Source organism: Xiphias gladius, chromosome 18, assembly GCF_016859285.1.
Source record: "Xiphias gladius isolate SHS-SW01 ecotype Sanya breed wild chromosome 18, ASM1685928v1, whole genome shotgun sequence".
NCBI classification, from domain to species: Eukaryota; Metazoa; Chordata; class Actinopteri; order Istiophoriformes; family Xiphiidae; genus Xiphias; species Xiphias gladius.
In genome coordinates, this window is record NC_053417.1 from 14,422,221 (window position 1) to 14,563,685 (window position 141,465).

Sequence of the window (141,465 nt, forward strand, 5' to 3'; positions counted from 1 at the left end):
TTTACATTTTACTTAGGTTATATGATTTGCCACAAACCATCTGCAGACAAACCACAGTTATTGTAAATACTCTTTCCTAAACTAACGGGCCAGCATTCATACATTCAAAGCTGTGACAAAAGATGCATATAGACTGTTGATGTGCAACTCTGTGCTTGTCATGCATGGGTTTTGCATCACTGTTGCCTACAGAGATGTGATCAGCTATATTGAGAGCCAAGATATGAATTATATATAGTAGTTTAGATAGTTACTGTAATAAAAATAAATAAATAAAGACTATAATTTGAAAAGGCTACTGGAAAAACAATTAGAGAAAATAGATGATAAAGGAAGAGGAAAGCTTTCATTTTCCTTGGGTGTCCCATTACAGGTGACACCAAGTTGACTCTGATAGAAACAACTGTGCCTTTGAGGAAATGTTTGGTTAAACTGGAATGACAGTTCACAGGGAACCGTAGAGATGGAAGACGTAGGGAATTGCTTTTCTGTTACTCTCTGCACTCTTTGGCCAGAGAGGGAAGCCAGGTTTATCGAAACCCTCGGAACCCTAAATTGGCAAACTACTCATGTTTGCGTTTTACGTTACACGGACAGCTTTGCTATGCTACAGTACTGTATGTGAACATACTCTGACTTCACAGGTGTACAGTTTGTCTACATTGCGAGCTGAATCAGCCTATCTGTGTCTGAGGGATGGCCACTTCTGGGTGTCTGAACACACATGGGCTAGCTCAGCTTTGCCAGGTGGGGGATGTGACTTCCAGTGTGAAAGCAGGGACTTGGGAATAAGGTCAAGGTCAGGGGGGGAGGGAAGAGAGAAGGTGGTGTGCAGTGACTGCACTGCTGTACTGGTTTTTGTTACCAGTGTGCACGCAGCTGTAGAAAGCGGCCCTGAGTTGTCGTGTGGCGGTGGGAGCAGGGAGCTCTTGCCGAGGGGGCAGCAGTGAGGTGGAGGCTTCTCAATCTGTTGTGGCACTGATCAAATCTTCCTCCTCCTCTTGCTCCTCTCCCTGTTTTTATTTCTCCTCTTCCCCCAGATCACTAGCCTTCTGCTCTTCCCCCCTCCAGGAACTCTGCTCTTGTTCTCTTCTTAGCCCCAGGTGTGGCCAGAGAAGGTGGTGGCTGGCTTTGGAGAGATGAGGGCTGCTGCTGCCCCCTGGTGGCGTCCTGGTCCCTGTGCTCTATGACTTCCTAGTCTGACCCCAGCCGACAGCACAGGCTGCTCCTGCAGGGGAACAGGAGGCACTTTTAAAGGGAGAAAACAGTACCAGTACCAGAAACCATTTGCAAGAGAAACAAAGACTAAGTAAAAAGAGAAGCAAATTTCTTCTCACCTATGTCCGCGATAGTGATCATTCTATCAACTCTTGAGTTTCAGAAAACTAGTGAATGGACACAGGAGGCAGAAAAGATGTAATTAATAATGCAGGCAAAATGTTAAATGATAAAGCACTAGTTGAATATTTCTCTTACCTGTTGGCTGGAGTTAGCTGAGGGTGGGGTGATCACGCTTTGGTCCAGTAAGGGGTTGACAGGGGCAGAACAGGGGAGATGCGTAGCTCGCCAGTAAATTTCCAGGTACTCTGCAAGGTGTTCACAAGCATCGTCCAGCTGATTCTCGTCCAGGATGACATCAAACATCTCCTAATGAGTCAAAGACGGGAACACGAGAGATAAGAATTTCAGGTCTTTTCAAAAGCCTTTTCTGAGCCTCATAATTTTGAGTTTTGTGCAGAGTGACATACAGGTGGGCACTGAGCGAGTTTGTCCCCTGCCATCATCTGAACATTGAGGTGTTTGCTTTGTGACTTCCCTCGAGATTTGATCAGCCTCTGAAGAACCTGTGAGATGAGCCAGAGACAAAGAGAGTCAAGCAGTTAAAAAGACTCAAGACTAAAAAACTCAGTTAGTGAAGGTCATCAAGTGCACGGTTCGAATTTGATTTCCTTCATCATTTTCCTCATTGTTTTCTTCTTTTATGTAGTCATATCAAGCGAGTGCATCATGGTATATCATCTGAAATCCGGCCACAGTTTTCTCACTATCAACTCCCTTTTAACGTGGAAATCCCCCTGCTAAGAAATTCAGCTCAATTCGATGAATCATTAAATCTATGAAATGTCAAAGAAAGGTGAAAAATGCTCTTCACACGCTGTGAGAGTCCAAGATGACATCCTCAGTCCAAAACCCAAAGACATTCAGTTTACAGTGATACAGATAAAGGCAGCAAGTTTTTACTTGAATAAACGACCAAAATGATTAAACAGTTATCAAAATAGTTGCAGATTAGTTTTCTGTTGATTAAATAATCGACTATTATACTGTTTCATCTCTAATTTTTAATAATAATTAACAACTATAGAGGCAAAAACATAAGTCTTGAATGAGTGAATTCCTTTGCTAAGTTTATGTGGGATGTACTCTACTTTAGGCGAGGAAACTTTGACGTAGACGATGATGGGAGCCAGAGAAGTTTTGAGGAGCTGTGCCGGGTGGTTGATAGTGTCTGCGTCCAGGACGACCAGCTGAAGAGACTTGGCCAGCTCAAAGATCCTCTCTATCTCACTCTGGACCTCAGCTGTGAACAAACCAAAGAAAGAGACGGAGCTGTATGAGACACGTTTAGCAGAGCAAGAGCCGTCACTGAAGTTTAGCGCAGACTTGACATTAAATAAAGAAGAGGCATCTATTCGTAGCAGGTATTAATCTTTATTTAGCAAAAAAGATCAAAGACTCGTCACTCACCGAGACTGGAGCGCGTGTTGGATCGCTCCATTATGGCCTTCTTGTTCAGCACTGAGCGCTTCGCCAGTGACAGATCAGCAGTCACCCGTGTAATAGAGATCCTAAAGAAGAAGCGTCTTATCACATCACATCCACAACTGTTCCATTTCAAAGGATGAGATGAACTTGTACTCCCTTGCAGCTAAAAATAAATCATCATCATCATCATGCGTCCCATCGACCATGAAAACGTGATCGGCAGAATCCCACGAGCAGCTCTGTAGCTCAGTCCCAGTGTTACTGTACACTGAGCTGCAGCTGCACGGAGCAACACAGACAGACGTACCCACCTGCCATCAAATCTGTGCTTTAGGAAGTCAAACAAGGCTTTCTGCATCATGTCTGTTACCTAGGCGAAAGATAGGAAGAGGGAAGAGCGGAGAGAAGTTAGGAGACACTATACGCCTATGCACACACACACTTAGCCCTACATATTATTCATATTTTTTCATTCACTTTCTTTTGATTTTGGTAACACTTTAGTTTAAGTTTCCCTATTTAGCCCCTATGAGCACTATATAAACATTTAATAAATGGTTTTTAACACACTATACTGTAGTTGTAAGCAGCTATAAGGACATTTTTAAATGTTTTTTTAATGTACAGCCTGTGTCAACTGTTATAACGTCTCTGAAGACATATTTTATATTATTACAACAATCGTCATTGATTATGTGTGTTTATACACCAGCATCTACTTATGGATGCCTCACAGGAGGAGTTATGGTTGTTAACAAATACATTAATTAACACTTATAATGCTTACGAACACTAAATAGGAGAACTTAAAGGCAAAGTGCTGCCTTGACTCTTGAGTGTAAGACAGAACTAATCATTAACTAATCAACATACACAATCAATTTGGCACATTCACATTTAGCATAATAAAACAGGGCCAAAAATACATTACAGTAAACATATCCTTTCATTTTTAAAACATTTACATTGTGGGCCTCATGAAAGACAATGCTGTTATCACCAGAACAGACACTCAAAACAGATAGTAATGAGCACCATTAATTTGTGTGTTTGCTTGTGTATGATTGCATGTACACTGTGAGGATGAAGCAGACCAGTCTATTTTCAAACAGTCCTGAAAAATGGATGGCCTTTGGAATAGGGGATGAAGCGCACCGCACAGTGGTGTTACTCTTCCACGTTGTAACAGAGAGATAATGAAACAACAAGAAGAGAAGAGAGTGTAAGAGCGGAAAAGAGAGAGACTATGTTAAAGAACAATAGCGAGCAACTGAATATAATATGTACAAGAGACACAAAGCAGAGGGAAAGAGAACGAGAGGGAAGGAGAGAGGGAGGCAGGCTGGTGTTCACCACTGTAACATCCCCAAAGCACATCACCAGAGCGATACATAAATATTTCACACACACACAAAACGAACGGCTTGGCGCACAGCCTGCACAGTCACAGAGGGGAGAGTGAGGCAGAGAGAAAATGCTGAAGACATTCTGTTCATTTACATGCCTCACATTTCAACATGTTCATCAGCAGATTCATTCAAAATGGACTTTTTCTAAGATAAATCCAATGTGTTCTCATACATCTCATCCTATATGTGTTACACAGAGTTAAGTAGAAGAGAATATAACATACAGCAGCTCATATAAAGGGGCATACGTGCAGGTCGGTATCACTCAAAATGGATCCTGGTGTGTGTGCTATAATTTTGTCATGATGTGAATGTGGTGTTTAGCATCAGTGTTAATGGGATAATAGAGCCGAGAGTGATTCCTTTAAGATCAAACCGAGCAAGTCCATACTGGACCGGAAAATACAATCCAGATCGGACCGGAACGAACAAAGGCAGGCCAGGGAAGAAAAAAACAGACTAAACTGAACTCAAACACTCAAATATGTTGATATGTACATCTACGGCTGGTGTTAACAGTTCTTTTCAATATTGATTTATGTCAATGATTCAGAGTGTATAAGATTATGATAACTACCCATCAGAATTTACCACAGCATAAAGTGATACCTAAAAATTGCTTACTTGTCTTACTGAAAATAAAAAAGGACTGCATGCAATTATCTCTCTGAGGCTGGATTGAGGCACAGCAGCGCTTTGGGCTAAAAGCAAAACATCAGCGTGCTAACATGCTCACTATGACAATGCGAAGAGGCTGATGTTTAGCTGTTATGATGTCTACCATGTTCATCGTCTTAGTGGAGCATGTTAGCATGATAACGTTTGATAATCAACACTAAACGTAACGTGCAGCTGAGGCTGCTGGGAATGTCATGAGCATTTCATGAATGTCTGCACCAGATTTCATGGCAATCCAGCCGGTAGTTGTTGAGACATTTCATTCAAAACTGCAAATGTCAACTTCATGGAGACACTAGAGGAAAGTCAGGGATGGCCAAAGTCATTAGGATACTACCACTTGGCACCATGAATGTCTGTGCAAAAACTCCATGGCAATCTATCCGGTAGATGTTGAAATATTGCAGTCGGGACCGAAGTGCTGGACCAACTGACAGACTGGCATTTCCATCCTTAGAGCTATATCGCTAGCATGACTAAAAAAATCTATTTTTAGTGGTATGATACTCATATCTCAGGAGCTATAAGCACTAGATGTTTGGTGTTTTACGTTATAAATGACTTAAAGCCATGAAGTGTGATTTTAACATTTCTGACTTTGGCGTTCCCCAGTGGTTGTATCCAAAGAGACACTTTGGCTGACAGCAGTATGCTACATTACTCCATCTGATTTGATCCAGAGAAACTGAGACGAATGGACTGAAAAACTCTGCACCATGCACCATCAATGATACTGGATCATTTTTCTACAAACAAAACTCCTGTGGCTTTAAACAATCAATTTTACCAAAACAAAAACAAAAATAATACGTTAATTTTCTTTTGACTGACTACTTGATTATTTGGTTAAATAATTTCAGCACAAGGTCCATATCTGAACACATCCAGGTGATTACTCCAAACACAAAGCAGAACCAACCTATACTAACAGAAGAGCACTACTGGTGGTTGTCTCACCTCATATCCTTTCAGTGAAGGGCCCACCAGCACCACTGGCCGCATAGAAGGAACCACATCATATGGAGGAATATGTTCAGTCTGCACAGGCCACAAGCACAGCAAGGATTTGTAGGTGGAAAAATATAGAACGTGTTGAAACTAATTTAATGACTAACACAGTTAAAAGAATGGAAAATCAGTCGCTCTGCACGTCGCTAGCCATGTACAGAGCCATAAGTGTAGCGGTATCCTTGACAGTATTCTTAGATAAATTGTAAAAATGTAAAGATATTCGCAGAGGAAGAGGCACAATGACAAACATACCTGTTTCTGCTTCTGTTTGGCTTTCGGAATAAACAGAACGAACATTAGGCAGGAAGGAGAAAAGCTATAAGCTATAAGATGGCTCTGACAGTAAGTCATTACTTTGGTGGAAAATATTTGAGTTTTGAAGCTTGGTAAAAGTGCATTAACAAAGAAAACATGCATGTCATGCTGGGCTGAGGAAAAGCACATTTACAGTGTGGCCCTGCAACAAAGTAGGCTTTTTTCAGTTTCCTGTAAATTTAGGATGGCTGATCTCAATTCAGTTGTTCTCTCACATAATCATTAAGCTTAGTTTCATGTAAAAGGCAAAGTGTGCTGATAGGATATTACTTACTGAAGGGAACATTTTAGCCGAGGAATAGTCCCTGTATGTAAATGTAACCCTGTGAGAGCATGCAGTCCGAGTAGAGGCAGAGCAGACAGACACAGCAGCAGGACTCCACCGGTCTAACCTACCTGCAGATGGTGGGGTGGACCTCCAGCCTCCGGATGAAGCGTTCCCTCCTTTCCTGTGGAGCAACATAATGCAAAGCTTCATTATGCGCAAATCCCCTCAGGAGGCAATTTAGAGAGAAGGACTTCGAAAACAGAGAAACATATGAGCAAGAACTAGCTATGTCCAAAAAAAAAAAAAGTTTTCAAAGAGCGTGCTTAGACAGGAAGGTGGTAGAATTAGGGCAATGGAGAGAGACAGAAAGCCAGAGACACAGAGACGAGAAGAGGAGTGATAACAGAGATCTCTCAGAGCTGTGTGACCTCTGACCTTGCTGCTGCTTTTTGCTCTTGTTTTATCCTCATGGCTTCTAGTTTGACTGGGCTCGGGATGAAAGTGATGTCTGCTCCTTCCTTCACCAGCCGACCAATCCACCAATCATTGTTGTATTTCTGCACGACAGTGAAACACACCTTAAATGACTGTGAAGTTAGGCTGCAAACATGACGGACATCGCCTCTCATGATAACAGTCTGTATATGCAAGGAGGCAGTGATAGTAATAGAATTGAGAAGGCCTCTCACCTCTTTTATGTGCAGAAAGTCTTTGGTTTCAAAGTTAATAGCAGCACCTTGGACTGGACAATCTTCATCAAGAGCTCCACAGTAACTCACATTGGTTTTCACTGCAAAAGCTACTGGTTTAGTCTGTTGAAAGAAAAAGAAAGTAAAAAATATGAGATATATGAGAGTCGGTACACACTGCCCCTCAGGAACTGAAGGCAAATTTAAGAGTGAGCATTGACCTTTGACCTTTGACCCTCGGGCTCTCACCTTGGCTCTCTCAAGCTGCAGCTGAGCCTGGCGCTCGGCTTCACGCCGAGACGCCTCCTGGTCCTCCTCCAGGGACAGGTCGGAATCAGAGGGTCGACTAGTGTAGGAATCGGCTGAACCCTGAAAGACAGGAGGAGACGAGAGGAGAGAAATAACTGTTACAGCCCCGGCAGAGAGCAGTTAAAGCCAATACAATACAGCACCTAACACCTTGTTGCAGCTGTTCAGAATTACTCATGATATAGTAACTGTTGAGTTATAACACATGGCTCCGATGCCGCTCCAAAAAGATCACCTACATCTCCCTCTGTGTCCCCCATGTCTTTCTCCTTGCTCAACCTGTCTCTAAACCTGCCCGTCCTTTCCTGAAGCCATGTGATCCAGCCTGCGGGTTCCTGCAGCTTTCCAAAGCAGCCCTCTCAGGGGAACATGTGCTTGAGCACTGCAACAACACCAACAACCAGTAGAGTATTGTTGTCTATTCATCCATTCAGCCAGGCACACCAGATGTTGGCAAAAGCCCGGAGTCTTCAACCAGGAAAAACTCTGACAAGAGTATTGATAATATTTCAATCCATTTTCTAGAGTCCAGATTGGTCTCTATCAAGTAAGGATGTCTTATAAATTGTGTCACTAGACAAATTTGAATTTGTTTGAATTTGTGTTCTGAATTTGTTTGTGTATCAATGGATCAAAATGTTAAGTATCAGAATTTGTTTTAAAAATTAAATGCATTTATATGACACTGAGCACACTTTCAAGTCCAATAAAAACAGCTGCTGAGCTTCAGTCTGTATGTTAGCAGTATTATCTATGCTCAAATAAAACTTTAAGTTTGTGGCAACAGCCTGGCCTCTAAGAACAATAATAACTAATTCAACTCCCTTTACCTCACGTTATTGTATAATACTATTAGAACTTTAAAAAATTTAAATTAATATTTAAATTTTGATTTTCAAATAAGAATATATAAACAACATTTTCCAAAATCCAGATACAAATAACAAAATCTGCTGCACATACAAATTCACATTGAAGAATTATAACATACAATCCAGATTTATTTGGCTCGTAGCACACTTCTAACTTCCTACAAAGGATTTAAATGTCTATCACGAGAGAACAAGATCATCACAATTCTGAACAACACAAAACAAACAAACAGAAAAAGCTCTCTCTTTTCTGTGAAACACTGTTATGGAAAATATTAAAAACTCACTGGAGCACAATTAGAGTACAGAGAGATACAGAACCTGTCAACCTCTTTACACTTAATAATAATAACTTTACTTATATAGCACCTTCAAAATCACAATTAGAACGTGTTTTACAGTAATACACATGTAAACTTCCAGTCTGATAAAACTCTCACAAAGCTCGCCTCACCAGATCCTACATTCTTCCTCTCACTCCATCAGCTGCCTGCTCTTCCCCGGTGGCTGCAGTCCCAGCTGGGTGCAGGGCTAGAAGACTCCTCACATACCAGACAGGAGCACCCACATAAGACAGCCAAATATAGCCCCATAACAACGCCATCCTTCTTTTACCTTTTTTTTTTCTCCTCCTTCCACCTGTCTCCTCCTCCCTCCTCTCTTCCTTTCTCCCCTCCGGCTCCATCTCTCCTTTCCGCCAAAAAGCTGTTTTAGCTAAAACTAGTGCATAATGTTTGGATATCATTTAAATATCAAAGCCTGCCAGAGGTAGAGCAGAATCTGTAGAATCTACCAGCAGAAGAAACAAAACCTAATTATATTTTTAGCAAAAAATGTCTATATGTTGTCTTCACCCATTCTGATCGCACTTATACATTGTTTTGATATAATGAAAAGGGACTATAGTGAATGAAGCACGGGGCCACCAGTCCCTTCCTCTTTGTCACTGTCCATGACTCAAAGTCCTTTGCTAAAGCATCACACAATTCTGCTGAAAACTGCATGGCTTCCCAATGAGCTTCAAGGGTGCAAAATAGTCAGATCTTCTTCTGTCTGCCCTTTGGCTTTTGAGTCGTGCAAAACTGTAATGAATTTTTAGGGCAGATTCAGAGAATCAGATATAAAGGACAACAACATTATCCTCAGAGTGTACTCCACTGAGTGTTGGCATAATCCGACAAATGCACTGTACTGTCGGATGATTACAGTAGTGTCAGTTCACATAATCACTTGAAATGTACAGTATATTCTGTCACTAGTTGCTGTGTGGTGCCCCACTACTACATTCCAGATATTACTCGACATTTTTTAAAGTTTGACTGTCTGAGCTTTTAATACAAAGAGTGACAGCATATGATTGTTTTTTTTAAACTGCAAAGTAATAAACTCTGAATTCTCCATATTTTGAGCGACCATACAGTTTCTAAACTTCTTCCAGTTGTGTGGGAAGTTTTAAATAACGAAAACCGCTTTGGCCTGGGAGTTGCTCTGTCTGCTTCCATCTCTTCCTCCTCAGTGCTTTTCAACTGCGCCATAAGTGCCTGATATTCACACATTACAGCCAATTGCAATGCAGATTTGGCTAATGCCACCTCATCGGTAACTCTGACACATCCCATGGTGCTGTGTCATTCAGAGCTATTCTCAGTCAGAGATATATTTCAGACACTTGCCTGTTTTGTATTTCTCTCCGTGTGCATGAAAGAAGAACCCACATATATAAAGCCACCCGGTGGGGGAAGATCTGAAATAAGCTGAATGTTTGTCAACTGACAAGTCAACAGAACAGATACTGAAAGTCATGTAACAGTCCCCCCTCATCAGCAACATCATAAATATTATGGGCATGCATATTGCAAGCTTTAAAGGATATTCATTTTTAAAAACCTTTATCATTTTATGCTTCACAGCCAATATGAAAGTGCTACTAAGTAATCTGATAAACTGTATTACAATACATGTAAACATCCAGACTCCACATTTATTAAAAACTGTAGAAGAAAAAAAGAAAAGAAAAATTGTGACAGTAAAAACCAAGCCATACCATCAGACTCAACAATATGTTTTATCACCGTGCACTCATTGTATCTTTAGACAAACTCACTCTGCCTCATTGCAGCGCTTTAACTCTGAAACCCCGCTGCTCACCACACAACACTGGGATCAATGGTGGCATCTAATATAATCACAGACATGCAGGTTGCAGTGTTGGAACAGCATTAATGTTTCTGGGGAACTCAAAGCCCACTGTGTTTTCTGACTGTCTTGACTTTTAAAACAACAAACACCCACTCACAATCTAGTTGCCTTCGCAATATTGAGGAAACGAGAGAAAAGGAAGATAACGAGAAATCCCTCACATACTGGAAGTCCTATTAGAGACTGAAACATTATAATGACTCTGCAGCAGTTGTGGATTTTCGCCAGCAGAGGGAAGCACGCACATTACAAACAACTTGGCTTTATCAAAGAGCCAACTGTGAATGACACTTTATAAGGCATGATTCAGTAACTGATGGTGTTTATACTTAACCTTCATTTTTGACTTAGACTGCACAATATTTGACATAACATGTGAATTTGTTATGTATGTATGTAGATATACAAATTATTTATTCATTTTTTTTATTGGTTCTTTTTCAAAAATCGTACTCTATAGTCTATGCATTTTTGAAATTTCATAGTGGACTCTTAAGTGGCAATTGCACCCAAAGCAGCATCATGAAACTGATGAAGCAAATAGAACCACAAGTATGTGTTCAACTACAATATTTAAAGGTGGGAATGACTTCATACAAAGACAGGTGATAAGATTCAAAAAATAACATCAAAATCCATGACGTTCAACAGATGGGTGTCCAAGTGAGGTACAAGTCCAAAGCAGAGCTGCAAAGTAGCTTAAGATAGATTGACAAACTGTGTGTGTACAGTACAGTATGTCCAAAGAAGATGAGGAGAAGGAAGGAGATGTGGGGAGATGCTGGCAAAGTGAGTGAACCAGAACAGGCTTGTGCTGAGACAAGAGTGAGAGGGGATGGTTGAGAAGAGAAGATAAAAAGCAGAAAGAAGATGTCTCAGGACAGACAGATGGGGGACTCGTCAATGAAGAGGTCGAGTTTGCATGCAGAGTGATTAAACAAAAAGGGGAGCATCAACAGCGTACCTTGTTACAGATGAGTCCTGTAGCACTCGAGTCGGAGGCAGACATGATTCTCCTGCCAGCGCTCTCTTCCTCCCCCCATTGCACAGAAAAGGCGGAACCCTCCTCCCTTCTGCCCATGGTTACAGGGGGGAGAGAGAGAGGGAGGCGCGCTCAGCCTAAGTGCTTCACAGCTGACGTTGCTGCGCTGCTTCAACAGCCATTTCCTATACAAAATTGATGCCCTGACTGCAGCATTGGTGTGTACACACCCGCATACTGGTACAGCACAGTGGGTTTCTTCAGCTTTGTGTCTGCCCTCATGTAAAAAAAGGAGCTTTCCTCGGGTTTCAGGCATCATCTCTATGTCCCTCTCCCCTCCTCTCCTCTCCTCTCCTCTCCTCAGTCCCCCCAACCCCCCTTGCGCCACAAATCTCATGTATCCCTCTCCAGCATCACAACATTTGCAAGTTCGAGAGATCCTGAAAAATTGACATCAAATCAACCAGTTCCACAGGCAGGTCTTACTGCTGTTTACTGTCACACTGCAGAGTGTCGTTTTTCAACGGGCACAGATAGAACTTCTATAAATAAGACAGAACAAAAACTGAGCAGTTATGTAAGCAATGCTAAGTGTTAATAACTATAAACAAGCGAGGAAAAGCTGACAGATAACTGAGTCCATAATTGTAATTCCTCTGTAATTTGGGTTTTTGGATACAAGTTCTCTTTGCTGAACAGGTGACCTCTTCAATAGTAATAATGGCAGAAACTAACACAGAGGGTGTACAGTTAGCAGAAAATAAGGCGAGAGACAGATTGGAGGACATGGATAGAACGACGAAGACGAATAGAGGAGGGCAGGGCTGTGCCCGCCTGCCTGTCTGCCTGCCCTGCACCATCCTTCTGACGGGAAGGTGATGCATGGGCCTATAGAACAGAATTGCAGTGGTGAGTCAGCAAGCAGCCATCTAGAGTCCATCAGATGTCTTAATAAGCCAAGAGAGAGGCCTCTATTGTTGAAGACAGCCTTGTTGTTCCCGGCAAGACAGGGCTGCATGCCTGCTCTCCGGGTCGCCCCAGGCACTGAGGACCCTACATTGGCATCCATTATACTGGCAGCATGCGCTCCCTCACCCTCATTCAACTTTGGCTGCGTAAGAATTAAGTGCACTCCACCAGGGCTTTTAGCAAAAATGTCTCAGGGCTATATTTCTGCGTGGCTTTTTAACATTAAAGGGAAGAGGGCAGGCAAGCCTAAAAACACACACGCACGCACGCACACACGCACAAACAAACACACACACACACACACACAAATTATTGTAGTTAGAGCAAGTCACTCCCTCAGATGCCTCTGGAACAGAGAAGATAGGGTGACTATTTTCATCATTAGCGTTGCGCATGTCTGCATGCCTCTCCCACTTTCAAACAGTGGGAGAGGCATGCAGAGATGGGGGAAATGAAAAACAGAAGAAATAAAAAGAAGGCTAGAAACAGAAAGAGGGGGGCAAAGACAAAACATGCCTGTACAGCAAATTTGATTGATGGGGCGAGAGAGAGGGAACTTAAACTCTCAGGGAAAAAAAATGAAAAGTGATTTTTATAAATATCTTGTCATTTGTCTGCTTTGTCAGTGTTAACCCTGCAACGTCTTTTTAGGTTGAATTGAAGTGAGAGACAGAATGAAAAAGACAAGGGGGGAAAGGTTACAGACTGAGAAGAAAACAGAGACGAGAAAGAGGGGTGGAGGAAGAGTACATTAGAACAATAGGAAGAGAGATTAACAGCAGAAGCTTTTACTTTTTGTTATTTTCTTGCTGTTCAGTTGGTCTAATAATAGCTCTCCTCTCCTCTCCTCCCCTCTCTTCTCGTCTCCTCTCTTCTCCTCGCCTGTCCTTGCCTCTCCTCTCCTTACACCCTTCCCATCTCATTCTGGGGTTGACAGTGGAGGAGAGGATAGTGGAGGATTGTCAAAGTTCACTGAGTTTTGATGAATTCCCTCCAGAAAGAGCAAAGCAGATCTGAGACTGGCTCAGCTATATTCACTGATGCCAGATAGCCCATCTGAATGTGAACTAAGTGCCTATATGGAGAAGAAGAACGGACAGCCACTGTGGCTTGTCTCTGTTCAGTCTACAGCATGTATACTGCCTCTGCAGTGATGGTGGATTCATTTTTTTCCTTCCCTCCGAAACAATACTATCACATTCGGTGCTTAGCCCCCCTGGTAATTTAATGCAGGTGTTCTTCATAACGTTTCTCTTTTTAGCACTTTTCACACAGACCTTCACAATCAAAGAGAAACACACAGACAAAAGCTCGTGCAAGGTGGGTGTGGACAGTGGTTAAAGTGGAAACATCACTCACATAGTAATTTCAAACTTGATGTTATTTCTCAACCATACTATATTTGGATAAGTGACATATGGTAATTCTCATCAAGGCACAGCTATGTTTTATAACTAGTGCTGATACAGTACCTGAGTTTTGGAGTGGAGTGTTTTTCGACAAAACCTGTGTTTTAAAAAGGAGCCAAAGGTCTCAAATGTTTAATGGTATATAAACACAAGCAGACAATTTTTTTCTTAAATAAAATACCACCTAAAATTAGAATTTAACCAGTAAATATCTGTTTAAACAATTAAATAAATAAACAACAGCATGAATCTGACCGGGCATTCAATGCCAACTTTCAGTACTTGACAGTTTTTGATGCTTGCTGCTACAAAAACATTTTTCTGGGTATAAAGAAAAACGTATTAAGGTTTGATTAAAAAAATTTTATCCATTGAAGTTTTTTTTTTTTTTTTGCTGAGCACCATAGATTTGCCCAGTGCAACCACACTCTGCTGTAATGCAAGCGACTGGGAAGCTCTGCACCAACTGGGAACTAAGAAGCCCTCCCAACAAATCCAGAGATTTAAGCAAATAACATTCTCAGTCACCTGCCCGTGTCTCCAACCGTTTGACTTGTGAAGTGTATCGGGGGAGATGAGACAGCATTACAGCCAGAAAGAGGGTCTCCTGACAGTGAAACCAGAGTAGGGCAGAGTGGATCAATAGGAGAGCCACCCAGATTGATACTCCATCCTGTCCCGAGCAGCTCCACCCTCCTCCTGCTCTAATGTTACCTCAGGATACTTTCTCCTTCTTCTGCCTGTAATGAGCCCTTGGCAGATCCTGCAGCCTATAAATTAACACTTCCAAGTAATTTCAACACACACTACACAACTGCTTTCTCACCAAAGACACCAAGTCCTCACAGAAGCAGAGATTTAAGAGTAAAGGACATCTTGTGTGTGCCATCTACATAGAGGACTGCTACTGATGCAATGAGGACAATGTAATGACGTGAATCATCACAGAAGGGTCTGGAGTTTAGCTGGAACATAGTGGAGGAAGAGGAGTAGGGCGCAGTTAGCCCAGTCAGGAAGCTCTATCTTTCATCCACGCTGTTGACTTGGCCTTGCCGGCTATGCTCTGCATTCTTAGGCTTTCATCCCCCCAGGGATCCCTCAACCTGACTTCACCAAACTGCTTCAAAGTGCGGAGAGGCTGGAGCTAACCCACATAAAGCTGTGTACCTACAGTGCAGCGCAGGATGGCACAGTGCTGCTGCATCCTTCATTAAATCAGATGTGTTTGTTAGAAGCTGACCTGATTTAGGCTCTAGGTTTGAGTTAAGCCTAATTGGTGCGTCTTGACTGGTGGGCTGAGCAAACTGAGGAAATGTCAGACTTATCAATATGTAATGGTGCCCTACATATTCACACATTCCAGCTTTACATCTTAGAGCGGTAGGTTTGGTTTTTTTCCGAGCTTCAGTCTTAAACATTTTCAGTCACTACAGGGAGTTAGTTTATCAAAATACTACAGATTGCAGATGTTACAGCCAGGAAGGCCAGATGAATAAATTGGAGATGTTTAGAGAATTGAGAGTTTTCCTCGATATGACCAGTAAAAACGTACTGATGTCATATGAAAAAATGAGAGAGCGTATTTTGTTACATTCTGACTTTGTTCTTGTCTTTAATGAGTAAAAAAATAATAAAATAAAAGGTATGGTTTCTAAACAGGAACTCAAAGAGAAGCTGGAACTTGAATCTTCTCCACATTGCTGGTTCATCAAATTTAATCAAGGCATTGCACACTGATGCGCCAACACACACACACACACACACACATGCACAAATACACACACACACACACACACACACACACACACACACCCACAAAGCACTTCGCTCCTCACGGGACAGGCTTTTAGTGCTCTGTCTCATGCAGTATTTAATTGACCCCACACAGGAAGCCTAGCGGTCCCAAATGCACTCCTTCCCCCCACTAACAGAGAAAGCATGAACGCCTGCGAGTATGCCCACAGCTTCCCACCACTGCTCCTCTGTCACACAACTGCACTAAATGCCATTAACTGCTTTGGTGCAACTCAGACTTTCCACAGAAATGTCAGAGATGAGGGTGAGGAGTTTGGACATACATCAAATTTGCTCTAAATGCTAAAAATGTAGATGAAAATTCTGCCTTTGACAGACCCATGCATCAACACAATTTCTCAAACTTTCAGTCAAAATTACGAAGAGCGGAGCTGAAAGATCTTCCTGTTTCTATAAAGTAAAACTACATCTGATCGGGTATTATTCTATCATTCTAAAGCATTTACAGATCTACAATAAGGTTTCTAGTGGCTGTCAACGCAATTTGCAGAAATGAGATCAGATGCTGAAGAGACAGCAGCATACTTACTCAGTTGGAGGTAGGAGAACACACTCCCCGTCTCTCTTGCTCGCTCTCTCTGCTAGTCAGTCATGGTGTGCTCTCTCTCTTGGGTAACACTGAAGTGTACTGTAGCGTGCTTGTAAGCAGTCTATGCCTCTCTCTTTCTCTACACCCCCCTCCTCTCTTATTCTCCACCACTCTCAGTACATAACCCTTTTCTACGTCAGCGAGGCTCTCTCTGCTCTGCATATCATCCTTCCCACCCTCTCTTCTCCTCTCTTTCTTCATCTATACCTCGCCCGTCCGATGGGACTGTATTGCAAGCGCATGTTAAGTTCATTCAGGACTCTATCCCGATACAACATCACTGTAGGAAACAAGATGACCATGTGATGTTGTGCTGAATGATACGCTCAGGCTCATAAAATTTAACATCAATCCACACTGTCGGATTCAAAGAGTCACACAGGCAAAAAATGCACTAGTAAAAATTAATTATAAAGCATCATGTTTTCATTTCACCTCTTGGGATTCTTACACACAAGTAAGTGAACAGGGGGGGCCACATATAACCATGTTGTGTCACTCACAATTACAAAGACAAAATTTCAAAGGGGAAAATCTGCCATTTTTATAGTCCTATCAAATAGTTTTTTCAGCCACTGTGGATTTCAACATGTCAGAAGCCAAAAGTTTAGAGACAGGAGAAAGTCTTATGGTGGTGAGGGGATATGGGAGCCATGTTAGTTGTCTCTGTTCGACATGTTGAGGCGTCCCCAGTGTAGCCCTCTGTTCACCAAGTGTGTTCTGTAGATGTCATGGCTGGCTGTACTCTGACAGCTGCTCAGCTGCTGGGTGTGTGTGTGTGTGTTTGTGTTACGGATGTGTAAAGATGTGGACGTGGGAGATTTTTGGAGATTTTGTCTTAATTTGTGCACAGAATGCCTTGCATAACACACGGTGTGTAGTAAACAACATGCATCTAAAGATGGACCAGTCTGACACCATAAAACCATGACTGTAGATGATGCGAAAATCTCCAGCAAAGTTGAGATTCATAATTCATAGGATAGCTTGCAGGAAACAGTGAAGCGGAGTAGAAAAAGAAATGTGAAGGAGAGAGAGGGAGACAGAGGAGGCATCTATTCAAATTCTGCATGAGCAGAAGATGTGAATAAAACATGAATGAATGAAGGTTTGAAAGTTAAACTCCACGGTGCTTTGCAATGAAAAGGAGAAAAGCAGAAAAAGGAGAGAGAGCAGCTTTAGGAGCTGCACCCAAGCATTGAGTGCGGCTCTCTGTCCGTCTGTCCCATATGAAGCGCCTCTCTGGTCAGAGCTGCTGCTGGTGCATTATGGATGAGGGGCTATTTTAAGGCACTTGGGATGCTGATTTTTGATTTTTCAGTGGAAGGAGATGACACCTGGCTGCTGCCAAATCCTTTCATGAGGTTTGTCCCGTACTCGATGGGTTCAGACACTCAGGTAGAGCATGTGCTCCCATCACAGACCCGATCCCTGTTTTGAAGAATGCACACCCAGAGCAGGGAGGAGGTAAACAGGCAGGTGGGATGCCAGTGCAGTGAGTGAGAGTGTCACCAAGCAGCGCTTCATATAGACAATGCAGTTTATGTAGTGATAAAGCACATATATATTAAATAATATCTGATTCACTGTGCAGTTTATTTAACCGCTGCACAGACAGTTTGTTCAAGCTGCCAATGTAAATATTAGAAGCAATAAAATTCCATGAAAATATGAGACCTTACTCTGCAGTCACAACATATCGTGTGTCTGCTTGATAATATTACACATTATTAAATAAAGCAGCAATGACTGTATAAGAAGAGAGGAGCATGATATTTCAACTTGGGATAGTGTTAATGTATGACACAATTGCTCATGGGCATGCATACATGCATATGCAGCAAGTTTCAAATGGGTTTTCTGTTTCCGTTAACACTTTACTCAGCGATGAAACTTTGAAAGGGTAATTTATAAACCATAAACAACACTTAAGTGCTCTCCATGCAACCAAAATGGAAATATTTGAATATGTATGAAAATAAAAATCATATTTTAAGTGCACCAACCTCCAATTATGTTCCCAGTTTTATGGTACTGTCCGGAATTCGATTAAATAAGCTATCTGACATATTGACAAGACAAGGTTTTGGTTCCTTATTTTACACATGAAAGACCTCTGTTCTGTGACTCTGCTCCTTTGCTAAACAGAGGAAAAGCAAAGACAAAATCAAGAGTTAAAATCTGATTTTGAAGCAAGCGTCTCATACAGGTACAAATCACACAGGTCATTTGCAGCTTATGTTCCAAGAGGAGATGTTTCATTTGAAAAGCCAAACCAGCATCAATGAGATGCTGCAGAGACTTTTAGCACTCTAGTAAACAGGATGAGTCTAGTGCGGAGACTCTGCCTAGACCCCTTGCAGTTTGCCCACCGGGCACACACTGAAGCAAATGATGCAATCATCTATTTTCTCTAGAGGACGTATTCCCAGCTGGATATGGCCGGCAGCAACGGTCAAAGTCATGTGTTTTGACTTTTCCAGCACCTTTAACACATTCCAGACCCTCTGGCTCACAGAGCTGCAGATGGACCCCCTGATAGCGTCCTGGATGAGGGATTATCTCACCAGTAAGCCAGGGTTTCTCAACCTTCAGCAATCTGTGTTAACTACGAAAGATGAAATATCTATCTCTTTATCTATCAGTCTCTCTTCTATAAAATCAAACCTCCAGGAAGTGACCATGAAGAGGAGAAAGTGGTGCCATCTCGTCCTTCACTTTCTAAAAATGTGTCAGGAGCGAGCAAACTAGGGAAAATATTCATCATAAAACTTAAAGATGAAAGGCTTTTTGACTTTTCGGTCAATTATTGCATTGCTATTTCATCACACGTCTCTTCATAATAATATAATTCTCTGTTCTCTATTCACCAGCTAATGGTGGACAACGTTATCAAGAGCAGAGTTAGTCGTTTGTAAACATCGGGTTACAATTTTGAGTCATTTAGATGGATATTGTTACATGATGTGCGTGGATATTGCAGTATCATTTACAGCTCTTACATCACCAGTTTCTCCACATAACATTGTCTCCGCCGGAATCTACACTCATAACTTCCCCCTTTAACATCAGTAATATCCCAGGCTCTTTCTGTTCTTTGGGTTGTCAGCGACTTTACTTCACTTGAGACAGTTTTTACCTTCTACTGTAATTTTTTTTTTTTTCTTTTATTTTTCCGGATGTCATTCTGTAGTACGGTATACTGAGGATATAAATTACAGTGAGAATATCATTCTCATAATGTAACTATAACTGTGGTAAGATAAACTTCATAAGCACGGGAGTTCAGACCAGCAGAGGGTTAGTGTACACCGTTGTGTTGACAGTCGATTGTTTTGTTTGTGCGGAAAAGAGTAGTGGAACATGAACGTTTTTCTGACTCAAATATAAGTAAAAGCAGTTTTATCACACTCTGGCTGCATGTATGATATGTGGCAAAACGACGCTTAGAGCCTCGGTGCAATTGCTGCAGCTTATCCCGAGCCTATACAATGATACGGTGGCGGCATATATCAGGCCCACGGCGGCGGATAATTGTTTTCATCTGTTGCTCCAGCTGACCACTTGTATTATTTTTGGTCAAAAATGGTTATCGTGCAGGTTTAAAAGCCCAGCTCAGCTGTCCCTAATTTTCTGCTGGCAGTCCGACGGTACCGAGGCATCCCGAGGCTCCCACACTCCGAGGCGAAGGACTCCCAGTGAGGCCAGCCCGTCTAATTTCATCATCGGTATCCCGACAAGGACCTGCTTCTGCCCTCACTGCTGTGTCTGAAGGACGCCCGCAGCTTGGTTCGAGAAAGCCTTCACGCGGCCCAGTGGCCCAGTACCTCGACCACCTACCGGAGAGACCCCCCCCCCCAAAAAAAAGAAGAAAACTGAAAATGAACCAACCTCGTTGAGCAGAAAGATGCTTGAATTGGTCAGGGACATCCGCAGTTAACGGGGATCTCGGTCACCTCAGCCCAACTTAGGTCGGAAAAAAAAAAAAAAAAGACATCAGCCGAAGACAGAGCACCGCCCCTCGTCCAAACATTTCCACGACACGGGAGAGAACGGCTCGGCTGCTGCTCAGCGCAGCGTTTGGACCCGAAGCTCCGGCGGCATCTGCGCTGTGAAATCCCTAGTTTCTGGATTCACGGCGTGATCGGTGGCTGTACACGGAGCCACGCGCGCGGGCACACAGATGGATAGATTACGGCTTTGGTGATAAATTATGCAAAGACCTGCACTTTTCACACAGCCCAGTCCCCCAGGATTTCTGCGGCTTCTTGTTTTCTATTTTTGAATTCTAATGTGTGGTGATCAGCTGTGAGTTTGGCATCAGCCCTCTTGACTTTGTGCCCCGCCACTCGTTCACTGACAAATCTACTTTAGTAGGATTTGACCGTATGGGCACATGTCTACAAAATTAACAGTTTTTACTTTCCAGTGTGTGACTTTCGACCCAGTCATCAAAAAGGTTCAGGAAGCAAAATGTGGCCCCTCCAGCTCAAGATTCAGCAGGATTTGTTGCTCGGCGTGAAATGAATGTAAGAGGACGGCCCTTATTCTAGGCAACTTGGTGAAATGTCATTATAGTGATACATCAAGAAGAAAACCGAGTCTTTGCATGTGAATTATCACAGTCTGAGACGCTGCACTTGGAAAATTTCTAGAGGTTTGTTTGAATTGGATGCTCTTTTCAGACGTTTTGTGTTCGCTGGCGGAAGCTGTCCAAGCAGGGAGGATGGGATGTAGATCCTCTCGGTTTTCACTGATCCAGCACTTCGGGCCCCCCTCACATCCTGTAAACGCCTTCCATTTCCACAGGGCCAATCGACCGCTCCAGTCAGCTAGTTTATTCTGGCAATGTCAAAAAGACAGGAGAAAGTCACTGACAGACTCTCTCATACACACTCACACACACACACACACACACACACACACACACACACACACACACACACACACACACACACACACAGACAGGGCCGCGGAGGGGGCCCATTAGGTGGACTGAAGCAACTTTTGTTATATCTGTAACTGGGTTCGAAGCAGCTTTAGTTGAAATCTACAAAACTGCAAATAAAATTTTCTCAGCGATGTTACACAGCAACCGCTGCTGTTTAGTGAAAATCCAGGACAAGCTTGAGTAAAATCTGGCAAAATCCAGGGCGAGTTAAAATTTAAAGATCTCCTCCAAACATGTTTCAAGACCTGTAAAAATACTCTGCTTTTTAGTATGTGACAAGGTTTCCCCTGCATGAAATTCCAAAAATTGTTTCTACTCACCATCTCTCACTGAAACATCCAGAATTTATGAATATACAATGATTAAATTCAAAAGTTTAACTGCTGGACACAATATTTCTCCTACTTCACTGTAAAACTCATTCTCAGTGTACGTGCTCTGGAGTTTTGAAGCGTCCACATAAGCCTTGTGAAGGTTTTAGGGCCTTGTGATGGCACATGCTTGTAGTTTGTCTTAATCTCAGATTTAAGATGAGAAAAAGTTTCCCTCCTCAGCGGCTGAAAGAAGAAGAGAAGTCTACTAGTGTCAAACTGCACAGAGCAAAACATTACTCTGCAAAGTGTAGGTCCATCCAAGTAAACAATGGATCCCTGGACACAGACAAAGAAAAGGCCTCCACCCCTCCTTCCTCGGAGGAAGACCCCCAGGGTGATGGAGATGACCATAAAGCGTGTGCCGCTTTTTCTGGTTCTCTGTCGTAATTTTGCGACTGTGGTTGTTTTGTCTCTTTGTGGTCGTTTTGTGTCACTTTGTGATTGTGCTGCATCTCTTTTTTTTTGCGTGTGTTTTAACCGGGCTTCATGCCTTTTCCAACAGCAAATATTAAATCACTTTTTACAGAGGCTCTGAGGCCCGGAGGCCCAGTGCATCAGAGGGCCCCTGGACCTGTGCAGGGTAGGCATGTTCAGTGATCTGTCCATGAGTGCAACGTCTGTATTTTACGCTGTTAACACTGCTATCTGCAGACACAAGACTTTACCCACTCCCAAATTTCATTCCCTCAAGAGCTACGTTTATTATTTTTTTTATTGCAAATTCCCCTTTTATTTATTTGTAACTTTCCCTTTTTTTAAAAAAAAGTCTCAATCCACTTTTTAGTCACTATTTATATTGGTGTATGTACTTTTTAGATCCTTTCATTTTAGTTTTTACTATTTTGTGATAGCGTAAGTGCAGATAGCAGTTTATATTTTTAAAGTTTTTAAAATGTACTTATCTACCTACATCTGTTCTTGGGCTTCTGCTGCTGTGACACTTGAATTTCCCTGCATGGATCTTATCTTATTTGTGTTATCATTAGTAGAATTAGGCCATTGGTAGTAGTACATAGTAATGGTTTAGTAGGTCTATACTGTAGGTCTAAATTGGCATGGTGAACTACTAAATTATAATAGATCTACTTTATATTAATATAGTGTTATGCACTAGTGGGACAACTTACTGCAGCCCAATGTTTAATGTTCCTGGTGGGATCTGTGAGGGTGTGTAGTTTTTTTAAAGGGTGAAAAGTCAACAGGTTCTTCTGTGTCAACACCAGTGTTGCCTTACTGGTTTACTCAGTCTTGTGATCGGCTGCTAACTGGCTGGTTGTAGACCCATTAATCCTGATACTGTTTTTCTTCACAGCTGTACGGCTTCACTAAATGTCCACGTCTAATGGATGTAAACACTTCATAAAAACAAAGTGGAGTGGTTTCATTCTATCCGCTCTAGGAGACTTTTGGGAGGTGATATTACATGTTTTCCACTAGGTGGTGATATAATTCTGTCTGAGTGTGATGTTTGACAGCAGGGCTTGAGTTTCATTTTGTTTTCTGCCACTTGATGAAGAGGGGGTAGGGGGGCCCATGGTGTTAATCATTATGTTGTTTTAAAATTGGGTGACACTGTGGGCTGATGTGAAAGTGTGGAAGGAAAGTAAAAGAATAAATGGTACACATCGCAGCAAAAGTGCAATTCACATGAACACACACACGCACGCACACACAGGCAGAGACACACTCGTGCCACCTCTAGGGGGACTGTTGAGTTCACGAATGGGAACGCAGCTTGTGTGTGTGTGTGTGTGTGTGTGTGTGTGTGTGTGTGTGTGTGTGTGTGTGTGTGTGTGTGTGAGAGAGAGAGAGAGAGAGAGAGAGAGAGAGCGAGAGAGGGAGAGACTCTGGGAGGTCGAGGCGGTGGGAATGTTCTGTATCTCTGGCTGCGGAGAGCGAAGGTTGTCCGGCCAATTTCGCAGTGGCTCCTCGCTTCCCTCGGAACCAACGCCGCTTCCAGACGGACAGACCCGCGTCCGAAGCGCGTGACGGCGGCTGCGTGGGGACCGGAGACGGGGCTAAACTGGATCTCCACTGCAGTGTTACAGTTACTCCTGTAACGAGGATAGCCAATGGTAAGTACACTGCCTCTCTGCCTCTCTCTTTTCCCGCGGCTCCGCACAATGTTAATTCGTCGCGGGTCCGCCAAACCGAAACGCAGTGAAGGGCTTCACTGGTCGGGGGGGAAACGCCAACAGCTGACTTGTACTCCAGTGTTTTGCTGCGATGATTGCGGCGGCGTTGAGGAGCCTGAACTGTTCTGCAGGACTCTACACACCAAGCATTGGTCCTTATGCAGGCAGTGGCAATTCATTCCTACTTTTTTTTTTTTTTTTTTTTTTAATGTGACTTTTAACGTGAATCCCTGACGAAGAGGCCAAATGGGCTGCTCTACAGTTTGCATTCAGGGCCATAACATTTTCACCCATTTCTTTCCGTCCAGTGACCTGTTTGGAGTCTAAACATAATGACGTACAGGTTCACATTGAGGCAGACAGGCCCGGTGGTGTTGCCCGTGTGGACCCGGGCATGCCTGCACGCTAGTCGCGCAAACTGGACCGGCTCCATCCCTGCGAAATCCGGGGAACCAGTGGCCAGGACTGAAGTTGCCCGACGGAATGTGTTACTCCCGCTAAGTTGGTAAAGGCGGCGATGTGTGTCGAGCTGCGCTCCCCTCTGCAGCCCACGCACTCACGGCTGACTCCGGGCGACCCAGTCGTGCGGTGTCTCCATGTGTAGCGTGGTTAAAGAGGCTACATTGGAACATCGAGGGCTGTCGACTTCGCCTGCAGGCTGTTTGGATCGTGCTGTTATGTAATGCGCTTCGCCCGACTGCCCGCGACCAAACAGCCCGGGCCTACACGTGCAATTGCTTAACATATTTTTTCCCCCTCTATACTATTATTAGAATTAATATTATTATTATTATTATTATTATTAACATCGGGCCTCTGTTAGCAACGATGACGGGAAGGCTGCTGGTCAGTGTCGCATGGAGAAAAACAATATGCAAGATGTTATTAGTCAATAGAGGAATATAAGTGATAGCATCACCTTCTTCCTCATGTGTGATGCATGCAGGACGGCCCATGCGTGGTCCGGAGTTAATTCCTATTCTGTGGCAGATGCGTGCATGTACGGGTTGTATTACGCAAGAGCCGCATGCCGCTTCCTGACCTATCGTAAATGTAGGAAAAGGTGAGTGGAGGACTAAGGTTATCCCTGCAGGAAGCCTGAGGGCTTGGAGCAGAAGCTGAACTCGCGACATATTTGCATCATCTGATTGGGTCATATATAAATTGATGTTCTTAGTATGAACTACCATGCTGAGTATTGTGCTGGTTTGTAATAGTTATGATTGGCTATAACTAGAGTATTATCAGAAGGGGTTCAATTGAATTATATCTATTGAGGAAAAGTAGGAAAAATACTAAAGGTGTTATCGTTAATACAAAAAATGATGTATTTTAAACTCGATCTATGAACCCTGGTGTGTATTTGAAGCCAGTCTTTCAGTTAGATTTTTTTGTGTGGTGGTTGAGCAACTCACATTACAAGCTGCTGTTGATTATAGACATGGCCATGTGTGCAGTTCATGTGTGCTCTTCCCACTGTTTGTCTCAGCTCAGTCAGCCTGGCAGAGATTTGCTTATTAAGTTTAGAGGTTAGCAGTGTCCTTCACATGTGCTGCCAGAAGCCAGCTCTAGTGAGTCATCAAAGCTAATGGGGGAGGCATGGACAATTTAATCTGGACTGGAGAGCTCTTGATCTCTGATGGTGCCCACTCAGTAGGCCTTTGTTGTCAAACAGAGCGCACCCATCCCTGCCCACTCAAGATGGTAGGGGGCAGATTGTAGTGAATAGAGCATAGCACGGCACCAAGAAGAATGATTAGTCTCCTCAATAATGGTAAATGTTTAAAAAAAAAAAATGGAAAAAAATCCAGCAATCAGTGGAGAATTTGTTGAAATAGGACTGTGTTCAACCCCATAGTTTGATGACAAAACTGACCAGTGGCACCTGCTGCATGAGGCAATAATTGGAGGAGATTTTTTTTTTCTGTCACAATCCAGTGTTTTGCAAACAAAACAGCAAATCATTTCCATGGAAATGCCGTCCCAGGCTGGTGGGGAACGGTGATGAGGTAGAGTGGAACGGAAAGGACATTTACTAGATATTATTTCCTGTCTCAGCTATTGATTGTCAAACTTTCTGCCGGAAAATTATACACAAAGACATGCACGAGCAAATATAAATAAACACAGTAACCCCATCAATATTTATGATTCGACACGTTTGTTTTCCGTGATGTGCATGTATCTGTAAAGATCCTGATCTTTACGGATTCATGCACATGCATTGCCTGAGGTGATATTCCCTCAGGCAATGTTAGTTCAGCAACATCATGTGTATTGTTTGTGTGTTTTTCAAGGAAAACAGGTGGTCTTTAGAGGCACTAGGTGGTGTATAGGGCTGACACACTGACTGTTTCTACAGACGCAGGGTGGCTCAAACCCAGACACACCTCTGATGCCTCTGGCCAGTTTGAGCTCATGGTGTGTGCTCGCTGGGATGAACTAGTGGCCTGGCCAAAGAGCGCAGTGTTGCTACACGCGATAAAGCCCACACAGGTGAGAGGATCCTCAGAACTCTTTCTGAAACTGACATTATGCTTACAGGATGCTCAGAGTAAATGTCATGACATTGTTTTATGTGGTGATCTTCCATCTGCATGTTCTGTCTGTGTCAATGTGATTTTGTTTAGGATGTCGTGGGCCAGAGGCCTCTTTTTAGGCAGAGTGGACGAACGAAAGACAGCATGGGGAGAGCGCAATGGCAAAAAGAGGAAGGAGAGCTCATCACTGTGCAACCCACGCTATATGAGCTGTCTGAGGGACCCTGAGGACCTGGAGCCCCCTAATGTGGCCCCTCAGCATTACCATTGCGGAGCGGGCACCAGTGGGGGCAGCTTTGGCTTGCGCTGTGGCTGGCAGGAGGACCACTACGGGAAAAGGATGGGTGGCGGTGGGGATCTGGGTCTAAAGGCTGTGGACCTTGGCTTTGAAGATGGGGAGCTGAAGGTCAGGAAAGAGGAGGAATTAGGGGAGTTAGTAGAGGGCAGCTGCAAGACAATGACCGCTACAGACTGCTGGATGCGGGTTGTGTGGGTTTTCCAATCCAAGAAATTTCAGTCCGCCAAGCTGGAGCGACTGTACCAACGCTACTTCTTCAGGCTCAACCAGAGCTCTCTGACCATGCTGATGGGGGTGCTGGTGGTGGTGTGTGGGGTCATGCTGGCCTTCCACTGCATCCACACAACCCCCGATGTGGCCTACGTCTCGGTACTCTCCGTAGCCATGGCTCTCTTCTTGGCCATGATGGTGGTGTGCAACCGCAACGGCTTCCATCAGGACTACATGTGGATTGTGAGCTACCTGGTGATTGGGGTGCTGATTGTAGTTCAAGTTTTTGGCGTGCTGATGGTGTACCCCCGCAGTGCCTCAGAGGGCATCTGGTGGACGGTCTTCTTCATCTACATTATCTACACGCTGCTGCCGGTCAGAATGAGAGCTGCTGTGCTCAGTGGAGCTGTGCTGTCCACCATACACATTGTCACCGCCTGGCAGCTCAACCAAGAGGACATGTTCATTTTTAAACAGGTAAGTGTAAGCAGGAATAATACAGAACAATAAATCAGAGATATTCACTTACGTCTGTCAGTTTGTGTTAAGGGTGGGCGATATGGATGTTCTTCAATCAAGGTATATTTAATAATTTTATACTGTGTTATCAACAACAATATAGTGAGTACAGCTGAAAAAAATCGGTCCAATAATCAATTAATCATTTGACAGAAAATGAACATGCAACTATTTTGGTCACTTTTCAATCAAACATTTGAAGGTACCAGCTTTAAATGTGAGTATTTCTTGCTCTTTTTCTCTTTCATATAACATGATAACTGAACCTCAGCTTGAGCTCTGGGAAATTGTGATGGCCACTTTTCACAAATTTCTGACATTTAATAGACAAAAAAAAAAACTATCATTTTAAAAATAACATTAATCACTGTTGAAAATAATCTGGAGTTGCACCTATAGTGATATTGTGAGCTTTCTGGAAATTCAGATGAGAAAGTGTTTACAGACAAAATAATACATGAAGATGACTGTTTTTGTACATTTAATACCTGACAAATCAACTTCATTAGATTGATGCAGATAATCCAATATTACCACTAAGCATTCCTGCTCACTGATTTGCAACATTGCCCTCAACAACCAGAGGCATTAAAGAGATGGTTACCTCAGTATAAACGGTTTGAAAATCTTTGACGGTAGACAAATAATTAAACTGTAAATCATACTTTTAGCACTTTTTTTAAAGAATAGGTTCATACTCTTTCAAATCTATCTTAAAACAATATTCACGTACCCATATTTACAGCAAAAGATGTTGCAGTAATTACTCCTGTCCCTACTGGTCGCCTATTAAACCAATTTCACTGCCAGTGTTGGGGGATAAAATCCACACTTTTTGCTCTGTGAAAAATAAATCCCAAAGTTAGTCCAAAACTAATATGAGGCTCCAGCAGTCTGAGTTAGACAAATCAAGGGGGTATCTTCCAAAGTTATGCTCTCTTTTGGTACAAAAATTCCCTTGAAAATTTTGCACTATAAAGACAGTAGCTTTAGACGATACCACTTGATCTGGGAAACTCAGACTGATGAGGCCTCACAACCGCTTTCTTCACAAAGCGTTTTTGAACAAAGCTAGGACTGTGGATTTGGGTCCCCATCAAAATGAAGTCATGTCAGGAAGTGATCTCTTCACGGCTAGCATGACCAGGAGGAACAATAACAGTGACGAGTATCTCTGTCGCTGTAAACATGGGCACACAAGTATTGTTTTAAGACAGACAAAATGTGAATCTACTGTATTCTTCAATAGTTGTAATGCCAGTCATTACAGTCACACTTTGAACCTAAAGCCTGTATAATTAAAAATGATCTCCTTGTTTTAAAATGTAATTCTTGATACTTCTTTTTGGATCCTAGTTAGTGATGAATATACAACCATCTGTGAAACTTAAAGTGAACATATATTTATGAAAAAACAAGACAAAATTACCAGACTCGTGCTAGTCAGGGCCAACTAGTATGACCATACAGTTGCTCACACTGTTGTTAATGTATTCACCAGTGGAAACGCCCTACTTTCTGTACTCATCAATATAGGGCAAACATTGTACAGACTCCTCAACCACTTTACCATGTCAAAGGTGCCGTACTAAAAGTAGATGGTGCTGTAGATCTCGGCAGCTTTTCAAATGAGATTTTTAATGAGCCTATGTTTTGTGCTGTAGGGCAGCTATTGGCAACTCTGTTGGGGTTTGCGGAAGGTCATCTGGGTTGAATGAGCCCGTTTAGCTGCATTGTGGAGGAATATCACGATAATGTAGCATGGTGCCATTCAGGCTGCAGTTCTCTAAAACAAGGAGGCTATTGTAGTAAAATGAAACAGGGTGCGGTGGGATACTTGGATTGTGCAATGAATTTGATGGAAAACAGGATGATTACTTCTTCATTTTGGAAGCTGTGGAAAAAAAATATAAACAGAATTAGACATTTATAATGGATTCAGCTCCCAACACACGGGAAATATTTCTTCATTTTTTTTGTCTGTTTATACTTTTTGTATGTGCCGTGATTCACTTATAATGTACAATGTGTTTGTTTTAATGAGATATACACTATCAGATGGTAATAGTAAATTGTACTTAAGGATTCAAAAACAACGAACAAAACCGCTAAACCTCCAACACAGAAGTAATGAATGGCTTTAACAGGGCCCCAACTAACAATTATTTTGAGTTATTTTTAACAGTTAACCTGACTATTTTTATTATTAAGTCTTTAATGTATCAGAAAGTAGTAGTAAATACACGTCTGACGTTCCCAGAACCTGCAATGACATCTTCAAAATGCTTGTTTTAACCTACCAACAGTCCAAAACCCCAAACTGATTCTCTGTTTTACGATGATATAAAACAGAGAATCAGAGAAAATGCTCATAAGTTGGAACCAGCAAATGTTAAAGACCTTTTCACAGAGAGCATTTTGACATGTCACAGGAAGAAAAGCACAGGTATGAATTAAACGTGGCTGAATTCAATATGGCTTCTTCAGTTTCAGCATCCTGGTACTGTGCATGCTGGCTCACTGTCACACTGTTTTTTTTACTATAACAACTATGACTATGAAAGAGGGCTATGATAAGAGTTAACTGCACATTCAACCTATTAACTTTATTGTATGTACCAACCATGCAGTTTTCCTGCCATTTAATTGGTGCAAAGGTCACCCTACCATAAAGAGCTGGGTAGTGAAATCATTTATAAGAATTTTATTTGTACATGTTTGAGTGGAGTTTTGGTGTCCCATGATGGCCTACATGCGTTTTTTTTTCCAGACGCTTTTTTACACTTAAAAACTTGATACATGGTCAAACAAGGAATATGGACACAAAATAACTCCAAAAGCACACATATGGCTTGAACTCTAGTCTCTGTAGAAACATGCTATTGGTTTTCTCTACATGCCAACGCTGTTAAGCAACCAGATGATTGTGGAGTCATTCTGAATAAGGCAATATTGACATAACTCTACTGGTCCAGTGAGCTTGTGTGCTAAGTGCCCATGCCCCTGACTAGACAGGGTGACTTCAGGCACATTGTCCTGTTTCCTCTATGTAGCCTACTCCAGCCCTGGTTGGTTGCGTTGGTCTTCTGATGAGCGACTGCTGCCCTGCCTGAAGGCCTAGACCCCCAAGTATGTTCCAGTTCTCTGAGCAATCAATGGTGGGAAATGGTCTTCATACTGTTCTCGCTAGAGGGTTGCTGTCTCTCTTGGGCTTTTAATCGAGATGAAGGAAAGAGCATCAGCTTTGCTTGTGTTTTGTTTAATGCTGTTATCAACCATATCACACTCACCTGCACATACATCTTTTTAAATGAAGAGGACATTCAGTGCAATCTCTTTGTTTTCGCCCTCAAGAAAACAACCACACAGTGTGTGATTGAGTCAGCTCTCAGTCTCAACAGGTGTCTCTCAGTCTGGCTTCAAGCTACTCACAAATGTATGAATACAGAAGGACTCCATTCAATCTGTCACACCCCCTGTGATAGTAAGCTCACAAAACTCTCCTACTGGCGTCACATGGCCAGACTCTCTGACCTGGGAAAGCTGGTTTCTTCTTCTGGGACCTCATCATCCTCCAGCCCTCTCTGTGTCCCAGGCCTTTTCCCCTTATTTGTATTTTCCCTGCAGAGATGTTGATGCAGGATCAGGGCTGAGAAGATGGGAGGTCGATGATGGCGAGGACAAAAGGTGTCTTTGTGAGAGGCAAAGCAGGCGATGTTGGGGGGGGGATTACAGTGGTGACAAGGAGACGACCATGGATGGAGAGTGTGAAATAATGCTGGGCTGACGCACCCGGCTGTAAAAGAGCTGCCAGTCTCTTCTCTCTTTTTTCTCCTTCCACTTTCTTCCTCTTTTTCTCTGAGTCATAATTCCATTCTCACAAAATCCCTCTCAGATGTAGTGGCTTTTTATTTCACAACAGGCTGAGATAGAGCTCACACTACTCATGGGGATTGTTTCCATAGATCTCCATGTTTCACCACTCTGCTATGAAGGGCCTCCTCAGACAGCTACAGAGAGATGAAGGTATAACTTGCTCTCAAGAAAAAGCAAGTTACACTGCTACAGGCACAGGATTCAGGAGGGATCTCATTCATTCTTACAGGTGGCATCTGCTGTCTAGATTTAAAAGATGATGATCTGAAAGATTTAGACTGAAACAGAAGTAACACATTGAGCTCACAATATTTGCTCTAGGACAGGCATCATTTCAAGTAGACTTGGCAAGAAATTGTTGACAAGCATTCTCCTTCACAGACAAAATCAACACGAACGTTTTCTTTTACCACTCGCTTGCCCGTCTTTGTGTTTGCTTCTGGTTTTCAGCCTGGAAAACATGGCGGTTCCTCTTGAAACATGGAATTTCTCAATAATTTCATGTAATTTCAATGTAATTCATCTGAAACTGGTTTCTGAATTTAATGAATATTAACTTAAGACTTAGAAATCCTGTGCTATTTTGGTCTCACCTCATGAAGCATCACACTTTATCAGCATTTCATAAGTGTGAAACAGTAATTTGAAGATAATATGTTTGGTGCATTCAATCACAATACAGACCATGGAATATAGTTTTACTGCTAAGGAGCTATCAAGTGTTTTATCGTCAGTGTTTTCCCCTACTGCCTTAGCTGAGAGTATAATATGATACACTAATCGCCTATAAATTAAAATACAGATATATTTTACATAATTACATGAAGGTTGAAGGTCAAAACAGAATGAATTATTTCATGAATGAAGTACATTTATTCTGTAAATGATCAATTTAATATTTAGTCTTAAGTCCCCTTCTAATTGCAAAGCAAGATTTCCCTCCAAACCCAAACACATGTACCCAGTTTAGAGCAAGCTATTTAATATCAACAATTTTACTTTTGAACTGTTCAAACAACCTCATCTGTGTTCAATTTCAATACTCATAATGACTTTTTTCTTTGAATAACTGTAAAGTGGATGATGCACCTTGAATGCAAAGTGAGCCAAGTTGTTGGAAACTCTGCATTGATAATTTGTTGGGTTGAAGGTCCCTCTGGCGCTGTAACTTGGCCACAGAAGGGTCAAATTGTTATTTCTTTGTCTTCACTTCTGCTTACTGGGATTTTGCAAGCTTCATCGGTTAAACTGCATTTGGTTTGAAAGTCTGCTGCAGGCTGCTCTGACAGCTGACGTTGTTGTGGAAGCTGTTTTACTTCCAAGTCTTCACAGTTGGCAGATGACCAGCAGCCTCCTGATTGGAAGAAGCTACCAAATTCCTATTATCCTTTTGATGACGTCAATGTTTGTTTTTGTGTTTGGCTTTGTGATTTTTCTGCTTGTTAGCAACACTGAATGTCCTAATGTCGGCTCTTCACTGGAGCACATGAATGCACCACAAAGAATCAGAAGCACATAGCAATTTGTGTTCCAGTAGCTTCATGACGTCTTGTTGGTAGCCTTTAGTGGAAGCATGCAATAATCCTAATGGATGCTCCCCAGATTAGTGTATTTGACTTTTATTACCCTCTGCATTTTCATCAGGTTGGCTGAGTATATAATCAAGTGTGATTTTAGTGATCCACCCAAACTCCACATTTAGAAGAGTCGTCAGTAGATAACACCCTCCTGCATTGGTCTTCTTTGATACAGTCACCTGAGTTATGATTTCATCTCGTGGCGCAGAGCACTCAGACTGTGGCTGGAAGTCAGACACGTACGAGCCACACACATATACACACACACACACACACACACACACACACACACATATAGATCACATGGTCCAAAACAGATTAATCTGGCACTCAGAGGGCTTCCCTGTGAGAGACCACCTGTCCCTTGTTTTTTTGTCATGTCAGTCTTTCTTGTGGCTATATCAGCCAAGAAACTAACTTAACTACATGATTGGCATTCGGTGCCGTGTAGAGCAGAAGTTTACTTTGATATATGTATTTCCATAACTTAAGTATGAACAGCTGTGCATCCATACGCCTACATGTCTAAAGGGGGATTATGTGATTTACTGTGCCATTGTTGAGTTCAAGATTTTATATCCAGCAGGTGTGTGAGATGTCATCCATGGATTAATAAGGAACCAAACAGATTTTTTTTTGTGTGCAGCAGGATATATTTGGATATCCAAATCCTAGTTGGAGTCTTCTAAAGAGGAGCTATTGACACGCAGGTCAAGAGGAGAGTGAAGTCTCGAAGGTACATTTAGTCTGTGCTTTTGTTATTGTGTGCTGATCCAGCACTAAAAGGAAAAACCAGTTCCTTAGGCAGACTGTTATGGGGTCAACGAATATGGGACTAGTGGAAACATACTGATCCCTGACAACAGCTGTGTCTGATACTTGCATGCACTTTAGGGTAATACCCTCTGCTCTCTGATTTGAAAGTGATACTGAAACTAAGAGAAAAAGTTGATTTTTTAAAATTTAGTTTAGGGAGTATTATCTCCCTGAATGTACAAGATAAACAAACAAAACCAAGGATCTGCTCATGTATTTGATGCCAACTATAAATACTTGACACTCTTCGGTACTTGTTATTATGGACACATTTTGATCAGTTTGATCCCCAGCCCTGATTATGTTGAGCGGATCCAGTTACCAGTGTAGACACCTTACTGTATGTATACCTACATACGCACATAGGCCATGAGTAGTGGAGTGTGTGATCTGTGCCTGTCGCGTGAACTGCACGTATCAGATCAGCTCACTTAGCTGCTTTCAAATGGTGAGAACCCATCATCAGGTAATGTGAGTGCCAAACAATGCAGTGGCTCAAACAATAGATCCCCCCTTTACTCCAAACCTCACCCCCCCCAGAAAGGGAGAGAGATTGTGACTCATCCACTTACTGTATTACAACCAGAGGCAATGATACAAACTCGGATAACTTCCACCACCATGGATGGGAACAATTAGGATTAGGGATAGGTGAAGTATTGCTCTTAAAATACAGCCAATGATAAGGGAAATAATAGCTGGGCTAATAATAGCTGCGAGAGTTGGGGATGAGGAAGTGAAGGCTTCTAATAACAGCTCATAGTTTACTAACATCTTGGCTCTCAGCAAAAGTAAATACAGGGATTTAAGGCTGAACTGCCATGGCGGATGGCCAAAAGATATATATTAGGAATCCATTAGTGGTGTTAAATGTTGATCTTTGTGGCATGCAAGCTCCCAGGCTTTCAAGGGCAGTTTTACTCTGGATCCCGGTGAGCATAGTGCACCCTATGCTAGCACTGGTGACAGGAAGGTGTATGGATCTCTGTCAAAGGTCACCGTCACACTAGCCAACTGACTTGTTATCCTGCTATCCCAGTTACAATTAGACAGTTAAAACAGTGACAACAGATGTTGGGCCGGCATAAGAATGCACTACTGGAGTGAAACTAAATAACAAACATGTTTACTATCAGTGTACAAATAGGGAACACCTCCCTGCAATTGAAATGTACACCGCTCTGCACAACACGTCTTTATTGTAAGGCATTGTAAGAATAAGACCCTCTCTGAGCTGCTCAATCTCTTCAACTTTCACCTGACCAGCTTATTAAAAGGAAAGTGCAGATCGTCCTAAGGATTTTGTCCAGTCAGTGTAGATAGTTTTTACTGTTAGCTGCTCCATTTAAAGCACTGAGCCTTTGTGTCTCACAGCCTGTCTTTTGCACATTTTCATTGAATGATGTCAGATACAATAACAAGACCCTGGTCCCATGATGTAATTTCACACACACAGGGTAAATCCAAAGGAAGTTACACTATCTTGTGCACAGGATCACAGGATCCTTTCACTGAAGTGTGCAGAAAGCCTGTCTTAATTTATTATCCTCGCTCCTTACGCAAAAAAAAAAAAATCCTTGCCTTTTAAGGTTACAAAAAGATAGTACTGTTTTCTTTGTTGGGATGACGTGTCATGAGTGTGTTCATGTTGTAAAGAACAGTCAAAGCTGCTGCACTCTGCCTTCTTTTGAACATTCAATATGGTTGAATCGCATTTCCAAGAGTCTTTGTTTTGGTGTGTGTAGCCTTTAAGGGCTGAGCAGAGATGTTCAGGACATCATACATAGAAGGTCAGAACACTAAGACATATACTGTAGCAGTTCAGCTTGTAGTTTTCAAACCATGTGTTGAAACTCTACACCTGTGCTTTTATTCCCGTGAAATGCTGCTGATGTATCAGGCTTCACAGACTTGTGACACTTCCTGAAGTTGGCCCAGGAGGTGGATGTGTTACATGCATGAGTTCAGTATCAGCTCATCCTTTACTGAGCAACTCATGGAAGACCAAGTCAAAACTTTAGTTGGAGCAGTTACCAAACTCCTCATGTGTTTCTACTGTTTAAACTATAACCTGTTGTTCTTGTCCCAGGATTGATCTGTATGCTTTATAGTAAAAGTCAATATTGTGTGTGGTTAGGACACTCAACAGCAAAGGGCAGTGGCTAAAACTGTCCTAAAACTGAATATTAGCAGATGCTTATATAAGTGGACAGTGAATCTAGACTCTTGCATGTTTTTATTGGAGCTACAACATCTAGCCCACATACACTCATGCACATCTCATTTAATGCAGTTTAATGCCCTCTCTCTTAACTCTGTTACTCAGTATTCACAGACTAAAAGTTGTGTTACATTGGTCTCTATCAAAGTGAAATGGTGGCCTTGGAGTCATGTCGTACATTGTGCTTAAAAGGAGATGGAGGCAATAGCAACTGAAATGGGAATTCCTGGATGTTTAGCTCACAGTCACACAGTTCAAGGTCTGGACTCCCTCACATAGTTCAAATCAGTGTGTAGAGCCAACAGAGGAGTGAATGGAGCTGGTTGGTTTGTTAGGCTAATTAACCAAATCTTGTGTCCTTTACCCGCCGTGCAGTAATTGCAGCTGTGCTGTGTGAGGGTGTGAGTGGGCAGGAAGTGAGGGGTTAGAGAGGACACAGCTGGGGGGGAGAGTGTTGTATCCAGTCCTGCACCCTCCCTCCCTCTGTCATTTCCAGCAAAACACTGACCCCGGACCACTGAGCAGCCAAGACCACTGACAAACAGACGCTAATGTGCTTCAAATTACAGCTTTGTGTGTAAAGATCATCTAATACAATGGTACATTTAATGCTTATAGACATTAATTAATTCATGTTACCTGTTGAGTAATAATTCAAACGAGGAAAAGGGGAAGACAGGGCATACAATTCCTGTTGGTTCTGTTACTAATGTTATTAAGGGAAGAAAACAAAAATTTAAATGAGAGAAGTCAAATTGAGCTGAAGCAATAAGTTTATTAATCCATTGGTTGATTGACTGGTAATTAATCTGCATTAGTTTATTGTTACTTTTCAATCAAGTCTATGATAATAAATTGAATATCCTTGGGTTGTGTACTCGGGTGGACAAAAACAGGCTATTTAAAGATTACCCTTGGGACCTTGGCAAATTGTGTTGAACAGTTTACACTATTTTTCGCAAATGTCTGCCTTTTTATACACTAAACAATTTATCAGTGAATGAAGATCATTGTTATTTTCAGCCCTAAAGTAAAAACAGAATGGACCTTGGATTAAAGCACATATAAGCCTTGAAAACCTGAGGTTGCTCACCCATTTTATGTAAGATTATTTTGTGGCTGTTTCCTTAGGTCACAGAGACTGGAAATGCTTGGAAAGGGGAATAATTGATAAATGTCCCAGAGCAGACTTAAACCCAAGATGCTACATGGTATAATTCTGCCAAATTAAGTAAACCACAAGAAAGTAATAAGGCAACTAAAACATGTGTTTATGTTTGTGCTTTGTTTTAGGGAATGGCCTTGTTTAAGGCCCTCAAATGACAGTGCAAATACAACAACGAATAATAAAACCAATAATATTTGTGTCCAGTTTTACTAAAAGTTGTTTCCCTCTATTCTGTGTAAATCCTCTTTTGTTGCTGGATCTTGACCATTGTATTCAGGCTCTACATGCACATACAGATACAGAAGTGGTAAAATCATGACCAGCCGAACACAAATTGTCTCCAATAAGGAGCGATATAATTTTGCTCGTTGTAGCTGTTGAACTTTAGTCAAACAAGAATAAATAGAAGGTTGAGATATTGAACTATAAAGATAAATGAGCATTATAATCTTTTTGATTTGATGAAAAATGTTTATTTAGAAAAATGGAGTGGGTAGTTTTAACTGGTGCTTACAGTTTGCTTTAGTCAGTAATTCGCTGGGAGATGTTCCTCATGTTTGGACGTTTATGTGCAAGTATTAATTCAGGATCTGTTTTTCTGACAGATGTGCAGCCTGGGTCCAGCTCTATTTAGCTTTGCGGAATTTGCCTGAGCATTTCACAAAGATTACTTCGTGGCCTCGCTGGTCGCCTGAGACCAATTTTGGTTTGGCCCAGGCTATGATGAAAAACAAAGCTCTGATTCCAGATGGCAGAGACCCAAGATGGCAAAGACAGACACCCCACCCCTCTCCAAAATCTATCTTTATAAGGAATAGCTTCTTTCGTATTTCAGTAATTACACATTATAGTAACCCCAATTAGATCAGGACTAGTGCAACAGAGTCTCATAGTATTGTCTGTGTTATCTTTTCCGGCTATGATCTGCAGTGTGAGCTTTGACGTTCATCTCTGTAGGACATTTTAAAAGCTCTCGATGCCTATCAAAGGTCATGTGCCGGAGAGTAGCCCCCATGTCAACAGCAGTCAGTGTCCCCAGAGCCCGTGTGTTGACTTTTGGGAATTAGCACTCTGGCCTTTTAAAGTTTAAACTTCAGCTTTAGTGGAGCTCAGGGTTGCTGAGATATCTGAACTTATCTTTCATTGCAGGCCTTTTCAGATACTCCTGGATAAAACCCAAACATTGATTACTTGAACAATACCTTTATTCTATAAGTGACAGCATGTCATATCTGTGATTATCAGTTCTTAGTTTACCTCCTCTCAATGTATTGTCATAGGAGTTAATATTAGTTACAGATTCATCAACATGTGACCACCTCAGCTCTGCTCACAACAATAGGTTTCTACAGTAGCCTTTGCTGAACCTACTTAAAAATAAAAGAAACACTTTTACAGTAACCACCGTGCAGCAGGCCTAAATGTCTTGAAAACATCTCTTATTAATCAACAGAACATATCAACTGTGGCATCAGTTTGGTCTCTGAATGAATGGATAACGACCTTGCAGTAAACCTGATCTGCGCATATGTACATTCCAGCATGCTTGTGTGTGAGGGGATTGTCCAGTGGGATGTTATTAAAGACGAAATGGATTTGCTGTGTGGTTGCCAAGCAAAAATCTTTTCCATCCCGTTCCTTAATTCATTCTTTAAAATGCTATCCGTCTGCCTTACTTTATAAAGCACCTTCCTGGGAACCGCACCTTATAAGCCAATGTTTGGACTCCTTTTAACTTCACCGCCAAGAGGTTCCTGCTTAAGTAAATGTCGAGCGAGGCTTTTCTTTGAGAGCCAAAAGTCTGAGGGAAGAATGATCAGGAGGCATCAGAGGAAGATAGTCTAAGTCCAGCTTAGTGGTTGTAAAGAGAGTGTCACCGTGCTAATGATGAGAAGCCGCTTCTGCCCTCTTTACACCACATCACTATTTGGAGAGTGGAGTGTCAGAGTGGCCCTGGACTTGCAGGCCTGAGTGATATAAGTGCAACAACAGACAAAACAAGCTTCAAGATCAAAGAGCTGCCAGTCCAAAAGGTGTCATGCATACATGCACATGCATAACTCACACACACACAAAGATTTATTCAAAAGCCTCGATGAATGCTTCTGCTTCAAATCTCCAGACCATGTGGTGACTTGACAATACTGTATAACTTTGCAATAACACAAGCTTTGTTCATCATGTTTCCCCACAATTTCATTTCAATTATTTGGTGCTATCACGCTGTTATATTGAGCTATCATTCAAGATGTAGTCAGTCAATTGTTGTTCAGCTCTAAAAAGCTAAACCTGAATGCAGCGGACCTGCTTATATTTTGGAGCTTTTGCGGGAGTTTCAGTGCTGCACTTGCATTTGCATCACATTTGCAAATACATGCGTATCCTTGCTATCGTTGCCCTGTTGTGTGTTTTCCTGTTCAATAAAATACACAAAACCCCAAATGCGGGACCTCCTAAGCTGCGTTTAAGTACCCTCTACGCTTGTTGCCAAACTATCAACATCAATTTGATAGGAATGTCTTAACTTGGACCGAAATCTGAGCGCGCTCACATGGAAAGCTGAATTTCCTGAATGTAAATTGAGTGCACTGCTGAGAAGCGTGGTCTTGGGAACTGCAGGTGGCCCTGTATCTCAGACAGGCCACTTAACTAAGTTATCTGGCTCACTCTGTTCAGAGCCATCTGCTTGGGATTAATGCGATCAGGTTGTATCAGCGCCGTTCGAGACTGGACTGCCGGGTCTCCATTGGTGGTCTGTAACATTATGTTGCAGAACTTATCAGGAAGCTCTGGCCTGTTAGTAAACATAATAGGCTGATCGTTAATTGAGCGACGGTGTGGCACAAATTCAGTGTTTCACGTAGAGAACAATTGCTCAGCCATTCATGCAAAGAAAACGAGTGGATGTTCTGTGTAGGTCCTGACACCTGATCTTCAATAGCCTGATGATGAGAGGCCCCACACCTCCTGACCGCTTTGATCTGAATCCCTGAGAGTTGACTTACAGTTTGCATCAGCCATTCTCTGTCATCCTGCATCAAGGAGTTCAGGGAAAAGTTCTTCTTAGTCCATCCTGAAAACTTGTTTGAGGGAACCTGGCTGCATCTATATCCCTCAGAAATAAAAAATGGCAATAAATTCTAGTTAGTTCCTCATTAGTGGTGTGCTGCAGCTACATCAGGGATTGGTATTTATCCAATATATCAAAGGCATGTTGGCTTCTGCACCTGCAAACCATTAGTGTGTTTATTTTTGCTAAATGCCGTGCTCCTAATCTGGTTTGGCCATTTGTTTGGAAGAAGAAGCTACAACTTTTCAAACAAACAGAACGGAATTTGCCTGTGACTGTCCTCTGGATAATCATGATCTGTTAAACCACAGGTTGTTAGATTGTCCCTGACTTGTTGTGACAACAAAGGGCAAGTTCTTGTGTATACAGTGTAAACCTGATCTCAGAATCATGGTAAAAAGCCTGCCATCACTCTACAAGCTTGAGGCTGTGTTTTTGTAAACTTTCGTTGGGAGTTATGATTAATGTGTGGATGCTAAGTAGCTAAGTAGTTTAATGCTTCTCTTGATTTCTTTATTATTCACATTTTGATGGGACAAAGACATGCATGAAAATATGTGATGTATGCATGTGTACAGATAATCATCCTCTATCTCCAGTTCTGCCTCTGTCTTCTGCTGTCTTTCTGATAAACACAAATTACAAACACACACAAACACATACTGGTTTGGCAACATACCAGCCATGGCTCAGAAATACTGATACTGGCTGATGAGATTTTTCAAGTCCTACAGTTTAGTTATAATGTTGTTATTAAGATGATTGAAATTCAGCCTTTATGTGTGTACCCTGCCTGCATGTCTTTTTCTCAGTATTGATGATATCATCTTCAGAGGAAGCACTCAGTGCTCTGGTCATGGGTCAAGAGACTTTCCCAGGCTGGAGTGTGTTTCTGAACATGGAGAGGATGTGTGTGTGTGTGTGTGTGTGTGTGTGTGTGTGTGTGTGTGTGTGTGTGTTCTTGCGTGTGCTTGCGTGTGCGCGTACATGCCTGTGTGTTTCTGAACAGAGGGGAAGTCCAGAGCTCAAAGCTCCATTTCTGATGTTCGGTCTTAGCTGTAGACTAGTGAGAAGAAAAATTACTCACACACTTACACTCTGGCTTTCCACACACACATCCAGAAACACGCAGTCCCAGACAGAAAGCAGCACAGAGGAATGCTTTTAGGGTCGACGACCCCACAAAACTAACTGTACATTATATCTAAACTTAATTTACTCAAGCTGCAGATAATGCTGTTTTACAGTTTGTGCATCTGCATTCTCAGAGCCTCATTGTTCAACCAACATACCTCCCTGCACTGGGTACACAGAAAAAACTAATAGTAATGGCTGTTTCTGTTTCCTCACTACTGTCTAAAGCTCTGTACATTCAGACGCAACACCGGTTGCATAAAAAAGTCTCTGTCGTACTACGGGGTCAAATCATCTGTTTTCGGCTTTTTCAACAAAAGTCGCCTTTTCCCATGCCACACGAATCTGCCCCTGATATTTTTCATTTTGAGCGGATTCCATACACACTATAAAGACAATATAAACTTTCAACTCAAGCAGAACGAAAACCGGATTCTTCACATGTTCCCAGTCATGCATCACATTTAACCATCTGCCATTCATAGTCCAACATGAGCAGAATGTCATCTTGCTGAGCAACCACAAGGCCATGGTCATCATCTCTAACCAGATCACATCTAATGGCCACTCAGACATTTGAGGAATTTTTCTCCTTGCAGTAAATCCTATGACATAGAGTGTTATCAATTTTGTTTATTGACCTCACCCAGGTCAGGCAGAGTTCACTGTATTCTTGTGATGTGACATGTGCGTACTTGGTGGGGTTCTAATGCCTTTTTTTTCTCTCCCTTTTCACCCTCTTTGTCATGTTTTATGTGTCTGTGTGTGTGTTTTCAGGTCAGTGCCAACGTGCTGATCTTCATGTGCACTAACATGATTGGAATCTGTACCCACTACCCTGCTGAGGTCTCCCAGAGGCAAGCCTTCCAGGAGACAAGAGGATACATCCAGGCCAGACTGCACCTGCAGAGGGAAAACCAGCAGCAGGTACACATATGCCCACACACATATACACACACAGGCACATGCATGTCTGAGGGAGGAAGCCATGCCCACGTCCTGTAGGAAAACTAAAGACGGACACACACAAATGCAAAAGAGCAACAAGTGAGTGTCTCCATTTTCTAGTCTGATTTATTTGTCTCAGTTTTTGAGGTCAACAATATGTTCTGGAGTATAACACGTATCTGCCTTCCTCTCTGTTTGACTAACACGTTCCCACGCAGATGCCAACGAGGCAGGGTGACTCATTGAGCATTCTAACGGTGGAAACTGATGAAAATGAATGGGCTCTCTCTCTCTCTCTCTCCGTCTTTCATTTAATTCCTCTCTCTGTCTATTCTCGCTCACTTTCTCTCTCTCACTCTCTCTCAGGAGCGCCTACTGCTGTCAGTGCTGCCAAGGCACGTTGCCATGGAGATGAAGGCTGATATCAGTGCTAAGAAGGAAGATATGATGTTCCACAAGATCTACATCCAAAAACATGACAATGTTAGGTAAGCACGGATAAATACACAGATATACTTCTACACAAACATACCAACAGACACTCAGGAAAGTGTTGGAGAACTTTGCTATCACAGCTAACACCAGTGGCTTTGACCTCACTCCACTGACTGATGTGTCAGTTACAGAGTCACTCCAAGAGCTATTTCCCTGACAGCATGTATTATGCATGTTGTTGTTTATTGACACTGATAGCACCGGCTGCAGTAACGATATTGACTTAGGCACACTGCTGTGCTTTCTCCAGCAAATGACGGGAGGCAGACCTCAAGTTTGCTGGCCCCCTGTCTCAGCCCTCACCACTGGATTTCACCTCCTGAGTGGGAATAACTCAGTACCAACAGATGATTAAAACTTTCCATCCATTAGCCTACTGTCGAGCGCAGCCGGTGCTTTTCAGGTTGTGGTGGAGATGGTGGTGGGGGGACAAAGACACGAGGCTGCAAGCAGAGATATTCTGTCAGAGGTGACGCAATTAGGTACAGGTGATGCACTTATTGGAACAATCTGTCGCAACACTGCTCCTCTACGAAGATGTAAACTTACAGGAACAATCCATTATCCAAATGAAACACAAGATTAAAACCCGCTGTCTCTCCCAAATTGATGTACCAGTCATTTTGTATAAGTACCAACACTAGACAACAACAAAATAAGTTATTCATGTTTTCTGGTTCTGTTGAAGGTTTATCTACATCACTAATGTTTTTAAAACAGGCCTATATTTTTAACTATGTTCAGTCAAGAGACGCTCAGTATGTTTTTTATTTATCTAGTAGTGAAATCTGTTAATTGTTAATTTAATTATGCCAATAATTTATAGTTAAAATTAGCCCTTTTATTTTCTTATATTTATCCCCTAGTAGTATCTTGCAAATAGTTTTGGTTTTATTCGCTCAGATTTTGTCAATTGTGATGCTTACATTATTTTTTTAAAAGTACAGTGGTCGACATCACGGGACCACCACGCCATCTGTCGCCTTCAACTGGAACTCAGTGTCTGGGGTGTTATTTATCCTCGCATTCATTACTATCAAAAGTTAGCAATGAAAGGCATGCAGACAGGGGGATGGGGGGTGGTGTTCTCAGAGGGACAGGCTGGAGGAGGTGACCTACATTGGCCTACATGATGAGAGCCAGAACTGAACAAATGTCTGCCTCTCTGTCCCCTGCTCACATGGGAGCTGGACAGTGAGGAGGAAACTAACTCTATACTTTATTGACTGATCTCGTTCTCCGTCTTCTTTGTCTTTCTTTTCCCCTCCTCTATTGGTTACCCTCACCCTCTCCCTCGCTCCCTCCCACCACCACCATCACCTCCTCTTCAGCATACTGTTTGCAGATATTGAGGGCTTCACCAGCCTGGCGTCTCAGTGCACAGCCCAGGAGCTGGTCATGACGCTGAACGAGCTGTTCGCCCGCTTTGACAAGCTGGCATCGGTGAGCATTGACACCTGCCGCCACCATTTTCACAGCAGAACTTTTAACCACTGCTGCTTATGTAACTGTTTGGGGGGGGGGTACTTAAGCATTGTGTAACACATCAATTAGACTATGTTGAGACTGATGAGTCCTCTTAATTATGCATTAAAGGCTCTGAATTTGACATGAGCATGCTGTGTATTAGCTGTAATTGAGGGCCTAATATTTTACGTGTGTGTATGTGTGTGTTTGTGTGTATGTGTGTGTGTCTTTACCGTACAGGAGAACCACTGCCTGCGTATTAAAATCCTAGGGGACTGTTACTACTGTGTGTCAGGGCTTCCTGAACCCCGGGCTGACCACGCCCACTGCTGTGTGGAGATGGGAGTAGACATGATTGAAGCCATCTCGTGAGTCAAGCGCACACTAATGCACCGAAAAGCAAAGACCCACACACTCAGAGCAGGGGCACACACCTTCACAGTCACGTAGTAATATTCCGCTGAAGGTTAAGTAAGGATTTTTGCTTTGTTATTGTATCAAAGAGACACTATGAAGCTGGAGGTGACACTAGTTTTTTGACAATAGCATGTGCATGTGTGTGCGTGTGCATCTGCAGGCTGGTGAGAGAGGTGACGGGCGTTAATGTGAACATGCGGGTGGGCATCCACAGTGGCCGCGTTCACTGCGGGGTGCTGGGCCTGCGCAAGTGGCAGTTTGACGTCTGGTCCAATGACGTGACGCTCGCCAACCAAATGGAAGCTGGGGGGAAGGCAGGGTAAGTCCCTCCAACTCCACCTGCTAAGTGTACTGACGTAAGCTCCCATAGGCAGTTTAGTTTCTGACACACTGTATGTTTATGTGTGTTTGTGTGTGTGTGTGTGTGTGTGTGTGTGTGTGTGTGTGTGTGTGTGTGTGTGTGTGTGTGTGTGTGTGTGTGTGTGTGTGTGTGTGAGTGTAGGCGTATCCACATCACCAAAGCCACACTGCAATATCTGAACGGAGACTACGAGGTGGAGCCGGGATTTGGAGGAGAGAGGAATGCTTACCTGAAGGAGCACAACATTGAAACCTTCTTGGTGTTGGGCTGCAGCCAAAAGAGGGTTAGTGCATGATCAAACACACACACACACACACACACACACACACACACACACACACACACACTCGTCCTTGAGTCCTCATCAGAACTTCACACTAGTGCCGTATTTCACACAAACAATATAATGGCTTGTCACCTGGCATAGAAGACCTTGTTTGTCAAAGCATCTATCCTTGTGGGATTTCTTCACTTCCAGAAAGAGGAGAAAGCTATGATGGCCAAGATGCAGCGAGCACGTGCAAATTCTGCTGAGGGACTGATGCCACGCTGGGTTCCTGACAGGTCCTTCTCCAGACCCAAGGAGCCCAAAGCCTTCAGGCAGATGGTGAGATATGTGCAGGGAGCCCTTAACTCAGCACGTGGCACCTGTTCTTCTCGTCTCTATTCGATTTCTTTGTCATCCTCTCCACTCTCTGAAGTCAAATCATAAATATCCTTTCTAATTATGTCCTCAAAGTAGCTGTTAATTCTAGATATTTCTCTTATGTGATCACTCAAGGGTCAGAGGGCTATTGCTGGGAAGAATTCTTACCAACTTCCTATCAATACACTTTATACTAACCTTCTTTTTTGTCATCAAGCATCTGATAAAGATTTTTAAACTCTGTTGTTGTTTTGTTTTTTTGTCACACCAGCGGTATGGCTAAAGGGATGGCAATGTCGGTCAGTCACTCATTTGGTCCAGGCTGAAATATCTCAACAACTATTGAATAGATGTCATGAAAGTTGGCACAGAGTTTCATGTTCTCCACAGGATGAACTGTAATAACTACGGTGATCCCCTGACTTTTCCTCTAGCGCCATCAGTAGGTTGACATTTGTGGTTTTGAGAAAAATAGTTCAACAACTGATGGATTGCCACGATATTTGGTACCGACATTCATGTCTCCCTCTGGATGAACTGTAATAACTTTGGTGATCCTGGGGCATTTTCTCTGGCTTCATCATCAGGTCAAAATGTTTGTCCAGTAAATGGATTTACAAAACTAATGACATTCTCATCAGCCTTGGCTATACGTCGTGTTTGGCGCTAAAGTAACACTAAACTTTTTTGCGGTATTACATGCAAGTAATAATAATGTTCATTAGCCCTTAGTTCACTCCTATTCTGTTAGACAGTTCGTCTATGGTTTTTAAATCTTTCTTCAATTTCTCAACTATGGCCACAATATTATTTCCAATTTACTGTCTTAAACTAATACGCAAATGTTTGCATGCTAACACTCTAAAATGAGGTGAATATGTAAACATCAAATCTGCTTAAATCAGCATTTTGTTTGTCATTGATTGCATGTTGACGTTATAACTGCGCCTATGTGCAGGGCGCAAAGCTGCTAGCATGGCTGTGGACTGTCGGCGTGCTTCTTTGAGAATACCATGAATGAATAAGATGCTCTGTACGTGGGAATTTGAGGGCCTGAACGTTACAGATGTGTATAGCACTCCTTATATGGAAAAGCCTAAAGCTGTCAGTGGGAATGTGAGAAGAAGTATTGATCTGTTCCCATCAAACAAACAGGGGCTACAACGGGACTCCCAGGGAAACTAATCTGTTAGGCTGCAGCTGCAGATATTTCTCTTTCTCACTCACCCTCTCTCTCTCACTTCCTCCTTCTCTTTATGCTACAAGTCTCATTTCCTTTTCTTTCGTGAGTTCTTTCTCTCTCCTCCTCCTTTTGTCCTCTCCATCTCAGAGGGTTTGAGCCCTAGGGGCAAAGAGGGTGTAATTTGAAGCCTCCGAGCATTAATTAAAACATCAGTCTGGCTCTCAGGGATTAGCTGTGCAGATGTCTGTGTCTCTGTCTATTTTTCAGTTCTACTGTGGCTACACGATAATCTCTCCCCTTTCTCTCTTTCTTTTTCCTGCACTGTCTCAGCTTTTTGCTCTCGTTGTCTCACTCTCTTTCTGTTTTTGTTTTCCTCAGGGCATCGATGAAGCATCCAGCAAAGACAAGTGAGTGTTTTGGCCCCAGTTTTTGTTATTAGGGGGGCTTTTGTTATTAGTGGTTGACTGGCAGACTGTCACTGTAGCAGTCTAACTTTAGAGCCCACTGTTGGTTTTATACAGTCAGATCCAACCCAGCACTAATACCATATTAGCTCTGAGTCATCCTGTTTGTCACAGCATAGGCCTACTCCCTCACACAGGGACACACATCCACACACACATACTGTACAAACAGTGACCTATTGTTCCATCTACCTCGTAGCCGCTGCACTCAGGAGGCCCTGAACCCTGAGGATGAGGTGGATGAGTTTCTTGGACGGGCCATCGATGCACGCAGCATCGACCAACTGCGAAAAGATCACGTCAAGAAGTTTCTGCTCACTTTTCAGACCGTCGACCTTGAGAAAAAGGTCAGTATTTGATGGGAGTTTGTTTGTAATTCAGCAAAACTCCCTGTGGAATAAACCTCTTTAATCGAGCTGCGATGAAACTAAGTTCTCATTGATTTTCTACTTTCAGTACTCCAAAAAGGTTGATGATCGTTTTGGGGGATATGTGGCCTGCACACTCCTTGTTTTTTGTTGCATCTGTTTCATTCAGATGATAATTTTCCCAAAGTAAGTAGTTCACTCTGGTAAGTTGCTTTTCCCAGTTTCCGTGGACAGGAAATGTGGTCTCGATTAGTTTATGAGGAGTTAATGAGAATTATAAATCCTAATGAGCCTGTTTTCTTCTCTTCCGCAGAACAACACTTATGCTTGGTCTTTACATCAGCATCTTCATCATCCTCGCCAACATCCTCTTCATCTGTGCCATCTACTCCTGCATTAAAGTAAGAAATAAAGGCCTTCATCAATCATATGATTCCTCTTGCAGATATCTTCAGATAATAGTCATTATCACATGTCTTCAGCCCACATCACTAATGGTATTAACTCTCTCTTATCTGATCTTGTCCCTGCTGCCTGTATTCAAGCTCTTCCCAGTTGCCTTGCAGACTGTAACCAAGAAAATAGTCCAGTCTCGTGCAAACAGCACACTGGTGGGCGTCTTCACCATCCTCCTACTCTTCATCTCTTCTTTTGCTAATATGGTAGGGACTAAAGCTCTTCATTTGGTCATTTTTGTATCGTGTAACAGTTGTTAATCTTAACATGTCGCTTCAAGATGTCCCACACAATAATCAGGGAAGGAGTTATGTGGCTATCTGCCACAGTTTCATTTGTCTGTCTTTCCATTAATCTATTTTACACTTCATCTCAGATGTTGCTGATCAGATTTCAAGACATTTGAAGAAATTCTGCACCATCTCTGCATTTTTAAAATTAGACCAATTTGCCTAAGGAGATGCTATAATTAAGGGTTGAACTGTAATTAATCATAATCCGACAATGTGACAGATGGAGTTGTAGAAATCAGTGTATTTTCAACCGTCATATTCTTTCCATGTTTACTAACATTATATAGACCCATTTGCCATTGAGTTTGTGTGTGAGTGGATTAAAACATGCTTAATGCTAGTGCTACTGCATGCCACATTACAAATGCATTGGTCAACAAAAGTGTTTAAATTTATGGAAAGATTAGTAAATGAGTTTATCGATACTGAAAACTCACTTCCATGCATCAGCAACATTAAATGTACTTTTTAAATGATGGTACGTAGAAACCTGTCTCCCTCAGAAGCTATGCTGTGACCACAGTTCAGCAAGGATGTTTATTAACTGTATATACTATACAGTATATACCTGTTGCGCATCTTTGAAATATCAGGTTTGATTGTAGACAGCTCAGGACAGGTGTCACCTCATGCGTCACTATCTTTGTTCTCTGTGCCTTGTAGCTTGTATCTGCAGTTTTTATGCTGTGCTGATCCACTTGTTTGATGATTGAACTGCAGAGTTTCTCTAGGCTGTGATTGGTTATTCTCTCACGCTCCAACAGCCAACTAGCCAAAAAGTTTTGCAGCTGCTTTCCCTAATTCTGTGCTATTGATCGTTTGTATTTCTCCCTGTGATTTTTTTTTTTACCAATGTTGCATTAAAAAATGCTATATGACTGAAGGGATTTAAAATTCTCCAGCAACACCTACATGACAGAGATTAGGAAAATCTATTGTATAAAATCACCTGCTTACAGTGACTAATCATTCGCCCACGGGCTGTCTGCTAGATCTCGGCTGATACGTCAGCATGGATGATATTGTTAGGAGAGTTAAGATATTTGATGTAATTTAAAAACACCAATCTTTATAGTTTGTTCACCAGAGAACTGGTGACTCTATTTTTCAAATCTAAAATGCCCTACGTATGTCAAAACTTTTAAATAACCAATAACCAAGTGAGCTTCATCAAAAATGTTCATGTTATGTGGACCTTTACCCTTATCCGATTTTTTTTAAAACTCTCAAACATGGATGTTACTGTCGACCTTATAAACCCATTACCTGGGCTTTATTGTCATAAAAATTTGGTGTTCAAATGTTTTATAATTAAAGTTTCTGTTTTCAGGATAACATTAGCATGTATCTCCTCCTTGCAATTTCGGCTTTATCAGCTGACTGTTAAATGACAGACTGTTTCCTTCTTCGCCAGTTTACCTGCAGCAGAGAGAAACTGCAGGAATGTGTTGCCAACGAGCTGAACACATCGGTGACTCTCTGCCTGCTGCACAACCTGACCAAGACAGCAGAAGATGGTTTGACCCTGTGTTCCAGCCAGGCCATGCCCTGCCATTTCCCCGAGGTCAGTCCCATAACATTTTACCATATGTGTCTGCCAACGTTATCTGTTGTTTGTGTGTTTACACAGGCGCATGCCTATGTGCTCGTGTGCGTGAACTGTGTGTTTTTACTATTCACCTATCATCCTCCTCCCCTGCTGTCTCCTCTCTGTTGCAGTACTTCAGCTACAGCGTGCTGCTGACCCTGCTGGCCTGCTCCGTGTTCCTCCACATCAGCAGCATAGGCAAGCTGGCTCTAATGTTGCTCATCCAGCTCACTTTCCTCCTGCTGGTGGAGTGGCCTCAGGTAGCCCTTTTTGACAACGCAGACCTGCTGGTCATTGCCAACACCCTGTGAGTCCCTTGCTAGGAACACACACGTATATGCAAACATGTACTCTCAGTCCTGCCCATTTTTTTAACCTGAATAGTTCAACTCCTGTGTCACAATACCGTGGTTTAGGTTGTGCATGGCCTACTTTTTTACGATAAAGTTTAGATTGTACAAGACCTACTTCATCATTTTAAGCCCTATGTTTTCTGAATACTTTCTCATGTTTTTTTCCTCAGGAAATTATCACCTGTTAATGATTCCCTACAACAGTAAGTTGTATTAATTTATGTTTTCTTCTGTGTAATTTTAGCGACTTATATGGTTTGTTGATGTGACTTTGTCTTGCCCATTTTTCAGGCCTAGTTTCAATGAAACTGCAGAACAGTGGTAAGTAGCTTTTACATGTTTTAGTATGTGTTGGGTGTCATGCATTATTTTACTCCCATGCAAAAACCTCATTCATGACTCTTGCAAACTCCTCTTTCACTCCTCAGCCTGGACAGTCTGACCAAGGTATCCCTAAAGGTCATGACCCCTGTAATCCTGACAGTTTTTGTTCTGGCTCTCTACTTGCACGGCCAGCAGGTGGAGTCCACTGCTCGCCTTGACTTCCTCTGGAAGCTGCAGGTAAATGAAACAGTTTCACGAGTAAATTTAAAAAAAAAAAAAAGAAAAGAAAAAAAAAAAACTCAAGCTATTGCTACTATATGACTCACCAAGAACTGTGAGCACTTCAGTTATGAGGCCACATGACAGTGAGACTGAGCAACCGCATCGTTCCCCGTCCTTTCTCAGGCCACAGAGGAGAAGGAGGAGATGGAGGAACTGCAGGCTTACAACCGGCGCTTGCTCCACAACATCCTGCCCAAGGACGTAGCCGCCCACTTTCTTGCGCGGGAGCGTCGGAATGACGAGTTGTACTACCAGTCATGTGAGTGCGTCGCTGTCATGTTTGCCTCCATCAGCAACTTTTCCGAGTTTTACGTTGAGCTGGAGGCTAACAACGAGGGAGTGGAGTGTCTCAGGCTGCTCAACGAGATCATCGCTGATTTTGATGAGGTGAGGAGAGAGGAAAGGTCAGCGGAAGAAGATTAATTAATTTAAATTAATGCACGAAACATTTATTAGATGAGGTGTGGAAATTAGATATTTGTTATGCTGCATACAATCAACATTTTCCTGGTTGTCTGTGTTGTCCTGCCACTTAGCATGTTGTTGACCTACAGCTGAAGTGCTGCTTTTGTTTGTCTCATTTGCTCCTCTTATAAACGGTTGATTTCTGGTCTCTAGATCATCAGTGAGGAGCGTTTCCGTCAGCTGGAGAAAATCAAAACCATCGGCTCCACCTACATGGCAGCCTCCGGCCTCAACGACTCCACCTACGATAAAGAAGGCCGCTCACACATCCTAGCTCTGGCTGACTACGCCATGAGGCTTAGAGAGCAGATGAAATACATCAATGAGCACTCCTTCAACAACTTCCAGATGAAGATAGGTAAGTCCAGAAGGCAGTGGAGATTGGTCTTGTAACATTATCTGATAAATCTTATTTGGATTGGCATTTTTGTTTGTTTAAAAAAAATCCTTTTCCTTCTCAAGGGAGAACTACAATAATCTACTTCCTTAGAAACAGCATTATAATTTCGTCGAAATGACGTAACTAATATGATATAACACAGCACATACGGGATTTGTTCCAGGACTGAACATGGGGCCTGTAGTAGCAGGCGTGATTGGAGCCAGGAAACCCCAGTATGATATATGGGGGAACACAGTCAATGTGGCCAGCCGGATGGACAGCACAGGAGTACCAGACTACATCCAGGTACTTCACGTCATGGACTTCACAAGAAGCATTTTGCAGTTTTAGTTATGTTAAATGAATATGCAAATGCAAAATACCAATCCTTTTACTTAGAAAATTAGTCATTATGACACTCTCAGATGCAAGATGTGTGTCATTGATGTTTATTCATACCCAGGTCTTGCTCAAAGTCTCCATTTTTTAAAGCTTTGGCATTGTGAAAAAAATGTCTACACCACAGACATATTTGCTCTAACTGATGTCTGTCACGCCAAAGCACATACAGTTGAAATTATTGTTTGTGGTATCTAAAAGAGACAAAGTCATTTGCCTATGCTCTTTATGAAAGTATCATAGAAGATACCAACGCTATCAATGTAAAGTCCTTCAGTTTAAGAACTTAAGTTCAGACATCTGGTCTGCAGAATTGCCCTTGAGCAAAAATGCCTGTCAGCAGTGGACGTGCTGTTCTTTAGCATAAATGGTGCTCTAATGTCCCAATGGATGAGGGCAGAAAGCTAAATTTGAATCCCCTGAAGAGGCCATGCATCTACCACAGCATTATCATCTACAGTAGGGAAATCTTAACCACAGTGAACAGCTATTGCTTGTTCCTCAAAGAATGGGTGTCAGTTAAGATTCCCACAGTGTTATTCACCATCTTATTTATACATGTGTAGTAGATGTTAATGCACATTTTGAAATGTGTGAGTTACACCAGTCTAGCTGTTCTATAGTGAGATTTTCTGGCCCTGAATCCAATCCATAAATCGGCTGCTGCAAAGATTACAGTCAGAACTATGCTGCCACCTGTTGTACAGTATGACTTACTGGAAATCAAAATGCCCTCTGCAATACTTAGTATATAAACAGTGGGGCTGCAGCTAATGATTATTTCCACTGTCAATTAATCCATTGGGTTTTATCTTTTATTAATGGATTAATATTTAATCTATGACAGGTAAATGGAGAAAAATGCCTATCAGATGTCTGTCCAACCAGCAATTCCAAAACCAAAGATATTCAATTTCAGATAGTATAAAACACAAATCTGAGATGCTGGAACATGAGAATAATTACCATTTCTGCCTGTTTAAACAACTGTAACAGTGAATCAGTTCTCAAAACTTTTGCTAATAATTTTCTGTCCATCGACTAGTTGATAAATCAACTAATTGTTTCAGCTCTATTTTTTTTTTTTTTTTTTTTTTGATGTATTGGTTAATCATTTACTCTAATGAATGTAAAAACATATTAAAAAATGGCCATCAAATTCCACACGGTCCGATGAGCAATATTGAAATAGCATGCTGTGTCTGATAGTAAGCAATAGACCAAAATCACAAGTTTACAATGATGTGAGACAGAAAGGCAGCAAATCCTCACACCGGAAAAGCTGGAATTAGTGAATGTTTAACAATTATACTTGATAAATGACTTAAACCGATTATCAAAATTCAGTACTAATAGATGAGTACTATAAATCTATTTTTCTCTAATTTTATAGGAAATGCACTACTCTTTAAGACTCTTATCTTTCATAATATTCCATTATTTATGATATCCTTCCATCATAGTGCTTTTGGGAGATTATTCAGTGTGATAATGACTGATGGTGTTTCTCCTGGGCAGGGTTGAGTTTCTCACATCTTTGGTGTCAAATGTCCATGTCCTCTCTTAGGTGACCACAGACCTGTACTACGTACTGATCAACAATGGATACCAGCTGGACTGTCGAGGTGTTGTCAAGGTGAAGGGGAAAGGGGAGATGACAACTTACTTCCTCACCAGCGGGCCCACGGGCAGTTAACGTCAGACCGGCCGACCGCAGAGTGACTCCCACTGCACTGACAAGACAGAGACTAGCAGAGAGACAGAGTGGTCAGCACGGCGATGAGCACTGAAGTACCGTGCGAACACACTGGGGACAGGAGACGGCCGACAGAGGCGAGCTCGGCCTGTCTGTATGATGTCGTGTAATCAGATGCACACATGTAGGACGTTGTTCATGTTTGAAGGCTTTTTTCCCAAGCTGCTCGAGAGATCACGAAGCCCAGTTGCCTTAGGATGGAAGTGGCTATGCTTGTGTTTATGAGCAATAGTACAAGTATTTCATCTGGAGTCATTATTTATTTTTTGGTGGATGGATTTTTGTGATGACCTTGTACAAAAAAGGAAATATATACATATAAAAAAAAAAAAAAAACTACGTTATTCAAAAGAAAATATGCAAGGACAACCTGAAGGATGACAATGACCAAAGAACAAATGTTTGATATGAAACACACACTAATGATTCTGTTCAAAAGTACAGTAACCTTAAGTAATTTATTCATCTTTTGACAGCAAAGGCCACGGTAACGTCACTGTCGTTGATAGGGACGAACTCTTTTTTGCTGTGGATTTATTCATGAAGGATAACACACACAACACACGCACGCACGCGCGCGCGCACACACACGCACACACACACATAGATAGAAAACACTCACCACAAACTTGCTTGGACGTCTGTGTTTCTTATCAGGGCCTTCTTTGTTTCTTCCAGCCTGTGATTAGCCACAGTCTGGACACGAGGGTGTTTCGTGGTCCACTGATATGTGCGATTGATTACTTGCTCCAGGCAATGTATTTCTGGCTCAAGCCAAAAACAAGAAGTAGGAAACGAAGGAAAAACAGTTGTATTAGTATCACGGTACTGAAGAGCGATTGTGAAACTGTTATGAAACATTTTATAAGTGTGTGTGTGTGTGTGTGTGTGTGTGTTAGTGTGAGTGTGAGAGAGTAAAGTATGTATGCGTGTATGGCTGTGTGTGTGTGTGTGCATGGCTGTGAGCACACATAACTGAATGCTGATCTTTATCTTTAAAGGGGCATACTGTAACTTTTCACTGTGAGGTTTTTATGATACTGTATGACAATGCTTTCTTGCCAAACTGGTTACTGCAAGGCATGTTTTATATTATTTCTGAATTGTGTGTCCATTCCTGATATCTTGTGTCAAAATTATCATTTGAAGAGAATTATGTCTACATCTTTTACTGGAGTGTGATTTTGACTGGTTTCATTCCAACCTGAATAAGCGAAAGCTTACGAAACGTATATTTTGGATTGTGTTATAATGTTTGAACGTAAACTGGTTTCCTGACAGCTTCAGGATTAACTGTATGCAGGAATTCTCCATCTGCTCACAAGTATTGCCTTGAGATTATGCAGTTCCAAGGTCCGCCTTCTTCATGGACCAATATTCACAACTTGACACTACAGTATTTGACACTAGATGGTTGTAATTGGCACATGGAGGCTTGTAACCCCCAAAATTAGTTGTTTGGAACAATAATAATATGAATGTAATGTAATGTAATAGAAATATTTTTGCCCAAAATGAAACTACTACTGAAGATAACCAGTCTTTACATTGCCTTTTGTACTGAGGAAGGAGTTGAATTATTGTATTACAGGCCAAATTGATTAGACTTCATGTTTGCTGTAAAGTGAAAGACTATTTTACTGGTAGACAAGCTTTACATCTGGTGTTGATATGCTCACGTTTCTGTCTGAGCCTTAAAAATGTTGCCTTTATAGGCTATAAAAAAGATCCTCACTTCTCTTTGTCTCTCTCTGTCCTTACAATGAAAGGTCAACAAGACACTATTGTATTTTCCTTTAAAAAGTGACAGTTTAAGAACTAGTGCAATGATTGATTTGATTAAATTCCCCTTGGATAAGAAAGTAATAAATGGCTGTTTTTGCATCCATTGTGTTTATTTTCCTTGTTGTTTTCAGTGGAACCTATGGAAGCCCTGAAGGCAAGTGAAAAAAAAGTGTTGTTAGGACGTGTGTGATTTTGTAATGCTCGTTTCGGCCACAAGAGGGTGAAGTACACCACTACTCCAGTCTAAGTAGTACCAAAAGCATTCACGTTTTCTTCTAGGTGATTTTTAATTTCTCCGTGTAAATTATGTGACATTATTGTCCTGTCTAATTAGCAAAGATATTCTGCTACAAAGGCTTTTACCCCTCAGAGATTGTTTTCAGAGATGGAGAAAAAACTTGATCTTGAAAAACTTGAAAAATGATCCTGGAGAAAACCAACAACAAACAAACTCATAATAACTTGCTTTTCAAGGCATCCATAGATTAATTTAGATCTCTACAGTAGAGATTACAGTACAGTATATATTAAAAATAGACAACTAGGGCTTCACCTACTGAACCTCCAATTTGTCTCCATTAAGCTGCGGTGAGAGGAATAAATTGTAAAACATATTTAAACATATTTATGACTATTGCTGTTTCAGAAAAGTCCAGCGGACATTTACAGCGAACTGAAATTCAAAATCAAGTTCATTCTTTTTCTTTTAAACAGTCTACTTCCCAACAAAGCTTCAGCCTGCTCAGTGGTGTTGTTTTTTGTTTGAGTTGCTTCTCATTTGGACCCCAAGTCAATCAGCAGCCTGCAATCAAGATTTCTCCCCGTGACTGAAACCCGAGAGAGGCCTCCTTCTCCTCTCAGTCTACAGTTTCAAGAGGCTGGTACAGGAGAGAGTATTTGATTGCTTGCACATGAATAATGGATTTTCTGCTGAGGTAATAGCAATGTTCACTTACAGCACTCTGTGCTGGACATTAATTAAGAGACGCAAATTCCTCCTAGTCCCTGATGAAAAAGCACAGGTGTTATTGTAATAGGCTCCTGACACAGGGAGCTTTTCTGTGTCTGTAATATGCATTAGTATACTAGACTTTTACACTGATGTTTTGAGCTCACATATATTATAATCATATATTTATTTATTGTCATGTATTGTGTTAGCTTTCTCGCATTTGGCACACGCCGCATGGTTTTTTTCAATACAGGAACTCGTGCTCGGCCTCCAGCGAAACTCGCCTCTAACGTGCTGCACGGAAATAACTCGGTTTGAGTCGCACGCGCGCCGCCAGCAGGGGACTCCGACTAATCATTTCAACAAATGGCACCTGTTCGGCTGAGGGGAGAGTCGAAAGACCACGGAAGCGCTGTGTCCTGGTTGGCTCAAAACTGCGGCCCGACCGCCTCAAGGCACCGGGAGCCTCGCAGCGCGCTCGCTTGGCAACTTTCCAGAGAAGTGAAGCATTATCGGGTCGACCGGAACAGGTGTCGCGGACAAACTGCGCCCCTATTTTAAGGTTAAGCGGCGGCGTTTTTGAAGAGGTAGGAGCCCATTCGTATCCATCTCTAGCGTGTGTTTGCGAGACCAACTGTGCGGTCCTATTGTTTCGTCTGTTAAATGTGATTTGTAGAGATTAGACATGGCTTCGCTGTAGGATTTTTGAATTGCTCTTCACAGCCTGACCGAAAGCTTCCTCTTTCATTTTTGGCCACTCAGCATCTCATCTTATTAAACGCAGCGTGTCTCCTTGTGCTTCATGTTGTTTCAAGCTGCAGAGAGTTGAGTATTTGATCCTGACAAGCATCCTCATCTCCTCCTGGAAAATACGAAAAGTTGACCGGACGACACATAATGGTATTTTGCCAGTCAATCCAGATTTGCGAACCCACATAGAATTGAGTAGTAGTATTATATGTTTTCCTTCTTCCACCTCCTTTGTCCTAACTGTACTGACAACAAACTGGACTGTACTGTGGTCATTTCCCTTTTCTGGCACCCCGAGAGACCGTCCTCTTGAGTCACCTGTGAGGGAGGCTGGCTTGAGAGTGGAGTCCCTCACTGAACAGTGATCACCTAAGGACACACAGATGTCCTACATTGCAATGACAACTTGTTTCACTCAGCAGCTAACGGCCTCTTATTGTGTCAAGGCAGGGTGAACCTATGGTCCTGCCAAGCTCCACGTAGCAAACTCTACTTCCTGTAGCAGATGACAGGTGATCATTACTGGTGAGGTGTCTTTGGAGAAGGTGTCTAAGCGAGGCGTTCTGCGTCACTTATTAACAGGCGTGGGAGTTGCAGAATGAGCCAGCAGTGTCTCGGCCCACCTGCTGCCACGTGGGTCCTGGAGGACTGTGGCCGGGGCAGTTGAATTCAGGTGTATACAGAGAGGTGTGGTGTGTTTGTTCACACTCTCCTCCTCCCTGTTCTCTCCACCTGCCCTGTGGGACTGCTTCCTGAAGAGGCAGGGAGGGAGGGAGGGGCGAGGTTGGCTAGATTACCTGCTGCATTGACAGTTGCAGAGACGCACAAACCGGTTTAAGATATTTGTCTCCTGCTCGTCTTCCTTTTTTTACCACGGGAATAACTCACTGAATGTATAACGAGTGGGATTTTTGAATATATTATTTTTAAACAGAGGTTGGTTGAAACCCTCAACGTAACATTCACAAATATTTTAGTCATTTTCTGGGGAATTCATTTGTTTTTCTGCCTTTAACAGCCTTTGGAGCAACACCCTTTCTGAAACATGCGGCTGTTTCCACGCCGGCGTATGTCTCCTCTGAAACTGGTCCTCCTTGGGGGGACTCTGTTCATGGTGGCCCTAGTGGTTCTCCAGAGGGATGTTGGCTCCTCGCCTGTTGGGGACCCCTGGTTTCAGGAGCTGGTGGACAAGAAGGACAAGGTGATGGTCATGGTCCGAGAGGCAGTCAACAACATTGGTTTCCAGATCGGAGCTCCGCAGCCACCATCGGTACAGGAGCAGCCCACCCAGGACTCCAACTGCCCCACTGGCTTCTACACACAGGCTGAACTCAAGCCTCACCTGGCGAGACCCCCGCAGGACCTCAATGGCCCCGGGGCTGATGGGAAGGCATTTCAAAAAGACCATATGACCCAAGAGGAGGAGAGGGAGAAGGAGGAGGGTATGACACGGCACTGTTTCAACCAGTTTGCCAGTGACCGTATCTCAATCAGCCGCAGTCTTGGGGATGACACGAGGCCTCCAGAGTAAGAGCGTGCTCTCAAAATAATCTGACATAGTTTGGACTAATCAATGTTTTACCATCAAGTTTGCTGACATGTACACAGCAGGCCAGATAATACCCTGCATCTCAGTTAGGGTCATGCTCAGAGTGATAAAATTATTTACATGCATTTTCATATTGAGCTCACCATTATCCTGGAAAATGCCGTAGTTAAAAGGCTAATCTGAATGTAACCACAAAAACTGGTAGCAGCATGCACATGTCAGTATCCTGGATAATTGAGACTGAGGCATTGTCTGCGTTCTAAACACTTTTACTTGGTGTAAATGATTATCCAACTTGACATTTGAACATGTCACAGGCTTGATAGGCTTTGAACTATTTCATTTACAGGGATTTTAAGTGGCTTTTAAATGAGCTGACTGTTTCTGACTGTTTACACATGGGGCTATTTAAAGTGTTAGTGAGCAGACCTTGAATTTCTGCAAACAGTGGTCTGTTATAGGTGCCTCTGCAACACCTTGTGTGACTTTCATTTAATCAGATACGCCACTCACTCTTGCACAACCTTTGCTCTCTTGCTCTTTCTTCTCCTCTCTGTCTATCTTTGTGTTTTGATGCGGCTCACCCCCTTCGCTCAGGTGTGTGGAGAGGAAGTTTCGTCACTGTCCTCCTCTGCCCACCACCAGCGTTATTATAGTCTTTCACAATGAGGCTTGGTCCACCCTCCTCAGGACGGTCTACAGTGTTCTGCACACATCTCCTGCTATCCTGCTCAAAGAGATCATCTTGGTAGATGACGCCAGTACTGCAGGTACAACACTAATTACAAAACATACTCAAAGACTAGCTGACAACAGAATATAAAAGACATGGTAAATGAAATTTCACAGACTAGCAGAGTAGGTAGAGAACTACCAGTGCTGCATTACAGGAAAGAAAAAACAGCATAGAGTAGCAAAAAGGCACAGATAATTCATTCATAATTTTTTTTTTTTTTTTTTGCCACCAGTGTTGAAAATTAATTTGATGCTGAAAATAACCTCATTCTTCACAAAGTACTGACAGCTACAGTCACTGTAAACAGGGCATGTTTCATAGTAAAGTCAGTTTAGTCAGGGGGAGTTATAAGTAATTTGTTAATTAAATTGACCTTCAGAGTTTTTCAGGCAGCATTTCAATTACAGTTAGGCATTAGCTTTGATAAGATAACATAGAATGGTGTTAGCTGGGGATTTTCAGGAGCATTTTTAGGAGCATGCACACACAGTAGCAGGTGGGTGGGGTTTCGCAAATACCAGAAGAGACCTCTATTGAGCTATATTTGTATAGAGACAACGGAGTCCACAGTTTCATGGGTGTATTTTCCATGTGCATGTCCACAACTCTGGGTCTAGTGCAAATTGCAGCGGTGGCACCAACTTGACAGCAGAAAGATGGAGAACATCTAACCCTCCGAGGGCACCTCTGCCTCAGGGAGAGTTGGCAGAAGTGACAGAACAGTTATGATAAAAGAAGAACTTTTTCATATAATAATGTATGATTTGCATAATAAAGTGTTTTACAATTCAACACGTTAAGCGCTACAGCTTTACATTCCAAAAGATAAAAGTTCACTCTTGGGAAATGTCATGTATATAGTCTATAAGTGTTGTCTATAAATGTTTGTTACGATACAATAAATTGTTAATTTTTTTTACTTTTTAGATGGATAAAAGAAACGTTCTTTTCAGCCTCTATAACCCACTTTAATTCAAAATGCAAGCCAGGCTTACTGCAGTGTTTCGAGCAATACTATCTAATATTCCAGGTGTCACATCGTGTGAGTCCTTGTACCAAAAGTGAGCTCGAGTTAGTGCAGAAAGCCTTAAAAAAGTTGATTCACAGTAGATGTACTTACACTGATTAGTGTAAACGTGTCATCTAGCCTGACCAGCATTGCAGAGGAAAGCAGGTATGAAAATGACTGAGTGGCAATAATGAGTCATGCACACTGTTACGTGTATTGTCAGCATTTAGTATTTGTTAATAATGTTCAATGGCCTATTAACTGAGCATCGAATATTCTCTTTGTCAGATATGTCTGTCATAAGCTAACGTGCCACTACCCTCAGCTGTATTTACGTGGTTCCTACTGTACCCAAACTTCCTCTTTTTGCTACCAGAGAAACAGCTTTTTTTGTCATTAAATGTATGACATTTCATGCTGCTTTCACTGAGACTGAAACGTATGAGAAATTCGCAGCGTGCATTGCGGTCATAAACGCTCTTTGAAAGGAAGTGTGACCCAGTTTTACCAGCAATGTTTCCACATCATTGCCTTTTGTACTGGAAGTGATCTCTCAGATATACATACGTATTTATGTATGTGCGAGGTGTTTTATTTCATACTAGGCTGGAAATAATTGTTTCAATGAACCCTTTTGGTTTTTATGTTTGAAGTCTTAAGCACCTCTTACCAAGCCCAGCATCACTGTTTGTTGAGGCTCAAAGTGTGCTCTGTTGCGTACGTAACCAGAGTGTACCCTCAGTGCACCCTGACATCACTGCAGCAAGGTGAGCACCTCAGCCACTGGAGCTCACCCAAGACGAACGTTTTCAGCTGGAAAACTTTTGTTTTAAACGAAGACCAGCTGAGGCAGACACAGTGACTCAGTTTTATCTCTGCAGAGCACCTGAAAATCCAGCTGGAGGAGTTTGTGCGTCAGCTGAAGATCGTCCGTGTAGTGAGGCAGCTGGAAAGGAAGGGCCTCATCACAGCCAGGCTGCTGGGTGCCAGTATCGCTCAGGGAGAGATTCTCACCTTTCTCGACGCACACTGTGAGAGAACGCACACACCTGTGTTAGGCCAGACACTGTACCTTTGATCAGGAAGTACCTGATCTGAGGCACATAATCAATTATATTTGTGGAATCAAAATTCTAATTGCTATTTATGCTTTATTTATGTTGATTTACTCTTATACCCTCAGTTTTTTTTTAACCTGTATGTTTAAATAGTCAATTCCATGTCCATCTACTTAAACAGTTCAGCCAACTTAGGTATATTTCCTGACTTTGTTTTCATCCCTGGCAACACTGATGCAAAAATGTACCAAATAATTGTCTCTTTGGGAAAAAACATGCTAAATGTAATAACAACATTCTCATGACATGGCCAAGCTCTGACACATAATAACTCTCTACACCTGATACTGATTGTTGGCAGTAACTTAATTTTTATGTGCTGGAGATTAAGAAGGAAATATGAAGTGATCGCTGTCCTTAATTCCCTGTATAGGTGAGTGTTTCCATGGTTGGCTAGAGCCCCTGTTAGCCCGCATTGTTGAAGAACCAACTGCTGTGGTTAGTCCAGAGATCAGCACCATTGACCTCAACACCTTTCAGTTCAATAAGCCTGTGGCCACCAACCGCGCTTTCAACCGAGGTAACTTTGACTGGAGCTTGACTTTTGGCTGGGAGTCAATCCCCGAGGATGCGAAAAAACTGCGCAAAGATGAAACCTACCCTGTAAAGTAAGAAGGATCATGTTGGTGTCCCTTTAGAACACCGTGAATCTTTTAAGGGCCTAAAGCTTTTCTACGTGTCTGTGAAAATTTCAGAACACCGACTTTTGCCGGAGGTCTCTTCTCAATCTCAAAGAAGTACTTTGAACACATTGGAACATACGATGACAAGATGGAGATCTGGGGTGGTGAAAATGTTGAGATGTCATTTAGGGTCAGTCTCCTTATCTCTACTCCAACAGTTCCACATATTGCTTAATAAGTCTGCCTCCTACTATCAAGTTAGAATCTGAATTGCTACCTGTGTCAAATGTGTTCACAGGTGTGGCAGTGTGGGGGTCAGCTAGAGATCATCCCTTGTTCTGTGGTGGGCCATGTCTTCCGCACCAAGAGCCCCCATACCTTCCCCAAAGGCACAGAGGTCATCACTCGCAACCAGGTGCGCCTGGCTGAAGTCTGGATGGATGACTACAAGAATATCTACTATCGGCGCAACAAGAATGCTGCAGTTATGGCCAGTGAGGTCAGTGTGACCTGCTGACAGCGTTCAGATGTTACATACAATGCCTTTTTATCACCTTTCTTCCCCCACATTTTTGACTATAATTTATACTGAAACTCAGAATTTATACTCCAACTTACTTCACTGTTGCAGAATAAATACGGGGACATCTCCGATCGTTTGAAACTAAGAGAGAGGCTGCAGTGCAAGAACTTCACCTGGTACTTAAACACAATCTACCCAGAGGCCTTTGTTCCAGACTTAACACCAGAAAAATATGGAGCTGTAAGTCATGTTTACCTTTGTATGTATGTGGATATCAATGACGTAACGCAAGTCACGTGTTGCGTAACTGCAGCTGTATCTTAATGTTATTGTGCGTCTGTGTTTGCACCAGATTCGAAACTCCGGATCTCTCACCTGTCTGGATGTTGGAGAGAGCAACCAGGGAGGTAAACCTCTGATCATGTACCAGTGTCACAACATGGGAGGCAACCAGGTACAGTGAAATTACTCTTGTGAAATGAAGAACTGAAGATAATTTGATGCTCTCTGGTGAAGTTCGGTCACTAAGTGGATGAATGTCTCCTCCAGTACTTTGAATACACAACTCATAAGGAGCTGCGTCATAACATTGGAAAGCAGCTGTGTCTTCATGCAACTCCCCAGCCAGAGCAAGTGAAGATCGAGCTATGCCAGCTGAAGGGGAAGGGCACCAGTTTGGCACCACAGCAGGAGTGGGTCTTTACCGAGGTGAGGAGCACTTGGGGGCAAAATTAAGTTTAAAAAAAGTTCAACTTTTTGGGAAATACACTTTGCAATTTGATTTCTTGTCGAGACTTATATCTGTCTGCTAAATATAAGGCTACAGCTAGGTTATTGCTGGTTAGCTGTCTTAGCATAAACAATTGAAACAAGGGAAAAGCTGAGATTTCTGATTCTTGTTATGTGATGGCCAATCATCAAAGCCTCCAGAAACTCCATAAAACCACATATTGTTGTTTTTAAACATGGCTATTCATATAGAGTTTACAAACAAGATATAACATGTTAATTAGTGAGCTTAAGAGGTGCTGGTAGGAGGATCTTGTTATCTTCTGGTAGAGCCAGACTAGCTTTTTTTCAGTCTTTATGCTGAGCTAAGCTACAGGATGGACATGAGTGGTAGCAATTTTCTCATCTAACTCTCAACAGGAAAATGAGTTTTGGTCATTCCCAGAATGTCAAACTATTCCTTTAACCATTCTATGCTGAATAAATAAGTTTTCAGGCTTCTGCAGTGATTCAATTTGTCTCTGATGCTACTTTCCAGGAAAATCTTCTGAAGAATCCCAGCAGTGGGAAATGTTTACGGCTGAAAGAAGGCCAGATACAGATGGACCACTGTGATGCTGCTGATGTCTACCAGCGCTGGAGTTTCAGCTGACCTCCCAGTATGCCCATCAGGTGACCTCTGGCACTGTGTGCCCCCTTCCTCAGACTCAGCTCTGAGGAGCCAACTCTACATTCAAGTAGGACTTCATGGTGTGGAGCTTGGGACATTTAGCCATATTGAGTGGATAAAGATGGAGGACAATGCAAAGGCAGTCACATCTGATGAAGACACTCAGCTTAACCTTAACTTGTTTTTACTTTATTTATCATGGAAACTCAGGAAAGACATTTGAGGGTGGTTGGGGATATCCAGAGTGTGGGCTTGGAGAAGTTGCAGCTTGACCATGGGACTATGGCTGAACTGTAATGATCTTAATTCAGTGAATTTACACTCCAACTTGGAAAATCACTATTTAGGGACCTTTTTTTTTCTTTTTTAAATTATTGGTGAAATATGACAATATGTGTAAGTTTACTAAAGAGTAAGAGATGTTTGTTTTGTTTGTTTTTTTTAATATAAATTCTACTTTTTTGTGTCAGATAAATGATTTGTATTATATAAATGTTATTTTTTTTATCATCAGTCACATCTGATTATCATCATGAGTATCTAGAAAATAATTTCTCGAGGTTAAACAGTGAAATATATCTTAGTTGTAACCAACAACTTTGATCTGTCCTGGGTAATATTAGTGTATGTGTATATTATTAATCTTATGTTAGTACTAAAATTTTCTTTTATGTTTTAGCTGAGTGATGTTCGGTAATGATTTACCAAGTGTACCATATCCTGAAATAAAAATTCACTGTGTCCTTGCTGTGGTTACTGATGCTAAATATATTAAAGTATTTGGATTTAGAGCCAGAGTGGCAAGAAGTTGCCTGCAGGGAAACACATTCATTGCTCATTTTACAACACTGTGAAAACTGTCATGCCAGAGGTTATGTACTGATAAGAACTCTCTTTGCAACAAAGCCATAAGACTTTCTCAGTCACAGTTAATGTTTGTGCAACATTTATCCAAGGAGTGGTTTAGGAGCAAGGGACATTCCAACCAGTTGTTTCAGCTTTGTCTGAATAGACCTGAATTGTAAGTTAAAGTGAATAGGCAGGATTTCTTCCAGGTTGCCAAACTTGATCTAATTAAGTTTGCACATTTGAGTTACCTGCTGGACTGCATGGGCAGGAGGTTATAGACATTTACAAAGCAGGAGGAAGCAGTGACATAAAGGCATTTTTTCTTTGCAACAATAGGTGGCAGCATTAGTTCACTGAATATTTCTGCAAGGCAAGGATGACAATTGAAATTTCTCCCTACTGTGGTGTCTGTCAGGTAGTCATAGGGAAACGGGGGTTGCCACAGTAGGGAGAGCAGATGGGCCAGAAGATGAGCACTGAGCCTTTAACTCGCTCTGAGGTGTTTGGACAGCTCAGGAAGGAGCTCTATGGAGAGGAGCAGTCCAGTCATTCCAACACACACATATTTATCATCCTGGGAGCCTCTGTGAGTACAACCTTCGAACTTCTTACAACACAACACGAATAACCAACGTTTTACTCTATTTTAAAATTTTAACTGATAGTTCCCCTTTGACATAGTTTAGCGAAGATCTGCAGAAATTTTGCAATGTTTCAGATGTTAAAAAAGGTGCCTAGGTAAAAGCCTACAAGCTGTTTTGAGGCTGAGGTCAGTTCAATCATCTACATTTCTGTTTGCAAAAATTTCAAACTATTTTAGAGGAATGTTTGAAGTGACGGTCCCAACAGAGGTGACAACAAAGCCTCATAGGAGAACAATTGACTGGGGAATATTGTGTGTGGTAATCAGAGGATGTAAGCCAGGGAATGAGCATATGTTGGCTGAAATGTGCTGCCTCTACTTTTTCCTTTGTCAAGCATTGAAAGAAGGGGATCATTTGGAGCAAAAACATTTTGTCAGACTATCCTTGGCCTTGAGTATGAAGTTCTAAAATCTAGTTGTGTTTGTCTCCTGTCCTTCTTTGTTTTCTCTCTTTTTTCAATACCAGTAATCTATTTTAATTTTACATGAAGTCTCAGATATTGCAGAGCTCTGCAAAGAGGATGTGTTCAAAGTTCTTTCAGAGTCTCTCTGGTTGGTGTTCTCTCACATTACTCAACAGATATACTCACTCCAAATCACTGTGACCTCAAAGCACCTGTTTTTTAAAGTTTACTCACTCTTTGGACTCTTGATTGACTCTTTACCGCCATGGTGATTATCAGTAGATGTTCATGATCAGATCTCTTTTTCATTTGATTTATTTGCCCAGGGAGATCTCGCTAAAAAGAAGATCTATCCAACTTTGTGGTGAGTAAAGTATTGCTGCTCATACACCAGTCGAAGACAGAGTTGCTTTAAAGGTGTTTGTCCACCTTGTATTATGAGGAGTTTGACCTTTAGCCAGCGTTCTGTATCATTGCTTTTGACTCTGTTCCTTCTGTTAGGTGGTTATTCAGAGATGGCCTACTCCCTGATGACACCTACTTTGTGGGTTTTGCCCGGTCTAACCTGACTGTGGAGGACATCAAGACGGCATGTCTGCCCCATATGAAGGTGGTGCATCTAATGCTCCTCGTTGGCTATCTGAGACAAGATTATTCATTGTTTGGCGTGTGTTTTCAGGAATCGTTGTTCAACATTTCCCTCAGGTTACTGATGAAGAGAATGAGTGTCTGTTAGCCTTCTTGAATAAGAACTCTTACCTGAGCGGCAGGTATGATGACGGCAGCTCCTTCCAACAACTCAATGCCCACCTGTCATCTCTGCCTGGGGGGGCCGACGCCAATAGACTCTTCTACCTGGCTCTGCCACCCACCGTCTACCACCATGTCAGCACAAACATCAAGACCCACTGCATGAGCCGCAAGTAAGTATTTCCCAGTCCATAAAAACATTGGTTACATGCCGTTTGATCACATGGTTCCGATCAGCTGTGTTTGTGAAACAGAGGCTGGAACAGGGTGATTATTGAGAAGCCATTCGGTCGTGACCTCCAGAGCTCACAGGAGCTGTCAGCCCACCTGTCTTCCCTGTTCACAGAGGACCAGATCTACCGCATAGATCACTACCTGGGCAAAGAGATGGTCCAAAACCTCATGGTGCTCAGGTAACACATTCCATACACACATTTTCAGGCACTTTACCACTGGTATAAACCTAAGCTTCGTCACAGAGGAGATTTTATGCTCTCACTTTCAGGTTTGGAAATCGCATCTTTGGACCTATATGGAACAGGAACAGTGTGGCCTGTGTGGTTCTCACCTTTAAGGAGCCTTTTGGCACTCAGGGCCGTGGAGGATACTTTGATGACTTTGGTATAATTCGGTAAGAGACAGATAAACAGATAAACGTGAAAACTCTGGATTCAGTGTCATTGTTACACTAGAGCCTTCACTTGCTCTGATTCCAGCTCTTTCTTCTTTCGTCTAATAGAGATGTCATGCAGAACCACCTCCTCCAGATGCTCTGTTTGGTTGCAATGGAGAAACCTGCTTCCACCAGCCCTGATGACATGAGGGATGAAAAGGTAACACCAATGATTGGAAAACAAGAATTTGTGCATTTGTTTTGTTTTTAAATGACAAGATCATCCATATAATTGCAAACCTGTTGTCCTGTGTTTTTGAAATGCTGTAGGTGAAGGTATTGAAGTGTATAGCTCCTGTTGCAGTGTCAGATGTGGTGCTCGGCCAGTACGGGGGGGACCCTGAGGGGGAGGGCCACTCCAAGCTGGGTTACCTTGATGACCCCACCGTACCTGAAGGCTCCTGCACACCAACTTTTGCCACCGCAGTGCTCTACGTACAGAATGAAAGATGGGATGGTGAGGCTAAACATTTTTTTTTTTTAAATCTCTCCGTCTCATATTTCTGTTTGTAGTCTGTTTTATGAGAGCTCCTCTGATTATCTCCCTGGCATATTTTTCCACCCTTCTTGTCTGTCCTTGCACCATCCACCCATCCATCAGGAGTTCCTTTCATTCTGCGCTGCGGTAAAGCTCTGAATGAGTGGAAGGCAGAAGTGCGTCTGCAGTTCACTGACGTGCCAGGAGACATCTTTGGCCAACGCTGTCAGAGGAACGAGCTGGTGGTGCGGGTGCAGCCGGACGAAGCCATTTACCTGAAGATGATGACCAAGAGGCCGGGGGTTTACTTCAGCCCAGAGGAGACTGAGCTGGACCTCACTTACAAGAGCAGATACAAGGTGCTACTGGCTCACTTGGCTCAAAGTATCCATTGTAGTCCATTATGCAGGTCTTGAAATATTTTTTTTCCTACAGTCAGTGCGTTAAATTAACTTGCTTCTTAAAAACTTGTACTTGGTTCAAGAATTTTTATGATTCAAGACGTGTTTTATTTGTGTTGAGACAGTGTCAATTGATTTTTGAAATAAGTTGGTCATGGTATATCATGTCACTTAAAAGTTAGATATTTAATGTCTCACAGTGACACTGATTTTGTTAATGTTGGTCACCTAATACTTGATTACTATTCTATAATAAAATATAATATAATAAATTCGTATCCCTTCCAAATAAGGACCAGCCAAGCTGATTAGCCTTAGCGACAAATACAATTATATGACAAGTTAATTTTTTAATTTGGTTTCAGGTACAATTGTTTCCTATTGAACGATGTGGTAACACTTTACTTTAACGCGCCCTCTATTTAGCATTTATATGCAGTATAAAAACATGTAATAAATGTTTTATACCACACTATAATGTAGTGTAAGCAGATGTAAGTTTTTATTTGTGTATTTGTTAACAACTATAACTCCTCCTTCTGGAAAGCTGTCACTGGAGGCTGGTGTATAAACAGATAATGAATGACAATATATTTAAACAAAGTTGTATTGGTATAAAATATACCTTCAGGGGAGAAGTTATAATTGTTGACATTAATAAACACTTTAGAATGTCCCTATAGCTGTGTACTACTGTACTACAGTATGTTATAAACCATTTATTATATTTTTATTTTGTGCTTATAACTGGTTAAAGTGTTACCATTGATGCTATGGTCCATTCATTCTCATTCCACAGAGGCTTATATACAGGGTGAACAAAAAAAAAAAAATCAGGAACAAACAATAATCCAGCAAAAAGACTACCTCAGTGAGGCTTTAACCTGTTAAGACACTGTAGATCATTGAGCCTAAAATGAGCATGTATGTAATTTTATAACAGCTGCCATCTTCCCCTAGAATGTGAAACTCCCAGATGCTTATGAGAGACTGATACTAGATGTCTTTTGCGGAAATCAGATGCACTTTGTGCGCAGGTTGGTAGTACCATGTATTGTTCTAGTTAAATGTCTTTGTATTTTGTTAAAATGTGGTATTTTATGACCTCAATGGTTCCTTTTTCTGTCGCAGCGATGAGCTGCGGGAGGCCTGGAGGATCTTCACCCCCCTCCTTCACCAAATAGAGGGAGAGAAGACACGTCCTATACCTTACACATATGGAAGGTAATTTCTGTTTTACGAGACAGAAATAAATACACAAGTGTGTGCACATTATCCTTTAAAGTGGTCATTTTTTCTTCCTTCTGTCTTTAATTTGTTGTGTCTATAGTCGTGGTCCAGACGAGGCAGATGATCTTGTGAAGAGGGTGGGATTCCGCTATGAGGGAACATACAAGTGGGTGCAGCCCCACACAACATGATGCCTTCTGTCACACACATGCACACACACACTCACATACTCATGAAGACATTAACACCAAAGTAACAAAGTTTACAGACAATAAAGTTTACTGCAATCTTTCACCACTGTTTGATTTTTTCTGCGTGTACAAAAGAAAAACCACTGCTTTTATCCCTAATCATACAGGAATGGATGTGGAGATAAACATACCTGTAGTCGCCTGATTTGAGTGTTCACCTGTAATTTTGAAATTTCTAAATAAATCATCGTTCACTCTACTGCCTGCACTTTTTTCTTTCTAACATCATTGTCCACACCTCATACAAAGAAATATTAAAATAATAAAATATCTACCTACATGATTGATTCTTGTCAGATCCAATGACCTAAATGTTATGCGGGGAATGAGGGATCAATATTTAAACTCAATCGAATGTTAAGAATATCAGCTTTTTATGTGCAATCAGCAGGCCAGTGTTTACAGTCATCACTAAACCATGACACTGAGCGTGGGACACATAAAGCAACAACACCAAGTGGTGTTTATATTAGGTTGGTCTGGTTTTTAGGAACAGGCGGCTCTTTTGATAATAGTCAAGCAAAGGGGAGACACATTTAAATGTCCTGCCTCACTTAAGAGCCACTTCCAGGTAGGTGTTTTAAGCTGTAAATAATTGTTAATAACATTTTATAAAGATTATATGTATGAATGAGTTTTAAATTACAACTTCAGCCTTCACCTATGTCTGTCTCTACAAGGTGCGTGGCCCAGCTGGAAATACACTCACACATCCAAACACACACGTAAACATTCTGATCAATAACAGACCCCTCAATCCTGCCAGTACTTGGAGGGCCTTGGGAAGAGCAGCAAAGACGAACATTTGTTTAAACAACTTCTCAGGGACTCTTGCATTTGTTCTTTCTTGCTTTATTTGTCTGTTTTTTTTAACAATTACTGTATGCAATAACAAAATAATGGTGGTTTAGTTTCGTTTAGTTTCAATGACATTAAAACAAATTTATCCTACTGCACAATTGTTTTATGTCCAACATAAAGAAAGCTGTTGATGCTCTTATTTAAAAGATAAGCTGCATGGCTGAACTAATGCTGACAACAATAAAGCATAAGAAGAGCCAGGTCAGTCATTTTATTGTATAAAGATTCTTTTTTGTCTTTTAACTTATGTTGACATTTGCCATGATTTTATTTTCTGGAAGCTTGCGTGAACATGAATAGAATGTACCGAATAAAAACTGCATACACACACACACTCTGGATACAGTAAGTAAGTGCAGTTAGTGTAATATTTAGAAAGTCTTTTAATAGTGTTTTAAGGAGCAGTATTCAACAAAAGCCCACTAATTCAAGAATAAATAATCTTTTTTCATTATTGCAATGAGAGAACCTATCGAAGTACCTGAAATAGTAGGAACTCTTTGGCAATGACACACTGCAACTCTCTAAATTCACAAATTAACCTTGCCTCACTCTTTGCTCTTAGGTGAGACTATTTGTGTAAGATGCATCTCCTTTCACATTTGTCACTTTCCTCACTGCAGTTCTGCGCGGCTGCGCCATCCTCGATGCCCCTGGCATACAGACGCACCAACTGACCATGAATCCTAAGAGAGGAAGTGAACGTGGGTAAAAACTGAGCTACGATTAATTTAACGTGACAAGTAATTACAGCAGGAGGATAATACAGTATGAGATTGGACAAAATACAACATGCATGGTTGTACTCTCTTACCTGCAGAGGATCTCGGTGAAAGGCAGAATCTCTCCATCACAGTTCCACACTGACACAGACGGAGATTTACTGCAGCACATGCCACACAGAAAGGGGGTCGCGGCTTTCTGCTTGTTTTTCATTTCTTGTCCTGTGTCCCTCTCTGCCAGGCCCTGCTGAGAGCCACTCCTGCTTACAGACTCGACGTATTCTCTCTCCTCTTCATCTACCCCACCATTCTGCCCTACAATCTCTTCATATGCTTCCTCCTCCCTGCCAGAAGGGAGGGAGAAACGAACGGCCTTCACACGGTGGACCTCCACAAACGGCAGGTCAAACTAAGAAAAGCGGGGGAGAGATTGGGTCAAGCAGTTTTTAAACTTCCTAGTCCAGCTTTGTCTTAATGCCAAAGTGTCCATACCTGGTCCTGTGTGCTCGTGTGCCTGTACAAGAACTTGAGGAAACCCAGCGGGTGAGTGTCCCATACCAGGATGAGGTCCCCTGTTCCGTCCGCCAGGTGAGCAGAAGGAGAGAGGCCCAGAGGACTCCTGGGACATGAGCTGGACATACAAGTGAGAGACACACACCTGAACTTGCCCTCCACACTCACCCACTCACCTGGAGAGACAGAGAAAAAGAGAGACGATGCTAAATTTAAAAAAATCCCTGCGCATACTGGACATCACTAATGAACATACTGCTCTTTGTGCAGGTTTAAGCCAATCATGCATGTGAACCCTTTGGAATGACCTAGTTTTCTGCAGTGATTGGTCATATAATCTTTCATGTCTTTAATGAACACAGACATTAAACATTCACAGTGCTAGTGGAAAAAGTAAGTGAACCTTTGGATTTAATAATTAGTTGAACCTCTTTTGGCAGCAGTAACCGCAAACCAGTGCTTCAAGTAGCTGCAGATCAGACCTGCAGAACGTTCAGGAGGAATTCTGGACCATTCTTCCCACAGACCCGCTTCAGCTCAGACATATTCTAAGGTGTCTGGTGTGAACGGCTCTCTAAGGTCATTCCACAGTATCTCTGTCGAGTTAAGGTCTGGGCTCTGACTCCAAAAGGCAGATTTTCTTTGTCTGAAGTCATTCTGTAGTAGATTTAATTTGATGTTTAGGGTCATTGTCCTGCTGCGTCACCCAACTTCTACTGAGTTTCAGTTGGTGACAGTCACCAGGATATTATCCTGTAAGACACCTGGATAAACTTGGGAATTAATTTTCCCCTCTATGATGATGATCTGTTCAGGAAGCAAAGCAGGATCAAATCATGATGCTCCCTCCACCACTAGGATGATGTTTTTATGTACGTATGCAAGGCCCTTTTTACACCAAACGTAGTGCTGTGTGTTCCTCCTAAACAATTCAACCTTTGTTTCACCAGTCTACAGGACGGTAGAGTTGTGCAGTGTCAAGGTGCTCTATAGCAAACTTCGGGTGCACAGTGATGGGTTTTTTTTTTTTTGGAGAGCAGCAGTTTCCTCTTCCTGTCCTACCATGAACACATGCTCCATGAACTGCGTATGGTAGACTCGTGAACAGAGATGTTAACCAACTCCAATGATTCCTTTAAGTCTTCATTTGTTACTCTGAAGTTCTTTTTTACCTCACTTAGCATTCTGCGTTGTGATTTTGGAGTCATCTTCTTCCACTTCTACGTAGAGTAGCTACAGTTCTTTATTGAAAATTTAGACAGTTTGACTAACTGTGGACTGATGAATATCTAAACTCTTTGAGATGACTTTTTAACCCTTTCCAGTATTATGCAAATGTTAACGAAGAATGACGTATTCAATATGGACAAGAACAATAGAATGATTTGTGTGTTATTAGGTAAAATAGAATGTGTTTGTTCATAATTGTAACTTAGATGAAGATCTGGCCATATTTTAAAACAAATTTATACATAAATGCAGCTAATTCTAAAGGGTTCACTCACTTTTTCTTGCCACTGTATTTTACTGCTCACCATTTTTCAGAACACACTATACTTTTTGGATTGTTTCTGATTGTGTTCCTTATCTTTTAGGCAAACACTGGTTTAAGTTAGCATTGCTGTGATTGTTTGTCAGTGTTGCATTGCTGTTTGGTAATGCAATCAAGACAGTTCACATCATTCTATGCTTTCAACTGCATTACCCCAAAACAATACAATAACTTTTTGAAAAAATTAAATGATAATAGTGATGTATTGCCTGTTTCAGGACAGTTTCAAGTCTTTGCGAGTTGTTAACGTACTGAAAACATACAGTATGCTTTAGAAAGGTCTGGGCAGTACTGTAAAGAAGTGAGGTTGGGACTGCCTCAAGGGGTCATGAGATGCTTAATAGGATAGGGGAACAGAAAAATAAATGTGTTTTTTTTTTCCACTTTTTCTATTTAGTAATACAGGATAATGTAACCCCGTCAGTCCTGTGGTCACAAGCCAAAAGGGCTTAAATAAATGGGCTAAAACATACAAAACACAAAGCTGGGACTTTCATGTGTGTCTATGTTATTACCTTGTGAGTCACTACTGAACTGGCTGAGGTGGGAGCTGTACATAGATCCTGAATCTGAGGAGTGGGGGAAAAGTCTTTCTGTGCTTCTGGAGCACACACTGCACCTACACAGACACAGACACAGACACACACACACACACACACACACACACACACACACACACACACACACACACACACAGACACGCACACACACACACACACACACACACACACACACACACACACACACACACACACACACACACACAACACAAAGAGTTTCACTCTGCTGGAAGTTTGTGAAATGACGAGCTCCTTGACCTTGAGAGAGCATCGCAGACTATGTTGCTGACAGTTGCCTCAGACAAAGACCGAGGTATTTTACACTCCAACAGGAGAAAAAAAGGCTCAACTTTCATCAGATCAAGTTCCTCTTGCCATGGTTTCTACCCTCCTTAAGGTACACCCAACACCTGAGTCCCTGCTGCAGGTGGTAGCAGTTATGGTGTCTCAAACTGTAAATTTGAACTACTTCCCAAGAGCTTGAATAATAATGATGCTAATCCCAGGGACACTTTTTTTGCAGTAAAGGGGTTAAGGTTCACAAGGTTAACATCGTCACAGAAAGACAAAAAATGTAACAGGCTTTCATCATTTCTTGAAGCTCAAAAGTGACTATGGGCTTCTCCCAGCATTGCCACCTTTTTCTTGGTCACTACTCTTATTATAAGGGATGAGTCACTCAGGGAATTACAAGAGTCCAGTTTACCTTGAAAAAAAAACTGGGACACATGGAGAGACGTTACATTTAAAAAAAAATGATTGTGGTGGTGTTGTTTATACAAGGTTTGTTTTACCTCTCAAAGCTGGTCACAGTCACATAGAAACTGAAAACTAAGGTAGTAAACAGTGGTCCTCAAATCATGGATATAGGGAATGTACAGAAGAAATCACATGCACAAAGTAAATACTAGGTGCTTGACAAATAACATTGTGACAAAATAAAGAAGTAGAATCTGTACAATAGATAGCACTTCCACACACTCAGACAGTGGCTGTTTGAAAGTTTTATGGTGCTAAAACAGACCCACATCACACAATTTGTATGGGAGTATTATCTCGAATGCACACTTTTCTTTCTTTCTTGAACCTCCTTACTATGTATACAGCCTTTTTATGTAATTTCTTGTGAGTAGTTGGTGTTTTACCCTGAGAGGCAGCGTGTTTTATCTCTAGGGCTGGAGAGCAGCGGGTCTGCTGGTAGATACTGAACTATGCCTGCATAGCTTCTGTTGCTCAGGTACACCATTGTGCCTAGGCAAAGGAGAGCAGTTAGGTTAGCTGAAAACACTCGCTGTATACACAACATTTAAAAAAAGAACATACTCAGGGGAATGTGGTTTTGTTACATAAAATGTTAAAAAAAAAAAAAAAAAAAAAGGAAAAAGCATGTGTCACGTGAAGACCTTTCATTGCTGTCATAGCGATGACAGTGACAGTTTTGGGATGAATTTTTAATTCAAAGCTAAAAAGGATTACAGATAATCTAACAGCATCTAATGTAATTCAGCACGCAGCCATTTCTGTTCCCTAGCTGAATCATCAGTCCATACCTGAAAAGTCGTATCTGAGAGGTCCCATCCAGCGGTGTTTTTCACTCTCAGCCAGAACGTCCCCATAGAAGCCGTAGCCCACCAGAGACACCGAGTAGCGCACCAGAGCAGAGGCATGGTGAACTGAACACACATCCAAAGGCTGAGAGTCTCCTGCAGGGCATTGTGGGAAATGAGGAGCTCAAAGTCGCTGCTCCAAGTAAAAGATTGTGGGGTTTTTTTTAATGGAAACGCTTCCTCACCAATGATAATGTGCAAAGCTGAAGTAACATGGTCGATCACTCCCACTGTGGCATAACACACACAGTCTGTAGAACCTACAACAGACATAATATAAGTGGATGTGTGCATCACAGCTCTAAATCTAGTTTATGAATTTTTAATAACAGTGTCATTACCTGCAGGGATGATACCAATATGAAGCGGACAGGGCTGTAAAGTGACAGCAGGATCATTCTCACAAAGGCCTGCCTCTTGTTGTGTCCGCCCAATTAAACCGTGAAGTATTTCACTGAACATGCCATCCCCACCCACACACACCACACTGTTATAAAAAAAAAAAAAAACACAAGAGTTTCTTTTATGAAAGCACTTCCCGGTGAGGTTAACTGTTATAATGCTCTCGTACCACAGTGTTTACACTAGCTCTTACCCGTCAAAGCCTGTCAGGTCTTTCTTCAGGAGGTGGTCTCTGGCCTGGTTTGCCCGCTCAGTCACTAAGCAATACATGATTACATGCACATGGCAAATCCATTTCATTATTCACTTTTGAAATTAAATAGGTCAGTCTAAGGCCAGCTGTCAGCTTTAACGCTTCACCTAGAGGAGTATCAAGCATCCGCGCCGAGTCTCTGCATCACTAGCAAATTAAACTTTTCTCAAAACAGACAAAGGACAAAGAAATAGTGCGCCATTTTGTAGATTTTTACCTATTACATGAGAGCTGATACCAGCCAGCTCAAACAGAGGGGCAACCACTGAATGGTAGATCTTTCTTCCTTTCCTCTTTCCTCCAAAGGGGTTGATAAACACCAACAGTCTATGTGGGCGTAATGGACCTGAAAGATACATTTAAAACATTACCGGTTGATGAGACCAGCAAACTCTGACATGCAGCTGAAGGAGGATTTGAAAATGATTAATCATTAATGGTCTAATCATGACATTTTTTAGAAGACTTTACAGCTGTAATATCGGTTTAGTGCCTTGTCTAATTATCCACCCTTACAGTGCGTTTTGAGAGCGGTCCTTAGGTGTTTTGTCCACTGGTCTCTGAGGACCCGACTAGGGCAGCTGAACTGGGTCCGACCCAGTCTCCATAGCAACCCAGAAGAGCCCCCACTGCTGCTGCGCTTCACATAGAAAACTGATGGTGGATGATTGATAGAGGAAAAGAAAACCATGCTTTAAAAGCACAATATCAACCCTCTGAAATGTGAAGGATTACAGGTACATGTTTGACTAAACTGTAAAGCCAGTGTGCCATGCACTTTTATGTAAGTTATCAATGTTCTCATCTCAGTATAAACGGCAAAAGATGTACAGTACTTCAGGCTTTGTTACCATTTACTTAAGCATTGACTGTGGCCTTGGGTATGTGATACCTGAGAGTCTCCCAGGAGAACCCACCTGTGAAGTCTTTGTCCTTGTCCTCAACCAACTTCTGGGGCAGGATCTCCACCCGGCCCTCCTCCACTCCAACCACCTCTGCCACAGGTACTGAAACTTTAATCACACAGGCAAACACACAGTGAAAACATCAGTGGACATGCGTCTTTGCACATAAATAATAGAATATTTTAATCACTGGAAAGACTGTAGACCTTCCTTACAGCAGATGTTCACCTATGATAGAAGTTAAAACGCAGCTGTAACTAAAAACATTAGTAATTGCTTTATCCCGATTAGCTGTTCCAATTCCAAGGCTCTCTTTATAGGCCCTTTCCACGGAAAACATTTCGACATGTCACAGTAAAAAGAGCAGAAGTTTAAATCATGAAGTTATGGCTGCATTCAGATCTTTGTTGCTTCTGTTTCCAGGCCCTGGTGTTGATCGTGCTGGCTCACTGTCACACTGCCATCGCTTACTGGGACACTTGAATAGACCAGAGCCATCGTTAGCGATGCTAGAAACACCGGTGCTTTTCTTTCTATGACAAGTTTAACTTTCTGCCGTGAAAAAAGCCTTCCGTGCATATTGGCTCCCTGGCACACCTAAGGGGAGTGGGGCCGCCATTCAACTTACTAGTTACACCTGTGTATGATAAGTCTGAATGTCTCAATGATGGTGTCAAGGTTTCACGCTTAGTGAATGCGTAAGAGCGATGGGAATGATACAGCTTGTGTAAACTATGCAAAACATCTTTGTGTCTTCTTTGGGTTACCTTTAAGTGGCGCTACTGATTTCCAACACACATCAAAGACAACATATTGTATTCTTTTTTAAATTCTATCCTCATTATGTTGTTTTTAAAAAAGGGACGCACGCGTGTGAGCTATCCCAAAGAGGGCACACAGATGTCCTGAAAACTGACATCTGATTTTTTCTGTGCAGTGAGAACCGATTTCTAGGGAACACTTCGTTTTCACATTTTCCCCTTTGTGTGTACATGTGTGTGTGTGTGTGTGTGTGTGTGTGTTGGTGACACAGAGGCTGACAGAAATTGGATATTGGAGGCATTTGCTTGGAGATAAAATACATTTGATAGTTAGCCCCTACATTATAACCTTGAGCCGTGGGTGTGTGTGAGTGAGTGTTCCCTGGAGCCTTTGTTTTCGGTAAACTGTCTCAGCAGGTTGTGTTTCATGTCAGTGCTGTTCAACTTGTTCTTCACGTTTTCTGCACGCAGTTATGGGCTTAATTAAAGCGCTCCCTCCCTGTAATAGTAGAAAACACCCCCCCCCACCAAATGTGATATGTAATCAAGATTGTTTTGTAGCTGATGTTTCTAGGCTACTTCTAACGAATGAATACGGTCTTGCGTGTCAACCTGTTTATACCAGTTCCGCGAAGAAAGGAAACACGTTGTGGCATTTTCAAACATTCAAATAAGCCTACAAAACATGAAAAACAATGCAAAGTAATAACACTGCGAATGTTTTTGCGCGCCTCTTTAAATACGTCCATACTGTCACGATATCAGAGATCGACCGATGTTGTGTAGCGTACAGACAGGGCCACTCACTCGTTTTCTTATCGCGGTTCTTCTTATCTACCTCGGTCCAGTTGAAGTGCCAGCCCGTCAGGACCGCCCGGTATCTTTTGCTCCCGACCCACAGACTCGACTCCAGCCTCAGGTCCGTCTCCATCCGGCAAAGCGTTATCCTGTCTCTCGGGGTAAATAAAAAAAACAAAAACAAAAACAAAACCAAAAAACTTCAGTGATCACATCTCAATAGCCGTAACTTTGACATCTCCGAGACACAGCAGCAGCGGCAGCAGCAGCAGCAGCAGCAGGTTGGCAATCTGAGCTCGCCGTCAGTCAACAGCCCACCGGTGTCCCGACCTGACCCGGGAAACCTCTCATCCTCCTCTGGGTGAACCTCAGGAGCTTGTCCGAGGACGCGTCCGGGCCATTACTCCGCCGTAATGTCAAAGACGCCGCGCGGGCACACGCTCGCTGCTCTAAAAATAGCCGTTTCCTCTTCAGAGCCTCCCTCGTCTCACCGGCTCGATTTGCATGTTGCCCTGCTGATTGGATGCCAGCATTGTTTACCTGAAGTGCGGTCACGTCGGCCAACACTGCGAGGGCCCGGGGCTTCCGGAGGATGGGTCGGGTCACGTCGAACTATAAAACGATAGTACAGCTGATACCGGCAATAATAGCCACGGTGTGATGAATGGGATGAGGTGGCGGATAAAGTGATCTCTTTAAAATTACAAAACTGAAATGTGAAAATGTCTGTATAAGAGTAAGAGTCTATATTATTTTTGACTGTGTGTGTGTGTGTGTGTCTGTGTGTGTGTGTGTGTGTGTGTGTGTGTGTGTAAGAGAGAGAGAGAGAGGGAGAGAGTAGGTGATTTAAAAGGTGAGATTAAACTTTTTTTTTTTTTTTTTTTTTAATAAGATTACGTCCATGCTCATCCGTTGTGTGTTATCTATCTTTCTCACGTTCACGCCTTGGCCCAGACTTTTACGTTTTCCCAGGATCTGTAATTCTCCCAGGATTTCTAAACATACTATTACTGAGGAGTTTGCTTCGCATACAGGTCACGCTGATTCAGTTGTTGTTCAGTTTAGCAGTTGTAAGGCCAAAGGACGTGTAATGCAGGTATCCACTCGACATTCAGTCAGTAAGTGGAAAACACAGCAAGAGTAATAACAAATTAATAAAGAAATAAACAAACTAATGGGGGGGGGGCAAAACAGCGGAACTCCCACCCTGTCGACTATTTTTGAGTCAAAAATGTATGATATTGTGAAACACTTCAAAATATAAAATGTAGATTGACTTATAATTTGAAGCTGGAAGGAGCCTAGTAAGGGATTGCCCAAAATACCAAACTGAGGTGTTCTAATCAGATCATCCAATTATTTTTATTTTTCATCTATTTGTGTGTGTGTTTGTGCGGATGTGTTTTATTGTTGTTTTTTTTTCTGAGCTTTGAGACTTGCACTCGAGTCAGAGTTATGTCACAAAGTGAAGGCTTAACTGCAGAACTGCAGAAAATAAATAACCAGGCAGGCAGGCCTTGTTTGGCCTCACACCTTGAATACTTGATTACTGAGACATAACAGGGACCTGGTCTCAGTTATGAAAAAATGCTATGAAAAACAGCTTTAAAGGGTAAATCATTTGGAATAGAAATGTTGACCAAGTAACTATTGCCCAGATCCCAGTGAAATTGTTCCCATTGCTGGATGAACCACCAGGTGGGCTCTGGGGCAACATGCTGTTGGGCCCATAATGACCCAAGCCCCTGCCCTCTTCATAGCTACTTTTCTCATAAATTTAAATTTATACACCTTTTAGTTTATTTTATGTGAATTTAAAAACAAGAAATATATTAGAGAAGAGTATGAAAGATATGTAAATGAGTATTTATGTAAAATAATAATATTTTGCAATTATTCCCTCCAACATTCCTTCAGTAATATATCGTAAAGACCAAATGTATATACATTTCTTTTTCTACATACTCTCTGTAGGCTTAAGGCTATTACTTGAGCTTATTTTCGGTCAGTTTAAACTTAGATAACGTTGCTAGAGCAGACCCTGACACATGAATGAGATTAATATTTTTAAAGTCGGACAACAAATAGTCTCTGTTACCAAGTTGAAAGAAGAGAGGGCACTTAAAAGTCCAAATATATTTAGCATTGAAACTTAGTTAACTAAGTTAGCTGACGAGGTTGTTAGCTGCACCTTGGTTGTTAAATAGCCATATTTCAATTAAATATGTTTAGGACAGTCTATTCCCCCTGCTCGGACTGACAGGCACTGTGCTGGACCAGTGTCACCTGTTTAGTGAGCAGGTTTAGTAAATAGTCTATAATATGAATGTTGGTGTTAGCTAGTATACTTTATGAAGCTACCTGTCATGACAGCAGGCCAAGTTAGTTCAAAGGTCAAACTTCAATGTTTGGAAACACAATAACAATGGAGGCAGGTTCACCTAGTTCAATGCAGCGCGTCTCTTCCATCTTTGTGAACCTTTAGTTTGGTGTTGTAAAGCTCAGAAAACAGACAGAGGTTAACCACCTGTTGCTCCATGATACATTTGGATACAACTGTAAAGTCACTGCACGTAGTCCAGCTCTGACCGACATGGTGATTTCAGGCTATAAGGAAATAGAAATCATTGATTGATAAGTGACTTCTTAGGTCAGTGACTGCAGTCACTTTATACCTGAGATTAGTCAGGGCATTGTCGTTGCACTTGGTAATGCCTTTAATGTGCCTCTGCATGACCTGCTTTGGTTGTTAATTCAAACAATGTAACAGATGCATCCTCCACAATCTGTTTTGTTACTGAAACTCAATATCATTTTATTGTTATTGTGTTTGCTTGAGGTTTTTTGCTCATTAACCAACGGTGGCACTTATAAGTCCACTTCTTCATAATTGGGCCTAAAGCACCTTGTATGCATCATAAACATTTATTCTATTATATTAACTTTTCCTTCATGGGTCTTATTGTGGTGCAGCTCTTACAGCACAAAACAACATTTTTAATGAAATAACGTTTTTCTTAAAACATTGAAATATCTCTCATAAAACATTTAAAACACTGAGCATAACAGAAATATTACAATAGCAGAGAGCAGGTCTAACATGCTAATGGGTTAATTTATGTGTGAAGTACAGACACTGTCATCTGTAAAAGAGAATATTATGGGATACTACAGAAGTAATGCCATTATGCAGCATCCAGTCAGTTTGTAACAGACTCACTGCTGACTATCACACACTGCCTATAAACCAATATCTGATTATTAAGGACTTTAACCTAGGTGCAGTCAAGCCTCGGGTGCATGAGCTGAACCATGCGGGAGCGCAGTGCGGGTCATCAGGTCAGCCACCTCCTGCACTGAAGACTATGTAGGAAAGAAAGAAGAAGACAAACATTACAGCATCTTTAGGCAGAATCTCATATTACACAATTTTGTGTAAAGAAAAATATTAAGACACACATTTACATATAGGTGATCAAAAACAACAGAACTCTACCTGAAGACATACTCCTCACTAAGGAATAATGAAATTAATACATCCTCAGGTTATTTCTCATCTGTTGTCAATTTAAGATTTTTTATTTTATTTATTTTTTATTTTTTTTAAAGGAAAATATGACCTTTCTGTACCTGGAAATGAAAGCAAATAACTTACCTGTCAGGTAACTTGGCCTTCCTCTCAGAAGAAGAGTGATTAACACCAAAAATCGATCAAAGATCGGTAGAAGCATGGTGGAATGAAGGTCACAGTTTCTGACCAATTTCAGCCATCAGAAAAAGTGACCATACTGTATGAGGAAAGGAAGATAATGAAGAGACTTTTTAACTCTGAGGACAAACAGGAGTTATGTATGCTGAGAGCAGAGAGCACATGATGGAATATAATTTAAAATTTGAAGGCTTTTAGTAAAAGCACGAGGCCGGCCTGAAAACAAAACATTACAGTAGTTAAATCCGGATCAAACAGAAGCCAGGATTAGAGTCTCTGCATCAGCCATGGACAGAAAAGACAGAATGGGAGTTAATACTTTAAGTGAAAGCAGGCAGCCTTGGTGATTTCTTTGATGTGCTGATAAAAAGAAAGGTTAGGATCAAAAGAAATACATTCTTGGAAGGAAAAGTCTTCAAGAAGGTTCAACCCTCCCTAACCCTTTTGACAATGTTCCATCCAAGTTTATGTTTCCTGTTGTTCATATTGCAATATCATGACTAAAGAATGTGCATAAGTCTGAATGATGCCTTATTTCATTAATCTTATTATACTTTTAATACCAGTAAAAAATAGCCAGGAGTCAGAAAGCTGAATAAAATGTTGTCCACTAATTTGAGCAACACGAGTTCAGGAGTAAACAGTTTTCAAGTTTTCATACAAGCTCAATTAAACTCAGTACAGTGTTATCTACTGTCTATTGGTCAAATTCTCTCAATACATCTTTGTATCAAAATGACAGTAGAAATGAGTGGGGTTGACAAGGTTTGGGACTCATAGTTCAGCCTGTGGCCTGTTATACGACTCAGTATCCTGATGGTGTTCATATCCTTCACTACTAACAGCGAGATATGAAAGCTCAGCTTGGACTTTGAGAAAATGAGTTCTGGTTGTCAGATTCATTCAAATTAACGTAAGATCTCTTTAAAACTGTGCTCTCCTGACCCTCCCAAAAGGGTCTTAGTGAGTCTAGGTGCGTCAGCCGTTACGCTTTCCCAACCCTTACTATGAAATGTGTCAAGTGTACAGGGCTGAAAAAACAACCCACAAACCATTAGAACTGCATCAATTCTTCTGTGGATGCTTGCACAGGATATTTGCCAGTGGCCTCCACCTTAGCCTACATAGGGTGAACCTCACCCTGGCCGATAACCCTGCCAAGATAAGTCACTGTCACTTTAGCTTCTCACACTTGGCTAGGTTGACAATTGAATTTGCTTCTGCCAACCGGCTTTATTAAATTTACATGACACCACTTTATTTTTTATACACCTTCTATCTGGTGTGTATACTAAATAGTCCCTGTCTGACATATGGCTTTTTAATTGTGTAAGACACACTAAACCTTGCCTGGAAAGTTGAACCTGACACAGGCAGCAAAGCCAAAACTTGTTCCTCTGGTTCACATAGACGGGTTTCAGTTTTCTGATCAAAAAGCTCCTTCATTTTTTTGTGTACTACTAAGCTTTTTATGAGCAGTGGCACAATATGCATTTGCCAATGAAAATCATTTACATAATTCAAGACAATATAGATAGAAATGCAACATAGTCTTCAATGTCTGATGAAAACATTCAAGGGCTCCTTAAGACTCAGGATGGTATGCACTGGAATCCTGATGTTTAATCCTGAGTTGTTTTACAACTTGAGAGTACATGAAAGAGGACACATGGAATAACTCCCGTGGTTAGTTTGCACCGCTTCTGGGGCGCCGTAAGTAGTCATGAAGCTAGTCAAAGCTTTCAGGACTGCCTTGGTTTTAACTGATCATAAGAATAAACCTGCAGGACAATGAGAACTTTTAAACATCACTGTCATTAAGTACTTACCCCCACCCTTACACTTTGAAAGTGGACCCACACAACAAAGAAGCAGATACTCAAACAGCTTCTCAACCACAGGGATCAGGTACAAGGTAGCTGGTTTGTTCTGTTCTTTGGGCTTTCCAGTTATCAGACAGGTGCTGCAAGTTTTACATTACATTACTACATCCGCAAAGCCATCAAGTGATTTGCTCTACACAGGCTCTCTAAACTTTGAGGGCTCCTTAAACTGAACAACAGTCTCTACTTTTACACCAGTCAGTACATTAAGTACATAGGCTCTGCAGCTTGTTCTTTAATACTCTCCTCCCTAGACAGTGATGGAAACAGAACAGAAGATAATTTATCCTGATCCCTTCACTCAGAAATGACTTCTGCCTGTTAAAATGAGGTCTGACAAAACTGGATGTGTTCAGACACCTCTAACTGCTCTGACTTAGCTTTACTCCTTGCACGTGTCACAGCAGAGGAAGAAAAAACTTTAGGGTGCTTTTTAGCACACTTGTCTGGTTTCTCACACTACTATAATAGATGAAAATGATCCAAGGCCACCCACAGAGGAACGAACCCTGTGACAAGCACAGGAGATCTTCCTCCCATAGCAGTATGTGTAGAAAAAGGCAAAATGCTTTCCACAATAAAACTCTCAGTAGTCCCTGATCGCACAAAATCTTAACAGGTATTTTTTCCATCCAAAGACAAAACCATCTTAGAAAAAAGGTGCATACATCTCATCAGTACCCTTAGACAGTGGAGTCTCGTTAATTCTAAGTACAGAGGCCACTAGGCCAGCTGACTTCACATACACACTAGAATCAGCTGATTTTTGGCCAGCCCCATTGATGGGACATCCCCCTTTTCAGTGTTCCTTGTTTTACACGAATGACACAATCTGGCTGGATCAAACCTTCCTTTTGTCCCTGGAACCTTTCCAACAAAAACATGAGTGTTCTGCCTCTGCAGCTCTTCTCTGTGGACCAGATCAAATGCGGAGCCACTTGCGTGTGTAAAAACATTCATTAGCCACAACTGCAGCTGTCTTCACCCTGGCAAATTAACTAAATCTGCCTTTGTACACGGAGTTTAAGTACTATGAGAGGGTATTTTTTTAGAAATTCAGAGACCATTCAAAGTATTACTGTGCTCAGTATCCAGGTTTAACACAGACGGATGGGCCACACAACTAGAGCTATATAATCCCCACAGCCATATACTGCATAACCCACAGTCACTGTTGTTATTGGATACACACCTTATATGCAACTTATTACTATAGAGAACTAAACTGTCCCTTGCACTACCTGTATAACTCAAACTAAACCCACATGCATCCTGAGCAAAAGGAGAAACTAAACACAACCAAAGCAAATATCTTTAAGTTGGCTGCCTGCAGTGCACTAGCCGTCCATGAGGCTTAAATAGACTCCCAGGCAGGTTATGGCCAGGCCTCAATGAGATGGGAGCAGCCAAGGAATCAAGTAGGACCTGAAAGAGGTAAGCAGGTGCAGGCCAGGAATATAAAAACACTTTCTAACAGTAGAAATTATCACAGTAAAACTATTTCAGATATTTTAGGTCAATATACTGACATATGAACTAGAAGGAAAAACACGGTTAGAACTGGATATTGCCAGCAGAACCTCCTGAAGCTCTTTACCTTTGTGTTGAAGTCATTATAAATGAGCCTACTGCTTCTTCTCAGCAAGCTGTTGAAAGCATAGAATGTGATTTAGGTGACTGAATCATGGTTCAAATGCTACCTGCTAACCAGCAATGATTCCAGAGCTGCTGTGCTGCTGATCACATCATTACTTATGATCGCAATATCATCTTTCAAAATCAACATTAATGCAGGTTCACGACAGCAGCTGTGCGGTGTCATCAGCTGTAAATCATCTGTCAATCAAGTTTTTTCACCTTAGAAACATAAGTTGCCCTGCTGCCTTAAAAATTGGAGCTAACTTAACATAAAATTCAATAATAACTTTCAATATGGTTAGCATTGTTTTCATTATTATGAAATTATATTATCATATATCTTTTCTTCAATCAAAAAAATAAGAGTCTCTGGAGAGTTTTAACTCTCAAACATTGCTTGCTGGGAATTCTGTTAATATACTAGATTTATTTGTTCAAAAACTAAATTTAATGAGTTTAGTGAGCTTTCAGCAGTTCATTCATTAGACTCATCATTTCAAGTCAAATGAACAACTCACGTACATAAGTTCTTAACTTGTCTGAAAATTAAAACTAGACATTCAAAGTTGAAGTAACCTGACATTAACAAAACTTACATATTTACTTTAAATTAATGAGGAAAGATCAGTTGATTCTATCAAATTCCCATATGATGTTTTACAGTGTATACTGACATTTATAATGAGAGATCACAGGTGGCAACAAAAGGCGTCTTACTGACACACAGCACTGCTCAGCTCTATCATGGTTTAGAAAAAATTAAGTTTGAGGAGAGAAAAACACCAGCCTAGTGAGAGCAGAGGGCCCAAACTGAGAGAAAAATATGTTTTTTGGAACTCTACAGCTTAAATTGGCCACAGACCGCTCTAAATACACTATTCAAGACATCCAGATAGAAGGCTGTGGGGGTTAGCCCAGCAATAATGTGCGGGTTAGCCCAGTAATAAAACCAAATACAGTACAGCCACAAAGCTTCTGTTACATGAGCTACAAATGTGAATTCATGCTTATACAACAACAGAAATGTCTGACAAACAACTGTAAACTGTATTAGACATGTGGCTGCTAAAGAACATAACATACTGCTCCACTTCTGAAACATTTCATGTGAACACTGAACCCACAATGGAGCCGTGACTGAGCTGGAACACAACAACAATGCAGCACAGCTGAATACTGTGGGCATTCAATGAAAAAGTATCTTTTAGTTTCTATTTAAAAGCTGTTGATAATGCAACTACCATAGTATTAAAGCTACTACAAATAACACTACTACTCATGGGTGAATTAAATAACCCTGTAACAATGTTCCATCATATATATACATACTTAGATACATGCATACACATATATATAAACATACATACATAAATACATACATATATATGTACATATATGTATATATATATATATATATATATATATATATATATATATGTGTGTGTGTGTGTGTGTGTGTGTGTGTGTGTGTGTGTGTGTGTGTGTGTACATATATATATATATATATATATATATATATATATATATATAAATAAATATATGTATATATATATATATATATATATAGCAGAAACTGTACGCGCCACTTCCGTTTGAAAGAGCAACGGCCAATGGTCTAACGCCAGCACTTAGTCACATGGCAATTTGTTGACCAATGTTGTAACTTTATCAGTCCGCCAGTCGGTCAGTTAGTCACGGACATTGGCGTTTATACCGATTTGGTCAACGTCAATTAGTTATTAAAAACAGTCTGTGTGTGACAACTAGTCAGTCTACCAGTTGTCAGTAATTTTGTCAGTCCTGATTCTAAGGAGCCAGCAGGTAGCCCATCACAGCTACTATCACTGTTTACAGCCTGTTGGTACTACACAGAATACTGCTGAAATGTCACTGACACTATTTATAGAAGTGCTGCTACTGATAACATCACTACTCTAGTTTTTAGGATTATTAACATGTTTTGTAGGTTCCCTTTTATGCTTATTATTGCTGTTACATATGCAAAGCTGCTGCTACTACTACTGCTACTTATGAATGAATTAAACGTTCCACCTAAACTTTTGCTGTTGTCTTGTAACAAGCTTTTCGGGTGATGCACACTTAATGATATAATAGGTCTTCGGGAGGGTGCAGCCCTCCCTGACCCAAACCCTCTGACAATGTTCCATCCAGAGAGATTTGTCCTGCTGCTCGATTGTTAAGACTTCAGAACTGTTCTATTCTCCAGTGTCGGATGCATTATTTGTTCATTTTTCCTGTACTTGTGAACCCACGAAAGACTTGCCAGGGACTAGACCGAAAGCCACTAGTTCCGCTAGTCTCAGCCTCAGGAGCTCGGGAGATATGAAAGTCTGGCTCGGACATTTCTCACATAAGTTGCAGGCAGCGAGAGTCATCAATCCACATCATCGGACCACTTTAACTGTGCATTCCTGCCCTCTAGTGGCTGGAGACAGGGTAACATGCTATCACATGACACACCTTCTAATACCTGCTTTAACTTACTCATCTGTTGTTATTATTATTAACGTCAATATTTTGACGTTAATAATAATAATCAATATTTTGACGTTAATGATTCAAAAATTGATTTGATAGCAAACGTGATATTTATCAAAGTTGAAAGCGCCTCAGATAATTTCTATCATTATACTTACATATGAACTGTGGGAAGAACATGTTGGAATTGACTATTGTCAGTAGACGCTCCTAAAGCCCTTTATCTCTGTCATGAAGTTACTTGGTCTCAATAGATAGAATTATTAAATATAGAAACATTTTGAATAGTTTAAATACTCAATACTGAATTATATAATGTTGTATATTCTAAATTAACTGAAGTTTATTGTTCAAATTGGTGGGGGAAAAAAATTACATTTTATTTTTCTGCCTGTCTGACTTGTTGAGTCGAATACAATTAAGAGTGAGGACTCACCATTGCTGACTTTGAAAATATATATTTTTAGATAAATTAGATAAATTTATCAAATAAAAAGTTCCATCTTAGTTTGTAGACAAATATACTGTCCATATACTAAGATGGAAAAACTTTATTTTGTGGCATGTGTAGAAGAAATTGAAAGTCTGAAGGAAAAAGTTGGAAAAAAGTCGGTGTGAATATTTACCATCCTTTTTTCTTTCAATTTTTAAAGGAGGGTTTTCAAAGGAAGTGTTGCATTACTCCTACCTGAAAGGTTTACATGATGTCTCTACATGCTAAGAAGGAATAAAATAGTTAAAACTGATCTACAAACTGAGAAGAAATGAAAGAGTTAAAACTTATCTATATACTAAGATAGTATATATACTATATACTCACTTACAAATCATTTTTTCAAATCAGTGCAAGCTCATAACAAACCCAACAAGACACACACTTTTACTGCCTGCATCCCAGACAGAAAAAGAAAGGTGTTTTATCCTGATGGTGCTCTTCTGGCTCCTGCTGGGCTCTCTTCCCCAGTAGCTGTGGTCATGGAGATGAGACGGCACATCACACATCTGTAACCGTCAGCATGCAGTTTAGGATGGGGCTCTGCTTAATTCAACACAAATATATTTGACTGAAAATTAAATAAACTGGTTAATCCCTTCAACCTGCTGAGCTCACTGACGTTTCCCTTAATTAGACAAACATTTTACTACTCTGTATGTAAATGTCAGTTTCTTTTTTCTTTCCTTTCTAATTTGTCTGCTTATTTATTTATAGTTGCGATATCCCATGTAACTTGTCAGTATTGAAACAGCAATAACAAAAACGATCACTTAAATAAAACAATAAATGAAGGCTACATCTTGAGAAAAAAGTCAGGTTCAAAGTGGAAACTATTGGATCTTTAAAATGAGCACTTTACTGAAGGTGGAGGCTGAATACAAACCTGTGCGGTATGCAATATTTTATTTTACCCATAGAAGTTTAAACAAGTAAACACTATCACTTTGCTTTAAAAGAAGCAGTTGCTTCAGAACTGGGCCGGGTTACTTCTGTCATCGCATTTTAGTTATTTACACCAAAGACTTTAATACGTTACTGAATAAACTTGACACTACAGGAAAGTCAGTTTCTGGAGCTCTCAAACTTTCAACGCCTCAAGACTAAAATTCAGTTGAGGCGTCGAATAAAACGGCTTGAAAAGTTAGTCCTCTAAATGATTTTAAGCTCTTTATATTCTCACATTTTTTTGAGAGTTGAACTGTGGTCGGCGGGGTCCTTATTTCGGTAATGACTTGTGCACTTCTTCAGAATCGTCGTGTGAAGGTTTCTGCTCCAATCTCAGAGTGAAATGGCGGTTTTGGAATGGGATTCTTCAACATACAGGCTCCCCATAGCAGCCAGTTTCATACATCAGCACCAATACAAGCGGCTGATTCTAAAACATTTAGTACTTCTTTAAGGAGGTATTATTTTATTAAATGTTTTATTTGTTCATGACACAATAAAAAGTAAAATATTTTGCAGTTATTCACTCCAGCATTCCTTCAATAACATTATAATGTTGGCACCAGTGCATACCCTCATCCATGTCAAGTAAAGAGTACAAAGTAACTTCAGTATAGACCTAGAGACTATTCCAGAGGTTTTCTGTGTGTAAATGACTATGTGGTATTTTGATTAAGTAAACCTTATTTAGGAATATGGATCATGTGGGCACAATATAAACTAAAGTAAAATAATTAATTAAGGATGTATATATAAATTTTAACACAAGTGCAGGCAGCGGGGCCACAAGATTAGGCAATTAGACATGTACATTACTCAGTTAGTTGATAGTCTATTGTAGGCCAACTTCCGAGGTGCAAAGTTGTAACAACCAGTTTACGCACAATGATTCTGGGGGTTTTGGGCCCCTGGGGATCTGGGGCCCCAGAGCAGTAACCTGCTTTGCCTGGTTGGTAATCCAGCCTGGCTTGAAACACTTGTAAAAAATGTTTAATGTAGTCCACAACACAACATCCGAGTTCATAGCGAAGTTAACATATTCTTCAAAATAAAATTGTCTTATGGCATGGCTGAGTGCCGCCTGCAACTTTTACTGTGAAGTCCCAGCGCACACTATGACCGGAAATGTGTGTCGTTATTGTGGCATGCTCCTTCCTCCTCTCCCTTCCCTGTTAGCAAGTCGACTTGGCTGGCTAGCGAGGCAAGTCCTTTAAGGTTGATACTGTAACTATTATGAATTGATAGTTCAGTGTAATATAGTTGATTTCTGTTTACACAGTCCAGGCACCACGCCAGCTAACAAAATGAACATACGAAACGCAAGGGTGAGTGTGCTGAAATCCTCTCGACAGCCATGCTGTTTTTTACTGTTAGCTAAGCTAGTTACTACGGACTACACGTTAGCTGACCAAATATCGCAGATAAAGGGGTTCGCGTTCTGACATGCGCCTCTCTGACATTCAGTTTTTTTCTTTCATTACAGCCGGAGGACCTTATGAATATGCAGCACTGTAACCTGCTGTGTCTTCCAGAAAACTACCAGATGAAATACTATTTCTATCACGGATTGTCCTGGCCTCAGGTGAGTCGCAGTATTTCTCCAGTTTTTGCGAAAACCACTGCTATCAGCTAAATCCTTACAGTGTATACATTTTCATGTTTGACACTCATTGTTTGTTTCCAACGTTTCAGCTCTCATACATTGCAGAGGACGAAAATGGCAAAATTGTGGGATATGTACTGGCAAAGATGTGAGTATCTGTAAGCAGATATATTAGTTTTACCTTGCATCACTTGGACGATGGAGTTGTATAATTTATTCCTAAAACTATGACCTCCTTTTAGGGAGGAGGACCCAGATGATGTACCCCATGGACACATTACATCCCTGGTTAGTCTGGATGAGAGACACCTAGTACATCTCCTCCATTACTTATAACAAAACATGTATATTACTGAGATATTTGGCTGGCTTCTCTGGGGTAACAGAACCCCTTCTCTGTGTCTTCCAGGCGGTAAAGCGCTCCCACAGACGTCTGGGGCTTGCTCAGAAGCTGATGGACCAGGCCAGCCGGGCCATGATTGAAAACTTCAATGCTAAATATGTCTCACTTCATGTTCGTAAAAGGTACTGCATGCTGTTGGCTGGCTGTGAATCTTATTTTTCAAAGGAATTATTGCATATTTTCCTGTTTACAAAATGTGGTTAGGCTCTGCGTGTCTGTGTTAGTTCTCCTGTTTTCAAGAAACTTACCAATGCTTTCTCACCACTGCAGCAACCGAGCGGCCCTTCACCTGTACTCCAACACACTCAAATTCCAGTAAGTACTTTTACGTGCCAACATTACTCAAGTATTTTTACTGTATGGTAAATACTATTGGGGATTTTGTTACACAGTTTGCATGGACATACACAGGCTCTTCAGAAATACTGAGGCCCTGAGTAGAGCTACAGTAGACCAATAAGTCAGCGGGGCTGGTTTATTTAACAATATTAACTTATTACAGATGTAGTGGCGTTTATGTTGACCAATAAGTAACGAGAATTTACAGTACAGAAATGCCAAAGATGTCTCTGATTTCAGAAAAACGGAACCACATGAATTCACAGTCAGAGTGTAAAAATATTTATTCAGGCTCTTTTATTAACACTGATAAGAGCAATGCAATGATCAGCCCTTCATCGGGCTCAATGTTTATTTTTTCTGTCTACTGCAGTTACCAGCACCTGCAGTTTGTTGGTGCACACTGAATGCAAAACTTTTTTGCCCATTGCCATCTATCAGGTCATTTAGAAAGATTATTGCTAATCCACTAAAGATTACTGACAGATTTTGTAAAATGTCCTGCTTGACACATAACTTGGCTAAGATTCCTTCACAAAATCAAATTTAGGAGATCCTTATCAAAAAAGCTCTTTTATATTTGTGTTTTTACTCAGAAAAATGGTTTTTGGTCATTAGTGGGTTGGGTTTTTATAACATCCATATATTAATTTCAGTCTTGCCCTCAAAAATCCACTATTAGTAGGGCTCTGCTCATAAGTAGAAGTCCTGCCAACAGCCCCAGGCATCAAAAACAAAAAGTCTCTAAAATGTTTATTTCAATTTAAAAAAAAAAACACTGAAATCATAGTCTGTGATATTAGTTACTGTGTCCTTAATGGTAACTACAGCCCTGACATATTTGTACTGATGTTAATTAGTGTGTTATTTTGTTCCTTCTCCACAGGATTAGTGAGGTAGAGCCTAAATACTATGCAGATGGGGAGGATGCCTACGCCATGAAGAGAGACCTGGCCCACATGGCTGATGAGGTGACTTTATTCTCTACATCTATTCACTTGGCAAAACATGTTTGTGCCAAACTGACGGGAGTTTCACTAGCTCCTCGTTACCTCAGTGGATGTGTTGCACGACTGAACTCACGTGAGCAGATTCTGGTCGTCTATGTGTGATATTTTTCTCTGTATGTCCCACAGCTGAGAAAGCCTGGAGTGCGTGTTTCGGGTCAGGAGGCACCGTCTGGCCAGAGCCCCTCAGGGTCTGGCGATCAGGAGAGAGAGAGCGAGAGAGACAGCGGAGGAGAGAGCAAAGAGCTGAGTGAAGTCAGCGAGGCAACGGAAAGCACGGACGTTAAAGATTCTTCCTCCGATTCACAATGACGCTGCAGTCCTAGACATTTTTAAATTCATCCTTCACTTCCTCTTTTTATCTCTATTTGACAATGTTCTGACAGTATCTCTGGCTTTACAAACTGACTATATCATAAAAGCCGTTCTATCATTTCCATCACTGCTTTTTCTTGAATCTTGCAGTGATGAACAAACAGTCTTGGGTAATGACGTGAATTGGGATGTTTTCTAAAGAAGCTAAAATGAATAACTGGTTTCAGTGTTTTTATTGGATTGCTGTTGTCATTTCCAAAAGTGGCCCTAAGCTCTGTGAGATTTACAGAATTGAAAACAACCTGTGCTTTTCAGTTTGTGTCAATCTGGTCTCTTAATTATTTAACAGAATTACTGAAAATAAATCTTTCAAATAATACTCTTGGTATGCCACTTTTTTCAGTAAGTGATCATAAAAGCAGAGTAGTTGTTCACTTCTGAGCATAGATCATTACATTTTGATAAGTCAATCATTATTATGGGAGAATGTTTAAGTTGGCCACTATGAAGTAATGAAGTGAATATATAATAATGAGTGAATAGGTTTCTGTTGAATTTACACTACCACAAATATACTTACGCACTTGAGGTATAAAAGTTCCATTAAAAGCAACTTGCCATTGGTAGTAATAAAGCCCCCTCAGCATATGTAAGATTTGAAAATGTCCAACTTTTGTGACTCCTAGTGGTGGCATCAAAAAAAGGCACTGTGACAGAGAGCATTACACAGTTACCCCACAACCCAACTGACCCTTTGACACTGATAAATGGGCTGAAAGCAACAGACTGCACCAAGTCCCCACAAACGTGTTGCACTTGCAGGTTGTTTTGCTTTCACCATCTGTCCAGTTCATCCCAAACCAGCCCCATGGGGTTTAAGTCTGGAGCCCGTGCTGGTCTTCCGTCATGTGAAGCCACCGTCTAGTTCTTTTCTTGTAATGTTTTGGGTAACTATCTGGCTGTAGTCTGTGAAGCTTCTCAGTCATCCAGGGCACAGTATTTGTAAGTGCTATACAAAGGCAACTGGACTTGCTTGAGCTTCTTAAAGACGTTTCTCCTCTCATCCGAAAGCGTATAGAGTCTTCAAGACGTTTAGCAAGTCTTGTTGCCTTCGTTAAGCACTTAGAAATCTTGCTGTAGGATGAACCCCTGACTAAGCAGTCTGTCTTCCTTTGCTACTTAACTTTTTCTCACCATCCAGGTTCCAACATAGAGTACTACTTCCTGCAGTGCAGTATTGTCCTGATAATGCATCAGAGGGTTTAGTAACACCGTTTGTTCCAGCACTGCCTTTGTACAGGCAGAGGGTTTATGACTAATCAACAAAAGTTGAGGCACCTGTCGGAACTGTTTCATTTACTTTATCCTTCATTTACTTTAATTTCTGTAGGTAACCTGTAAGTTAAGTAATTTCTTTATCCCTGGCCTGATTTTTACCAAATGTACCCAATTTTTCAGTTTTTAGTGACCTAAATTTGGGTTGTTTTTTTTTTACCTTGGGCAGTTCACCACTTACCTTTATAAACTGTAAGTTATTTACTGGACATTAACTGGAAAAGGGGGTGTTCTAAAACTTTTGACTGGTAGTGTAGGGGCTTTACTATAAGTGAAAAGCCACTCAGTGTAGTCATGTTCATGAAAGTCTGCTATATACAATGAATGTATGACCTTTATACTCAAACCCTCCTTGTTCACAGCTGAGTTAAAGGCGCTGTTAAAATTCTTGTTTGTGTTTCAAGGTTACTAAGTCGGCCCTGCTTTAAGCTGAAAAGCCATACTATCAAACTATGAATAATAGATTGAGGTTCAATGGAGACTTTGTTCAATCAAACAGCTGGCCAAAATATGTCAGTTTATTTGATTTTTTTTTTTTTAATGATAATTATGCAACATCATCCTAATGTCTGTTTGAGGAAGGAAACGTGAGTGAGAGAGAAGTGCATGAGAGATAACAGCAAATTATGCACACTGACCTTTCAGAAACTAAGGCTGTTTGTCAAAAATTGGAAATAGCTCAGTTTCACACATTCATGCCATTTAACACTTTTCACCTAGAGGAGAGAGAAGACAACAACGCTGCTGCTGTTCAAAACAAGTCTTCCACATTGATCAGGCGCAGAGAGATTAGTTATGATGTAATAGCAGCAATGGTTTTAAGTTTTTCTTCCACCAGTGTACACATGATGAATGTTACGGGGGATTTTTATCTGAAGTCAAATATCCTCTTAGGTTTTGCGTAAATGTTTTACGTGACATGAGGGGTTTTTGGGGTTACTAGCCATAGATTACTCACCATAAACTGTGGTCATACAGTAAGTAAGCAGACTGTGGCCAAGAATTCCCCAGAGTATTCAGTTTTTTTCTTTTACAACTGAACTCTATAGCAGCTGATTTCTTTTTGTAGCCATTGAAAACCCAGTGAGGAGGGACTAATCAGTGAAAACAGCTGGTGTTTGATTGGACTGAAAACCTGCTGTGGAGTTCAAAAGGCAGCATGGAAGAGAAAGGAAAGACTTGACTCAAAGAGGTTTTCACTTGTCACGCTTGCACAATCACACACCGATGCCTCAAACTGAATGTGTGAGTGAGATGAGGGGTGAGAAAGAGAGAGCAGTAAAGCAGTGTGTGTGTGTGTGTGTGTGTGTGAGAGAGCGAGAGAGCGAGAGTCAGAGAGATGAGTTGCACTCCACCCACATCCATCTGTGTCCAATGTGAGGGGGAGGTGAAACAGTTGAGAGCTTACTCTGCTATTAACTGGCATTATTTAGTTGCCTCAGTCTGGAGAAGAGACTAGTCAAGACAGCTCCTCATCAGGTAGGACACTGTTTCTGGATGTATTAAACTTTTATTGATTTTCATTTACTGACTTGTGCCTCCAGCACAAGACATTTTGCCCATTAGGTCTAATTAACGTGTTCTTGTACTGCAAAGTGCGTGATGTTATGAAGGATTGTTCTGCTTGATTATTTCAGTTATGTTATTATTGGCTACAGACACAGCCCTCAGGCCATTAACGTTTCGTAGTTCAGGCAGCATCTATGTGTTGGTACTTGTGGAGACCCAAAGTGAAATATACAACATTGCTATAACAGCCACTGAAAACCGCTTAGAGAAAGGTTAAGACTAGCTTTATTAAAATATTGCAGCAGATTGTGACGACAGGAGGTGGCTGATTCACTGCTGATCACATAGAGAAAGAATGGCAGGGCTCATGGAAAAGGGTGACATACGCTGGAAAAATCAGACACTTTCCTTTCTACAGAGAGTTTTGGCTTTTCTGTGATGTAGCAGAATCATTTTAGCGGGTCAGTTGATAAATCTCTCAGTTGATCAAGAAAGAGTGTACATTTCAACTAACCGAAAGCTGATTAGCAATGTTTGGCTTTTGAGAAAAAGGAGAAGTCGAGACAGGGAGAGAGAGAATGTTTGTGATAGTTGTGTACAGACGGTTTTGATCCGGCAAGAGAACACCCTACTCTTCCCCTTTCTCATGTGCACTAATGTCTGAATAAATGATATCTTGTGGACATTGGTGACTTAGTGGTTGATTCTCAATTCATCGAAGACCTGTGAAATGATCATATGTGTCAAGTCATACTCTTTTCTGCACCATTTCTTCTATATTCTGCTGAGAAAAGGCCGAGATATTATATTGGGGTATTAGTCTCTGTCACACAGCATGATAAAAATGGACTGGAAACTGAAACCAAAAAATAGCCTAAATTGGAATATACTTTGTTTATGAAGATTCACAGTCATTCAGGTAGTGGGATATCTGCTGTAGGAGTACTAGGTAAAAAGCATCTGGTATTGCTGCTTTATTTTTGAAAATACAGAATACGTTTTGAGTGAGTATCCATGGTAAAACCACCTGTAGTTTCCAGCTCAAAAAAAAAAAAAAAAAAAAAATCCCCACAGATTTGTATGCCTTGTGGTTCATCCTATTTTCAGGGCAGCTGAGATATTGCTGGAGCTATTTTTGCACCTCATGCATTTCTGCAGCGTGACCGGTGCAGCAGGCAGCACATGTCAGCTGGTTTTCTAGTTGTCTGCCATTCAGCAGAGGGTGACCAGTTTGAAGAGATGTGTTATAGTAAGACGAATGTGTTCTTTTCACTCTTTCTGTGGCAGGAGGAAGTTGACATGGTCCGTGGGTTGGGGGTGGGGGGTGTTTCAGCACTGAGAATGTGACAGTTTGAAGAGACGCATGCTAGGGGGAAGCAATGGATCATAGGCCTTGATTTTGTTTCCTGACTTTGTCCAGCTAAGAACAGAATAGCTTGCATGCACATAAAAAGCATAATGATTTTTACAACAGATGTAAAAGGAATGGAGCAGCTGCTATTTTATATTAGATAGTGCTAATAAAATATTCACTTCCTTTGTACAGAATTCCACCCAGTTGGAGCAACAATGACTTCCCATGTGAAACTCCGGAGGGAGAGGGTCAGTATGGTGGAGTACGACACACAAATCAAAGGTGAAAGAATTAATTTTATATGTGCCCCTATAACAACCTCCCCCTCTTTATCACACCCCATGTTGATTGTGATCAACATGTGCTCTTTTTGTAGGAAAAACAGCTTTTTAAAATCAACTTCTCACCTGCACCGAGACTTTCCGAATGAGTCATATTCTTTCGTGTTTCTTTCTCTTTCCCTTGTCTGTTGTTCTTTCTCCCCTTCTTTCTTCATCTATCAGAGGTGCGTTGCCAGCTTGCAGACCAACTGAAGGTGTTGGACTTGCAACTTGAGCAGAAAAGCCAGCTGCTGCAGGACCTGACAGACTACCTGCGGCGACGGGGTGAGATTGAAAGCGACTATGCCCGCTCCCTTGAAAAACTCACTGAAAGGTTCACCTCCAGAATTAAGAGGTAAAAGCAATCCTGCTCTTGACAATGCACATAATCTACTACATTAACTAGCAGTTCATTTGAGGAAACTGTTGTGTAGCATTCCTCATATTATCCATTCCTCAAATTATTTGTCCCTGTGTCTTCCTTTTTCTTCTCAGGAAGGAGCTCAGCAGTCACTCAGTGGCACAAGTCTGGCTGGCTCTGCTGTCTCAGACCCGCCAGGAAAGTAAGGACCATAATGGACTGAGCGAGAGCTGCAGCAATATCCTCATCCAGCCCCTCACACACTGTCTAGAGTTCACTCAACGCCTTGCCAAGAAGGTACTGATACAAGCACTGACCCACCAGCTGCAAACATGAAGCCTATAAAAAGGACAAGTCTGTACGTGTACAATGTAACTGACTTGGTGCTTGAAATACTACCACTTTCCTTTTTTGAATTTCATCCTGTGACCTCTAGACACTGAAAATATTTTGGGATCACTGTGTTTCACCACCTTACTTTGTGGTATTTTGTGTCTGCACCATATTTCCAGAGTAAAGACATCTGTTCTCAGTTACAAGACGGACTACTCAAGGTTACCACAGAGCTACAGACCGTAAGTGAGAAACCAACCACCCAAAACAATTTCCGTTTCCTAAACAAACAAAGAAAGTACTGCACTATTTGTCTGTGTGCAGGCATGGCGGACATACTACCAGTACCACTCAGACTATGTGTGTGCAGAAGGGAAGCTGAAGGAGGCAGAGAAACAGGAGGAAAAGCAGAAGCAGAGTGCCTCTAAGAAACTGGAGAGGTTGATAGAAAAAGTAAATATATATATATATACACTTTATGTGGTTTTGTATGCATGTATGTAGATCATGTGACTCTTTAATTTCTTGCTTATAAATGTTTGTGCTACAGAGACAAAATAAGGTTCAAGAGATATACCTGAAGTGCAGCAAGGGCCGAAATGACTACCTCATAAACCTGGGTGCAGCCAATGCCTCAATGAATAAGTACTACCTCCAAGACATCTCTACTCTCATCAACGTGAGTGCATCAGTTCATGCACTGGGTTGACTGCTGTCTTTTCCTAACGTACAAAAAACTCGAACAAACACTGTATAATACTCAATGTTCTGGGGTCCTTTTTTAGAGACACACCATCAGTTTTTGCCTTTTTGAATTTTAAAGTTCTGGCCTTCACAACAGTGCCCCTTTTGGGACAATCAAAGAACTTTTAAAACACTGTAACATAGTGTGGTATTAGAGATGTAGTGCCATAGATATCCCCCTAAAATATCATGTTTAAAGAAGAAATCATGATCTGAAAGCACCAAAATGAAGAAGGTGATATTGTCCGAAATGTCTGGTCTCCGTCAGTGTGCAGATGTAGGCTACCACCTCTCTTTGGGCCGGGTGATGCAGGCCTACCTGTCCAGACGGTCGCAGATTCAGCAGAACCTGAGCACGGGGCTGCAGCAGCTTCAAGGGGCTGTGTCCGGACTGGACCAGAGCCAGGACAGAGACACCCTCCTGCAGGACCATTACAACACCTTCTCTATGCCCCTTCGGTTCGCCTATCAGCCCCATGACGGGGACCAGGTGTGTGTTTTGTGGGAATCATCGACAAGTATGCTTTTTCAGTGGATTGTTAAGCTGTTTGGCATCATCTCTAGGCTCTCTTGTGTCTCGCAGGTTTCTGAAGTCAGTGCAGAGTGTGAGATGAGATGCGAGCTGGAGACCAGATTCAGACAGATACAGACCAGACTGAAAGCAGTCACCCAGGAAACAGAGGAGGTAGAGTAATTCACACCAACCCCTACAACTTATATTATCGTCTTTTTTGTGAGACTACTGTATTCGCCAGTGTTGTATTCAGAGTCACCACATATGAGTCCAAAGCTGTAATGCAATTATTTTCTTGTTTTCTTAACTGTGTTTTATTCAAGTAGGTGGAAAGTGTCCTGAGTGTAAGTAAAGACGTGAAGGCAAATTTGTAAATATGTGCGGAAAAAACAACAAAAAGTATCCAACTTAATTTGTGTGTTGTCTTTTTAAAAAAATTATTTTTAAATTAATCAAAATTAGGCCAGTGTGTTTTCAGGTCAGTAAATGCAGCAACGTGCCAAATTTAAAAAGACTTTATTACCACATTTCAAATCTGAGGCACTAAACCTCAAGTTCAAGTCAACAGTTAGTCATCCCCCTTGTTTGTACTATTTACATATGTTAAAATTGTAATTCTGGCTTTTTTGACAGGCAATTGAAAGCAACAAAATTGCAATTATTTACAAATGTTAGTTAGCCTCAGACTCTGATATTTTACACACCATATAGTCACTGGCGTGACCATAATTAAGTGCAGGAAGCATAATATTAAGTTATTATCTGTGCCACTTTCATACAGGCCAGTAAGAACATGTCAGCAGCCCAGTCTTCCCTGCTGGAGAGTATCAGTGATGATGATCTGGAGCCCAGCAGCGGCAGCGGTTCGTCTCAGGACGGCAGCACTGAAAACCTGACGGTCAAGCCCAGTGTGGCCAGGCGCAGGGCCAACCTGCAGGAAATAGAAAACGTCTACTTCACTGTGAGTCTATTTTTAAAGTAGTATACCAAAATAGTACACTGTGTAGCTTGGTAATGATGATATACAGTTAGTGCAGATGTAGACTTGGTTTTTTGGTTTGACTGTTGGGTTTCGGTTGATGACAAGAAATGCAGTCAGTGGTGGTGACAGCATGATATTGATTTTAGATCACATGTGATTTGTTTTGCAGAGAGTAAAAGAGTACCTTGTTGGCAGTTCGCTGGTATCTAAACTGCAAGCCAAACATGACCTGCTTAAAGTGGCTGTTGAAAAAGGTATCACTTCTGCATTTTTCACCTAATTCCACAAGGCAAACTGCTGACTAAAAATGTCACTTGAGAGCAGTTGGTGCATTGTGTGGCATTATTGTCCAAAACTATTGTTGTTCCCTTTTTTTTTTTTTTTAACCAGCAAGCAAAGTGTTCCATTTTAATGTAATCTAATGAATTTCTCATTTCGTGTTATTGGCTGGTTCCTGGTTTAGATAGTTCTAATCCTTTCTTTTTTCTTCCTAGCTGAAGCATCAAATGTACATCAACGTAGGTAGGGACATAAATGTTTTAAGGCTTTGTATAGAGTCAGTATGTTCTTTATTTGTGAAACCCATATCATGCAGAAACTGTAGATATTACACAGTTGTGACAAAATCTGTCACAACACTGTCTTCACAATATGGTATCGTGCTTTGCAGACACAATGGAAAGTCTATGCGTGTCAGGAAGAATCACTCAAGTGTCAATTTGATGCACAACAGCAAACTTTTCACTGGGGACATGCTATCTTTCATACAGGTAGCTACTATCTTTATTACACCATCTGACCATTTCCTCTTCAAGTATTTCTGACTATTGAAGTATTCAGTTCATTTTTTTTCTTCAAGTACATCAGCTAGCAGCAATATAACAGACTTGCTGCCTGTGAAATTCATTACTAAATTTGTTTAATTCAGGCATCAGGGCAACAGATTCCAATTGTTGTGGAAAGCTGCATTCGCTTTATCAACCTCAATGGTGAGTATTTAAGAAGAACAGCGAACCAGCAGATACGCATTTGTAGCTCTGATGATTCCAATTAATATCATAAACATAGTTTTAGGTTAAAAACGCACAGTAAGACTTAAAGCAACTGCATGGAATTCAAAATTTCCCTGCCTTTAGAGCCCCCCAGCGTTCATATTAAAGCCACTGTGGCATACAGCAATGTCCCATTTACCTGCAAACAAAAGCTCATATCATAAGTATAATTTTAATGGAAAAAATGTTCTACACATAATGTTTTTAAATATATTTTTGGATTGGATGTAGAAAATTCTCAACTACATTATAGAATTGAGAGATTATTATAATCTGTCTGTCCACCAGGTCTCCACCATGAGGGGATATTTAGGGTGCCGGGGTCTCAGATGGAGGTCAACAACCTGAGGGATGCATTTGAGCGAGGTAGGCCTGTGTGTTTTTGTAAGAGTGCGTTGGCTTGACCCAATCTTATAGAGTAGCTCCCCTCATTATGGAGCATTAATAATGTGGGGCAGTGTGCTGTGGGCTTCCCCTGCAGGAGAGGACCCCCTGGCTGAGCAGAGATATGACCTGGACTCTGTGGCTGGAGTGTTGAAGCTCTACTTCAGAGGCTTGGAGAATCCCCTCTTCCCCATCGAAAGCACCAACCAACTCCTGGAGCAGTCTCGTGAGTGTGTGTGTGTGTGTGTGTGTGTGTGTGTTGAAATGTCAGTTAAGTCTGGCTAAAGGCACACAGCAGCAGCTTATCTTTCTTTTGTCACCTTTTCTTAGAAATAAAGGACAAGACAGAGAGAGCAGCTCAGCTCAAAGCGATCATCTCTTCCTATCCGGAGCCTGTCATCATTGTCATGAGATACCTCTTTGCATTCCTTCATCAGTAAGTATTGTAACGCTTTGCACTCGTTACTGTTCGGCACTTGGATATGCAAAAGAAAATAGCATCAAACAATAATTCACAGGAAACCGACAAATTTAGCTGATGACTTAATAGATCTGACAGAAGTATGATGGACCAGGGATTTTTGTTTCACATTATATATTTATTAAAACCAAATGTACACACCAGCTCATTTCCAGCGGGAGCAGCTGATAAGACAGCTTCAGGAAGTTGGCTTGATGTGATATTTTTTCACAAACAATTGGGCGAAATTGGATTTTTTTTTTTTTTTAATTTAGATTTTTTTTTTTTTTTCATGAAATGTATATAGCAATGTATAACAGTAGCACTAAAGTGTAATTTTGTCAGTGCAAAATGACAGCACTATGAATGGTGACTTGGCAGAGATAGAGATCAATCACACCAAAATAGACTAAGGGAAAAAAAGGTTCACACACAGAACACTGTGTGTACATAGAAACATAAAGGAAACAAATCAACTTAAAGGAAAAAATACATGCAAAACAATGGAGCATAGTTTAAATACCAGAACACTTGAAAGGAAATAGTCCACGTAGGAGATAGGTGGAGGTACAATTTTGACGTTTATTTTTGTGAACATGTCTGTCTCTCTGTAAGAAGGCCCTCTTGCTCCTTATTTGTATAATTTTGCGTTTCTCTGCTCCCGTCCTGCAGTGTCTCGCAGTACAGTGACGAGAACATGATGCAGCCTTACAACCTGGCTGTGTGTTTCGGTCCCAGCCTCGTCAGAGGGGCTCAAGTTGAAGATGCTGTCACCCTGCAACCTCAGATCAACGCCCTGGTGAAGAGCATCATCCTCCAGCATGAAAGCATCTTCCCCAGCCAGAGTGAAGTACAAGGACCCGTGTATGAGAAATGCATGACACTGGAACAGGATGACTGGTGAGAAAAAAAGATCTGCATACCCAACGCATACACGCAACAAGGATACACTGTAAGGTTGAATGGTTATCTGAAGGTGTCTTCTTCACAGTGAGCCTCTCAATGAAGAAGGAGATGTGGACGGAGAGTACGCTCATGGCAAAGATGGTAAGTTTATGTGCTGGACTTGGTTGATCATTTCGCTAAGGCTCCGATGGTATCATTGGATAGAATGAAAGAATGCATCAATGTGATGTGCCACAGAGTTGGAAACAGGCTCCTCGGCCGCCAACAGCACCAGCTCGTCTGCGGCACCGCCACAGAAAAGAGCAGAGCGTCCCCGAGCCAACAGCAGCGGCTCCGTTGACCAAAATAGGTTAACAGGTGGGCCAGCAGGGGGCGGCATCGCCTCAGGTGGAAAGTTGATGCCTCAGATTCCCGTCGGGCCACAGTGCAAGCAACGGCCGGTCCCCTCTCCTGGGTTTGTGCGTAGAGAGTGAGTATCACAACATGTTGCAGCGTCACAGCTGACTTGTTGTATTTGTGTGAGAAATGAATATTATGTTTTCTGATGTCTGTTTCTGCATACAGATTCCAGGAACAGTCATCTACGGAGGATATTGTTCAAGTAGACAAGGTCTGTTTTTTGTTTGATTTTGTTTCTTCCTCATTTAGTTTTAAGTTGTTTCTACCATGGCAAAAGGCACCTTTTTATTATAATATGAAGGAGTGGTAAATGACTGACTGATAAAAGATCATAGATTTATCTTTTTCTAGTAAGTCATCTGCAACTATAAATGTCAAAAAGTCATTAATGAAGGGTTTTTACAACAGTCTGCTGTTGTAAATGCTGTGCTGTAACAAGTTGCTAATAAAAAGATTTTGGTCCAGATGTTCTGCAGCACTTTTCCAGAGGTTACGTGGCCTATCTGTCCTTTGGACATGTCTTCCTAGTGAACTAAAGAGCTAAAAAGACAAAGATTATTTTGTATTGGAGGAGGATAACACCAGCCAAGAGATTTTTCACAACATGGCAACCGAAATTAGTCAACAGCTTATTAACTAATCTATAGAGCATTAGGAAATGATTTAAGATTCATACCAAATAGTTAAAACTTACAAACATTTTTATAAAGAATGCCCTTTTAGAGAGCAGTGCCAAAAACTAATGATTAAATGACAATAGTACATTGTGGGTTTTATTACAAACATAAATTAGAAGCACCCAAGCAGAGGGGAATTCAGAAAACAAGGACAGTTTTGTCTTTTTCCTCTCGCTCATCACCATGTTTATTTCATCTCACAGGAGGTCTGTCGCCAGATGGACTCGGTCTTCAAGGAGCTCCTCTCACGGCAAGCACTGCAGGATCCCTCCTCTCCCTCTGTCCAAGCTCCCCAAAGGAAAGGGAGGCGGGATGGACGTAGAGGGAGAGGAGCGGGACTCTTCAAAACAGTAGATCCACTGGACTGAGAGGACTGGCATCAGTAGATGACATGAAAAGAGGGAGAGATGATACAAATCAAAACTGAGCTGTAGGGTGATGTCCTCTGACAGTACCTTTCAGCCCATCAGTTTCTAGAAAACTGAGATCACTAACCCATAGTCACGTCTTTGAGGTCCCTGTGATTGGTCTAGGCTTCATTTCACAGGGTGGCTCCCTACTCAGAAGCCCTTTCATTCATGTTTTGTGCAGCAGATCCCTGTTGTGACTGCAGATCTACAGTACAATGTGGAAACTGGTGGATTACTCGAAAATGTGCAAGTTAATGTACAGTTGAATGCAATTAAGAAACCTATGACTTTATATCTAAAGCTGTGGTAAGGGTTGATATTCGACTGTTTCCAGTTTAAGCCAAATTTTCTCCGTGATTTTTTTTTTTTTTTAAATTGTCAGTACATGCATATCTACATCCAACCACACATACATTCTTCATCAAATGTCCATTTACCAAAATGAGAAGAGTCACAAAGTTGATAAGACAACTGTGAATACTGAAGCTGTAAGAAATTAATTAATTATTTTAAGGATTTGTCGACAAACATATGACTTGTCTATATATCTGGCCTGCATGCCAAATAAATATTTTGTCTGTTCTCTCTGCTTTCCCTCAATATAAGGACTGGAAAATGTGGGACATGTAACTTACATTTCTATTACTTTAAAAGTTGGTTATTATGAGGTTTAAAATATATGATAGAATAATTTAGTATTTTGATTATTTTTGGATAAGATTTCAGTTTATATAAAAAGTGAAATAAACCAAAGGCATTTTAGAAATAGTTTTACTGTGGTAACAGAAATATAACATGAGGCCAACCACTGATCTAATCTCACAGACAACAATGAAAAAAAAAAACAAACAGGACCGTGGAAGAAAAAAATTAAGGTCAAGAAACTTTGGCAATAGACTTTTTTCATAATAGCCATTTTGACTTCAATAGAAGGGATTAATGACAGCCCTGTTCCATTTAAATGTATCTGCAACACTTCACAATGAGACATACACAATACCAGGACCTTGCTTGGACGTGGAGCCCCAAAATGGAACGCAGCCTATATTTGTTATTATCGTTATTAGTTGCACCTGTGCTTTTATTGCTATCACATGTCAAAATGTCTTCTGTGAAATAGTGCTATTGACTTGGCTAGTAATTTTGGCAGCTTACTCTTTTCTTAAGAACATATTTTCTGTTTTGAACAGAGAAAGAGACTCTCAGCCAGTAACTACACATTTAGATACAGAAAAACCTTCTAGAAAATTAAAAAAAAAAAAAAATTGTTCGAACATTTATGATACTGTAGATAAATTACCTTGATGTAATAAAAATAGTTGTGACCAAAAAAAAAAAAATTAAATGAACCCACAAGTTTATCTTATTGCATCTGGGATTTACCTGTATTATCATTATTGTATCTTATAGTGCCAAGATTAAAATTATTAGAAAAAAGAAACAATACAACTTTAAAATATAAAGATGTGATTAATACAGTGTAAGCAAAAGTATTCAGGTCCTTTACTTCAGTAAAAGTAGCAATGTAAAAATACTTGAATACAGTAAAAGTCCTGCATTCAAAATCTTACTAAAATAAGTGTTCATTAAGTATCAGAGTTAAAGTTCCAGACTCCAGTGTCCTAAAGTCCAGTGACAGGGGCACAATGGCCCCTGTCACTGTTATTACAGATGTGTTGTTAAACTGTTAAGTGTGTAAGAAGTATTTTAATGTGTTGGCTGACTAAGACTAGGCTAATTTTAACTCTTATGATATTAGGCAGTTTAATCTGCAACAATGCACCATACATTGAGATGTTTTGAATAAAAAAATTTTAGTCTGTAAAGTAACTTGAATGGCTGATGGTCAGATAGATTTAAAATACAACATTTTCCTTTAAAATGTAGTGGAGTGGAAATACAAAGTAAAATGGAGTTAAAGTAAGTAAGTTAGGCAATGCATTACTTGAATAAAATACACTTGGATAAAAAACAGTGTAGCGCACGGCACATAGCATTAACATCTATGCCATTTTTAAATATTTCAGGCAAAATATATTAGGCTATTTATGTAAGATGTAAAGGAATATTTTAATAAATCTAAAGGCCGACACTACAGCAAGTCAGGCTGACAACTGAGTGTATATACCCACAAAGCTGTTCTCAGTTTGCCTGATAGACCTGCTCAGGTTGGAGTTGTGCTGGGATTTACAGGAAGTCATCATGTATTATTATGAATGATTAAGTTTTAACTTGTCCCACAACAAAACTGAAAGGGGTTCTCCTGAAGTCCTGAAAAAATAATATTTTAGATTTTGTTTTAAAAGATAGTAACTTGTCTGTACATAAGTACTTCTACTTTTAATACTTTGAGCAGGCCCTCATTTAGCTGGTAATTCACTTTTACTCGAGTAGAATTTTGCCAAATTTGCAAGACTTTTACTTGTAACAGACTATTTTTACACTGTGGTTTTGCTTCTTTTCCTGAAGTAAAACATCTACAAACTTTTTCCGCCGCAGTCTAAAGCTTATTTTTTGTTTTGATGCTGATGACGTGTCGACTGAGTATTTTCCCAGAACGCTTCGCGGCGCAACAATCCACGTCATTCCAGCGCAGCCGCAGTGGAGTGTTACCGGTGAGCTGAGCTGTACTTCTTCTCTTCGGTCGGTGTGGAAGGAGCGGTGCAGTCCAGCAGCTGGAGCTCAGCAGCGACGACGAAACCTCTCAGACAGCCTCTCAGACACCACGATGATCCGGATAGCCGCCTTCCTCGCTCTGCTGGTGGTCGCCTGCTCGGGTACGTCAGCGGAGAACCAGTGGAAGAGACCTTAATAAAGCTTGTAATGCTAACCAGCCTTAGCTAGTGGCTAGCTCATCAGATCACTTCCATTTGTCCTCTAAGTTAGGGGGGGGATAATAATAAGTCTTGTTCAAAGGTTTGTTGTATAAGTGTCCAGGGTTTTAGCTAACCTCAGCTCTGCTTTCTGTGGGGACAGGAGAGAGCTGCACAGACCCAGTGATCACTCCATCGGCCTACACCACCTCTGACGCCGTCATCTCCTCCGAGTCTGTCTTCATCGTTGAACTCAGCCTGGCCTGTGCCAACGGAGCACAGGTAACTGTCCACCTCCAGCCCTTCAAAAGAGACACCATGATGATATATTGATGTTATCGACTCACTGGGGATCATTTCTGTCCTCTCCAGACTGTGACTCTGTATGCTGATGTGAATGGAAGACAGTTCCCTGTGACCAGAGGCCAGGATGTTGGCAAGTACCAGGTATGGTAGCATGTTCATGGCCATGTTCATATGTGCTCAAATCCAGCTGCATGCACCCATAACTACTGCCGACACCAGCAAAGTGCCCTTCTAAACTGCCTCAGTGAGATTCAGCACTTTATTACCTTTTCAACATCGGTGATCGAAATTTGTTTTGGTGAGCTCACAGTTAAACACAAACAAAAACATTACCTCACATACAGTAACCATCTTGGGAAATAAAACGAGATTTAAAAAAAATATAAATATTAATAAATAATAAATAATTAAAGCAAGCATTCCCATGGGGGGAGTGCTGTTGCAGAACCTGACTGTCCTGATTCTGATACTTTTCAGTCTTTTAAAAGATATGACGTTGAGGATTCATGAAGAATCTTGTTTCCCTTTTCCCATCAGGTCTAATTTTGAGGATAAATGTTGGATGTCCAACGATTTCCTAGAGTTGAATCAAAGCAACTCTGAGATTGATTTATGTGGCTTGCCTTACTCTATCCAGGCAATCCGCAATAACCTTGGCAGTCTGTCAGTATATGTTAAACCCGTTGCTAGAAGCCAGTTTGAGTCTAACCTCAGCTTACATGCCCAAGTCAAGAGAACTGTAAAGTCCTGCTTTCTCAACATAAGAAATATAACCAAAATGAAGTCATTTTTATCTTCTGCTGACCTGAAGAAAGCCATCCTCACTTTTATCTCTACTGTAATTCCATTTACTCTTGGTTGAGCCAAAGTTGTCTTTTCCCATCTGCCCTTGGTCCGAAAGGCGGCAGCAAGGATTTTAACTAATTCGAGGAAATACGATCGCATCAACCCCTACCTTGGCCTCTCCTCATTAGCTACCCGTTAATTTTAGAATTGTTTCTAAAATCTTAGCAATTACGATAAAGGGTAAACGGGGTCTTGCTCCCCTAACAAGCCAGATCACAGGCTGAGGTCTTCTGGTAAGGGTCTGTTGGGTGTTCCTAGATTGAAGTTAGTAACTAGAGGTGACAGAACCTTTTCTTCCTTTAGAACACCTTTCTAGAGGAACTCAAACTCACCACTTAAGTGTCAATCTTTAAGCCTCTTCTCAAAACAGTACTTGTACAGACAGGCATTTTTATGTTCACAAGCTACAGTCTGCCTTTTTATTGTGCCTTAATTTAGTGTTGTTGTTTTTTATGTCCAATTAAATGTTATTATCCTATGCTACATCCCACAATTTTTCTAACTTTCCAGAACTTACATTCTGACAAGCCTACCAATACACATAGTGACTGGCCAGGTGTATGGAAGTTTGAAAGTAGGCAGGCTTTTAACTTCTCTCTCAAGCTCTTTTTTTTTTTTTCTTTTTCATTCTTCACACAGCTACTGCTGTCACTTTTTATCTGTAAAAACAAGTGCAACTCTGAATGTATTTGAGGAGAGAGTGTCCAACCGTGTGCAGCGTTAGCCCTATTTTAACAATTCATTACATCCCACCCCTCTCTCTAATAGCAGGCTTTTCTCCTCAACTTCAAATGTGGCCATGGGGCACAGCTATACACACTTTTGCCTTCCAATGTGATCGGACAACAGTTTGTACAAACTTGTTTATTTCAAGCTTCCCCGGCCTTAATCCATTCCTCAGCAGACCCTAAATGCATAGCACAGCCTTTCAGAGAGGAGTGAAAGCTCTGAATTTAGACTACCCTAAAAACTTTCAGCCATTTGACAACATGTGACTTCTTCCCTCAGGTGTCTTGGAGTCTTCCTCACAAACAGGCCAGCTCTGGAACATATCAGGTCAAATTCTTCGATGAGGAGTCCTACAGTGCCCTGCGCAAGGTTATTGTATAGCTGTATATGTATAGTTGATAAGGTCATGGTTTACTGGCAGTCAGCTCCACTTGTTGTGCAAAGGCTGTTTTGATTTGAATTGTATGTGTGCATTTACTTTGTTCCAGGCCCAGAGAAACAATGAAGATGTGAATGCCATTCAGCCTCTCTTCTCCGTCAACATTGACCACAGGGTGAGACTCTTATAGGCCATCAGGTTGAACATGTGAATGCAGTCACAATAATGGTGCCATTAGCCTTGTAAAACTGACTAAACACTCTAGGATTAAAGCTCCTCTAATCAGTATTTTTATATTAACAATGAATCACATTACTACCTGTGTGTGAAAGGTGTCGAATTATCACCTGACACTGCAGTTGCCCTCAGCTTTACAGAGCTTTATAGCATCTTCCTGCTCATTGTTTGGATTTTCCAGCCTGACACTTTACCGTTTTGCTTCAGTCTTACGGCTCTCATCGGGAGGCAGCTGTTATCAGCGAGAAAGCTCTCAAAAAACCACAGTACACTCTTTCCACACAGAGCAGAGAGACAAATTTAGCGACTAGCTGGAGAACACAGTGGGGCATTTAGCAGCTAAAGAGTCTTGTATTTCCCGTCAGGAGTTGGAGTTACCAAGGGCATTATAGCAGCAGCCATGAGGAGTTAATGGGATAAGTGTCTGATTCACAGCTGGAATCCCTACATAAATTTACGAAAAAAAAACAAAACAAAAAACATTTTTATGGAGCTAACAAAGTCACTCGATAATTCAGTTGTAGATTAGGGACACAAGGGTCTTGGTTTGTATTTTTAAATCATACAAAATCACTTAAATAGAAAATTGTAATTTAAATTCAGTTCTATGGTTTTTTTGTTTTTTCCTTTTTATCTATGAAAGCCTCTTCCTTGACATCTTGGGAAAATCCTTTTGTGTTGCTACATATTAAAGAAAAAAGAGATTTAAGAATAACATCATACTTAAAAAATGACTGATCAGTCATTGTTTACTTTGTGACATGAGCCCAAATCTGAGTAATCACCCATGTGGCTTTCAGTCAAACCCGGCGAAACTGGAATGTGTCATTGGTTGTCATCTGTTTATCTTCTTCATCAGTAAACCTTTACTGATCTTTTTTTTTTTTTTTTCTAACCTCTTACTACAGGGTGCGTGGAGCGGCCCATGGGTGTCTACTGAGGTGGTGGCTGCCCTCATTGGTATCCTGGTCTATTACATGGCCTTCAGTGCCAAGAGCACCATCCAGGCATAAACAGATCCACAGTCAGTTTTTTCAACCACTGTATCGTTAAAGACTGAATTCTGGTGGAGCTCGATTAACAATCCATCATCCAGTGTTGTGGCAAGCCAACAGAATTTTGCCGCTTGATCTGCTATGGGATGAGGAGCAAGAGTAGCAGTCTTTGTATTGTTTTTATTCAGACTGTGTCTGTATGCCATCTGTCTTATCACTTTACAGATGAATTTTGTCACGAGTTTGTCCTGTCAGTATGGATGGAATTTTGTAATTTTTTTGGTAAAACCAGACAAATAAACCTGGACCACATAAATAAAGAAAACAAAAATAGATTTGTGTACTGTATTCAGTCGTGCTTAAAAGATGTCAATACATCCAGACCAGATTATCCTTTGTCCTTCTGTCTGGATACATCGGCCAGAGTGGGATTTGTACAGATGTGCTGAACACCAACAGAGAAAGGTCAAGCCTTCTTTGCATATGAAATGTCAATAATGTGACGGCACGGGCTGGCCTGAACAGGCCTAGTGTTTGTGTGTTCTCCAGTAAAATTAATAAATGGCTTGTTTTTCTTCTATTGTAATGTGTTGATTCATGTAATAGTCTCAGTGACAGGCTGCGGCTTTCAGAAATTCCTTTTTCTCCAAGACGAACTGGAGGATTCATGGTCTCTTACTCCATAACAGCAGATGTCAACTATGAGGGTTTTTTCTTTTTTTAATTTTCTGGTGCCAGTGGTAATTTGGTGAAGTCTAAATGATTCAATAGTTCCCTGAACTCATCTAGATCAAACGATAACCAGTTCCAACAAGGTTGAGCTTTCACAGACTAATTGCTAGAGGGATGACAGGTGGTTATACAGATATTCTTAAGAGCTGCACTTTCTGATTTGATAAGCAGTTTTTAAGAATTTCCACAGAAGATTTAAATCTATTAAAGGAAAAATACAACTGCTGTGATGTATTTGATTCATGAGAGAAATATTTGTGTTTTCCTTTTAAAAGTCTTACTTGTTTGATAGGATTTATGGTAGTTAACAAAATCACAAAAAATTACTCGTTGCTCTAAACGTGTTCAGCGTGGAGGTTGTTGCTGAACTCTGGGTGGACATGAGAGCTATTTTTGCCGGCAGAGGAGAGGCACGAATGGCCCTCTGGCATTCCCAGATAGTCAAGCAGAGGTTCGAACACAGCAGCTGATTTCCTGTCCTGTTTTCTCTCAAAACACACCAGCAGTTAACATGTTTCAGGTGTTAATGCAGTAAACAGGAGAGCTGCTTGTGTTACCCTGCTGACTCGCTGTAGTGCAGTGCCACCAGTTGAACACACCGTGGCAGCTCTGTGCTGCTTTTGAAGTTTGTTGGCGCCAGACTGAGGCCAGCTACTGCCTCATTTTTACTAGTTCAGGAAAAATCTGTTGCTAATGTAATGCAACACATTGCATAATGCACTTTGAGCCATTGTTCTGTTTTACATGCACTTCAGTCGAGTTTGTCAGATTTATAAGTGCTTAGAGCAATCTCATGCCTAAGTGAGCTAGTTTGTTAGAGAATTAAACTTAGCATGCCTGTTTCTGTATCTGGACTGAATCAGTGTTTGTCTTCCCTGCACAGCATATAGAGTGCTGCTTTTTCATCTACAGCACAACTGCAACTTCTCATTGACTCCCATGAGAATAATGTAAACTTTGTATATGAGTAACTTGATCCACTCACAGAAACACTGCACAGTGTACAGAGGACACAACAAGTTTCTCATATGTCTGCTTTTCTGCAGCTTTGTCAGCACAAACACACACACACACACACACACCCTTTGGTGGTGTAAGGGACATCTTAGCTCTTTTGCCTTCTGTCACCTTTGGCAAGGAGATAATAAACACATCATAGTGTTGTTCATTCAGAAAGCCCATGAGCTGGAGTGAATCCAGACACTCCCTCATGGAGTCACCTATTAGGCTGTGGCAAGTGGAGGACAGCTGGATGCAGGGATATAAGTGGAATGAGCAAAGGCCACTGAGTGGATGGTGACACAAGACTAAAACTTCTCTTTGCGACTGAGTTAACTCTAACCCACACGTCAGTGCAGATAATTGTGTATGTAGAACGAAATATTTTGAGATTGTTGTTGTTGCAGAATGAATGAACTCAGAGGAAGTCACAATTTATCTTTCACTGGTGAATTATTATTACTAACCTACAAGGTCATGCAAACAAACAAATCTGAATCACATTTATTTTTATATAATTACACAACACAGGCTTTAATCTTGATTTACCAATGCAAAGCACCTTCTAACTTTGTTTTTATGGGTACTGCATACATGTGCTTCTTATTATTATTATTATTACATAAGACAAACATTTTTTGCTGAGGAACAGGAACTACTGTAGGGGATTCTGGGTATGTGCGTGTGCGTGCTGTGAGCCAGAGAAAAGCTGCTTCGACAGAGGTGTGTAAAACACCAACTCCAGAGGCAGACATGGATGGGCTTAGTGAGATTCAGCAATGTGGAAACTGGCGTTGCACAAATGATTCTCACATGAAGTCACACCTTCTGTCTCTGCCATAAACACTGTTTTTACTACTCATTCTTCACACATTTTGTAAAGCAGAACAAGGTCAACAAACTGTGGGCGAGCTCAATAGTCAGAAAATAGACAGTATCTTTTCATGCTAGCTTCCCCTTCCTTACTCTATAATAACAGTTATTGTTCTGGTTATTTCATGGATGTGTATGCACAGCGAGGCATGTTATATGTATAGCTGCTTCAACTACAACAGTTTGACTGTGTTTTGAGTTTATAAACTTTTCCCCCTCTTATCTCCCTCTTCCTGTCCTCTTTGGGCATCCTCTAATCCGTTGTGCCTGTCAATGCCGTTGCAAGTGAAAAACCAGCCATACATGGGGAAAATGTCCTTTTTTCTTTCTCCTCTTTTTTGTAAATGTCATTTCCTCCAACATATTAGACATCCGCTCCATGTTTCACATTAAAAGGTCAGCCACTGTTATATGGCTTCTTTTTTTTTTTTTTTTTTAATTTTTGTGCACTTCTCATGGCTGTCCGTGAGCCATGAAATACTGTCGGTTAAACCGGAGCACACACATCACAACAAACAGTTTCTTTGCGCATTAACCCTTTGAACGCATGTTGAATGATTGCCCATAAAATGGGTTTTATCAGACGCTGTCCACATGCCTTATTTTAACCATGAAGAAAAAAAAATAAATTACAGGGTCTTGGTGAGGTGTAAACATAACCCCGGTTTAAGTAATGAAAACATGGTGGGTGAAAGCGATAAAAGCTAGCCTTGATCTTCTGGCTCTCTGGGAAATAACCCCTTTTAAATCAGTAAATACTCTATCTTCTCTAAAGCATGAGGCAAGATTTTGTGTTGAATCATCACCAATAAAAATATAAGGATAGCTATTTTTGGCAAAAATCACCCTGAAAACAGTTCATTTATATTTTTGTTGCAAATAAAGGCAGAGGCTGAAAATACCTTTTATGTGAGAAAAATGTCTTATCTGACACAGACGTAAAGTACAAAGAAATCATCAAGTACACAGGAGAGAAAGAGAGAAAAGTAAATCAAAGAAAAGAATTTTGTGTTTCTTGTTGCTCACTTTTCTTTTGCTTCTTCTGATTATAAAGTACGATGCTCCAGTGCTCTCTGCTAACATAGACTCTGGATTCGGTTATGTAAATTGGTGAGGGTCAGATATGCCTCCTGGTGTCTTGGAATGAGCTTAGTAGCAGCCTAGCAGCAGTCATCAGATCTGTGGAGGGGTCTTGAGTTAAGCAATGCAGACACATTGCTCGGTGTAGTAAAGCTCCTGGCTCCAGGTCTGATTTATACCGACTTTGTTCAACGCTTGGGGGGCTCCATTATTCTTCAAAGCCACTGGATGTACTCCTTGGCTGACCCTAAATTGATTTCAAGAGGGAGGTTCACTTATTTTCCTGCCTTTATGACAGTCACACAGCTAGGTCATTTATTTCCCTTATACCCCATCGCAGCCTCAGGCCTGGCAGGAAGTGCCGCCCCACTGTAGAAGACGTGACCTTGACTTTAGACCTCAACCTCACTTCAGTATGGATACCAAGAGCATCAAGGCATTCAGCATAAACACAGCCACACTGACATACATACCGCAGGATTACAAAAACCAGTGACCTACCCTATAGACCATCCATCATATGCTCTGACAAGGGAGGGTGATGGTAGTTGGGGTGATTATAGCTACTGTCAGGTCTTCTATCCTCAGGAAACAAGACAGAGTTGCAGAGGAATTCTCTGTAATGATGGGTCTAATTTTTGTGGATATTTACAGGTGTTTGTGCCAGAAAATTCTCCATTTATCAATATTAATTCATTTTTAGCTGTTGTAATGTCAACTAATTGTTATGCAGGCAGTATGATGCACACCAAAGTGTGTTTGGCCTGGATCTGAAGTCTGACCCTTTCAGTGGAGAAGAATCATCCTCTGACCTCTCAACTTCCTGATAGGAAGAGGAAAATTCATGAACACCCCCAGGGTTTGGGAGAAGTTCATTTATTTCCTGATATAACAAAGTGAGACACGGGACGCTGTTGCTGTAGCCTTTCATTTGGCGGAGAATCAAAGTGGAGGCTTGTGTCTGGGGAATAAATGTATAGTGTCGTGCTGAAAGCCTAAACACCCTGAACGCACAGAGGAAAAGGTGAGGCAAGTATTCCTGAGACACCTTGAAAGCATCCCGGCATTGTCCTGCAGACTCACATAACACTGCTTTCTCGTGAAAAAAAAGGATGTGCCAAACTTGCTCAAAATGAGCGTAAAAAAACACACCACTATTTTCAGGAACGTCTAATGTGAAATGTATAGTTTGACAATATCTCATTTTATACAGAAAGTTATAACATCTACTGCATGTGCAGTAGTTTACATAATCACACTTTTATATAAAGAAGAACTGTTATAACATTACTATTTTATCTGTCATGCAATTTGGGACATAATACATTACTGTTTATGCAGGAAAACTATGATATAAAAACTGTACATGAACACAAGGCAGTAAAAGGAATTCAAATACACACACACACACATACACACACATACACACACACACACACACACACACACACACACACACACACACACACACACACACACACACACACTCACTCACTCACTCACTCACTCACTCACTCACACACAGACACATACACAGACACATATCTATATATATATATATATATATATATATATATATATATATATATATATATATATATATATATGTTTTGTGGACACACACATATATATAACCTTTTATTTATGCAACAATAAATAAAAAGATAACGGAACACATGGTTCATGGTGTGATATATTCAATAATCCCTGCTCTGGTGGTAACTCTGTCTAAGAATAACATGTCTGACATCATTTGAAGATTAGTTCAGTGAGGGAGGCCCCTCTAAAAATGTCTACTGACATTACAGGCACTTGGTTTTGACTGGGTGTATTTTCACTGTGGATGTTAAGTTTTTCTTAAACTGATATGCAGTCTAAATGACACTTGATACATCTTATCTGTTGAAGCTTTGTAGTATCTCCACTAATCAGACCTGAAAAGATTCTACTGTCCAGCTTTAAAAGATCTTTGGTTTGACATCTCCTTGTTTTCTACTACATATTTCATTACCATTGTATGATTTACATTCAACATTTATCTCACAAAAAATGTAATAATATCTAATGTGCCTTACATTTTGAATAAATATACTTTACATTGTTCATCTCTGTACAAGGAATGCTGTTGAATGTTTGTTTCCATCCCGCATCTTCTGCGTGATGTCCGTGTTCTTGTTTCAGACTCTCAGGAGAGCATGACAGGAAGGTAATTTTGTGTACCTCATATGCTGTATGTTTGTACGAAATACTATCACATACTGTAATTGTGTCCCAGTTGGTTGTGGAAACCTGGATTGTCCCGGGCCTAACCCTCAACTTCTGTCTGTTTGCGAGTGTGTGTTTTCTATCTGCGTTAATCCACCGTACTCCGGTTCCTTGTGGGGTGGTGTCTCGACTCTACTGCAGCCTCCTCATGAGTGAATCTCCATCCATCTTGCTAACAAATCACTATTGTGCCTTAGAACCCAAATTCCTCCAAAGCGAATATGAATTCAGCCGCAAGCATCCATCTCTAATCCACTTCCTTTGATTTAACAAAGTTTGTTCACATTATTAAATTTTGACTACAGCCTTCTCAGGACCACTCCTGCAGCTGTAACATCCATGTCATCCCCTGTCTGTTCTCAGTCCGACAGCAGTCTTGCCCTCTCTCACCCTCTGCATGTGTACGTGTCTCTCTCTCTCTTTCCCTTAGCCTGCTGCTTTGTTTTGTCTACACCCTCAGCTTTGTCTGCTGATTCGTACATTAGGTGTGCCGTAACGCCATTAATGCAGTGTTCCATAACTTGCATTCCTGCTGCTCTGCTCTGTCTGAGCAGGCCAAGAGTTTTTCTCATATGAATCAATGCATAGGGTGCTACTCAACAGCTACAGAGGTGAAAATTTCTTTACTTTCAAGGCCATTTTGTATGGCAGATGACTGCCATTGTATATTCCACAGTGCCCTCATAAAATGGTGTTGACATCTTCAATCCACCCGTCCTTACTGCTAGAGTGGAGAGGACAGGTGATTACAGATAGAGGTCTTGTTGACAGTACAGCTGTCCTTTGTTGTTGGAAACATCTGGTGGAGGTCAGCACTCTCTGTTCTCACGCTGCGATGCTGGAGGTGGTGCTGGTGGTGGCGGAGTTGTGTGCAACAGCCCATTCTTGCAACAGGCACCCATGTGCACCCATGCATGTCTTCTCAAACATGTCTCTGTGTGTCCGTTTCTGTCTCATCAGTCTCTGTCAGTAAAGGTTGTCCTTGGTGGTGGAGGTGTGTGTGGTGGTGGAGTCGTCAGGCAGGGAGCCCCGGCGGCCACGTCCCGACCAACAGTGCAGCAGGTTCTGCAGCTCTCTGGACACGCTGCTGGAGAAAGCTGTGTAGATCCACGGGTTAGTGCATGAGTTCAGACTGGCCAGCAGCATCAGGATAGTGAAGGCCACTCCTGCAGAGGAGACACACACATACACACACACGAGAAGAAACGTGCATAAACACATGTAAATGCAAGCACAAGTATGTATACGCACATAAAAATGTGAATTTTCACATGTAAAGTTTGTGAGCTAGAGAGCAGCATTCTTCCAGCTGTGGACAGATGATCACATTGTACACCACATTGTTCTCTTCTCTCTTATGAAACAAACAAAAATATGTGCAACAGCTTTTCAGTTTGAATATAAACCATGCAGGATTGTTGTTTCTCATTTTATTTCCTTCAGAAACGGCGACAGGACTGTAAATATCTCAGAGGGACAAAATCCTGCATACTTCCTTTTTCAGTTTTTTCTTTTTTTTACTGCTAATAATAAGTCATTTATGTAATAACTAAACATGCTTATTTCACAGAGGCCAACTGGGGACAATAGAGAAGGAAAAACTGCTTTTAGAATACAAAGCTGACAATAATCAACTATGTGTGTTTGTGAGTGTATGTGTGGGCATGTGTTTGTGTGCGTGTGTTTTTGCGTGTGGAGCTGTCTGCCAGTACGGACTCATTCATGTGTATGCATTCTTGTATGTGCATGTATGCATGTGCTGGTTTGTGTATGTGTACAAGCTTACGTGTCTTGCTCTGTGTGTCTGCTTGTGACTTTGACGACGTGTGAAAGCTGCTAGCCCAGATCATTGTTGATGAAATGTCAACATATGGCCACGTTGTGAAATCAGCAGGCGTTATAAACAGGTTATTTACTGGCCTCGGGTGTTTGTCTTTAGCTTCAGATCAGAGGACACCCACACAGTCCACGCTATCAGCCACAACTTTAGACTACACCAGCCTTGCTAGCTTCATCTCTGGCCGCAGGTAAAGACATCAACAGATACTGTTTGTGTTCCAAAATGTACAGAGGCCAGAGATATCACCCAGGAGTTCCTAGTTGTGGGTTAAAGCAAACATTGTTGTTGACCTTGTATATAACTCACTGTTACCAAATCTGAGCCGGAGCGTGTCTGTGGAATAATGAGTGAGACTGTATTTAGACAGCGGCATTGATCAGAAGGTGTTGTAATAAACAAGACCCAATTGTTCAGCGTCTGTTTTTTCATCCTACACGGCAAAACAGATATGTTTTGCACATTTAGAGCAATTAAATTGATAAACTGGGCTAAGGAGGATCAATCCATCTGAGAAAAACAACTTAAATGATTCACTTGCAGTGGTTATGACACAGATGTCTGTTTTTGGTTTTTTCTCTAACTGCATGAATTTCGCAATGATGGATCCAAACCCTCTGAGATCAGGCTGGGAACATGGATAACCAGTACCCATAAAGAATGTTTGTGACTGACCTTGGTCTGGAGGGTTGGGGTCCCAGGCCGCCCACAGCTGGACGATGAAGAACGGTGACCAGCAGATAGTGTAGACCAGCACAATGACCAGAGTCATTCTCACCGTCTTGGACATGGCTTTAGTGATGCTTGGAGGTGGAGTGGCTGGAGGGTGAGGGGGAACATAGTCAAGGGAGCAGCGGGGTGAGCCTGTGGCCAGCCCATAGGATGTGCAGGACTCTGGGCAATCGGCGCTGTTCAGTGTTTGTTGCTGTGTTGAAGATGTCGTTGTCACATGTCCACCACGGCAACTGTTATACTGAATAGCCGACGGTGCATAGTCGTAACACTCTCCGACTTGGCTGTTGTGTATGTTATTGTGAGCACTGGCATTCACACCCTTCGAGAGCTGTCCTCCCCTCCCTTCCCTGCCCCCCCCTCCAGATGCACGTCTCCCCCTCTCCCTGGCCCTCTCATCCTCCTTCTTAAAGCTGTGGAAACGGAAGAGGATTTCATTCTTCTTCAACTCAGCCATCACCATCCTCTCTGACTTTAGGTAGATGTTATTGTGAATCTCTCTGAAGATTCTTATCTGAAAAACAAGAATAGTATCATGAATTAGCACAGTTTAATATGACTGAAACAAGACATTGCGTTGTTCAAAGGCTTGGTGGCCTGAGGATGCAGTTTTATGACCGGCAGGTGCCAAATTCCGCTGCTTGTCTTTACTCTTGCAGACTTTTTTGCATCTTATATTTGTTACATATTTTTTGCATTTCTGCTGTAACAGTGACAGGAAACTTGATATGTTGGCCTTCACCATCAGCCATAAACCAGTATTAGAAATTTTTATGCAACACTGTTAAACACCATTATTCCTCCATTCTATTACAATAAAAAATAGCTAACATAAAATTTATTGCAACACAATTATTCTTCACACTCTCCTGAGCAACTAATTAATTTGAAATCAAAAAATGATAGGTGATTCATATTTGTAGGTATTTTTACTGAATTTAAGGATTGTTACTGCAATCCATTGCTATTCCGCTACCTTTTACTTTTAAAAACAGCTCTACACTTTGTTTAAACACTGCACTCAAATCCACGTTTCAATCCAGTATATACTAGTAAAGTATATGCTATTCTATCAACTGACTCAGTTGAAACTTTCTAAATTATTTCCTTCTGCAGATTCTACATCCTACTTCTGAAAAAGCGTCTGAAGAACCCTCTCGATTTGAAATCTGATAATGAAAAGAGGTCACGGATTCTATGTTTGGCTGAGATCTGGTACATTCCACTTTCTGGCAGGAGGTTCTCAGAGTAGGCAGATTTTCTGAGCACCCGTCTCAGCAGTGGTCCTCCAAGTGCTGTATTAATTAGGGGAAATAGCTGGACCCTGGAAATATCTTTCCATAAATAGAGCAGCAGAGCTGATGGGAGGCAGCCCAGAATGCCTATCCACCATGGGATGCCACATAAAACCAACCGCAGTCCCCCACGGGTTATCGAACAATGCCTGCCAAATGTTCCCTCCGTGAAAACAAAACAGCATTTCATTCATGCCACATTCTTTATTATTGGATAATGTTGACTACAGTGTGTAATCCTAGTCAATGGTCTTTGTGGATGGTGCTGAGACTGAGAGTCCAGCCAATGCAACCCGTATTACCTGACAGATGGTAATGATGAGCGCGGGGAGGAGGAAGACAGCCACAGTCATCCAGGTGACGTAGGCCTTCAGCCCCCACGGCTCAGCAAAGTGACCCCAGCACTCGAACTCTCCGGGAACCACTTCTGTGCGCGAGAAGATGAACACCTGGCAGACCGAACAAAAGGGGTGTGGTCAGCACACCCGCAAACATGACTGTTAGTTTCGTCTTCCATTAGCTGAACTGCAGTGACCTCATAGAGATAAAAATAGACCAACATCTTGAGTTGTACCGTAGACATCAGGGTGTGAACGGCTGCTGAGCTCTCATTTCCTATTTCACCATTTGTTTTTTTGTGTGTGTGTATGCGAAAGAGGTTTTGTTTGCCTGTGTGTACACTCCTCCCTACCTGTGGTATGCTGAGAACTAGTGCCAAGCCCCAAGCCACCATGACAGGGGTGTTCCAGCGGGACACTGCTCCCCCACGGTAAGCCTGCAACGGGCAGCAGATGGCGTGGTGCCGGTCTACTGTCATGGCAACTATCATATAGGAGGAAGCAAACATGCCCACAATCTGCAAGTACTTGATGGACCGGCAAAGCAAGTCAGGCCCCTGAAACCTCTCTGTGATGTCCCATATTAGCTGAGGAAGAACCTAAATACACAGATTAAAAAAGAAAGTTATTCATAAAAAATTGGCTCTTAGCATAGTGGGCCATTGTTCCTGCTTCAGCCCTTAGAAATCTAGAGAAGAATCAGTCTGGTGCTGTTCTATATTTTTCTTATTGTCAACAAATCCCAGGATAAGACTAAAACCAACAATTAATTGGTCCTACCAGGAAGTATCACCCGATTTTTAGCATAGTCCTTTGTGCCACTGACCTCCACTGTTGTCCAAAAACTATTAAAAACACAGAAATGACCCACAGTGTTGACATGGGTAACATGTTCCTTTATTACCATAAACATGGTAACTGTAGTATATTTTGACTCATCATACATCATCCTGCCGCAATATGTGTTGAATATGTGTTGATCCACTGAAAACAGTCTCAAACAAATGCACTTTTTACTCCTGTTTGAGTAAAGTTAGCTAAAACTACATTTTGCTGAGCCCTTTTTTCACCCAGCAACTATATATTCGTAACTAAATGTTAAATTTTAAAGATTTTATTCTTCAGTAGGAACCAATGAGCCACAGACAGGGCAGATAGTCCAGAAAGAATTAGGAGATGGACAAACTGGTTTTGTTCTTTTCATTGGATTTGCTGCCAGTCTTGTCTTCAAAAGGTTTTTTTTTTTTTTTCTTTACACATGTGTTGGACAAAATAGATGAAACACTTTACAGGACATAACAATAGCACTGCATTCAGTATAATTTGCTCATTCCGTCAAAATGATAATTGTTGTGGCCATAGTTTTTTTAGTTTGGCAAAGCAATTCAGGCAGTATACCACCAATCACATTAATACTATAGATCACACAAGTAAGTTCAATTAAGCTGAAGAACAGTTTGCAATATGGGTCACCTGTATGATGGGGAAAAGGGAAAGCTTAAAAAATAATTCAATTTGAATTTAGTATGAATTTGGAGAAAATGATTTAAAGGCGCGCATCTTTGTTGGTCAGTATTAGCTGCATGTAAAAAGAGGAATCACATTTACGTGTCTAGGTTTCCCATAGGTTGAAGTGTAACAAATTTATGCATACAAGGGAAAACTTGCATTGCCAAAACGATAGCAGTGATCTCAGCAGACCTTCAGTGATACTGTCTGAAAAACCTTTAAGTATGTTTTTTGTTTCACAACAGAAAACAAACATGATGAATGATCTTCACCAAACTGACAGAGTGTAATGCGACGGAGTTTTGGGCACTCCTGTAATCTCATGTTCCACTAATGCTGTAAAGCTACTCGTGTACTGACCTGAAAGAAGGCCACCACCAGGTCAGCCACGCACAGGTTGACCATGAACACGTGCATGGGCGCATTGTGCTTCCTCCTCCTCAGCAGCACCCACAGCACAAAGCTGTTCCCCAGGGTGGTAAGAGCCAGCACCACCCCGAGCACTGCAATCTCTGCCCTGGCGAGGCCCAGGTCCCTGACCCTGGGCTGGGGCAGGGTGTGAGGTGTGGTGGTGGAACCATTCTCAGGGAAGATCCCAAAGAAGAATCCGCCGCTGTGAGAAGTGTTGAACGAGTTCAGTTCGGAGACAAACAAGGGCGAGGAAGAGAAGTTGTTCCTTCCTGTGGCGACCAGAGAGGAGAGGGCTAACCCATCCCATTCTGTTTCCACACTGATGCTTTCCATTCCTGAAAGACAAACAAAGAGTTAAAGTGGGAAAGCCAATAAATTCTGTTCTTTGTTTAAATGATGCCCTACGCAAAATGGTTACCAGGATTCAAACTGGTGCAGGGTCATAAAACTGTCAATGCTCATTTACCAAGCGCTTATTTTGTCAACAATTTACCTTTATCTGAATTATTTCAATATGAGTATCTTAGCTGACCCCTTTATTAAATTTCCTCCAGTCAAGTGAATAATTTTGGTCTTATGTTTTTCCTTATCGTACCCCTGAGAATGCAAACCAAAACACTCAAGCCTTTTATTTAAGATGCGGGGATTAATCACATGAACTCTTAGTTTTCAGATCATCTGTTAGGATTTCACATTGCATATTATAAATAGCTTCTTTTATGCAATTTTAATTGAAATTTGATTGAAAGTAATGAAACTCAGAAAGTGTACCAATCATGCTGCCACATGAATATTGTTGTGTCTCCAATTTTTTTATTAAGTCTTCAGTGTGTCTGTTTGTCCATCTCTCAAAAGCTTCCAGTTGTGTTTGACGCAAGTCCAGCACGGTTTGTTTTCTTTGCCATACTTTCTCAAGGTTGATTTGACAGCTTTCCCCCTCTATCCCACCACTCTTATTCCTTCACCTCCGCTCTCATAATCACTCTCATCCCATGATTACCCCCATACATTCCTGCTTTCCCCTGTTTTTGCCCCCCCCCCCCCTTCATCTTTCTCTCATGCGTCCACTCCTTTTTTTCTGTGCTGATCTCAATACATTTTCTGTTTATTTTTCGTTGCTTATAAATAAATGGTTGAAAAGAACCGAGAGTTGATAGGAATGAGATGACAATTTAAGAAACTGAGTCATGGGATGCTGGGGGCAGCCTTGGTCAAATAAACTGCACATAGAAGACAGCCTGAGAGGAAAAATTTGAGGCAGATGAAAGAAGATTGACGAAGGCAGTGTGGTGAAAGAGCAGGAAAAGAAAAAAAATTACCAGAAAAGGTAAAAAAAATAGAGCTGTGGAAAGACAGTGATAAGATAAGGAGAAAGGAGGTGGCCAAATGTAGCTCTAAGAGAGCTATGTACTGTTAGTTATCACAGAGTGTGTGTTGATTGACACGATATTGATGTAATATTTTGACTAATGTACAAGGACTGGTTAGGTATACAAGTGTTACAGTGAATGGGTGCTTGGAAATTTTCCTAAAAATAGGAGGAAAACAACGGTGTTAGTATTGTGCAATTGACATTACGAGGTTGTTATCACTACTCTGCTGAGACTTAATGGTCAATTCACTAGTAATATCGTAGTCCATGCTGGGCATGTAAGATAACAAGGCTGAACAAATGATCAAGCGTTACATGCTGGCTTTGCCACAGGAATGCGTTCAGATGAATGCATGACAAGCCAGGCCGGCTTGACCTCTGCACCCAACATGAAGGTATGGCCATGGGTGAAGGGAAGAAAATCTGACCAGAACCATTTCTCAGAGGTCAAACAATCTTTTTTTTGAGTGAATCCCTGACATAAATGGTTAAACCAAACCTTTATTACGTTTATTCCTCTAAATCTGCATTGGTTTAGTGAGTTTTTAGAATTCTGCTCAAATATTCAGCCCCAGTAAAAGGCCCTTTGGATCAGAGCTAATAATATTCTTTCTTATTACCTTTTTATTTATTTATTTTTTTTTCAAGTCTTTTTTTTTTTTTTAATTAGGAGTTTAGACAATGTGGTCTTTTTCTATCAAGGAATCTCCTGACCTCTCTTTTTCGGGACCTGAGGAGCCTTGTGCCCCTCTCTGTAATTGAAGCATCATTCATGAGAGGATTCTTTGTGCTGCCGCGGTCCTTTGTACTCCCTATATAATCTCATTATGTATATTTGCCCATGTGACCAATTTCTGTTGTGAAATCCCCTTGTCAAGTATGCCTCTGTGCAGATAAAATGACTTAGAGAAGTGCTATAATACTGGTGTAGCCTAAGAAAGGAATCCACAGTATTACAGCAATGCTAAGCTAATGTCTTCAAATTTTATTCAGTAAAATGTAAATAAGAGGATTAATAGCTGGTAGGAAGCACCTTCTGTAATGGTGTCAAGACGTATCTGTAGCTCATAGTATATGGGAAAGTGTGTGAGGCATTTCCTACTAAACATATTTACAAAGGAGTGTTCTTACCAGTCTTTTTCTGAGAAGTTCTGAATTAGCCCCTGTTTTCCTGAACTCCTGCAGGACACAAAGTAATTTCTCCAAATATGCTGACATCTCATTTGCATGGCTTGTGCATCCAAGAAATCAGGATGGATTGTCTTCAGATTGCTCAATGGCTCAACTACAGGAGACCCACGGATAGCGCAGAACTTCTGGCACTGATGTTTTCTGCCCTCAGAGGAAATTTCTTAAACTGAGGGTGCGCAGAAAAGGTAAATATTGTCTGCGGAACTATGCTGAATGCAGTTTAATGTAACCCTTTATATACCCTGTCTCTGAAAATGTATTTTGCTTTGCTCTCTCCTTAATAACACAAGCACAGCACAGCAGTCCCAGCTGTCTGATTGGCTTAATGTAAAGCCCAAATTATTCCATCTCTCTGTGCAGGATGGACTGCAAATGCTGCTTTTAGTAGTTAGTACAGTCTGTTGCTTCCTCGCTTTACTTTAAAGCTTTCACTCTGATTAATGATAGAGTCGATCCCTCCCTCTCCAGGGGCAAACCTGTGTGCAACCATCCATTTTCATGTCCTCCCCATCCTATACGACTACACACACAGGGCTCAAGTGCCTCAGGGATGTCAGAAACAGGTAGTTACAGTGTGCAAGAAACATTATAGCTTCCAACCATTCACATCTTTCAACATGTCAGTCCTCTTTCCTCTGTGTTTACACATGTTATGGTCACCATCTTTAACAAACTACGTCATGTGTAATTTTGTCATAACCAAAAATAACCAAAGTTTAGATTATAATTTGGTCATAAACCTGATGTGATGTGATCACAAAAAATTTGGAAATTCCCTGTGAATGGGACTCACAGACTTGACTTGTTCATCAGCTGGAAATGTTATGGATGGGTACAGGTGAGTTCAACAATTCTGAGCTAAAATGTTGCTCTAGGCAAAAAAAAAAAAGGGTATGTTTAAAGGACCATACCAGTGTGTTTGCACGTTTTAGCACTTCAACCATTATCTCCAGTTAGAATTTTGCTGATCATTTGCAAAATCAGGCTATTCCGTCTGGTCTAGTCTGGTATTAAAATAATTAGCAGTCTCTTGAATCTTAAATGACATAAACTGTCTCAGTGATTATCATCTCTGCATTCATTGCTGTCAACGTTACATGATCATTGCACGGTGATACAGTTTAAGAACAGGTTGATTGGAAGTCTGCACCTCACAATAATGTAATTTTGACAAAGATCAATGCATAGCTGATCTACATTGTGAACATTTACATAACTCAGTTTCCAGACGTTGCTTATAGAGTTTAATACTGTGTGAAAATGTATAGAAAACAATGGATGCCTGGAACAGTAGACAAAATACATTCAAATCAAAGAAGCAAGGTTTGAAAAAGGTCATTTGTGAATAAAGAGAGTGGTAAAAAAATGTCTGAAACAAGGTCCTTTAAGATAAGGTTTTACTCATGGTTAAATAAGAAACAACTCACAATAAAGTGAAATATTTTAACACAAACACAGAAAACATGATTTGGACACGGAACCTACTGTCCTTACTGTGTTTTGAAGTCAAAACATTGCCCATCTCCAGTTCTGTCTTGCCATCTCTTGCGTGGCAGGGAAACAAATGGACCTTACTGGCATCGTAAGACACTGACAGTGCGGATGAACACTAATGGCAGATTTAAAGCGGATCAGTAGCCAACATGACATGGTGGTGGCGGCAGTGACAGGCAAACAGGTGCTTATGCACAAGGTGCCATAATGCAAACATAATGAAAGACCCGTCACCCCCCTGCCTGTTGTGTGTGTGCATGTCAGTCCATTGATTAGTTCCCTTTGACCAGATTTGACCCAATCTGATTAATGAGGACCTCTCTGTCTTCAATAGCGGCCGTGTGTACACTTAAACAACCTGTCACCGATTTCCCCCTCTAGTCTGTTCTCCTTCCTCTTTTCTGTTTTTTCCCCTCACTTGTTATTTTCTCAAATTCCATGTGTCTCTTTCTGTTCTAACCAATCCTCCAACCCCTGTCATTAAGGATCAAAACCACCCGGGATACAGTTTCTGTTATTCTTATTATTTGTTTTGATTTTAATTATCAGAGTCCTAATAGACCTTGACAGCAGGAAACAGGATTAAAATGGTCTGGCCCAATCTGCTTCTGCGATGAATGAAAATAAACATATGAATTAGATCCACACCATATGATTTACTGTGGCTTTGGAATTCTATGCTGATTTTATCTGCCTGGCAAGAGACTTTATTTACAGATAAATCAATAGATTCTTACACAGTAAAGGTCTGGATGAGTCATGTGGTGGTACATGCTGGGCTGTGCGGCATTTCATCTGCATGGTAAAGCAGATAACCACACTTTCTTCTTTAAGGCTCACCCATCAGTAAAGTAGATCCCCATCAGCACCTTCGCATGCAGCATAAATTCCCCATCTGAATGAGTCGGTTCAATGACAGGTGGATATTTGATATATATATATGTATGCATTTCAATTTGTGGAGGCACCTGCTGTACTGATAAAAAACCAGAATCACAGCTCTGTGTCCATAATTCATTCCTCTCTTTCAGTGTGTGTGTCACTTGGGTTCAGGTCTTCGCCGCAGACTGCAGCTCATGTGAGCAGTGAGAGTAAACACTTTGTTCTTACACGGTCTTGCCCAAACTACCCATTAAATGTGAATCTTGTGGGACCTCACCTCATTGCACACACTAATATAGTCATTACTTGCCCACATCTCGGCTGTGTGTGTCGCAGCGCTCACGGAATTTTGTATTCACAAATATCACTTTGAGTTTATTGCCATAATACAGTGGACAGAACTCACTAGGTCCGGTGTGGAAGCAGGTCCGAGTCCCCTTATCAGCACTGATAAAGCCTGTTCATAAGACCACTGGCTGTTTTTCTTGTTATGTATCATTAACTAGCACACTGCCAACAAGCATGTGCCCTAGACATCACAGGGCCTTCTTCACGTCACACAACTGATGTAAAATTCATTCCCCCCGGAGAAAGGAAACTGGGCCGCGGTGTTACCACAACAGCTAAAACAGGCCTGGAGGTTTGTAGTTGATATGGTCAGATGGGTGCCACATGATGAAATGGACACGATGAAATGATTCCTTGCTAGAGATCAGACTAAATTGACCATGAAATAATAGTAATGATGATGAATTTTCCTGATGGGGTCTACAATCAAGGAAGTCCTTTTGAGCATATGATAGATTGTGCCAAACACACACACACATGAAAGTGTATGATTAATTGAAAAACCCTTTTAGAGCATCTTTGATTCAGCTAAGAGGAATTATTTAATTGTTGAATTGCTATTACATTACCAGAAACTGACAAGAAACACTGCTGTCATGGAGGAGATACAGGTTTTCACTGAGAATTGGGTTCTGTGATTTTGCCACGATCACTGTTAAGAGATACTTTTCATTTCCATTTGTATATTGAATGATAAGTTGTGTCATACAAATCTTTTAAAAGTCAGGCAATACATCAATGAGCTTTGAAGATACAGAATTGTGTTTACCATAAACACACAGCCTGCGTGGGACCACAAATGTCCTTTTTTTTTTTTTTTTTAAATCATATGAAGACCTTTGATTTGCTTTTTAAAATACGGGCAGGACACACTTGCACGGCGAAACAGACACACACATGCACATAAAAGAAGAGCACCCCAAGGTGAGTATACTGTATATGCCCCCTGTCTCCTCTCACCTTGTTTTCAGTGCATGGTAAGCTTTCTCAAGCGTCGTGCCGTTGTCTCTTGGTGTGTTTTGCTCTTGCCTCCGTGACTATGGGACAAAGCATTGAGAGTTTTCACCAGCACATTACATGCACGAGCAGATCAAATTAACAACCTGACACTTCCCCTGAGCTTCTTCAATCCACGGAAAAACTGCCTGCATCTTCAATTAGGCTCTGCCATAAAATATTTGCAATCAAGCACAGTCTGTGCCAGACACACTGTATATGTTAACATATGTCACATATGTTGAAATCAGGACTGGCAGACACGGTGAATCCATGCTGTAAGTATTTTTTACTTCATCTAAGGCTTTATGTCTATCATTTGGAAAAATCAACTGAAGTTGACTTTCTAACTAAACCAATGAGAATATATTTGCATGCAAAGATCATAGACAGTATAAATGTAAATGTTGAGCTGGATGCCAGAATCTTTTCAAATACAGTCGATTCATAATCAACACATTGATTAACTTCGGTCACAGTTACACTTTCGGAAAAAAAGGGTTTCTGTTACGGTACTGTTTCTAAAAAGGATTGGTTTTCTTTTCCTCTTGTTGAACATTAATAATTATTAAACGACACAGATTTTTTTTTTTCTTTTTTCTGAAGGGGATTTTATTGTTGTTTTTTTTTCTTTTTGTTTTTGGAAAAACAAGACCGTGCCGCTGTTATGTTTACAATATAAATGTTCTACCATTCAGCAAGATCGATGATACTGATGTTGACAACGTGTCTCTGATTAATAATGGATTCACGAGAAAGAATTAGTTAAACATAATAGGCAACACAACTAATACAATGCTGAATAAGGCGTTTGAGGGGCATATTTGTGTCTCGTGACATGAGATACTGTAAATGTACAGAGAGATGACCTACATTTTTCAGTAAACAATTCTATTAACACCCAACGTGAACCAGTTCGAGATGGGCTGCAAAAGGTTTTCCAGTCGAGGAGAATTACTGGAGACTTATAAACGACAAGTATTTGTATTAGTAGCAGTCCTCAGTCGCCACAGATTAAATAAAAGGCACTTACTTGTGATCCTCCTTGACCCAAAATATTCACATCTTCACCGCTGTCAATTATCCGCTCAGAATAATGTCAACCGGCTCCTGGATGAATTAGGCAGGACTCAAAAAAAAAAATAAAAAAAAAATAATCAGTGAGTCCTCATCAAAGCCAGGTAGATTTTGTTTCCCTCCTTTGGTCAATGTGACAAACGAGCTCTGCAAACTCTGTCCTTTGTGTGTCCTCTGACTGTATTGTTCTTGCTCTGGTGTAGTTCAAAAGTGTGTCACAGAGTAATCCGTTTGACAGCCATGTGTTTACCCGGCTCCTTGTGCGTCACGGTGGGCTCTTGCGATGTGCTGTGCCTCCAGCACCACCAGCAGAAATGAATTTGAGCTCCGTTCGCTCTTCACACCCCCCCACCCCCAACCCCCACCCACCCCCCAACCACTCCCCTCCCCCCTGGGTCAACCAGCCTGTCCTCTAGGACTGAGGGTGGAGCGTGCAGCCAGGAGTGGAGGGAGGGTGTCATACATACCTATGAAGTGTATCTTTGTGGGTGTGTGTGTGTGTGTAGGAGTGCTACGTTCATCTGCATGTGCACACTATGAATGTGTGTGTGTGTGTGTGTGTGTGTGTGTGTGTGTGTGTGTGTGTGTGTGTGTGTGGATTTGCATATATATGTGAGATCTTGTTTTGAAGTTTGTGTGTGTGTGTGTGTGTGTGTGAGAGAGAGAGAGAGAGAGAGAGAGAGAGAGAGACAAAGAGTGAGCGGGGGAAAAGAGAAGCACCTCCCCTCATCGTAATGATTTTTGCCTGGTGTAAGTCACTGATGCACGCCGCTCGCGTCTTTATTCAAATCTCTCCTCTGTCTTGTTCGCTCTCGCCTTCCATCTCCCTTGTTGAACAAGGGCCGGTGCAAGTGCAAGTCCACCTGACCAGCGGTGATGAGTCAGCCGAGCCAGCTGCAGGTCACGCCCTTGGTGTACACACAGAGCAGTGGTGGTTGGTGCAAAAATAAATAAATGAATAAATAAATATATTTTAAAAAATGCGGTCTCCCAGTTTTAATGTCAAGGCTCCCTCACACACACAGTCACGAGCAACGGCAAGGAAATACAGTTGGCATGCAGGCAAGCACTCACAGGTGTACACAATGAGTGAATTCATAGATTCATGCACATGCAGAGTTATGCACAAACTTACTTTGAAAACACACACAGACAAAAACCCACCCAAACAAGCAAATGGTGGTGATGTTCCCAATTTTGTTTGGACAATAAAATTGCAGCTTCCTCTTGCTTTTCCTCTAAAAGCTGCAGTAAACAAGGAAACTGTAGTTCACTGACATTTTACGAGTATCATATCATTTCAATTCAGTGACCCCCAGCAGCACACACAAAGACCCAAACGCAGACACCATGCAATACCCATGGGGCACTCTCCGTCGGTCTAGCCCAAAGCCATTGATCCCTGGCAGAGACCGAGTTGTCCCATGATGTCAGAAAACCTGGCAGTTCCCTCCAGCAGTGCCGCCAGGTTCACATTAGATGTCTCCCTCAGTCCAACCATTTTTTCCTGAGGAGCTGGGGCCGTAAGCTCCCTGAGAATCACTCTAATATGATTATCCTGGCTCCGGTGGTCTTAGAGGACACTTTGTCACAAAGCGGCAAAGCAGCAAAATTAACCCAAAATCCATTTTTTTCATTTAGCAGCCAGATATGGCAACTGATGAGCAAGAGAAGAGGGAGCGAGATTGCAGGTGCAAACAAAGGGAAAAGGCTTTAGCTGGACAATGAAATTACCTTGAATGGGTGACAGAGAGTTAATTAATGGTTTTCATTTTAACATTACCTATCATCAGGTAGAACATCTCTTGCATCCCACGTTTGGTCGCAGAGCAGCACCGAAGCTTAAAAAGGAATGTGGACACTTTAAATATCTCAATCTATGACATCCTTTTCCTCTGGGATTTCTGGCTGGACATTCTCCCACATGTTGCTTATTTCTAGCTCCTAGTATTGTGCCAGAAATAAAAATGACAGCTGTTTTCCTCTGAGAGGGAGTCACTTCCGCAAAGACCTTTCAGTGAGTCTCCTCTGAGACGACTTTATTCAACCAGAGGTGTTGACATTTACAAAAAAAAAAAAAAAAAAAAAATCTCGCACTGAAGTTATATGAATCAGCCCTGTGGTCAATCTGGGGTCCTCCCCTGCCTAGAGAAGAGTAAGATGGAGGCAGTCCTGGAATACACTGAACTTAATCCAAAAACAGTAACTCAATCAAGTTCTCTCTTCATTCCAAAGTGTTTGGCTTCATCGACGTCTGACAGAGTCTGCAAACAGGGATACCATCAACCTCAACGGAGAGAGATGAGGCTTAAAGGCCGACAGAGCCATTTGTCTTCCTGTGGAAACGCCTGATTTAGCCCATTCCTTAGGTTGACACAACACCTGGTCTAACAAAGTTAAGGAACATCTGAGAGAAACATTAACTGTAAGCCAATCCATGAATTACAGAGTCAGATGAAAAATTTGGGACTCATCCTTTGTGAATCTGTAATAATTAGGAAAAGATACTGTGGGAGATCACTTTGCCAATAAAGTGCTGTTTTATTTCAATCAAAAGCCCTATTACTGTCATTATTCTTGGCGCTCTTTTACGTGAGATGCTAAAAGCGTGAATCACTTTTGCAAAACTGACCATTATAAATACAAATTCCACCACCAGTTTGGGCATGAAGTTAATGTGGTTATACAGAGCCACAGAGGTGAAACATCTTTTCTTTAAGAAAAAGCATGTATGACACGATAGAAAAGTACTTAATTTAAAGGGTTGGTTCACCAAAATTACACTTAATACATATACATTATATTATTACACATATTATCTCACTTACCTCTAGTGGTACAGTAGCCATACAGATAGTTTTGGTTCAAAGTTGTAAATATCCTATCTACCTATCATTCTTCTCTGCCTCCAGCCCATTACAGTGAAAGTGGAATGAATACTGTTTGTGATGTTCACAGCAAAAAATATGTTTACAAAAAAAAAAAAATCTCGCACTGAAGTTATATGAATCAGCCCTGTGGTCAATCTGGGGTCCTCCCCTGCCTAGAGAAGAGTAAGATGGAGGCAGTCCTGGAATACACTGAACTTAATCCAAAAACAGTAACTCAATCAAGTTCTCTCTTCATTCCAAAGTGTTTGGCTTCATCGACGTCTGACAGAGTCTGCAAACAGGGATACCATCAACCTCAACGGAGAGAGATGAGGCTTAAAGGCCGACAGAGCCATTTGTCTTCCTGTGGAAACGCCTGATTTAGCCCATTCCTTAGGTTGACACAACACCTGGTCTAACAAAGTTAAGGAACATCTGAGAGAAACATTAACTGTAAGCCAATCCATGAATTACAGAGTCAGATGAAAAATTTGGGACTCATCCTTTGTGAATCTGTAATAATTAGGAAAAGATACTGTGGGAGATCACTTTGCCAATAAAGTGCTGTTTTATTTCAATCAAAAGCCCTATTACTGTCATTATTCTTGGCGCTCTTTTACGTGAGATCACTTTTGCAAAACTGACCATTATAAATACAAATTCCACCACCAGTGTGGGCATGAAGTTAATGTGGTTATACAGAGCCACAGAGGTGAAACATCTTTTCTTTAAGAAAAAGCATGTATGACACGATAGAAAAGTACTTAATTTAAAGGGTTGGTTCACCAAAATTACACTTAATACATATACATTATATTATTACACATATTATCTCACTTACCTCTAGTGGTACAGTAGCCATACAGATAGTTTTGGTTCAAAGTTGTAAATATCCTATCTACCTATCATTCTTCTCTGCCTCCAGCCCATTACAGTGAAAGTGGAATGAATACTGTTTGTGATGTTCACAGCAAAAAAATATGTTTAAAAAAAAATCAACGGGAACATCTCTTTCCAGAAGCAGTTTTCCTGTTACTCTGGCTAATCCAGATAACATGCTGTAAACAGTTTTGACAGGGACAAGTTCGTCTGTAGAAAGTAGCTCCACTGAACACTATGTTGTGGCACATTTTTAAATCAAATTTTCATTGCTGCGAGCAACACAAGCAAAATTCCATTCACCTCCATTACACTGAGGTGGCAGCAGAAATCTCAGAGATGGATATCCCAACACGTGGACAGAAACAAAAAAATGAAACTATCGGCATGGCTAAATACCACTACAGGTAAGTAAAAATTATTCTTTTTTTTGTGAACCCACCCTTTTCCGGTCTGTATTGAAATAGTTGTATTGTAGAGGAGTAACACTTGCAGTGAAATGGCCTTTAAGGAGCACTCTGCCAGTTTTACGCACGCATTGCATTTGACCTGCCTCTTTTAAATGATCAATTTCAACATTGTCTTTTAAGGTTTTTCTGTTTCAAATTAACAGTGTACTGGTTGCTGGACTGAACTATCAGTGCATCAGTTTTTATGATGTGTTGTATGTTCCTAAACTCAATTGTATGAAGTCACTACTAACGTTACATCAATGTGGGGAAGTAAAGGCACTTTTATTAATGAAGCAGTTTGGCAGGACACAGAGATGTTGTTGGGCTCAAGTTTGGGGTCTTTCAGCTACAAGAAAATCTCTGTAAACAAAAGTCCTTCTGCTTGAAAGCGCAGGCATTACGAATATGTGTTTTGTTTACTTTCTGTTCATTTAAAAAGACAGATTGTATATGAAATAATGTGTTTATGACATTAAAAGTATTAAGTGTGGACTGGTGAATTAATTAATCATATCATAGCAAACTCTGCATATGGTCACAGTATGATAGCCATAAGCACTTTTCAGAGGAAAGCAGCTATTGTCTCTGTGTGCTCTGTTATTCTAATGGCTGCAGAGGACATGGATGAATAAGCTCAATGGCAGACATGTGATTCTCATTGCCAATTTGGATGTTAATGGAGGCTTGTGGAAGACAAATCTGATCCTCTGGCCTTCACATATACAAATGGATCCCACAAGGTTGCCAGGTAGTGGATGGGAGGATAAAAGTTACACGTGATCCAGATCCTTGGCAAACTACAGCAAATTGATTATTTTATGGGCATCTATGTATATGCAGGAGAAGAAGAGAGATAAACGGTGGAAAATGCAGACAGAATAAGAGTATGTAGGCAAGTATGCATGTGGGATGTCATGTTCTGAGCCAAACAGGAGGATTGGGATTGTCCCCATCCAGGCATTTTGAATGGATTAATGAATCCTGGCTTTATTTGCTCCAGACATGTCACCTGTCAGAATTGCTCTTTAAAATATTCAAACCATCTCTGAAACACAGAACGTTGTGAGTATCTTTTTGTCTTTATTCCAGCTGCTTTTGATTGTATACGGTATTTCAGCAAAAGTTGTTTTCAGTTTATGAATAGAGGCAGACCCTCTTCTCTCCACGGATGTATTATAAAATACTATAGCACATATTATTACAGGAGACCATCAAAGGAAAGCTTTGATGCTGCCTGTATATTATAGTTAGTGCAGGGCTGATCAGCAAAGATATTAAAATTGTTTAACCAATTTCCATTATTCACCATGTAGCTGTAAAAGGAAACAAAAAGGAAATTAAATATCCTATCGGACATTCTCATTTTAATCATGTGTTTCTTTGTGGCTCCTCAATTGGTTTTTTACTGCTCTGTCAGAGCCCCCTAACTGCTATAAGGGGGCTTTGACAGATGGCAATGATGGATTTTCTGTGTGCACGGCAAACATACAAAAGGCACAGCTGAGGGAAACAACAGAGTAACTATACTGACAAAAAAGAGGAGAAAACAGAAACGAACCAGGTAAAGAAGACAGACAAAAGAGAGAGAAAAAAACAGAAGAAAATCAGTGAAAGACAAGCCAGTTAAAGAATTTAGGCAATTCTTTCATGTTTTAATTCAGCATTAGGATGCTTTCAAAACGTTTTATTTTATCCACTAATGAGAGCCATGTTTAAGGGTGTGTCATTTGAACCGTCAATCAGTGGAGGCTGCAACAAATACAAAATTTTGAAAGCCCTCTGCATGGGAGTGTTTTCCTCCCTCCTCTCCTCTGCACACACTATCTGTCCATCCAGCCTGCCGGATCCTGCATCTCCCCTGTGGTAAATAGAGTGGTTGGGAACAGGAAAAACAGGGTAGGCTGTAATTCAAGCATAAAAGATGGATTAATGGCAGTGGAATGGTAGATATCTGCATCCTGGAAAAAGAAAAACAGACACCACGAGGAGAAAGAATTAGAGGGATTAAGCGGAAAGGAAGGGAATGGAGCAAGGTAAATCAGGGGGGGGGGGCAGTGTTTAGTGAAGAGAAAGAAAGAAACGAGAACACCAATGACGTCACAAAGGAATAAAGTGCACGGTTCAGGAGCATTGTGCATGTGGACCCTTGAATGTGATCGTCTAGAAAAAAGAGACTGTAAGCACAACGTGATGGATGTGGGAGGCAGTGTGGTCATGTGTGTACACAGAGCGTGTACACGAAGATGCAGATGTGGTGAATAGCACTCTGTGCTCTTCGGGGGTCTCCGGGACAAACTGGCAGTGACAAGACGTTTTTGCCCTCCACATTTCTTCCACTTTCTCAGTGTCAGTCAGACCTCAACTACATCTGGTGTGTGTGTGTATGTGTGCAGCAGAGGCTGCCATATCCATGACTGCGTATTGCATCTTTATGGTGGATCCTTTTCTCAGAATGTGCATAAATGAATCAGATTTTGAGGGCTCCCAGACCCTTAGGGACTCTGAAAAGCCCTTGGTACACTGTGTCTCAACTGACGTGTTCATTGATTGATGGCAATATCTTCTGTAAGGATGGAGGCCTTCAAGGTTGCTCCTGCATTGTTATTACTGTGTTATTGTGTTAATATAGGACCACAGTAAAAATTTGGGACCACTATGGACATAAGTTGTGTTAAATTTCAGTGTTTTATTAATTTAATTTGATTTCATGCATAACATCTTGTTTGTGTTTCATGGTATTAAATAGCTTACTGTTTAATTTAATTTTTCCTTTGTACGTACATATCCCATACTCTACTGAGTCTGTGTTCCATCGGTCCTCCACTTTGGTGCAGCCTGAAACATCTCAACAACTATTACGTGGAGTGCCATGGATTTTTGATCAGAAAATCATGGTCCCCAGAAAATGAATCATGGCTATTTTGAACCCTGACTTTTCTTCTCGTGTCACCGTGAGATTGACATTTTTGGTTGCTTGTGAAATGTCTTGACAAGTATCGGATGGATTGCCATGACATTTGGTACAGACATTCATACTGCCCTCAGGACAAATTGTAATACCTTTGGTTACCCCCTGACTTCTCATCTAGCGCAATCATCAGGTCAAAATGTTATTTGTCCAATACTTTGGTTAATGACCAAATACCTACAAAACTAAAGACATCCCCCTTCAGCCTCGGCTGTAGCCTACTGACTACAGCATCACAGAGCCGCTAGCGTGGCTGTAAACTCCCTAGGTAAGATATCTGTGTGTTTGTGTCTGGTTTTGCGTGTATGTTATGTATACATAGTTTTATTACAGAATAAAGCCAAACCAAACCATTACCTAATCTTAAGGCCTTGTTCTGTAGAGGGACCCTGCATCAAAATCGAGTTTTAAGAGCTTTAAATTGATATTGTGCTCACATGGTGCATATTCTTAAATTCATTTTCTTTGATCAAATTACCACAAACACAGCAAACCTTGAGTCAGGTGGTATTCGAGCAAAGGAGTAATAGTTGGTTTTTGGTGCTCTAGGCAAAATATAATTAAGCTGCCATGTGTGGTCGGCTCTGTGCTTTGTACTTGATTGATACTTGGAAGCAAAAGGGAGGGTATGAACACAATGCACAGAGAGTGGGAGGAGAAGGGGGTCGCTAGGAGCTGACTCAATTTTACCTTGAGGTCGCCTTTAGCAGGTTACTCTGGCCATGTGTACCTGCATGTCACGGTACAGTGCAGACCTTCAGCAGTAAGGAACAGTGAGTAAAGTAGAGAGTAAAGAGAAGAATGACAGTGAAGTAGAGATAACCACCAGATGAGCCGCAGCTATTTGTTGAGACAGATCTCCCTGAACACTGGAACACCACTCTGTAATCCACAAAAGATGGAGTGAGTGAGACAGTGTTAAACAAACTGGAGGAGAAAGATGAAGAGTTGCGGCTGGAAAAAAAAAAACGTTGACAATGGAGGCGTATCAATTTCAGTTTATAAATACAAGGAGTCAGACAAAGAGGAAGCCTGAGGAGAAAAACAAACCTTCCATCCAAGTGTTATAGTGAATGGAAGCAACATAAACAGTATCAAGGCAGAGTAAATCCAGGTCGGAAATCACCTCTAGGTGTTCCATCTAATGAGGAGTGAAGGTGGAAGATGGACCGCAGCCCAAATGTGAACACACACAGATAACACACATTCATGCTACCTTAAAGGTGTTGTGCTTGCTCTCCAAATGAGCATTTGTTATTCCATATCAAGAAACCAGTGTTTCCCTGTGGAAAGTATACAGTCCAAATCCAAGGTGTGTGTTTGCCTGCATGTGCATATTTGTATGCATGCACTCTCAGGAATGCCTGTTTCCACGTACCTACTTATCATGCGCAGTTCTGCGTGCATGAGAGCGCTGACGTCATAGTGTTAATGATAATTACGATGATGGTGTTTATTTATCTGTGGAGGTGGAAAAAGGTAGATGGGGGTTGAATGAGTGCAGTGTCAGGGGCTGCAGAGAGCGGAGCGCGAGCCAGGAAGAGCGAGGGAGCGGGGAAGAGGGAGAGTGGGGAATAGGGGTGAATAGTTCTCTGTGTGGGGATTGAGAGAAAAGAGAGAGCCTCTTGTGGTATGTTTACTTGTCAGAATAATTCCTCGTCTGATTGATCGTATCTGGGTTTTTGTGTCTGCATGTATGTGTCTGTGTCACCAAATGGGTGACAAAATTGAAATATCATGCTTCCCCATGCTATAATTTAAGTGTGACCATTAAGTTTATAATGTACTAAGTGTCATCATACGTTGATATGTTACTCCATGTAATTAAATTTACTAACTCCTTGGACACTGTAAGTAATGTCTGGCCTAGGCTAAGAGAGGGGTGTGTGTCAGAAGGCTAGCTCCTGCTTATTCCACTAATGTGATTTATAATGGCATAACCCTACAGACAAACTCCATGTGACAGGCAGTGTAAATCTCAGCTTGGCTAGATGCTGCATTGGACTGAGAGACATCAGTGGAGGTACAGTATATTTCATAAGAGAATGAGGCAAATATAATGTGCTTAATTGAAATTAAAGGTAACCACAGGTGATAACTCCATAATTATCCAAGTGTATTTACCCAGCTGTGGTTTGTTTGTATGATTAATCCATGTTCTTCTGAACTGCATGGACCACTGCGATGCAATCATCCACAATCCTCAATCTACCTAATTGGACAAATGTGTTGGGACGAGGGTGTTATCAGGAAACAAGCCATCACCGGCAGACACACTCTGCTCCGTCTTGAAGCATGGTTCAAATAATGTGGAAACAATTGCAGTGAGTCCTAAGCTCAGATCTGAGTGTTTCCTGAGTTTAAAGCCGCTAAAGAGCTGGTTAAATCAGGCTGGTTCTCATTATTCAATAAGCTAAGAGGGGGAGGAATGGGGGAGAAGGGGGTTCTTGATGTTGGGAGGATTGAAGGAGGATGGAGGGTGGAAAGAGCCACACAAAATTAAGGAGGAGGAAATTTCAGAGGAAACTGTTTGATCACATAATCAAAAATCTCCAACATGACAATAGGAAGCAGGAATTATTCGAAAAATGATGAGGGTGATTAAAAAGGAGCCAGGCGGACACAAAAACATACACTCTGACATACACAAACAAACATGAATACATAAAAGAGGGTGTTTAGGAAGATTGTGCTCATCTCCTGTTACAGTCAATGAAACATTAAGTGTGTCAGTCACCACGGTGTATTTGCGTGGTGTCAGGTTAGTGCCCTATGCAGAGAGGCTCTTCTCACTCGTGGGAGTGTTTCCGTGTTTATGTGTGTACGTGAAGTCATGTGCACGCACATGTGAGCACGTCTCCCTATTTCTGTTTAATGAAGCTCTCTCATGTAAAATCAGTCTTAACACATGATTGGGCTCCTGGGTGTCACCCTGACTAAGGCTTCTAATCTGATAAGAGTGTCTTTGTTAGCCCATGTATAGACACATATAGTAAATTGTTATACTAACATGATGATCAACTGTCAGCAGATAAGATATTTTAGCTTCACACCAAAGATTTCTGAAGGTGCCAGTGCGGAGTATGGACTGTGGCGTGACTGTGTTTATG

At 41.3% G+C, this 141,465-nt stretch overlaps 9 protein-coding genes across 14 annotated transcripts; 6 read left to right on the forward strand and 3 right to left on the reverse strand.

The window, feature by feature from the left end:
* Window positions 1–307: 307 nt before the first annotated feature.
* On the reverse strand, window positions 308–20,247 carry cacnb3b (calcium channel, voltage-dependent, beta 3b). Its single transcript, XM_040153931.1, has 14 exons — window positions 20,172–20,247; window positions 7,386–7,505; window positions 7,137–7,259; window positions 6,883–7,004; window positions 6,576–6,628; window positions 6,117–6,136; window positions 5,811–5,891; window positions 3,078–3,136; window positions 2,749–2,849; window positions 2,430–2,581; window positions 1,749–1,844; window positions 1,477–1,647; window positions 1,338–1,385; window positions 308–1,228 (listed from the first exon to the last, which is right to left on the reverse strand). The coding sequence occupies exons 1-13, from the start codon at window positions 20,208–20,210 to the stop codon at window positions 1,356–1,358; spliced, it is 1,167 nt and encodes a 388-aa protein (XP_040009865.1). The 5' UTR covers window positions 20,211–20,247; the 3' UTR covers window positions 308–1,228; window positions 1,338–1,355.
* A 3,227-nt stretch (window positions 20,248–23,474) lies between these two features.
* On the forward strand, window positions 23,475–54,152 carry LOC120803470 (adenylate cyclase type 6-like). 2 transcript variants are annotated; one of them, XM_040151944.1, is made up of 24 exons: window positions 23,475–23,680; window positions 26,038–26,236; window positions 26,371–27,265; window positions 41,947–42,096; window positions 42,484–42,605; window positions 43,944–44,055; window positions 44,320–44,447; window positions 44,657–44,815; window positions 44,999–45,140; window positions 45,336–45,464; window positions 47,065–47,093; window positions 47,350–47,497; window positions 47,607–47,704; window positions 47,832–47,919; window positions 48,064–48,180; window positions 49,682–49,831; window positions 49,987–50,162; window positions 50,379–50,411; window positions 50,500–50,529; window positions 50,637–50,769; window positions 50,938–51,201; window positions 51,433–51,637; window positions 51,843–51,967; window positions 53,628–54,152. In XM_040151944.1, the coding sequence occupies exons 3-24, from the start codon at window positions 26,372–26,374 to the stop codon at window positions 53,754–53,756; spliced, it is 3,561 nt and encodes a 1,186-aa protein (XP_040007878.1). In that variant the 5' UTR covers window positions 23,475–23,680; window positions 26,038–26,236; window position 26,371; the 3' UTR covers window positions 53,757–54,152. The 2 variants fall into 2 exon arrangements, with proteins under 2 accessions (XP_040007878.1, XP_040007877.1); XM_040151943.1 differs by having other exon boundaries at window positions 26,103–26,236.
* A 2,760-nt stretch (window positions 54,153–56,912) lies between these two features.
* galnt6 (UDP-N-acetyl-alpha-D-galactosamine:polypeptide N-acetylgalactosaminyltransferase 6 (GalNAc-T6)) lies at window positions 56,913–64,763 on the forward strand. 2 transcript variants are annotated; one of them, XM_040151946.1, is made up of 11 exons: window positions 56,913–57,140; window positions 58,319–58,830; window positions 59,450–59,622; window positions 61,479–61,628; window positions 62,089–62,323; window positions 62,411–62,528; window positions 62,637–62,837; window positions 62,970–63,101; window positions 63,214–63,315; window positions 63,411–63,569; window positions 64,129–64,763. In XM_040151946.1, exons 2-11 carry the CDS (start codon window positions 58,349–58,351, stop codon window positions 64,240–64,242), a joined length of 1,866 nt encoding a protein of 621 aa, XP_040007880.1. In that variant the 5' UTR covers window positions 56,913–57,140; window positions 58,319–58,348; the 3' UTR covers window positions 64,243–64,763. The 2 variants fall into 2 exon arrangements, with proteins under 2 accessions (XP_040007880.1, XP_040007879.1); XM_040151945.1 differs by having other exon boundaries at window positions 58,322–58,830.
* Window positions 64,764–65,556: 793 nt separating this feature from the next.
* LOC120803343 (glucose-6-phosphate 1-dehydrogenase-like) lies at window positions 65,557–70,124 on the forward strand. Of its 2 annotated transcripts, XM_040151711.1 has the most exons (12): window positions 65,557–65,695; window positions 66,483–66,520; window positions 66,658–66,766; window positions 66,862–67,079; window positions 67,161–67,319; window positions 67,412–67,537; window positions 67,646–67,739; window positions 67,850–68,036; window positions 68,181–68,416; window positions 69,419–69,495; window positions 69,590–69,682; window positions 69,789–70,124. In XM_040151711.1, exons 1-12 carry the CDS (start codon window positions 65,567–65,569, stop codon window positions 69,877–69,879), a joined length of 1,557 nt encoding a protein of 518 aa, XP_040007645.1. In that variant the 5' UTR covers window positions 65,557–65,566; the 3' UTR covers window positions 69,880–70,124. The 2 variants fall into 2 exon arrangements, with proteins under 2 accessions (XP_040007645.1, XP_040007646.1); XM_040151712.1 differs by having other exon boundaries at window positions 65,591–66,304; window positions 66,658–67,079.
* Window positions 70,125–70,801: 677 nt separating this feature from the next.
* On the reverse strand, window positions 70,802–79,444 carry zgc:158263 (ceramide kinase family protein). 3 transcript variants are annotated; one of them, XM_040153983.1, is made up of 14 exons: window positions 79,414–79,444; window positions 78,883–79,026; window positions 77,327–77,422; window positions 76,926–77,063; window positions 76,627–76,755; window positions 76,350–76,413; window positions 76,096–76,241; window positions 75,940–76,014; window positions 75,698–75,850; window positions 75,293–75,398; window positions 74,103–74,206; window positions 72,015–72,211; window positions 71,615–71,931; window positions 70,802–71,486 (listed from the first exon to the last, which is right to left on the reverse strand). In XM_040153983.1, the coding sequence occupies exons 2-14, from the start codon at window positions 79,004–79,006 to the stop codon at window positions 71,372–71,374; spliced, it is 1,764 nt and encodes a 587-aa protein (XP_040009917.1). In that variant the 5' UTR covers window positions 79,007–79,026; window positions 79,414–79,444; the 3' UTR covers window positions 70,802–71,371. The 3 variants fall into 3 exon arrangements, with proteins under 3 accessions (XP_040009917.1, XP_040009916.1, XP_040009918.1); XM_040153982.1 differs by lacking the exon at window positions 79,414–79,444 and having other exon boundaries at window positions 78,883–79,301; XM_040153984.1 differs by lacking the exons at window positions 76,926–77,063; window positions 79,414–79,444 and having other exon boundaries at window positions 78,883–79,302.
* An 11,692-nt stretch (window positions 79,445–91,136) lies between these two features.
* Window positions 91,137–93,924, forward strand: naa10 (N-alpha-acetyltransferase 10, NatA catalytic subuni). Its single transcript, XM_040153985.1, has 9 exons — window positions 91,137–91,244; window positions 91,323–91,368; window positions 91,527–91,625; window positions 91,736–91,794; window positions 91,889–91,934; window positions 92,056–92,171; window positions 92,320–92,364; window positions 93,275–93,359; window positions 93,525–93,924. The coding sequence occupies exons 1-9, from the start codon at window positions 91,159–91,161 to the stop codon at window positions 93,705–93,707; spliced, it is 765 nt and encodes a 254-aa protein (XP_040009919.1). The 5' UTR covers window positions 91,137–91,158; the 3' UTR covers window positions 93,708–93,924.
* Window positions 93,925–96,503: 2,579 nt separating this feature from the next.
* On the forward strand, window positions 96,504–106,168 carry LOC120803729 (rho GTPase-activating protein 4-like). The gene is made up of 22 exons (XM_040152542.1): window positions 96,504–96,524; window positions 98,101–98,190; window positions 98,412–98,583; window positions 98,724–98,886; window positions 99,102–99,164; window positions 99,247–99,375; window positions 99,473–99,601; window positions 99,935–100,156; window positions 100,250–100,351; window positions 100,962–101,141; window positions 101,332–101,416; window positions 101,657–101,684; window positions 101,833–101,932; window positions 102,091–102,151; window positions 102,503–102,580; window positions 102,696–102,824; window positions 102,929–103,034; window positions 103,731–103,958; window positions 104,050–104,105; window positions 104,202–104,433; window positions 104,529–104,574; window positions 105,244–106,168. Exons 2-22 carry the CDS (start codon window positions 98,124–98,126, stop codon window positions 105,406–105,408), a joined length of 2,541 nt encoding a protein of 846 aa, XP_040008476.1. The 5' UTR covers window positions 96,504–96,524; window positions 98,101–98,123; the 3' UTR covers window positions 105,409–106,168.
* A 1,847-nt stretch (window positions 106,169–108,015) lies between these two features.
* Window positions 108,016–112,335, forward strand: ssr4 (signal sequence receptor, delta). The gene is made up of 6 exons (XM_040152543.1): window positions 108,016–108,227; window positions 108,427–108,545; window positions 108,636–108,710; window positions 110,424–110,513; window positions 110,633–110,698; window positions 111,669–112,335. The coding sequence occupies exons 1-6, from the start codon at window positions 108,179–108,181 to the stop codon at window positions 111,771–111,773; spliced, it is 504 nt and encodes a 167-aa protein (XP_040008477.1). The 5' UTR covers window positions 108,016–108,178; the 3' UTR covers window positions 111,774–112,335.
* Window positions 112,336–117,133: 4,798 nt separating this feature from the next.
* On the reverse strand, window positions 117,134–131,218 carry LOC120803298 (vasopressin V2 receptor-like). The gene is made up of 7 exons (XM_040151635.1): window positions 131,143–131,218; window positions 130,074–130,150; window positions 123,776–124,161; window positions 122,260–122,505; window positions 121,871–122,017; window positions 120,217–120,787; window positions 117,134–118,870 (listed from the first exon to the last, which is right to left on the reverse strand). The coding sequence occupies exons 3-7, from the start codon at window positions 124,157–124,159 to the stop codon at window positions 118,671–118,673; spliced, it is 1,548 nt and encodes a 515-aa protein (XP_040007569.1). The 5' UTR covers window positions 124,160–124,161; window positions 130,074–130,150; window positions 131,143–131,218; the 3' UTR covers window positions 117,134–118,670.
* Between the last annotated feature and the right edge of the window lie 10,247 nt (window positions 131,219–141,465).

Excerpts from the sequence above, each read along its gene's own strand:
- cacnb3b (XM_040153931.1), bottom strand. The coding sequence starts at position 20,210 with ATGTCCCTGACCAATTCAAGCATCTTTCTGCTCAACGAG. Across the intron at positions 7,260-7,385 it reads TGCAGCTTGAGAGAGCCAAG|ACTAAACCAGTAGCTTTTGC; the intron begins GTGAGAGCCCGA and ends TTCTTTCAACAG. Across the intron at positions 6,629-6,882 it reads GAGCAAAAAGCAGCAGCAAG|GAAAGGAGGGAACGCTTCAT; the intron begins GTCAGAGGTCAC and ends GTTGCTCCACAG.
- LOC120803470 (XM_040151944.1), top strand. The coding sequence starts at position 26,372 with ATGTCGTGGGCCAGAGGCCTCTTTTTAGGCAGAGTGGACGAACGAAAG. Across the intron at positions 47,094-47,349 it reads GAAGCATCCAGCAAAGACAA|CCGCTGCACTCAGGAGGCCC; the intron begins GTGAGTGTTTTG and ends TCTACCTCGTAG. Across the intron at positions 48,181-49,681 it reads TCTCTTCTTTTGCTAATATG|TTTACCTGCAGCAGAGAGAA; the intron begins GTAGGGACTAAA and ends CTTCTTCGCCAG.
- galnt6 (XM_040151946.1), top strand. The coding sequence starts at position 58,349 with ATGCGGCTGTTTCCACGCCGGCGTATGTCTCCTCTGAAACTGGTCCTC. Across the intron at positions 62,838-62,969 it reads CTGCAGTTATGGCCAGTGAG|AATAAATACGGGGACATCTC; the intron begins GTCAGTGTGACC and ends TCACTGTTGCAG. Across the intron at positions 63,316-63,410 it reads ACAACATGGGAGGCAACCAG|TACTTTGAATACACAACTCA; the intron begins GTACAGTGAAAT and ends TGTCTCCTCCAG.
- LOC120803343 (XM_040151711.1), top strand. The coding sequence starts at position 65,567 with ATGGGCCAGAAGATGAGCACTGAGCCTTTAACTCGCTCTGAGGTGTTT. Across the intron at positions 65,696-66,482 it reads TTATCATCCTGGGAGCCTCT|GGAGATCTCGCTAAAAAGAA; the intron begins GTGAGTACAACC and ends TTATTTGCCCAG. Across the intron at positions 66,767-66,861 it reads CATGTCTGCCCCATATGAAG|GTTACTGATGAAGAGAATGA; the intron begins GTGGTGCATCTA and ends CATTTCCCTCAG.
- zgc:158263 (XM_040153983.1), bottom strand. The coding sequence starts at position 79,006 with ATGGAGACGGACCTGAGGCTGGAGTCGAGTCTGTGGGTCGGGAGCAAA. Across the intron at positions 75,399-75,697 it reads TCTCAGATACGACTTTTCAG|GCACAATGGTGTACCTGAGC; the intron begins GTATGGACTGAT and ends TCCTTTGCCTAG. Across the intron at positions 71,487-71,614 it reads TTCACCGAGATCCTCTGCAG|GATTCATGGTCAGTTGGTGC; the intron begins GTAAGAGAGTAC and ends TTCCTCTCTTAG.
- naa10 (XM_040153985.1), top strand. The coding sequence starts at position 91,159 with ATGACCGGAAATGTGTGTCGTTATTGTGGCATGCTCCTTCCTCCTCTC. Across the intron at positions 91,369-91,526 it reads TGAACATACGAAACGCAAGG|CCGGAGGACCTTATGAATAT; the intron begins GTGAGTGTGCTG and ends CTTTCATTACAG. Across the intron at positions 91,935-92,055 it reads ATGGACACATTACATCCCTG|GCGGTAAAGCGCTCCCACAG; the intron begins GTTAGTCTGGAT and ends TGTGTCTTCCAG.
- LOC120803729 (XM_040152542.1), top strand. The coding sequence starts at position 98,124 with ATGACTTCCCATGTGAAACTCCGGAGGGAGAGGGTCAGTATGGTGGAG. Across the intron at positions 102,152-102,502 it reads TCGCTTTATCAACCTCAATG|GTCTCCACCATGAGGGGATA; the intron begins GTGAGTATTTAA and ends TCTGTCCACCAG. Across the intron at positions 103,035-103,730 it reads CTCTTTGCATTCCTTCATCA|TGTCTCGCAGTACAGTGACG; the intron begins GTAAGTATTGTA and ends CCCGTCCTGCAG.
- ssr4 (XM_040152543.1), top strand. The coding sequence starts at position 108,179 with ATGATCCGGATAGCCGCCTTCCTCGCTCTGCTGGTGGTCGCCTGCTCG. Across the intron at positions 110,514-110,632 it reads CCTACAGTGCCCTGCGCAAG|GCCCAGAGAAACAATGAAGA; the intron begins GTTATTGTATAG and ends ACTTTGTTCCAG. Across the intron at positions 110,699-111,668 it reads CCGTCAACATTGACCACAGG|GGTGCGTGGAGCGGCCCATG; the intron begins GTGAGACTCTTA and ends CTCTTACTACAG.
- LOC120803298 (XM_040151635.1), bottom strand. The coding sequence starts at position 124,159 with ATGGAAAGCATCAGTGTGGAAACAGAATGGGATGGGTTAGCCCTCTCC. Across the intron at positions 122,506-123,775 it reads TGGTGGTGGCCTTCTTTCAG|GTTCTTCCTCAGCTAATATG; the intron begins GTCAGTACACGA and ends CTGTGTATTTAG. Across the intron at positions 120,788-121,870 it reads TCATCATTACCATCTGTCAG|ATAAGAATCTTCAGAGAGAT; the intron begins GTAATACGGGTT and ends CTTGTTTTTCAG.